At 57.0% G+C, this 136,111-nt stretch overlaps 6 protein-coding genes and 1 long non-coding RNA gene across 7 annotated transcripts in view; 5 read left to right on the top strand and 2 right to left on the bottom strand.

The window, feature by feature from the left end:
- The window catches only part of LOC134412724 (uncharacterized), a 17,340-nt gene extending 17,276 nt beyond the window's left edge, over window positions 1-64 (top strand). The window contains exon 3 of the long non-coding RNA XR_010026432.1: window positions 1-64. This exon is cut by the window's left edge and continues 1,434 nt beyond it. This is a non-coding gene — a long non-coding RNA (uncharacterized LOC134412724).
- An 8,290-nt stretch (window positions 65-8,354) lies between these two features.
- On the top strand, window positions 8,355-16,860 carry VTN (vitronectin). Its single transcript, XM_063146730.1, has 8 exons — window positions 8,355-8,476; window positions 9,268-9,387; window positions 11,454-11,756; window positions 13,526-13,665; window positions 14,084-14,240; window positions 15,070-15,222; window positions 15,813-16,106; window positions 16,515-16,860. The coding sequence occupies exons 1-8, from the start codon at window positions 8,416-8,418 to the stop codon at window positions 16,628-16,630; spliced, it is 1,344 nt and encodes a 447-aa protein (XP_063002800.1). The 5' UTR covers window positions 8,355-8,415; the 3' UTR covers window positions 16,631-16,860.
- Window positions 16,861-24,739: 7,879 nt separating this feature from the next.
- On the top strand, window positions 24,740-25,562 carry SEBOX (SEBOX homeobox). The gene is made up of 3 exons (XM_063146774.1): window positions 24,740-24,830; window positions 24,937-25,124; window positions 25,224-25,562. Exons 1-3 carry the CDS (start codon window positions 24,740-24,742, stop codon window positions 25,560-25,562), a joined length of 618 nt encoding a protein of 205 aa, XP_063002844.1.
- A 1,519-nt stretch (window positions 25,563-27,081) lies between these two features.
- On the bottom strand, window positions 27,082-31,894 carry TMEM199 (transmembrane protein 199). The gene is made up of 7 exons (XM_063146773.1): window positions 31,753-31,894; window positions 31,315-31,575; window positions 30,744-30,817; window positions 30,354-30,443; window positions 29,736-29,778; window positions 28,102-28,214; window positions 27,082-27,833 (listed from the first exon to the last, which is right to left on the bottom strand). Exons 1-7 carry the CDS (start codon window positions 31,892-31,894, stop codon window positions 27,738-27,740), a joined length of 819 nt encoding a protein of 272 aa, XP_063002843.1. The 3' UTR covers window positions 27,082-27,737.
- A 57-nt stretch (window positions 31,895-31,951) lies between these two features.
- On the top strand, window positions 31,952-40,690 carry POLDIP2 (DNA polymerase delta interacting protein 2). Its single transcript, XM_063146771.1, has 11 exons — window positions 31,952-32,136; window positions 32,909-32,990; window positions 33,748-33,845; window positions 34,067-34,163; window positions 34,984-35,059; window positions 35,184-35,291; window positions 35,778-35,914; window positions 36,957-36,983; window positions 37,164-37,289; window positions 37,870-37,949; window positions 38,676-40,690. The coding sequence occupies exons 1-11, from the start codon at window positions 31,952-31,954 to the stop codon at window positions 38,788-38,790; spliced, it is 1,131 nt and encodes a 376-aa protein (XP_063002841.1). The 3' UTR covers window positions 38,791-40,690.
- A 2,984-nt stretch (window positions 40,691-43,674) lies between these two features.
- SMG6 (SMG6 nonsense mediated mRNA decay factor) lies at window positions 43,675-112,234 on the top strand. Its single transcript, XM_063146631.1, has 19 exons — window positions 43,675-43,772; window positions 46,885-48,541; window positions 48,920-49,112; window positions 50,332-50,442; window positions 52,099-52,205; window positions 53,270-53,348; window positions 53,849-53,959; window positions 54,052-54,237; window positions 61,055-61,116; window positions 63,071-63,216; window positions 81,270-81,386; window positions 82,121-82,313; window positions 89,494-89,695; window positions 101,141-101,317; window positions 102,836-102,982; window positions 106,541-106,694; window positions 108,791-109,002; window positions 109,534-109,615; window positions 110,726-112,234. The coding sequence occupies exons 1-19, from the start codon at window positions 43,679-43,681 to the stop codon at window positions 110,854-110,856; spliced, it is 4,161 nt and encodes a 1,386-aa protein (XP_063002701.1). The 5' UTR covers window positions 43,675-43,678; the 3' UTR covers window positions 110,857-112,234.
- Window positions 112,235-119,794: 7,560 nt separating this feature from the next.
- Window positions 119,795-121,929, bottom strand: HIC1 (HIC ZBTB transcriptional repressor 1). Its single transcript, XM_063146770.1, has one exon. The coding sequence runs from the start codon at window positions 121,919-121,921 to the stop codon at window positions 119,795-119,797; it is 2,127 nt and encodes a 708-aa protein (XP_063002840.1). The 5' UTR covers window positions 121,922-121,929.
- Window positions 121,930-136,111: the final 14,182 nt, after the last annotated feature.

Below are 136,111 nucleotides of genomic sequence, written 5' to 3'. Positions count from 1 at the left end.
GTCAGCCCAAGATACTTTGCATCGCAACAGGGGCAGCTGGCAGCGACATATCATTGCTGGGAAAATCCACCCGCCCACCCGCCCACACTTCCCGTGAGGATTGCAGCTCAACTCAGAGGGAACAGGGATGTCAGAAAGGGACTGTCCCTGCCACCAAAACAGTGCCGGGACTACGTCCTCATGAGCAATAGCTCCGCTACACCCCTGTTCACAGGCTCTAAGAGACTTATTTTGCACCTGCAGGGCTTTCTGCCCAGGAGCGCGGCCGTTCAGCCCGTGGGGTCATGTCCGATTCCACGTGGCTTTCGATGTCAGCCGATGTTTGGGGGCCATGACGGAGAGCTGGACACTAATCCTCTTGCCGTCTGCGGAGAAAGGGAGCCAAGCGGCAGCAGCGAGGACGGTGGCAGTGGGACACCAGTCGGCGTGACACCAGAGACCGTGGGAGCTGTGGAGGGGGTACGTTTGGCAACCGGTCGCGTTGGCATGGCCTGCAAGCTGGCTGGGAGCTCTGCAGAGAGGCACCTGGGGACAGCCACCCTAGACTCCTGAGGCGAAAGGGGCACCGCCCAGGGATGCCCAGCTCTCCAGGCAGGGCAGCCCCTGCCTCTCCTCCGGAGGGGAGCTTCTCCCCCACTCTGGCTCAGAGCAGTGGTTCTGCGGTCCCCCTCATCAGCGGCCTCCCTCTGGCTCCAGAGCAGCAGGTGGGAGAAGGAAGGACAAGGGCGGGGGAGCGGGCTAGCAAGAACAGGGGATGAGGGTCACGAGAGGGGATTTGGAGGCAGAGCCGTTAAGTAGATTCCTCTTCTGGGGCCGGCTGGAGGGAGGGAGGGAGGGAGGGAAGGAAGAAGGCGCCGGCTCGGCTCAGCCCAGCTGATGCCCCCGGCAATCTCAACGGTCCCCTGGATGTGGGCACCGTGTGTGTGTGTGTGTGTGTGTGTGTGTGTGTGTGTGTGTGTGTGCGTGTGCGTGCATGCCATAAATGATTACAAGCAAAGTTGGAGGAGCAGAGACTCCTTGAAAGGATGGTTATGGCAGGATTTTGTTTATCAGTGGTTGTCGTTACGTGTGCACACCTTGTACTATGGGTTGTTCATTCGCTCTTGTTCCCGGGCAGCTGAACGCCTTTGGCGTAAGACCAGGGACTGGGCGGACTTTGTCCATTACAAATTTGTTCTCTCCTCTTTCTCTGCTGCCATTTCACTGGCCAAACAGCAGTACTACTCAACGTTGATCCAGTCAAATGCTATGCATCCTCAGCGGCTCTTTGCGTCCTTCAATTCTCTTCTGAAGCCTAATCCACCATCTCTCCCCGCCTCTCTGTCTGCTAATAACTTTGCCTCTTTTTTCAATGCTAAAATCCAAACTATTCGCTCTGATCTGGCCAGCTCTGCTCCTCTTCCAGTTCCTGTTCCTCATCTGTCAGTTCCTCCTGCAAATTTCTCCGCGTTTCCTTCGGTCTCAGCGGATGAACTGTCTACAATACTGTGGTCTTCGAAGCCTTCCACTTGTTCCCGTGATCCGATTCCCTCTCGCGTCTTTATTAATCTTATTCCTGCTATCCTCCCTTCCTTGCTTCATATTATTAATCTTTCTCTGTCCTCTGGTTCATTTCCTTCTGCTTTTAAACATGCTACAGTCTCTCCCATTCTCAAGAAACCTACTCTTGATAGGCTATCTCTGTCTAACTGCCGACCTGTCTCTTTGTTGCCGTTTGTTTCAAAGATCCTGGAGCGTGTGGTCTACTCTCGTTGTCTTGACTTTCTTTCTAGTAACTCTGCTTTGGATCCATTTCAATCTGAATTCCGTCTTTTGCATTCCACTGAAACAGCCCTTACTAAGATCACCAATGATCTCCTTACTGCCAAGTCTAAAGGCCTTTATTCTGTTCTTATTCTCCTGGATCTTACTGCAGCCTTTGACACGGTTGATCATGATCTTCTCTTAGATTCCCTTCATGACCTCGGATTTTGTGGCTCTGTCTATAACTGGTTTGCCTCCTATCTAGCGGGTCGCTCTTTCAGCGTGTTGGCTAATGGCAGCTCGTCCTCCTCTTTTCCCCTTTCAGTAGGGGTTCCGCAAGGCTCAGTGCTTGGCCCGTTGTTGTTTTCCTTATACATGTTGCCCTTGGGCAAGCTTATTCAATCTCATGGCCTCCAATATCATCTGTACGCCGATGATACACAACTATATCTGTCATCTCCGGAACTTTCTCCTGATGTTCACGATCGTATCTCGGCATGTCTCTCAGATATCTCAGCTTGGCTGCTTCATCGTCGTTTGAAACTTAATATGGCAAAGACTGAACTGCTTGTTTTTCCTCCTAAACCTTCTCCTGATCTCTCTTTCTCTCTTACTGTCAACGATATTACGCTTACTCTGGTCAAGGAAGCTCGTAGTCTTGGCTTTATATTTGATTCCTCGCTCTCCTTTATTCCTCATATTGAGGCAGTAGCTAAATCCTGTCGTTTTTTCCTGTATAATATTGCCAGGATTCGATCATTTTTGTCTGTCTTCTGCCAAAATGCTTGTTCATGCACTGGTTATTTCTCGGTTGGACTACTGCAACCTTCTTCTCTCTGGCCTTCCTTCTTCTCACATCAGTCCGTTGGTTTCTGTCCACCACTCTGCCGCTAAGATCATCTTCTTGGCTCGCCGCTCTGACCATGTTACTCCACTGCTGAAATCTCTTCATTGGCTTCCAATTCACTTCAGAATCCAATATAAACTTCTCCTGTTGACCTTCAAAGCTTTTCACGGTCTAGCTCCTTCCTATCTCTCCTCTCTCATCTCACACTATTGCCCCGCTCGTGCTCTTCGCTCCTCTGATGCCATGCTTCTCGCCTGCCCAAGGGTCTCTACTTCCCTTGCTCGGCTTCGCCCATTTTCTTCTGCTGCCCCTTACGCCTGGAACGCTCTTCCAGAACATCTGAGATCCACAAGTTCAATCGCAGCTTTTAAAGCTCAGCTAAAAACTTTTCTTTTTCCTAAAGCTTTTACAGCTTGATGCTGTTTGGACTTTATATTGTTATAATGTTAGTTTTACCCTACCCTGCGCCTGTTTACCCTACCCAGTGCCTGTTTGCATTCTCTTCCCCTCCTTATCGCTCTACTATGATTTTAATAGAATGTAAGCCTATGCGGCAGGGTCTTGCTATTTACTGTTTTATGCTGTACAGCACCATGTACATAGATGGTGCTATATAAATAAATAATAATAATAATAATAATAATAATAATAATAATAATAATAGTTGTTAACCATGAACAGAGAGAACCCATGGCTGTTCGTGGTTAATGAACCATGTTTTGTTAGTGCGGCAGAGTTCATAAAACAAAACAACTCATGTTGCAGCAACAACCCATACTCAACTCGAACTCTGGCTCGTTGTGTTGAATGAACCCAGCCGTACTCTGGGCTGTAGTTAGGTGTGAACCAGGTTTATAATCTCTCAAGTCAGTGGCGGATGCTGTTAGACAAGAAATGGCTGGCTTACCTCCACCAAAGGAGAGCTGTGTTCAATCTGGGGCAAGTAGAGCATACCATTCAAGGAGGGGACTTGTAGCCCAAAGGTCGAGGCTGAGGGTTAGGGAGCTCTGAGCTACTCTGAATGAGTTCAAGTGGGAAGGACCGGAGGAAGCCCATCTCTCCCAGGACTTAGAATGGAATCATAGAATAGCAGAGTTAGAAGGGGTCTACAAGGCCATCGAGTCCAACCCCCTGCTCAATGCAGGAATCCACCCTAAAGCATCCCTGACAGCTCTTGTCCAGCTGCATCTTGAAGGCCTCTAGTGTGGGAGAGCCCACAACCTCCCTAGGTTACTGGTTCTACTGCTGTACTGCTCTAACAGTCAGGACGTTTTTCCTGATGTCCAGCTGGAATCTGGCTTCCTTTAACTTGAGCCCGTTCTTCTGTGTCCTGCACTCTGGGAGGATCGAGAAGAGATCCTGGCCCTCCTCTGTGCGACACCCTTTCAAGTATTTGAAGAGTGCTCTCATGTCTCCCCTCCATCTTCTCTTCTCCAGGCTCAACATGCCCAGTTCTTTCAGTCTCTCTTCATAGGGCTTTGTTTCCAGACCCCTGATCATCCTGGTTGTCCTCCTCTGGACACGCTCCAGCTTGTCTGCGTCCTTCTTGAATTGTGGAGCCCAGAACTGGATGCAATACTCTAGATGAGGCCTAACAAGGGCCGAATAGAGAGGAACCAGTACCTCACGTGATTTGGAAGCTATACTTCTATTAATGCAGCCCAAAATAGCATTTGCCTTTCTTGCAGCCCTATCGCACTGTTGGCTCATATTCAGCTTGAAATCTACAACAATTCCAAGATCCTTCTCGTTTGTAGTATTGCTGAGCCAAGTATCCCCCATCTTGTAACTGTGCCTTTAGTTTCTATTTCCTAAATGTAGAACTTGGCATTTATCCCTATTAAATTCCATTCTGTTGTTTTCAGCCCAGCACTCCAGCCTATCAAGATCACTTTGAAGTTTGTTTCTGTCTTCCAGGGTATTAGCTATCCCACCCAATTTTGTGTCATCTGCAAATTTGATAAGACTTAAGGATGCGGTTGCGCCAGAGCTGCTGTGTTTAATCTTTGAGCATTCCTGGAAAAGATGGGGGTGGGGGGTTGCAGAGAGGCTGAAGAGGGGCAAATTTGGGCCCCATCCTCCAACAGAGACAAAGGCAGGCCCGGGAAAGTGCAGATTGGTCAACTTGACGTCAACGCCAGGCAAAACTCAAGAGCAGATGATGAAACGGTTGCTTTGATTTCGAGGAGCTGGTGTGGTTTTTTATCAAGAACAAGCCAGGCAAGACCAATCTTATCTTCTTGCCACACTGCCACATGCACCCCGGCACGGAGCTTCTAGTTTGGCGGATTATGGAATGCTGCGGACGTAGCATATCTTGATTTCAGCATTTGGTAAAAGTGCTCCATGGTTGACAAGATGGGAAAATGTGAGCTGGGACAATGCTACAATGAGGTGGATCCACAGCTGGTTGAGCAACCAGGCTCCGCGAGGGCTCATCAGTGACTCACTCGGCAGCGTCCCAGAGGAAAGTCTCCAACGGAGCGTCGCCGGGCTCCATGCTAGACCCCGTGCTGTTCAACGTTCGTACGCACGGCTTGGATGAGGTTGTAGAGAGGTTGCAGGCCGAATCTAAAGATGGCACAAAGCTAGGAGACGTAGCCAAAACACCACAGAAGACAGGGTCAAAACTCAAAAGTATTTAGATGGGTTGGAAAACTGAGCAGAAACTTAGAAGAAGAAATTCAACTGAAATAAATGTAAAGTTTTGGATTTAGGTCCAAAATGAAAATAAACATCAGGACAAAAGTACAGGAAGGGAGAGATCTAGCTTGGCAGCAATGCCTAGGAAGTGTCTTACAGCATTATCGTATGCATGTCTAGACAGAAAAGAGTCCTACAACATGCTGGGAGTTGTAGGACTGTTTTCTGCCTAACATGCATAGTATTGCACCCTTAGAAGATCACAGGGCAAATATGAGCCAGCAGTTGCAATGCAGCTGCGAAAAAAGTGAATGCAATTTTAGGTTGTATTAACTGAAGCAGACTATTCTGTTTATGGGAAGCAATAGTTCCACTCTGTTCTGCATTAGTCAAGCCACATTTGGGGTACGTTGTCCAGTTCTGGGTGCCCTGTTTTAGGAAGGACATTAGCAAGTTGGGGCCAGAGAAGAGTGACCAGAATGGTGTGTGTGTGTGTGTGTGTGTGTGTGTGTGTGTGTGTGTGTGTGTGTGTCTGGAAACCAAGTCCTATGAGGAATGACTGAAAGAATTGAGTATGTTTGGCCTAGAGAAGAGAAGGTTAATTATTTTATTTTATTTATTACATTGTTATACTGCCCAGTAGCCACGGCTCTCTGGGCGGTTTACAATTAAGAAGGGACGTGGTATCTGAAAGGCTGTCATTCAGAAGGTGGAGCAGATCTGTTGCTAGAAATAATGGGGGGAAATTGCAGGGGAGCAGATTTCAGCTAAACGTTAGGATAAACCTCCCAACCACAAGAGCTGTATAGCAGTGGAACAGCCTGCCTCAGGAAACGACGGGCTCTCTAAGCAGAGGTATTTAAGCAGTCTAGATAGCCATCTGTCCAGTATTCTGTCATTGCAGGATGAGAAGGCCATTGACTGACCTCCAGTCCTGAAACAACCGCAATTTCTCCACCCTCTGCTTAAAATTAGCCACTATCAATTAACGAACAAAAGCCTGAACCAGTCAACCTGTCCGTTAAACCAATTAAAAATTGCAGCCCTAAACCAATTAAAAATTGCAGCCCTAATTGTTTGACACTTATCTCTAGAATGCTAATGACTAGAAGCTTACTTCTACTTTTTTTTTTAAAAAAAAAAACTTTTCTCAGGAGTTGTGAGTTACTTGTGTCTGTTTCGGAAGAGGAAGAGGAGCCGTTTGGATGGAGGCAGCTTTGGCCCCTTTTAGAAATGGACTATGAGGGAGGTGATCCCAGCAGGACTTCAGCTCCTGGATGTTTTTGCTCTTTGCCCCCTAGCTGAGTAAGAGACAGAGGGAGGGGGAGGGGATCCCAGGGCAGGAGCTGGAAGAGACCTGCAGAGTTATTAATTAGTAACAGGTCAGAATTAAGGCAAGATTCAGGGAGCAAATTCCACCAAACTTTTGTTTGCAGAGCTTGCTGGTGTATCTGTGTGTGTGTGTTTGGTTTGCATGGAAAGTGAATCCAGTTCTACTTTCTTCCACTGTGAAGTTTTGGGACCACGGAGCGCCCTGGGCTGTGGGGCTCCCCACAGAGAAAATGCTGCCTTCTCTCTCACACACACACACACCAACTTTAGGCCTCCCCACTTCTCTTTGTCTTGGTGACGTGCTACTCCTAACTCCAGTCTTAACTTGAATCCCGGCTGTTATAAGCAGGTAATAGTTTAGGGGCCTGCCTCTGAGGATGTGCAGAGTGTTTTGACCATGAGTCTAGCTGCAGACATCCCACACACCAACGTGAAGGTGGTTGGCAAGGAAGAGGAAAGACAAGTTTCAGCTTGTGTGAATTGGCTTCAAATCAGTGGTAGTGATCTGATTGCGACCTGCACAGGCCTCTGCCCCAAAGTGCCTGCTTTTGGCATGTGGTTCCTGGTGGCCTATTGAGCACAGTGCAGCCACTTCTGAAACTCAAAAAGCCAATTTTGGCTCCAGCCTCTGGTATGGGCGGCTGAGGTGATACATCCGCATCCGAGCAGAATTGTTCCGTTAAACAGAATATCTAAGCTCCTTGCTCTGTCTTTCTCCAAGGGTAAAAGAACATTCTTGTGGCACATTAAAATCTAACACATTTATTCTGGCAGTCTAGTCTTTGAAAGCTTGTGCCAGAATAAACGTGTCAGTCTTTCGGATGCCACAAGGCTCTTTGTTGCTTTTGCTGCAAGAGACTAACACGTCTTCTCTGCGGGAAATTGTTACAAGGCCAGGCTAAAAGATGTTACAACCCTTTTCTTTTCTCTCAGCTTGGGTTTGTCAATCCCAACAAGTTTTCAGCAGAGCTTTTGCCGTGTTCCCCAATCCACAGAAACAAAAGGCAGCCTCACGGCCTTCCCTGGCAAAGTGCCAGCCTGAGCCTGACCCCAGTTGCTGCTTTGGAAGAAAACATCCGGGGGGTGGGGGGTGGCGGTTGTACGTTGCTTGCAGCAGAACTAAAAAGTATTATTCCTGGGCCATCTTTAAAGCATCCTTGCCCAAACTCCAAATGTTTTGGACTACAATTCCCAGCATCTGTGACCACTAGCAGGGACTGATGGGACATGAAGTCCACCGCAACTGGAGGGCAGCCACTTGGGGAAAGCACACAGAAAGCGTAAATGCTCCCACTCTTCTCTTTTATAAGTTTTAGCATCGCCCTCCTTGCAGAGGTCACGTTTGCCTTCCGCGGAACTTGGATCCCACTGTTCACACACTTTCCCCGCAACGGATTAGATTATGGCAGCAGAAGCTTTAGCTACACACAGGTATAAAGCGTCTGCCCTAACCTAATGCGGCAGCCTTCAAGATGCCACAGGGCTCTTCTGCTGTGCTTCCTTGAAGGACTCTGCTCCAGGAAGAAATCTACATCAAGAGGGCCAAATTAGAAGTGGCCATAAGTGTTGTTGTTGTTGTTGCTGTTGTTGTTTTAAAAAACCAACAAAGTAGGTAGCGTGGGGTGGGAGAGAGAGGTGGGGGGAGTGGAGAAGCCCGGGGGGCCCTTTGCCAGCCACGGAGGGAGGAGGAGGAGGAGGAGCCGTCCGTGGCGACCCTGAGGCGGCCACCCCACTGACCTTGCTTGTTTCCTTTGAAACTCAGCAAACAATCCCTTTGTGTCCGGGGAAAGCTGCGGCCGCCCCGCTGGGGCCAGTCAGAGGAGGGCGGTCGCCGGACATAGTCGCTCGCCATGCAGCTCCTGAGCTTAGCGTTGCTGCTGGGCGGACTGTGTGGGGCCTTCGCAGCCGAGGGTGAGTACAATGGCCCCCAACCCCTGCCCCCCAGCTCACCCCATGTGGGGCTCTTGACTGTAGAACCTTTTTTTGAAATTATTATTATTATTATTATTATTATTATTATTATTATTAATTACATTTATTTCCCACCATTTTTTTTCTCTTGCAAGGGACCCCAAGCACCTTATAGGGTCCTTTTCCTTTCCTTTTTAGCCTCACGACAACTCTGTGAGGTAGGACAGGCTGAGAATAAAGGACTGGCCCACAGTTCTCCATGAGCTTCACAGCCCAAGCAGGGTCTCGAACCTGGGTTTCTGGAGTCCCAATCAGACACTCTAACCACTATGCCACACAATCTTCAGAGGACTGGGAACCCACCAGGTCTCCAGAGGGGGCAGCTGGGTGGAGGGAAGAATCATCCCATCTGTTACAATGTAACAGACACGACACAAAAGGAAAGAGGGTTGGGAGGGAGGAGGGGGGAAAGGCACGTTGAGGCATGACTAGAGTCTTCGCTGCCGCAAAGTTCTGCAAGTCGTGAAGTTGGATCTAAACGCAGCGGAAGGGCTGCTGTGCTTCCTTCCCTCTGATGGCCTTGGCGGTCCATGTTCTTGGGGGGCCTCCCAGCAACGCCCCCCCCCTAAATACGCCACTGCATGAAGAGCGGCCTCTGGGGTGAAGGGCTCCCCTGCTGCCTGACACGTAGTAGCCCTGTCCACTGAGACAAAAAGGATGGGCGTCGGAAGTGTCCTCCCTCCCTTGTTACCACTTTTTTGGGTGTGAGTGGGTGTTCTTCTCTTTCCCAGAGTCCTGCGAGGGACGCTGTGACTTGGGCTTTGACGCCCAGAAGAAATGCCAATGTGATGATCTTTGCTCCTACTACCAGAGCTGCTGCGGTGATTATTCCACCACTTGCAAATCCAAAGGTATCTCAGCAACCCACTGACCCACTCACCCCTCTCCCCTCCTCCCCTCTCCACTCCTGGATGGGTGGTGGTGGTCCTAAGCGGTGCCTCCACAGGCCGGGGAGTGGGTGGCGGCCAGGGTTTACCATGTGCTGAACGTCCCCGATGCAAAGAGATGTTTATCATCTTGGTCATTTAGCCTTGCTTTTTTTAAAAAAAACCTGTATTTTAAATCTCTGCACTGCTGCTCGGTTTAATTCTGGCTGTGCTTTTATATCATGCTTTTATAACGCGTGTTTTATACTTTGAATCGGATTCAAAGTATAAAACACGCGGTATACTTTTATACTTTGGTCTCCGCCCTTATCTGGACGGAGATAGTCTAGCTACAGTTATCCATGCTCTGATAACCTCTTGTTTGGATTACTGCAATGCGTTATACGTGGGGCTGCCTTTGAAAATGGTCCGGAAACTTCAACTGGTACAAAACAGGGCAGCCCGTTTACTAACAGGGACTGGCCGCCAAGAGGGATGTACTAAAACAAAGGACAGTACTTGCCCATTGAGAAACCATACCTGCCCATAGGGATCCAATGCAAACCGCTTGCCCATAGAAAACAATGGGCAAGTATGGTTTCTCTATGGAGAATTCTGTCCCATTGTTTTCTATTGTCAAACGGTTTGCATTGGATCCCTATGGGCAAGTATGGTTTCTCTATGGAGAATTCTGTTTCGCTATGGGCAAGTATGGTTTCCCTATGGGCAAATACTGTCCTTTGTTTTAGTACGTCCCCCAACGAGACCACATCACACCAGTCCTTTTCCAGCTTCATTGGCTGCCAGTCCAGGTCCCGGCCAGATTCAAAGTGCTGGTATTGACATTTAAAGCCCTAAACGGCTTGGGGCCAGGCTATCTGAAGGAACGCCTCCTCCCATATGTACCCTAAGGTCATCCTCAGGGGTCCTTCTCCGTGAGCCCCTGCCAAAGGAAGTGAGGCAGGTGGCTACCAGGAGGAGCAGGGCCTTCTCCACTTTGGCACCCCGGCTGTGGAAGGAGCTCCCTAAGGAGGTTCGCTTGGTACCTACACTGTATTCTTTTAGACGCATATAATGCGTCTTTTTATTTTCCCAGCATTTTAACAGTGTATAAATTAATTTTAACTTTGCTGTTTTAAATTTGTATTTCTGCATTGCTGCTGATTTCATCCTGCTTGTGCTTTTATATTGTATTTTATATTATGGTTTTATACTGTTGTTTTATACTTTGAATGGTTTTAATTTTTGTGAACCGCCCAGAGAGCTCTGGCTATTGGGCGGTATAGAAATGTAATAAATAAATAATAATAATAAATTTGACGATTTTAACTTTTGGGAACTGGCCAGCCAGCTTTGGCTATTGGACAGGATAGGGATGTGATAGATAAATAAATTAATAAAGATGCCATTGCAGAGGGATCCATAGACAAGGAGATGGATGTGAGCCCCAATGGGGTCTTCGGGGCGAGTCTTTTTACCTCCAAGATGAGTTTTTACGGGGTGGGAGGAGGCGGTTCAGGCAACGCCGTCTTCCATTCATAACCCTTTCTGTGTTTTCCTACCATCGTTTTTTTCTTAACCAGGAAAACAAAACAAGCATTAAGGAGGAAATGAGGGAACGGCTGCGCAAAATCAGTTTTTGATTTGAGGAGCTTGGAGGAGCCAGCCCCCCCCCCCGCACTCAGGCCTGGGAACCCCACCCCCCCACCCCCAGAGTTGCCTTCTCCCTTTGTAGGGAGCACTGGGGTCTGCAGACAGGATTTGCCCCCCTAAAGCAGGAGAAAAACACCACCTTCCTGTTCATTGCCCCAATTGCAGGGAGGGGCACTGGGGTGATTCCTCAAGCGGCTCCTAGGGAAAGAACTGCCACAGGCATCGTGAGGGTTGGCTGTCCTTTGCCTTCTTCTTTTCCTTCTGCATTTTGGTACCGCTGCCCGGTCCGCTTAGGGGAACAGGTTTGGTGGGACTCTGACCCAAACTGGGAGACGGTTTTTGTGGGCGGGGGCCTGCCGCGTTGCTGACCTTGCAGTGCCTGTTTCCCCCCATGACAGTGACCCGCGGAGATGCGTTCCTCCTGCCGGACGATGCGTATCTGGATTACTATGACTTCCCTGGTACCATGGCCAGTGTTCCCACATCCGGCGAGCCCACGGCTCCTGAGCCCATCGCCACCGTCCCAGCGACATTTGCAACCTATGAACATGAGTGGACAGAAGAAAGTCATCTCATGGTCCCCTCTGGGCCCACTGCGGCAGACATTCCAACCCATAGGCCGGAAGAGGAGTCCTTGTGCAGCGGGAAACCTTTCGACGCTTTCACAAGCGTGAAGAACGGCTCCATCTATGCTTTCCGCGGTACGGCCCAGAGGGGCGAGTCCCCCGTTCGTAGAGATGCTGTCACCGACAGTGGCCCTCGAGCAAGAGTGCAGAACCCCCGGGGCGGGCACCAAATCTGGCCTCCTTGTACCCGCTGTCTGGCTTGCTGGGTTTCCCCAAATGGCCACGCCCCTTTCTCCTCACCACCAGTCCTTGGGTGCTTCCTCATCTTCGCAGGATTTCCCTCCCACTCAGAAAGGTTGGAGCCCCTCTCCTAAGCCTGAATTACCAGCAGGGCCAGTGCCAGACTATTTTGCACCCTAGGCAGGTGAGCTGCTTTCACCCACACCCACCCCAGCGTACCTGGGCACAGGGCGCCATCTCGCCCACCCAGCCGAAGTGAAGCCAGGACGCTGGGGTGTGGGGGCAGCTTCGGAATGGTGCGCCCAGCCAGAAGGCACTCTGGGAGAGCGACTTCCGGGCGCACCGTTCTGAAGCCGCCCGCCCCCCCACCCCAGCGTTCTGGCTTCGCTTTGGCTGGGCACCCACCCAGCCGAAGCGAAACCAGGACGCTGGGGGTGGGCGTGGCTTCACTTCAGCTGGGTGGGCACCCAGCCGAAGCGAAGCCAGGACGCTGGGGTGGGGGGGCCGGCGGGGGGGCGGCTTTGGAATGGCATGCCCAGCCAGAAGCTGCTCTGGGAGAGCGACTTCCGGGCACGCCGTTCCGAAGCCTCCCACCCACCCCAGCATCCTGGCTTCGCTTCGGCTGGGTGGGCAGCCAGCCGCAACGAAGTCAGGATGCTGGGGCGTGCATGCGGCTTCGGAACAGCGCACCCAGAATCAGAGCTGCTGTGGGAGAGCGGCTTCCAGGTGCGGCGTTTGGTGCCCCCTCCTTACCTTGACACTCTAGGCGGCCGCCTGAGTGGCCTCTATGGTAGCACCGGCCCTGGTTACCAGCAGGAAGAGCTTTCAGCTAATTTATGCTGGTATTTTTGCTCCTCCCCTTAATTTGGCCCAACCCTCTTTGCCTTTGCCACGTCCCTTTCCCCTTTGGCTCCACCCACCCCTGGAATGCTGCATCTCCACAATTTCTCAGGAGGATCTAGAATGCCCCATGGGCTGTGTGCACCTAAAAGCACAGCACCTGGCACCTCACACGGCCAACTCTATGGTGCGTCAAAGAGCAACGCTTTTTAGAGGGGCGGTTACAGCAAATAGGTTTTTAAAGGCAACCGAAGCTGGCGTCCTGTTGGGGCACAAGTAACAAATTCTGCAGGTACAACGGCAGAATAATGCAGCGCCAGCCTAGATGGGATGGCCTCCCTCAGCCCAGAACTCTTGCTTGCATTCAGATTAAAGAGGAAACAGCCTCTCTTGCACAGCCCCCCCCCCCCCCCATATTTTGAGATGCTGTTTGAAGTGATGGGTGGGAGGCCTCTCAGCAAGGATTAAAGGCCTTGTTTCTTAATTTGGGCAATTTAATTTAGTTGTCTAATTGGGCCCTGACGTTTTATTGTTAGCTGTTTTTTAATCTTTGTTGTAAGATGCCTTGAACCTTGTTTTATTTTGATGATGATGATGATGGTTGCCTGTGCCTATCTGCATTCCAGATAACGTTGTTCTAAAAGCCCTGCTTCCTAGGCATGGGTTGTTTGTCTTTAATTTCCTGCAAAATAACCACGTGTCGTCTGAAAGACAGGCAGGGCGATGGACAACGCCCCGCCGTCGCCCCAATGGCTCTGTGCCCACAACTGAAGGGACCTGGGAGCAAAGGCGGCCTTATTTACGTTCCTCCCTTCTTGATCCAGGGAAGTATTTCTATGAACTCGATGAGAAGAGTGTGAAGCCTGGATACCCCAGACTCATCCAGGAAGTGTGGGGCATTGATGGACCCATTGACGCCGCCTTCACCCGCATCAACTGTGAGGGAAAGATGTACATCTTCCAGGTGAGGAAGCAGGTGCAGTGTGGCTCTAGTGAGGGGGAGCCCTGAGGGCCTGTGGAGGGGGCAGGTAGGACCCCTCTGCAGCTGAGGTTCTACAGCCCTAGGCTTAAAGTGAGGCCTACACTTTCTTTGCCAATAAGACAAGGCTGTGGAATTGCCCTATGGAAAGGTTCCTCTGGGCATGCCCAGAGCACCTTTCCTTCATCGGGACAACTCCCCAGGTAGCCCTCGCACCTCTGAGCACGGAGATGAAGGGATGCCAGGTCAGGGGGCACGAAGCTGGCAGGCAGGGTCGAGCCCTGGGCGGCGCCTCCTGTTTTGGGGGGAAATGAACTGTGGGTCAGGCTGCTCCCCTTGGCCCCGACGCACACACACCTCCCTCACCCACGCACCCCCCACACGGCGCGTCTCTCTTCCCCAGGGGAGCCGGTACTGGCGCTTTGACGACGGGGTCCTGGAACAAGGCTTCCCCCACAACATCTCGGATGGCTTCACGGGGATCCCCGACGACCTCGACGCCGCCTTTGCCCTCCCAGCCCAGAACTACATGTCCAGCGAGCGCGTCTACTTCTTCAAAGGTGATTGGCTCCTGTCCCTTGGGCTGGATGAGTGAGTCTCCATTCACCAGCTCTGCCAGGTTCAGTCCTGGGGGGTGCTGTTCTTTTCACCGTCGCCCAGGGCTGGTTCACACATGCAGCGTTTACGACTGTGGCACTGAGGTCATGACCTGCCTGTGGGTCCCCTCCGATACTGCGCTTTTCACATGACAGCAGAATCGGATCCCAGACCCTTATTCCTAGTTCCCAGTTGCGTGTCATGGATTTGTGCCGCATACTTTAAACACGACTGTAATTAACTGATTGATTAATTAATGGTAAACGTTTCTAAGCTGCCGTTCAAGGCAGGAGCACTCCCAAGGTTTGGGCCACTGCAAATGGTGCTCCCAACTCTCCAGGAGCGTTTGCCCTATGAAATGCCCTAGCACGGATCTTGCCCTGATTGTGATGGGTCTCCAAAGGGGTGCATCACTCGGTCTTCGATAGGTACGATATAGGGTAGCTCAGATCTCATTTTGGGGGTGCGGCTGGGGCCGGTAAACCCCAGTGCCTGGGAAGGTTTGACACGGGCTCCAGGTTTCCCAGCCTCTCTCTGCCATTACAGCCACAGTCGCCACCTCTCAGCCCATCCTGCCCTGCATGGCTGTTGTGAACAGAAAGTGGGACCATCTCCACGGATGCTGCCTTTAGCTCCAGGGGCATGTGGGTAGTTTAGGAGTTGCCCTTGACTCAGTGTTGCTTCTGGACTGGAAAGAGAAGCAGAAGAAAATGCTGCTGTTGATGCTTTAAAACTAGAGGCCGGTGAATCAGTTGTTGTTGTTGTTGTTGTTGTTGTTGTTCTGACTTCCAGAGAAGAGATACTGGTCCTACGACTTTGCAAACCAGCCAAGCCGTGAGGACTGCGAGCAAACCTCCCCGTCAGCGGTCTTTGACCACTTTGTGCTGCTGCAGGATGACGAGTGGGACCAGTTCTTCCAGATGCTTTTCGGGGGCTCACGGCGGAGTGAGTCATCCAGCTGGGGCAGGGAGGGGGGAGGCAGACTGTCAAGCGTCCAGCTGGGCCTGCCAGGCAATGGCCAGATCCAGAGTACCCCCAATGGAAAAGGATGGGGGCTGTGTTTTACTCCCACAGTACCAGAACCCAGTTGGATCATTCCCTGAAACTGAATGGTGAGAGATTCAGGGCAAATGAAACAAAGGGCTTCTTCACACAACGCAGAGTTAAGCTGTGGAACTCACTGCCCCAGGATGGCACGATAGCCACCCATTTGGATGGCTTTAAAGGGGGATTGGACAAATTCATGGAGAAGGAGAAGCCTCTCAGTGGCTACTAGTCCTCATGGCTCTAGATATTACCCTCAGGATCAGAGGCAGTATGGCTATGTACCCCAGTTGCTGGGGAACATGGGTGGGAGGGTGCCGTTGTGCAACCACATCCTGCTTTGTGGGTCCCTGGCCAGCCGCTGGCCGGCTGCTGTGTGAACAGAGTGCTGGACGAGATGGACCCTCACTCGGATCCCGCCTCAGGGCTCTTCTGATGTCCTGACGTTCTCTGGGCAGGCCCCTCAAATGCTGCCTCTCTCCTGTCGCCAGGTGGGGCCAGCCGGCCACGCTACATCAGCCGAGACTGGCACGGTGTGCCGACCCACTTGGACGCGGTCATGCTTGGCAGGATGTATGTGGGGCAGAGGCAGCCCAAGCAACAGGCCAGGAGGAAGCCCTCCCGCCGCCACCGCAGGAAGTACCGCCACCACCAGCGCTGGGGCAGCAGGAAGTCGCGCTGGGAGTGGCCCATCAAGGACAGCTCCGAGTCCTCGGACCTGGACTGGCTCCTGGGCGGAATCACCACTTGCCAGCCCTTCCAGACCGTCTACTTCTTTGCACAAGGTGGGCACGGTCGTCGCAGGGTGTGTGTGCGCATGTGTATTTGTAGCCCTGAAACCTCCCTTCCCCAGCACAGCAGAATTTGGCATTTCCCTGATGATCTTTGGGACAGACGACAGGGGAAGCCTCAGCTCCGCCGTTAACTTGCGGAACTCACTGCCACAAGAAGTGGCGATGTAGATGGGTGGAAAGGGCCATGGAGGAGAGCCATGGAGGAGAGGACTTACCCCCAAGTGCTTAGAGGTGGCGTACCTCCGCCTACCAGTTCCTGGGGAGGAAATGGGGGCTATTTCCCCCCTCCACTACCTGCTGAGGGCTTCCTCGGCAAATCTTGCCAGCTGCTAGGCTCTGGGTCTGATCCAGCAAGGGGACTTTCCTCCCCACTAACCCCTTTTTGTGTCTCTTCCCCAGACAAGTATTATCGGCTCAACCTGCAAACACGGCGGGTGGATTTGGTGTACCCCCGGTACCCCCGCCCCATCGCCAAGTACTGGCTGGGCTGCCCCTCTGACGAGGATCTCGCCTGAGCTCAGCTGCAGACATGTCCGCACCAGCGGCCAAATAGAAGCCTTGCATTCCCAAAGCCGCGTCCAACGGTGTCCTTGTTTGATTTGATTTGATTTCTAAAATGTGTATTGCTCCTTTCTGCCACAATGGGCCCTCATCGAGGCAACGAATGGTACTAAAGATGCAGGGTAAAATGCAAAGTTCACAATTAAAAACTTAAAAGTGAATAAAGGAAAAATGCACAACCAGCGCTCACCGGTTAAGGCTTTTTGTGTATGATTTTGTGTTCTAAGTTTTAAAAGCCAAACACCTGCCTGAAGGAAAATGCCTTTGCCTCCCTGCATAAGGACAACAGAAACAGAAGAAGCCTTTGCCTCCAGAGTTCCAAAGACCGGGTGCCACTACCGTGCAGGCTCCGTCTTGTGCACCTGCCAAATGTAGCTTTGATAGAGGCAGAGCAGAGAAAGGGGATCCTTCTCTCAGGGATCCTAAAACTGGGGCTCCCTTTCCTCTGCTGCCACTTGCTTCCCTGACTGGCCGAGAGCCAGTGGGCAAGGCGGTGGCGGCATCTGCTAGTGCTCCTCTTGCATACCGCTGTCGCGTGAGAGGCGGGTGAACAAGCGGGTTGCTGTTCATTGCAACAGGGGTCGTTCTTAACAATATTGTTGCTGGGAGAATCCATTCCTCCTGCAGCTACTGCGAGGATTGCAGCTAAGCTGGGAGGGCACAGGGGAAGGTGAGGGGGGTGGCAAATAACGTCAGCATCCCTGCTGATAAAAATACCTTGGTGCTGTGTCTCTGTGAGCTCTGGACAGGAGGCAGAGCAGGGCTGGTGAGAGGGAGTCCTTGGCTGGCCAAAGGCCAACACCATCCACCTGCAGCTTCAAGTCCCCTTTCATTCTCCTTCCAGATGTACCTTGAGCAGGGATTTGGGAAGAGGGGGCATTGTTCCACAGCATCCCAAGTAGCAGCTGGCAAAGGTGGAGAAAGAGGTGTTTCTTCTCAGCAGCATCCCTGACAGATGGTTGTCTAGCTGCCTCTTGAATGCCTCTAGTGTGGGAGAGCCCACCACCTCCCTAGGTAACTGGTTCCATTGTCGTACCACTCTAACTGTCAGGAAGGTTTTCCTGATGTCCAGCCGGAATCTGGCTTCCTGTCACTTGAGCCCGTTATTCCATGTTCTGCACTCTGGGAGGATGGAGAAGAGATCCTGGCCCTCCTCTGTGTGACAACCTGTGTGGCTCATATTCAGCTTGTGATCTACAACAATTCCAAGATCCTTCTCATTTGTAGTATTGCTGAGCCAAGTATCCCCCATCTTGTAACTGTGCATTTGGTTTCTATTTCCTAAATGTAGAACTTGGCATTGATCCCTATTAAATTCCATTGTGTTGTTTTCAGCTCAGCGCTCCAGCCTATCAAGATCACTTTGAAGTTTGTTTCTATCTTCCATGGTATTCGCTATCCCACCCAGTTTTGTGTCATCTGCAAATTTGATAAGCGTTCCCTGCACCTCCTCGTCCAAATCATTAATAAAAATGTTGAAGAGCACTGGGCCCAGGACTGAGCCCTGCGGCACCCCACTCGTTGCCTCTCCCCAGTTTGAGAAGATTCCATTGATAAGTACTCTTTGAGTCCGATTCTGTAGCCAAATGTGGATCCACCTAATAGTTGTTCCATTTAGCCCACTTTTAGCTAGTTTGTTAATCAGAATACCATGGGGCACTTTGTCAAAAGCTTTGCTGAAGTCAAGATATATTTCATTCACAGCATTCCCACAGTCCACAAGGGAGGTTACCCTATCAAAAAATGAGATCACATTAGTCTGACAGGATTTGTTCCTGACAAATCCATGTTGGCTTCTAATAATCACTGCATTGTTTTCAAGGTACTTACAGACTGACTTCTTTATAGTTCAGAGGAGGGCAACCAGGATGATCAGAGGTCTGGAAACAAAGCCCTATGAAGAGAGACTGAAAGAACTGGGCATGTTTAGCTTGGAGAAGAGATTGAGGGGAGACATGATAGCACTCTTCAAATACTTAAAAGGTTGTCACACAGAGGAGGGCCAGGGTCTCTTCTCAATCCTCCCAGAGTGCAGGACACAGAATAACGGATTCAAGTTAAAGGAAGCCAGATTCCAGCTGGACATCAGGAAAAACTTCCTGACTGTTAGAGCAGTGCGACAATGGAATCAGTTACCTAGGGAGGTGGTGGGCTCTCCCACACTAGAGGCCTTCAAGAGGCAGCTGGACAAGCATCTGTCAGGGATGCTTTAGGGTGGATTCCTGCATTGAGCAGGGGGTTGGACTCGATGGCCTTGTAGGCCCCTTTCAAATCTGCTATTCTATGATTCTATGATAACCTGCTCCAGAATTTTCCCAGGGATGGATGTCAGACTGACTGGTCTGTAGTTCCCAGGTTCCTCCTTTTTGCCCTTTTTGAAGTTTGGGACAACGTTAGCCCTCCTCCAGTCGTCCGGCACCTCACCCGTCTTCCGTGATTTTGCAAAGTTAATCGGCAGTTGTTCTGAGAGTTCTTCCACTAGCTCCTTCATTACTCTAGGATGCAGTTCATCGGGCCCTGGAGATTTGAGCTCATTCAAAAAAATTAGGTGTTCCTTGACCATTTGTTTATCAATCTCAAATTGCAATCCTGCCCCCTCAACTTCTGCTTCACTTTTTCCATGGGAGTCATAGAGCCGCTTTTGGGAGAAGACCGAGTCAAAGTAGGAATTGAGCACGTCAGCCTTTTCTTTGTCGTCTGTTATCAATTTGCCATCCTCATTAAGCAGTTGAACCACCATTTATTTCCTCTGTCTTTTACTACTCACGTATCTGAAGAAAGCCTTTTTATTGCTTTTAGCATCCCTCACTAATCTCAGCTCATTCACAGCTTTAGCCATTTCGGCACTTCTGTGCCACCTGTCTGTACTCTTCTTTTGTAGCCTGGCCTTCCTTCCACTTCCTATATGTATCCTTTTTTGTTTTCAGGTCATCTTTAAGCTTTTTGTGGAGCCACATTGGTTTCTTCTGTTGTCTTCTATCTTTTTTCCTTGTTGGAATTGTTTGTAATTGTGCCTTTAAAATTTCCTTTTTTAAATACTCCCACCCATCTTGCACTCCTTTTCCCATTAGGCTCACTTGCCATGGGACCTTACTTACCATGGTTCTGAGTTTATTAAAATCAGCTTTCCTAAAATCCAGAGTACGTGTATGGCTACACTCAGCTTTTGCCTCCTTTATAATCAAGAATTCAAGTATGACGTGGTCACTTTACCCCAGAGTTCCCGTAACTGCCACTTTATCCACTAAGTCATCCCTATTGGTCAACATCAAATCAAAGATTGCTGATTCTCTAGTTCCTTCCTCCACTTTCTGTAGGAGAAAATTATACCCAGACATGTCAGGAATTTCTTGGAAGGGCCGCTTTTGGCAGTATTTGTCTCCCAGCAGATATCAGGGTAATTGAAGTCCCCCATCAGTAGTACATCACACTTCCTTGAAACACTGGCAATTTGTTTCTCAAAAGTTTCATCCTCGTCTTCTCCTTGATTGGGTGGTTGGTAGTAGACTCCGATTATTATGTTCTTTTTATTCCTTGCCCCATTTATTTTAATCCAGATGCTCTCGATGGGGCTCCCAGTCTCATCCGACTGTATGCTGGGATAGGTATTTTTAACAAATAGTGCAACTCCACCTCCCTTTCTAGTTCTTCTGTTCTTTTTGAACAAGTTATATCCTTCAATTGCTATATTCCAGTCATGGGAGTCATCCCACCAAGTTTCAGTTATACCTATCAAGTCGTATTTGCCTTCATGTAATAAGAGTTCAAGTTCGTTCTGTTTGTTTCCCATATTCTGGGCATTAGTATATAGACATCGAAGACCATGTGTTTTATAATATAATAATAATAATAATAATAATAATAATAATAATAATAATAATAATTTTATTTATTTATTACCTGCCTCTCCCTTTGGATCGATTACAGTCTTTGTTCCTACATCGTTGTGGACGCTATTTTGGGGCGCTGTTGGAGCTGTTCTCTGTACTGTGGTGCATTGGCCTTCATCCATTGTTGCCTCAGTTTATGTCTCCCACCCCCGTAAGATTCAGTTTAAAGCCCTCCTGATCCTTCATGCTGCAGCCAAACACATTCTTTCCAGCCCTTGTGAGGTGCAATCCATCCCTTGTCAGCAGTCCATGTTCCAAGTAGCGTAGCCTGTGATCCCAAAATCCAAAACTCTCACGTCAGCACCACCTTCGTAGCCAGTCATTCACCTGGAGTATTTTTCTTTCTCTTTCTAATCCTCTTCCAAGAACAGGGATGGATGGATGAGAAAACTACTTGGGCCCCAAAGTTCTTCAGTTTCCTTTGCAGAGCTTCAAAGTCTGACACGATTTCTTCATAGCTCCGCTTGGCGACATCATTTGTTCCCACATGGATGAGAAGAAAGGGGTATGTGTCCGTGGGCTTTATGAGCTTCGGTAACCCTTCAGTCATATCTCTAATCTGTGCTCCAGGGAGACAGCACACCTGGCGAGTCCATGGGTCTTCACAACATACTTGGGTTTCAATCCCATGCAGCAGGGAGTCTCCCACAACGACTACTTTTCTCTTCTTCTTGGTCAACCAACCTTCTGCCTCTTGTTCACTGTTGCATGGTGTCTCCTGTAATTCTTCCTCTGCAAAATGTCCTCCAGTCTCATCCTCCAGTAGCTGAAAGCACAGGGCTCCACAGAAATGATCCCAGCACATTTCTCTCAAGGGAGTCAAGGGATCTGTCCCCACAAGAGACACAGGCAGACACTCACCTGCGTGATCTGGACTCCGCAGTAGCCACGCTCAGCTCCACCTGCTGCGGAAGAATTTGCCCCACACCTCTCAGGCACTAAGTGGCCCCGTGGAGATCCTGTTTTGGACTCAGTCTGCCCCCTGCTGGGCTCAAAGGGAAAATGGACCTGTTGCACAGTTGTATATATCTATCTTTATATCTATATCTAGCTCAACGGGGTCTTCTAGCTTAACGCTTTCCTAGATGGCCACCAATCTGGATGGCTTTAAAAGGGGGTTGGATAAGTTCCTGGAGGCAAAGGCTATCCATGGCTACTAGGCCTGATGGTTGTGTGCTATCTCCAGTATTCGAGGCAATAAGCCTATTTTATTTATTTATTTGTTTATTTATTTATTAATTACATTTCTATACCGCCCAATAGCCGGAGCTCTCTGGGCGGTTCACAAAAATTAAAACCATTCAAAGTATAAAACAACAGTATAAAACCATAATATAAAATACAATATAAAAGCTCAACCAGATAAAAACAGCAGCAATGCAAAATTACAAATTTAAAACACCATGTTAAAATGTATTTATAGATTGTTAAAATGTTGGGAGAATAAAAAGGTCTATGTGCCCCAGTTGCTGGGGAACATGGGTGGGAGGGTGCTGTTGCACCATGTCCTGCTTGTTCATCCCTGGCCGATGGCTGGTTGGCCACTGTGCAAACAGAGTGCTGGACTAGATGGACCCTTGGTCCGATCCAGCATCAGGGCTCTTCTTGTGTTCTTATGATATAAAGCATGGGTGGGCAACTTGAATGCCTCCAGATGTCCTGGCCTGCAACTCCCATCACCCCCCACCACTGGCAATGCTGCATAGCACAGGTTCCACCCCCTGATATAAAAGCAGCATAGCTCACAAAGGGCACGTGCGTGCGCCGGATGGAGGCTCTCGGTAGGCAGATGCTGTGAAAGCATCCTTGGCTTTGGCTCTGCCTCAGACCCTGAGAAATTCCTCATCAGAGGAAGAGCTTGATCTGTTGGAGCCAGATGTTCAGGAAACAGGCTGCTTCAGAGCACCTCAGAGCTGCCCAAGAGGGTCCAGACCTCTCAGGGGTGGTGCCATCAGACCTGTCTCATGCAGAGGCAGAGAGCTCAACTCCTGAGCTAGAGGGGGTGCTGAGCCAGCACTTAGTCCTCGAAAAGACCACGCCTCAAGATTAAGACCAGGTGAAGGAGGGCCTGCTTGCTGGAGAGGACTCCTCAAGCGCAAAGGCCTCCTCGTGAGTAACTTCTGACAAAGTGCCTGTCATGACCTGCAGCTGAGCCTTTGGAGCCTCATTGGACTGCAGAGCGAACCTGGGTCTTGGGGTAGGGGCCGAAACCCACCCCGTCTCCCAAGCATGGAGGCTCACGCCTCACCACTGAGTAATAATCACTTCCCCCCTCCCACTGCCACCATTGAGCTACACCCCTTTTATTTCACATGCACCCTTTCTCTTAAAATAACTGCCTATTAGGCATGAGACAGAAAAGATCAGAGATGCCCAAAAACTGAAGAAATATAAATTAAGGACAGTTACTACTTCTAAAACAGGGTTTTTACAGTTTGTATTACCAATCAGGTGCTAGGCGCCATAGCTCCTAACCTCAACCAGCCTTGAGCCAGGGCCCCTATCAAGCTCCACCCACTGAACTCTGAGGCCCAACTTGAGGGCTTGAAAGGCAGTCTTCTTTCTGGTTGGGTTTCACTTCCATCAGTGCTGTCACTCAAGCTTCCCTTGCCTTGACATCTTCGGTCAGGTCCAATATGCAGGTGCAGCTCCGCCTTCAGTGCTGTGCCCCAGATTTTGCTTGATTTTGTGAACCGCCCAGAGAGCTTCGGCTATTGGGCGGTATAGAAAAGTAATCAATCAATCAATCAATAAATAAGCCTTCAGCCTGGTCCAGCAGCAGCTCAACCTCCATGCCATCACGCCTTGGGTCTTCCTTCCAAAGGCTGCTGCAGGCGTCTTCCTCTCCTGCCTTGCCATCCTCCTTCAGCTTCCACCTCCTGTGTTCCCAGCTCAGCCTGTGGTTCTTGTAGCTCTTCTTCCTTCCAGCTGATGTTTTCTCCTGGCTTCCCAGTCTCTTGTGAAGACCCTCCTCCTCCTCCTCCTCCTCCAGCATCTTTAGAATGTTCAGCTATTCCCCAGTCAGGTGGTCCCAATTTCAATCCCCCTTCCCCTATAAATAGAGAGAACCTGGCTGGCTTCCTTTCCAGTAAGGGCCCATTTGCCATAGCTACTGTGCCATCAGGAAAGACCACCAGGTATTTTTCTGTCGCTGTTAGTCTCTTTGGTCCCCCAGGGGCTAAAATAAAACACAACTTTTACCTCAGTTTCTTCACAGGCTGTATTTTTTTCACTCCAAAACTTACATTTCCCCCTGAAGATTCCCCCCCCCCATATTTTTGCTAACACTGGGGCCTGTCCCATGAAAAAAATTACTGATCCTCTTGTGTGTGGAGGAAGGTATCATTTTGACAACATAACCATCAACAGCAGAGGAGATGAATTTACAACATATCCATCAGCCTTCTGCAACCAGGCTCCCTCCAGAGGTGTTGGACTACAGTTCCCAGCATCCACCAGCTGGCTGGAAGATGCTGTGAACTGTAGTCCAACACCTCTGGAGGGATGATTCTAGAAGGTGACTCTCACTACTGCAGGTATCTAACTCAGTCCCTGTGTGTTTCTGCTTGGGCATGGTCTAAAAGGCAGCCCTGTGAGTTTTCCCTCAGTGGTGACCTCTCCCCACACATCTAGGCCTGTGTTTGGGTGAGAGGCCTTCTCCAGTAGAGGCTGGTGGCTCCTATTTCAGCAGGGCAGTGAACCCACTCTGTAAAGGAGCCAGAGTGCAGGACATGGAATAATGGGCTGAAGTGACAGGAAGCCAGATTCTGGCTGGACATCAGGAAAAGCCTCCTGACTGTTAGAGGAGTATGACAATGGAACCAGTGACCTAAGGAGGTGGTGTTCTCTCCCACCGTAGAGGCCTTCAAGAGGCAGCTGGATGGACATCTGTCAGGGATGCTTTAGGGTGGATTCCTGCATTGAGCAGGGGGTTGGACTTGATGGCCTTATAGGCCCCTTCCAACTCCACTATTCTATGATTCTATCCAAAGTGTGGAACCCGAAACTGTGTTCAGCACCTTGGATAGCGCCTTTGGTTCTGGCTTACTATCGAAGTGGGGGGGGGGGGCTTCCAGATGGGAGCCATCCCGAGCTGGAGGGGGTGGAATAAGCGGGGCGGTCCCTGCTGGGAATGGATAAAAAGCCGGCGCGCCAAGCGCAGCCAGCGTGACCATGGAGAGGGCTCGCTTCTTACGGGCGGCGCCCCCGTTCCTCTTCCCCGACGGGGCGGCGGGCGAGCGAACGGAGGAGGAGGCCGACCGAGGTGAGTTGAGGGGCCCGCGGCGCGGGAGTGGGGGCAAAGGGGGCGCCCGCCGGTCGGCCTGCCTGGCCCTGTGCGCTGCCCGTCCGTCCCGTCTGTCCTCCCGCAGGGGCGCGCACGGAGCGCGGCGGCGGCGGCGGCTGCCCTGCCGCGGGGCCCAGGAAGCGGAAGCGGACCACCTTCACCCGGGGCCAGCTGAGCGAGCTGGAGCGCGTCTTCGCTGCCTTGCCCTACCCGGACATCGGCACCCGGGAGCTCCTGGCCGAGCGCACGCAGCTGCCTGAAGCCAAGATCCAGGTGAGCGGGGCAGGGCGGGGCGGGGGAAGAAGGGGCGCCCGTCGGGGCCCCCGCAGACCCCCCCGTTCCTCCCTCTCACCGCCCGCTTCTCCGCCCCAGGTCTGGTTCCAGAACCGGCGCGCGCGCAGGATCAAGAGCAGCCCCGCGCTCCGTCGGGCCTCAGCCGTCAGCAAGCCGCCCCGCCCGGGCGCCGCCGGCGGTGGCGGGCAAGCGCCTGTGGCTGCTGCGCCTTCGCCGTCCGTCTTCCTCTGCCGCGGGGAGGAGGCGGCTGGCCCGCCCCCGCCGCCGCCTCGGTGGCCGGGGAGCGCCGGGCAGGAGGTGGGCGACGAGGGGCCGGCGGCGGCGGCGGCGTGGGCTGCTCTTTCGCGCACCTCGCTGGGCTCCATCTCGGACCTCATCTACAGCGCCGCGCTGGTGGCCAACTTTGGCGAGTTCTAGAGCTTCTGCGCGCCCCGTCGTCGCGCAAGCGGGAGTCCCCGCTGCGCTTGCGGTAGAGGGACGAGGCCGGGCTGGCTGGCGAGGGAAGAGCAGGTTCTCCCCGTCTCTCCACCCCCACCCACCCCTACACAACCCCTGGATGGATCAGGCTCCTGTAAGAGGGGGAGGGGCTGGGGGCCAGGGATTATATGACGCCCCCACTCCCAACACGCACCTTGCCGAATTAATCTGTGGGGCCTCCCCTGCCCCCTCCCTCTCAAGCTCTCTCGTAACTTCAATAAAAGTGATGCTTTTGTGATGCCCTCAGGGCTTAGCCGGATCACTTTCATTTCTGATTTGGGGGGCGGGGGCGGGGGGAGATGCACTGCCCAAGCCCATCCAATATCCCTAAATGCAGGAGAGGAAAGGGGAGGGCTTGGAGCCCACAGTCGCTGGTAATGCCACCTAATCTGCGGTGAGGGAAAATACCTTAATCTCTGGGTTGGATCCGCAGATGATTGTTCTACATCACCTAATCCCGGTGACGGGGCAGCCGAAGGGCCCAGCTCCCCCCTGGAATTGCACGTAGCGACACTATTAATATTGCAGTGTGTGTTTCCAGCAGGGGCTTAGCGGGCATCAGAACATTAATCAACGCTTCCCAAGAAGGCTCTGGAACGGTGCCCACCGCTTAACCCCTCTGGAAGGATGGCCGTTGGATCAATCCCTAGAGCAGCATTCCCCAACCTGGTGCCCTCCAGATGTGTTGGGCTGCAACCTCATCAATGCCCGGCCAGCATGCTCCAGTACACCCAGAGAGCACCAGGCTTACGCCCAGTTAGTAGATCGCCAAGGGTTTCTTTCTGGCTCATCTGTAAAACTGGAGTGCTAATTGGCTGTCCTGTGTTTCTCATCTGTTAAATAGGAGCACTAACCAGCTGGCCTCAGTGTACTTCATCTATAAAACAGGAGCACGAATTGGTTAATTTGGGCCCAGTTTTTGCTCAGCTCCACAGGCCAGTTTTAGAGTGTTGGGCTAGAAGACTCCCAGCTCACTCACATGTAGATGTGTGAATTTCCCTGTGCATGGTTAATGGGGTGCAGTAGATAATGGACTCATTTTGTGTCCAATTCTAGTAAAAGCAAGGCCTAGTTTGGGGGGAACCTCCAACAGAAGAGAGGCAGGTGGAACTGCTCCTGTCTGCTAGGACATGGCTGCGTACATGGGAATGGACCCATAGAGATCAACTGAAAGGGTCCATAGAGGCCATCCAGCCCCCACACTCCTTGCAAGAATTGTACAATTGATGGCCACCTAGGTTCTATCTCCGGGGAAGGAAACCCCATCGCCTCCTGAAGCAGCCTGCTCCACTGCCCAACACTATTAGGAAACTTCTCTTAATGTTTAGCCGAGACCTGCTTCCCTGGTGTCACCACTGTACAGCAGAGAGAAGACTAAGCTGGGGTGGGGGCACCCCAAGTTCCCTTACTTAGGTGGCAGAACAACCTTCCCGCAGGGGCTGTTATGCGGCTTGCAAAGTTCTTTTGGTCAGATAGTTTATTGCACACAGTAGTAGAAGCACACTTTTCTACACGAGACAGAAGGGGCTTGGGGAAGTAGCTGGTTGCCAGGTTCACTGTCATAACTGAAGGACGAGTCCCAGGCCAGGTTGAGAGAGAGTGTCAAAGGAGAGCGGGAACAGCCCTGGAGCCTTTGCGGGTGCCTGGGGGGGCCAGGTCTTTGAGCAGAACGATGTCCTTCGGTGACTAGGAGTGACGAGGACATAAAGCAGGATTGTCCATCCCTGGCGAGAAGCCGCTTTCCCACTTATGCCCCCTTGCAGCTTCGATTGCTGTAGGGAAGCCCTGGGCAGCTGTGACCAACAACCTAGGCTACACGTGCGAGAGGAAGGAGAGGGGCCTGCATGCCAATGTCTGGGGCCCTTGCCTTACACAGGACCAAGGGAGTGATCGTGTGATAGCAAAAGGTTTTGTCTGTAGTGAACAGCTGGCTGGAGGACAAGATGCAAGGAGCTGGTCCCCTCCTCCTTCTGCGGTTCTTCCCGGGAGTTATGGAGGATCTCTGGCCGCCGCTGACCCCGCCTCTTCAGATCCAAGACTAGCAGCAAGGTGGGAGAGCCGCAGAAGTGAGCCAGGAAGGGGTTTCTGGGCACCCAGACAAGGAAAGCCATTGGCCTACAGCTCCCCAAGCTCCCCTTCCATTGTCCGCACCATCACGTACAGCTCTGCCAAACCCACCACGGAGGCCACGATCACAGCCGACAAGACACGCTGGAAGGAAGGAAGAAACAAAGGGGGGGGAAGCAGGTCAGTTCTTCTGCCCATTTGTAGTCCCATTCCTGTATCTGGCAGGAGGACGCAGGAGGTGCGTCCTCAGCTTTTTGTATCTAAATCTTTGGCTCTCTTTCATGCATCGCAAACATGAACTAGTGGGCAAATCACAGACACTTCCACAGTGGCCTTAAAATAAAGTGTATGTGAGGGGGTGGACAGTTGCCTGTAGGTCTTTCTGCACCCCCCCTCCCAATCTGCCACTTACCGGTGCCATATCCGTGAAGACGTACTGGCTACCCAGAAAAGTGCAGGCGAATGCAGCTCCCACGGTGACAATGAAGTTGAATATGGTGACATACAGGGCTTTGGTGGACCTGACTGGGTAAGGAAGAGAGACAGGACAGGTGACGTGGGAGTCAGGGGGCGGGGGCTGGCCATTGGAACTTTACTGTAAACCTGTTTGGGAATTCTGGATTACTCCTATATATATATTATTTATTTATTTATTTATTTATTACATTTCTATACCGCCCAATAGCCGGAGCTCTCTGGGCGGTTCACAAAAATTAAAACCATTCAAAGTATAAAACAACAGTATAAAACAGCAGCAATGCAAAATTACAAATTTAAAACCATGTTATTTAAAATTTATAGATTGTTAAAATGTTGTGAGAATAAAAAAGTCTTCACCTGGCGTCTAAAAGCATATAATGCAGGTGCCAAGCGAACCTCCTTAGGGAGCTCATTCCACAGCCGGGGTGCCACAGCAGAGAAGGCCCTCCTCCTGGTAGCCACCTGCCTCACTTCCTTTGGCAGGGGCTCATGGAGAAGGGCCCCTGAGGATGACCTTAGGGTCCGGGCAGGTACATACAGGAGGAGGCGTCCCTTCAGATAACCTGGCCCCAAGCCGTTTAGGGCTTTAAATGTTAATACCAGCACTTTGAATCGGGCCCGGACCTGGACTGGCAGCCAATGAAGCTGGAAAAGGACTGGCGTAATGTGGTCTCGTCGGCCAGTCCCTGTTAGTAAACGTGCTGCCCTGTTTTGCACCAGTTGAAGTTTCCGGACCGTTTTCAAAGGCAGCCCCACGTATAACGCATTGCAGTAATCCAAACGAGAGGTTATCAGAGCATGGATAACTGTAGCTAGGCTATCTCTGTCCAGATAAGGGAGCAGTTGGTATATCAGCCTAAGCTGGTAAAAGGTGCTCTTTGCCACTGAGTTCACCTGTGCCTCAAGTGACAGTTCTGGATCCAAGAGCACCCCCAAACTATGGACCCGATCCTTTAGGGGGAGTGCAACCCCGTCCAGAACAGGGCAAACATCACCTCGCCGGACAGAAGAACCACCCGCTAACAGTACCTCCGTCTTGTCTGGATTGAGTTTCAGTTTGTTAGCCCTCATCCAGTCCATTACCTTGCCCAGGCACATATATATAAAAAGCAGCCCCTTTACCTCTCTCAAAAGAGCTCTGTCCATCTACATTGCACCAATCCATCTTAACCTTGCATACTTTCTGCCAAACATGCAACTGAACTGGAAAACAAAACCGCCTCATCCCGTTTCACTGGCCAGGCAGCAGACCCTCCGCTCTCTACAGTCCTTTTCCTGCTTTTCTTCTCCCAAGCTGGTGCCCTCTATAGATGTGCCAGACTACAACTCCCAGCATCCCCCAGGTTCAGGAAGGCTGCACTAATACTTTAAACCTGCTTTAGTCCAAACCTAAACCTACTTATGGGTGACCTATCTGTGCTGAAGTTTTAATTCACCAAATGGTGCCCTTTGAATCGGGGAGAGGGAGAAGAGAAATTCCACCTCTGAGAAAAGCCAGAAGCCAGACTTTCTTTCCTGGCTGCACCAAGGCTACCTGACTGTCCAGTTCTCGCAACAGAAACGCACCTTGCCTTCCAAGATCAGCCAGAGTGCCATAGCGGTTCAGTTCCTAGAAGGAGAGAGAAGGAGAATGTGGCAGCTTGTTCAAATGCACCAGGCTGTGCATGTTGGGCAGCTTCAGGCCCAAAGCAAACAGATCCCCATCCCATTTTACCAATCACAAACCCTTGCTCCATCTAGCCCAGCACTGACCAGCAGCAAACGCTCTCTAGAGATTCGGGCAGGATTCTCACCCAACTCTACCTGAAGATGATAGAGAATGAACCTGGGACCTCTTACAAGCAAATCAGGGCCTCCATTCCTGAGCTACAGCCCCTCCCCAAAGGAAGCAGCCTTGGCTCTTTTATTTATTTATTTATTTAAAACATTTGTATCCCTCCCTATATCATTAAGATCTCAGGGCAGCATACAGATAAAAGCATAACGTATAAAACACATCTCTCTCCCAAATATAAACATCCAATAGGTTAACCTGCAATCCTAACATATTGATTTTAGGTCCTTGCTGTTGCTCTACTGTTCCATCCTGACTCAAGATCATATCACTTGATATCTGCAGATAAGTTAGCAAGGTACAACTGATCTTAACAACAGGGACATCTCAGTCCTGCATCTTCCCCTCACCTGGCAATTGATGTTCCTTGTTATCTTCTTGTACTCCTCGTTGGCTAGCTTTGCCTTGATCTTCTCCAGCCGGGCCTCTAATTCTGGATTCTGGAACAGAAGCACAGTTACAAATCGGCAATCCTTGTTTTTCCTTTAATGCCACTCCATTATTTTATGCTTTTTTTCCTGGGCCAGTCTGGCCTGGGCTTTCAAACGATATGTTTACAGCTGTGTATTCAGAGATGCGAACAACTCCCTTTGTAACTATATTCTGTTGATTCGATTTGTCCCACAACTTTCTACCTGGAAAATGGCACTCAAGGTGGCTTTCATGAGGGCCTTTTATGCCTCAGAAACCACTGAGCTTCCTGCTCTTTTTAAAATGCAAAAACAGAGCCTGATACAAACCCTGGGAGGCTTTTTCACTTCAGGAAGGAAGATCTCACTGCCCTCCAGCAGTTCATGAAGATATACTTGAGAACCTGGGAGCCAAATACAAAACAAACCCATCTTCAACACGAATTCCGGTTCGAAGGAGCTGGAGGTAGGCTGGGAAAGGATTTACTCCAGAGTAGATGTACAGGGGGAGAATTTACGGGAAAAGGTTAGGGGTCACTGGCGCATGGTGTCATGGTGCAGCCGTGGAGATCAAGGAGTCAGACCAGGGTGGGCCGAGCCATGCTAGCTAGGATGATGGGAGCTGTAGTTGAATACACCAGGAGGGGAAGCAGAATGGGGCTGATAGGAAATGTAGTCTACCGCATCTGGAAGACACGGGGTTGGGAATGGCCATCCAAAATGGACCTGATGGGAGTTGTAGTCCAAGGCATCAGGAGGGGCCCAGGCTGGGGAAGGATTTACTCCAGGGTAGGCGTACAAGGGATTTGGGGGGGGAAGGTCAGAGGTCACGGTATCCTGGAGCAGCCCTGGAAGTCAAAAGGTCGTGACCCGGGGTGGGAGGGTCAAAGCTCGGGCTCACCCGCCTCCCGCAGGGCCAGGTGGAGATTCCGGGCGAGCGCGAAGGGCAGGCGGGGGTCGCCCTCGGCCAGCGCCGCCCCCAGCTCGGCGCGCAGCTCCTCCGACAGCCCCCTCAGCCCGGAGCCCGACACGGCCCGGCGCAGCGGCTCTCCAGCTCGCAGGGAGGCCGCCATCTTGAGGGGCGGGGTCACGTGACGTCCGGCGACGGGTTGGAGGGCGGGGCCATAGAGCAGAGAAAGGGGAAGAGAGGGCGCCTCGTTCCCTGGGGAGGCGGATTCCGGGGTCGCGCCCACCTTCCCGCCCCCACCCTGGAGATCGTGCCAGAGCTGCCTCTTGCTCGCGTCCCCCCCATTATTCTCGTTTTAAAGAGACCGCTTTCATTTATTCCTTTGTCAGCCGTTTCAACGTCGGGTGTGCCGGAAGCTCTCTGCCCACCCACGTAGCCGGCGGGGCCACTCTACCATTTTCTTAACTCTGTGGGGGTGAAGGAAGAAACCGGAAGTGCGCTCTCTGCGGCGGGCGTCGCCTAGAGCGGCCCCCGCGCAAAGGATGCCGGTCGAGGGGGGCAGCGCGCGGGGCATTGTGGGGGCCGCGGCGGTGGCTGCTGAGGGCTGGGCAGAATCGCTCTCTCCGGCGCGATGGCGGCGGCGGCGGCGCGGAGCCGGTGCTTGGTGGCGGCGGCGGCGCTGGGCCGGGCCAGGGCCGCCTCGGCCTCCTCCCGTTGCTGCTGCCTGCCGTGGAGCGGGCGGGGGCTCCGTGGGGCGGCCTGGGCAGGGGGGTGGGCGTGGCCCGGGCTGCCCCCCAGGCGCCTCCTCTCCTCGCGGTGAGTGACCAGCCCGCCCCTCCCCCGCACACGCCGCGAGGGGAGGGGCTAGTGGGAGGAGCTGTGAGGAGGGGAGAGGCTTATAGGCGAAGGGGGGGCTTGCAGGAGGGGCTGGACCCCCTTTCTGAATCAAGGTCTCCTGATGGGCCTCTGCTCCACAGGTGTCCCAGAGAGACAGGTGGCCGCTGGGCTCCGGGGGCCTCCCGGGTGGGGGTGGGGAGAAGAAGAAGAGGGGCTCCGAGCAGGTGCTGCCCCTGTGCTGTGGCATAAAGACAGCGCCCCTGCCCAGGGCCACGTTCCTTGTCCGTCTGCTGGGCAGAGGGGAAGGGGGTCCATGAGGCAACACGGCCCCTCGACAGCTTCCCCTGTGCTCCTTGCTGGTCTCGCGCCTAGTATCCCAAGGCAGACGTCTCCTGGCTAGGAAGGATCCATTTGGGTCTTATGGTGCATTCTGTGAATTTTAGCCAACCGTTGCAGCCGGTGAACGTTGTGGCCACAGTTAGCTTTGTGGTTAAACTTTAGCAAGGAGCTTTGCTTCAGAGTGACCTCTTGGCATTACTTGTGGAGGGGAGGGAGGGAGTCCAGCTGCAGGACTCTCAGTCTTGAAAGACTCTGACTCTGTCGCTCATCCTTCCACAATCTGATGCCCTTTGGGTGGACTACAACCCCCATAAACCATGGGAGTTGTCGTCCAACTGATCTGGAGGGTTGACCGTGCTGGCAAGTACATTGGGTGAGTCTAACACGTCTCTTCTCTGTATCTCCACCCCAGGAATCGTCCTGAGGGCAAAGTGTTGGAGACGGTCGGTGTATTTGAAGTGCCAAAACAGCAGGGCAAATATGAGACGGGGCAGGTAAATGATTTTGTGGGGGGACAGGGAGTTGTTGGATGTCGCAAAGCCAAGCGATTGGTGGCGGTGCGACCGGCGGTGTCTTGGGAATCACTGCAGTCTCTGGCTTTGCCTGAAGGTGCTCCTCTTTTATGGCCACTGGACTCCAATGGTAAGTCCAGACCCCAGATGTAGCCCCTTGCCTGGTTGCCTGTGATGAATAGAAATTGTCCCCAGGCAACCAAGACGGAGACATATTTTCCACACACACAAAAATAACCGTTAGTTCTTTAAGCCCCCAGTGCACCGCAAGTGATTGAACGTGGATATGTGAGGACTGTCCAGCAAGTTAAAATGTTCGAGAGCTAGTAACTTTTGTGGGCTTGTTGCTAGGCTGCCCTGAATTCTGTGCCCTGCCCAAAGCTGAAGTTCTGGCTTTTGGCACCATCACTTTGCGTGACCTGTTGCTGGGGCCCTTGTTCTTTTTGGCCTTCCTAGTCTGTGGTTTAGGTCAGGCGTGGGCAGAAAGTAGATCTCCTGGTGTTCTGGACTTCAGCTCCCAGCATTCCTGAGCATTGGGCCATGCTGGCAGGGTCTTCTGTTTAGGTAGCATCTGAAGACTTACCACGAAGGAAGGTAGCAGTATAGTTACCTTACTGGTTTAGCTAGCAGCAAGCTGCAGTTAAAAGCTACTTGCTTGTCTAGAAATGATGCGTTTGAAGCTTGTTCCTCTTTGCCTTTTGGGGTGTGTTACCAGCTCCTTCACCCCTTTCTCTTTCAGTTATTTCTCCACAGTGTATTTGGATACCGGGGGATAGTCCTGTTTCCTTGGCAAGCCAGGCTGTACGACCGAGACGTTGCTTCCCCCGTGCCCGATAAGTAAGAATTTGCAATTGTTCAGGATCCCCCGAAAGTTGCAGGAGGCGGGGCGGGGGCTTCTAAAGTCGAGCTGTGCTGTTCCATGCCGGAGGCGGTTCAACCCCATGTGAAGCAGAACAGGCTTTGCTGCAAAGGGGAAATGGAGCTGGTGCTGCTTGTACGTTTGGCCAAAGAGCTCCTGAAAGAAAGGTGTGTGTGCGTGTGTGTGTGTCTCGTTGCAGGGGCGAGAACGCGGCGGGGCATGGATCCAAAGAAGTCAAAGGCAAGACACACACTTACTACCAGGTGTTGATAGATGCTCGCGACTGCCCTCACATAGTGAGTGTTTCCACCTTCTTTTCCCTCTAGATTGAAGAAGGGGATAGTAGGACGTCTGTAGTCCACCCTTCCCCAACCTGGCTGCCCTGGGGATACTGGGAGTTGAAGTCAAACACATCTGGACAGCTACATGTTGGGGAAGGCTGCTGTAGGTAGACTAAATGTGCAGAGGCCTCTTTCTCTCTCTCTCTCTTCCTCCTACCCTCATATTCCTCCTCCTGTGAGTCTTTTCTTGCTCATGTCGGTAGGATTGCTTTGTGGCTCTGTTTTCAAAGTCCAGACCGATCAAGGAATGGTCATTTTCTTGCTTAATTATTCCCTTTATGTCCCCCACTTCCTTGGTTAGCCTCCCGGGCAGCTAAAACTGACATGTCGGCAAAATAATGTCACACCCGGCAGCAAGTAGAATGTAACCGGTCAATAGATATCAGACAACAGATAAGTTTTCAAAAATACCTTTAAAGCGGCTGCAAAGATGTAAAAAGTTCTTCATTCTCCCAGGCTTTTAAGAAGTCTCTGCTTGGTGTTTAAAAAAGATAGCTCAGGTGCTGGGGGAGAATTCCACAGGTAAAGCGCCACCGCCATCCCTCTCTTCTCACCGTCCACTTTACCTGTAGTAGTAGAGTGCAAAGAGATGGAAGCGGGGGCTGGCATGGTTATAGAAGAAACAATAGGGATTGCCCGTGAGACCAAAATAACAACCAGACCTTATAGCACATGCTGACTTGGAAGTAAATCCCACATGGTGTTCAATGGGGTTTGCTCCCAGCGTCGGTAGGATTGTGGCCTTAAGTGCTGCCATCCCTGTGTCCTTTCTCAGTCTCAGAGGTCACAGACAGAAGCGGTGACGTTTTTAGCAAACCATGACGACAGCCGAGCCCTCTACGCGATCCCAGGTGAGCGGGGGGGGGGGGGCGGTCGGCTGGGGAGGGCCCAAAAACTTTCCACCACGGCTGGGCGGAAGTTGTCCAGAGGGCTGCTCTTGAGGTGTGCACATTTCTCTCGGGGGTCCTTTTCTAGGCCTTGACTACGTTAGTCACGAAGACATCCTCCCATACACGTCCACCGACCAGGTGCCCATCCAGCACGAGCTGTTTGAACGGTTCCTCCTGTACGATCAGGCGAAAGGTAATTCCTTCCCCGGGAAGAAAGGCTGCCAGGGCCCACGAAGGCCCCACGTCCCCAACAATGGGGCTGAACCGCGTCACGGATGACACGCTGGGTTTGCTGGGAGCGCTGCTCCTCTTCAGGAAGAAAGAAGGCGGCGCAGAGAAAGACCCCGTTGCCCCTGGGAGCTCCGGAGGGAGGGCTGACTAAGCAGACGTCAAGTTCCCTTTGCTGGGGCCTTTGGGACATGTAGTAGCTTCAGGATCTCTAGGGGGCAAAAGTCCAAATAGCTCAGTTTGAGTGTTCAAACAAACTGCTCTGCAGATTTGGGGGCCCATGGGCAGGATGTCCCGTCCCCCTGGTGTCTTCCTTTGTTTTATGCAAGATGAGTGGTTTATTTTTAAAACCACTGTTTCCCAAAAGCCTTCTCCCACGTCTGTTCCATGCAGGCGAATTGCCTTTCCTACTGACGCTGTTTCCCTCAGAAATCCTTTTGTTTTGTTTTAGTTCCTCCCTTCGTGGCGAGGGATACGTTGTGCGCATGGCAGGAGAAGAACCATCCGTGGCTGGAGCTCTCCGACGTGCACCGGGAGACCACAGAGAACATCCGGGTCACGGTGATCCCCTTCTACATGGGCATGCGGGTAAGGGCTTAGGCTGTGCGCCCACTGGGAGCTCAGGGAAGCCTCGTTGCAGCCGGCGGTGGGATTCTGAGGCGCCAGGGGGAAAGGGGCCCGGTTAGGAATAGATAGCCACCAAGAAAGATGGAAGAGAAGACTGAGAAGGGATACGAAGGCACTTTTCAAGTACCCAAAGGGGTGCTGCACAGAAGAGGGCCGCAACCTGTTCACCATCATCCAAATCTGTAGGACACCTTCGGTGACAGGAGGGCCGATTTCGGTTGAACACCAGGAAAAACGTCAGAGCAGTCAGACGATGGCACCAATTGTCTAGGGACGAGGTGGGTGCTCCATCCCTGGAAGTCTTCAAGCGGAGACTGGGAAGCCATCTGCCAGGGATGCTTAAAACTGGATCCCTGCACCGAGCAGGGGGTTGGACCCAAGAGCCTAAACCCTCAGATTTTGCAACCCGAATTCAGTTAGGGTCCCCACATGGTGCGTAGCTGGTTCTCTCCTGAACTGTCCTAGGATCCCAAGGCTATAAGAGCTGTCATGCTGGGTCGGGCCAGAGATCCACGGGTCCAGGTGGATCTCTCTGGCAGCACCGCCCGAGCAGGGTTTGTTTGGGGCAGCTGGACGCCCTCTTCCAGCCAGGGTGGGGAGGTTTCTTCAGCTGGAGGATCACACCCTCTTTTGTTCACAGGCACGCAGACCTGCATGAGCGTTCTCACGCGTAATACGCAGCAGGCGTCCGTTCTCACGCAGACACCCATTTTCACATTCCTCATATTCGGAGCAGGAGGGAGGCTGGGGCTCAGAGGCTCCATGCCCCCCCTATAAGCATCGCCCCTCCTGAATAAAACCGACCTGCCTGCTTGTGTAAATGCCATTGTAATATTGGACGATCCTGGCCCGCCCTTCTTTGCCTCGCATTGGTCCCTTTCCCACCGTGTTCACTGGGCTGGGGCACTCCGTGGGGGGCAGCTCTGCCAGCTGCTGACGTCGTGGTGCTGTGAGACGAGCTCAGAGTCGTGACAACTCCCCCCTTCTCTTTTTCCCTTGACAGGAAGCCCAGAACTCCCACGTCTACTGGGTGAGTGCATCTCCTGTGGGCTTCTTTGCTCAGTGGTGGCCTGAAGGGGGCCTGAGTCTTGGAAGGGCCCCTACCCCTCGGCTGGCAAGACCTGGGCACCATGTCAACAAGAAGCCTTGGCTGCTGTTTGCCATGAGCACTTGTCCTGATGGCATCTCTGTTTCTCCCTCTGCTCTCCAGTGGCGCTATTGTATCCGCCTGGAGAACCTGAACAACGAAGTCGTGCAGCTCCGGGAACGGCACTGGCGGATCTTCAGCCTGTCCGGCACCCTGGAGACTGTCCGTGGCCGGGGGGTCGTGGGACGCGTAAGTGTCACCTGAGGCGGTTGCTGCTGGCTGCAGCGGCGCTCTGTCATCCGTGCTGCTGCAGGTGTAGCACATCGGGAGGGCACCGGATCGGGAAAGATGGCTTTTGTTCTTCCAGGTGTTGGAGAGGAAGGCTGGGCAAGCCAGGAGGCTCCAGGGCAACTGTTACAGCGTTTGGGAGCATGGGCGGGGGGTGGGGGAGTCGAGGCAGCAGCAGGGTAGTTTTCCGGGGGTCCCCCTTCCATGCGGCCTTCCGCTCCTCCCGTTGTCACCTGCATGGGATGTGACTGACTTTGATTTATTATTTCCTTCCTGCTTCTCCACCCATAGACACACAAACACACAGAGAGTGGCTTTTAGGGTTAGAAACCATAAGACAGCAGGATAGAAATACCAAGCACTCCTCATTAAAGCAAACGATTTTCAGATAAGAACCAATTGAAAATGTCCAATATAAAAAAAAGCCAGGCACAGCAAAAGATAAAAACACTCCAAAACATTGTAACGGCATTGCTTTTGGCTGGCTCCTCAGTGCTCAAAGAGAGAAGGCCTGACGGATCGTTGCCTTCTGTCTCCTCAGGAGCCCGTCTTATCCAAAGAACAGCCCGCCTTCCAGTACAGCAGCCACGTCTCCTTGCAGGCATCCAGTGGTCACATGTGGTAAGGAACCAGGAGGCTTGCTGTGGAACCAGGAGGCTTGTGAGGAGCAAGAACAGTTTTTCCCCCTGCCTGGGCCTCAGAGGTGTGGTGGAGACGGAGGCCTCCGGTCACTTCTGTGCTAGGGGTAGAGAAAGTGGACCATACTAGGGCCCAACGGAGTCACCCCGTGAAGCTGAATGGTGGGAGATTCAGGACAGATAGAAGGCAGGACAGCTTCACTCAGCGCAGAGTGAAGCTCTGGAATTGCCCCTCCCCTTCGGATAGCTTTAAAAGGAGTGGGGGATAAATTCCTGGAGGAGGAGGAGGAGGAAGAGGAGGAGGCCGTCCGTGGCTACTGGTAGTCCCGATGGCTGCGTGCTGCTTGTAGTGTCAGAGGCGGTCTTCTGGGGGACACGAGGGAGGGTGCTGTTGCGCTCATGGGAGGCTTTTGGGCCTCCCTCCGGGGCATCTGGTTGGCCTTTTTGAGAAACGGCGCTGGACGGGATGGGGCCCCCTTTGCTCCGATCCAGCTTCAGGCCTCTCACACAGTGGCCGTTCCTTCCTTCCCTCCTTCCCCATTTGTTTTGCCTGACAGCAGACCTGTTTTCAAAACCAGCAGCGGTTCATAACTCTGCCTCCCCTCTCTCTCGTATGGGCCAGGGGACGATGGGCATTCCATTCCAACACATCTGGGGGCAGGCTGCTGTTGGCCAGCCCCTCACGCCCGGTCTCTGCTTGGCTTCACAGGGGCACTTTCCGCTTCGAGCGGCCCGACGGATCCCACTTCGACGTCCGGATCCCGCCCTTCTCTCTGGAAAGCAATAAGGATGAGAAGACGCCCCCTTCTGGCCTCCACTGGTAGAGAAGCCCTCAGGAAACCAGCCCCCCAACACCCCACCCCTTCCAGGACAACTCAACACCCTCTTCTTCTGTCTTCAAGGGCTGAAGCTAGTTCTGGTTTTTTAAAACATCCTGGGCCGCCCTCCTCCTCCTCCTCCTCCTCCTCCTCTTCCTCTTCTCCTCCTACCCCTTCACAGTTGCTGAGAGGTAGGGATGTGCTCTGAACTTTTAATTCTGTGGTTGCCGAGCCCTGTGAATCTTTCCTCTACAACATGCTCAGGTGCCTAGAGAATGTTCTAGCTGGGCTGCCTAGAACAAAATTACTGCTGCTGGAGCTGTGAGGGCTCCCTGCCCTGTGCAGACCCTGTTTTGAATTGTGAAGGCCGGGGTGTGTGTGTGTGTGTGTGTGTGAATGAATGAATAAACCGCCCCTGGCCCTGTGCCCAGTTTCAGCCCGGTTTTCCTTCTGCAACCCGAAGGCCTCACCCATCCTCCTGGTGGTGTCATGAGTCCCAAGGCAGGCGAGAGTGGATGTGCCTCAGCCTTCCCCCAACCTGCCGCCTTCCAGGTGCGTTGGGACTACAGCAACTATCCTCCCCGGCCACGGGTCAGTTTGAGTTGTCGTCCAGCACATCCAGAGGGCGCCCGGTTGGGGAAGGATGTTGTGCCTTCTCTTTAAGGTAGGGGGTGCCTCTAGCTCTGCCCCACCCATCCTCTGGGACCCCAAAGCAGCAGCATTTGCCTACCACAAGTTGACTGCTCTCTCCCCACCTTGATGTCTTCTTCCAAATCCCTCTTCTCTAGAGATGCTTGAAAGGCCTTGGCTGGGTTGTCCCTGCTGCAGTGAAGAATTGGGAAGACGGCTCCTGTTCCCCAGCTGCTTTTTTGCCGCTCTGGGACAGCTGCTCCATAGGCAGCATCTCTGGCCTCAGCGGTGTTGTTGTGCTCCCAGCTGCTCTTGTCTTCTTGGGGAGGGGGGGGGAGGTGAATCTTAAGAGCTCTGTTCCCAAACAAAACGTCAGAGAGGAGTGCAAGGCCCGTGTGAACTATGGCGATTCTGGGACCAGGGCGGCCGCTGCATGTTGCTTCCTGCTCGAAGTGACAAGTGCCATCTCCAGGTTGGGAGGTGCGACGGCCTCTCCTGGGCTTCGTATCGAATCTCAATAGCTTCCCCCTTTGGGTATCACTCCAGTTGCCAGGGAAGTGATACCTATCGAAGATTGGTTGTCTTGAAGCCACACAGGCAGCTTAAAATTGGTTCACGTCGGCCAAGGGAGCCATGGTGTGTGCATTGGTCAGCCTTGGGCATGGGGGATGCGCTCCTCCGCCTGCTTCTCCCTTGCCGTAACTGGTTTCGCCTGTTTTTGCAGGCAGTGAAATTGTAAGTGTTGCCATGAATGGTGGCTGAGTCTCCCGCGAGGCGCCGAACGGGCTGCACGGGGGACGGCTGTTGGCCGAAAGGGAGCTCGCCAGAGCCACGTGGACGCCACCCCCCCCCCCCCCCCCGCTTGGCTTCTGCTCTTCGCCCTTGTGCCTGCCAGAGGCTTTTGGTTGAAGGCGCACCCCCCCACCCCATTGAGGCTCAAGATCGGGGCAGAAGGCAGTGTCTCCTGGAAAGCGCCTCCCTTCAGCCCTGCTCTTGGCTGGTGGTCAGTGATGAAGGCCGGCAGCGCTAAGTGGTGGAGGGATAGGAAGCCCCCTGCCAACCGGGGCCCATTTTCACATGGAGGGCTTCTTGACATGGGCAGGGGTTGTGTTGTTCCCTTGATTGCTTCTTCCCTCAGGCTGTTGTTCTCCCACCCCACCTGGGAGGGACAATGCCCCCTCCCCACGCCACCTTTAGTGCTTCCAGACTGTCAGAGGCTGTTGTGTAAATAACTGTAAAGAAACAAATCTCTATCCAATAAAAGTGTTAAAGTAAACCCTGCGCCACAGCGTCATGGATTCCCCTGCGTGGGCCAGACGGCCGGCCTTCCCCCATGCTGTCCGCCACGCACACAAGCTCAACGCCAGGAGAGGCTCGGCCCTCCTAAATCTACAGGAGCGTCCTCAGCCTGGCACCCTCCTGGCATGTTGGTGCTGCAACTTCCATCACCCCCAAGAACCACATGGGAGGGGGGGCATGCAGGTGGTTGTGGACTATGGGAGTTGTAGTTCAATACATCAAATTAGGGGAGGCTGCAGTATTGGAACCACAGGGCTTTTTCCAGTGCTCCCTAAGGACTACAATTGTTGCCACCATCACCATGTTGAGTTATGGCTTTAGAAGCTTTTTAGTTATTGCACAGACTGGGTTTCTGGCACATAACCTTTTGTGTTAAGTCTCTGGGCCCTACATAGACTAGCAGAGATTACAGCAGTTCTCAGCCAAGTCAGCAAAGACATGAATTAAGACAGAGATTTATGTAGGTGAAAATAAACCTTTTTACTGGCAAATATATAATTTAGTTATGGCAGTACAGATACAAATACTTACAAACGGTCAGTCAATACAGCTCACATGAGGGACACGGAAGTTATACAGGAAGTTAAAAATACATTGACTTTTATAGACAACCTGTACAATGATGCAACTCCTTGCAACTCTTAATTGAAGACAATCAGACAATTATTCAATTATGACACTCAATGTCCAGGTGTAGAGTTGACCTTTAAGTTTTTGCTGAGTCTTCTGTTCCTCCAGATCCTCAGCAATTAACAAATCAATGGAAAACATAACCAGGATCCATTCCAGGATCCAACACACCACTGCTTGAAAGAGCTTCAAGATGCACCTTTCAAGTCAGCCTTTTAAAATGTGTTGTTTTTAAAGTTCTTGTTTTTATTGTTGCAAGGTTCTGTTGCTTTTAATTGTTGTACACTGATGGGGTTTTAGCAGATAAGCAGAATCATAAGAATGGGGCACCAGCATGTATCTTCCTCCCCTGCAAAACATAGGAACAAAGCTGGACCTGTAAAGGTTTCTGGCACCAAGGGCATTAAAGTCAGGCTTTTCTTTTTTTATTTCCTACCTTACGCGGCTGAAACCAAGGGCAGGAATGGATTTGTGCATGAAAGAAGTGGGAGTTGTGTTCTGGTACTGCAAGCAAAGGCTGCTGTCTCTGATCTGTAGTAGCTCAAAAGATTTGTCTTTCTGTGGCAGTTACTGCAGCCGAAACTCTCCCCACCGCCTGAGTTCGATTCCAGCGGAAGCTGGTTTTAGGTCGATTCAGCCTTCCATCCTTCCAAGGGCGGTAAAACGAGTACCCAGCTAGCTGGGGGAAAGGTAACCGTTACTTGGGAGGGCAATGGCAAACCACCCCACTACAAAGTCTGCCAAGAAAACGTCAGCGAAAGCAGGCGTCCCTCTAGGAGTCAGCAATGACTTTCCTTTCCTTTCCTACACAGGTCATCCCAGTAAGTGTTGGTGCCCTGGAGCTGCCTTTCTGCACCTGGCTCTGCCTCCACCTTGAGCCACCTCTGGTGGACCTTGGGGTTCTGGTTAAACACACACAAGCAGGTCCCTCCAGCCAACATCACCCTGTGCTGGAGCGTGGCTGACAAGTGCCCTCTAATAGAGGCTGTGAAGGGCTTCTGCAGCCACAACTCCTCCCACAATACGGAGAAAATAGGCTGTGTCCGCATGGAAGTTTTCAAACTTTTCAGAGCTGAAAGGCAACGTAGGCTTTGCATGGAATAAGAGCAGAGGGGGATTAAGCGGAGCCTCATCTGTCGCTTTCTGCTGCTACCCGGCCGCAGTAGCTCTGGAAGTCCCTTGATTCTTCCAGGATTTGGGTTCTGTGGGCAGAAAAACCCTGTGTCCAATGCAGGAGCCAGGCAGTTCTTTCTCTGGAGAAGTGAAGCAGCGCTCTTGCCTGGCAAAGCATGTGGCCCTTCCAGATGTTGTTATTATTTATTTATTTATTTATTTATTTATATAGCACCATCAATGTACATGGTGCTATACAGAGTAAAACAGTAAAACAGTAAATAGCAAGACCCTGCCGCTTAGGCTTACATTCTAATTAAATCATGGTTGTTGCACTTGCAACTTCCCATCAGCTATAGCCAATGGAGGGGATGGTGGGAGTTGCAGCCCAGCCTCTGGAGAGCCATGCTGTCTGGGCGTGGTATTTTTTAAAAAAAATAAATGTATAAATACATTTGTATAATAGATCCACCCCACCCCCACCCCCCAGAGGAAGGCGTAGGCAAGCGCCTTCAGTGCGACCCGAAAGCGCGTGTGTAGATCCTGCTGGAAGAGGCGGAGGAGGCGGCGGCGGCGGCGGCTGGGGAATCCGGCCGCGTCCTTGCCGCCGCCGCCACCCACCTCCCCGCCGGCCTCGTCCCAGCCACGGGGGTGGGGGGCGAGACCCCCTCCCGCCGCGGACCAGGCTCCTCCTTCCCTGCCCAAGCCAGCGCCAGCGCCAGCACGTCCTCCGGGCTGATCAGGAGGCCGGCGGCGAGGTGGGCGGCGGCGCCGGCGGCAAGGACGCCTCTCCTCCGCCTCTTCCAGGGCAGGATCTACACTCGCGCTTTCGGGTCGCACTGAAGGCGCTTGCGTGCGCCTTCAGTACGCTGTGTAGATCCCAAGGTGTGTTGGACTACAACTTAAATCAACCTCCACTGTTGGCTACAACCGCTGGCGGGTGGCCACAACTGACCCACTCGCGGGGATAGAAGGGCCGCTCTACATCTTTCCGTATCTCTACGGCCCAACCTCGTAGGTCACGTGGCCCAGAGGGGCGGGGCAACGGCCAAGGCGCCTCCCCAGCAGCCAGAAATAGAGAGAGGCGCTTGTTGTCGCTCGCTCCCACTTCGCGCGCGAGGACCTGGTGCGCCTGCGCGGCGCTCCTGCGCGCCCGGATTGGCCCCTCTCGGCCGCCGGCCGCCCGCCCGCCCGCCTGTTTCCCTGGCTCCAGGGAGCCAAAATGGCGGCGGCGGAGCTGGAGCGGGTTCGCGTCTCGGCCGCCGAGCTGAGGCGGGGCGTCGCCGAGGCGGCGGCGCTGGGCCGGGCCGGGCCGGGTGAGGCGAAGCGCGGCTGGCGGGCGGGCGGAGCGGCGCCCCGGGTGTCCGCCGGAGCGGCGCCGGCGCCGTGTGTGGACGCGGGAGGGGGCGTGGTGAAGCGAGGCGGGCCCAGCGGTGGCCCCCGCCTCGTGGGAGCGCGCCCGCACGGGCACGGGTAACACGCGTCCTCCTGTCTCCACGGGCATGGGCGACGCGCGTGTTCCTTGGGCCCGGGAACGCGTGGGAGCGGTACCCCTTGAGCCACGGACTGCTGCCGCCTCGCTCTGAGGGGATCTTGCCGTCGCTCAGCCCCGGACCTCCCAAGCTGGATCCCCGGAGAGCCCTGGCTGCTGCCAGCCAGTGTGGGCGACCCTGGGCTGGAGGGTCTGACCCCTTGGAAGGCGGCTTCCTCTGCCCGCATTCAAGCCTTGAGGACTGGGGCCTTGGTTGTATTTTAAAAGGGGGGGAGGACCGCAGGAGAGCGCTTGCACTCCCCTCTTCCCTGCCCGCTCCTCTTTCCTTGCGTGCTGCTGTGTCTTTTCCGACTGCAAGCAGGAGCTGCCTTGTTCAAGTACTTATTTGCCTGTCGTTCTGGTGAACCGCAGAAAGAGAAGGGGGAAAAAACTCATGAATAAATAAAGAAAAGCCCCCCCCTTCAATCCCTGGCGTCTGTAAGGCCTCTCTGCCTGAAACCCTGGGGAGCCACAGCTGCTGGTCAGCGTAGAGACGGATGTAGGGTCTGAACTCCGTATAAGGCAACTTATTGCCAGATTCTGTCTGGACATCAGGAAAAACTTCCTGTTAGAGCAGTACGACAATGGAACCAGTTACCTAGGGAAGTGGTGGGCGCTCCCACATTAGGCAGCTGGACAGCCACCTGTCAGGGATGCTTTAGAGTGGATTCCTGCATTGAGCAGGGGGATGGACTCGATGGCCTTATAGGCCCCTTCCAACTCTATTCTGTTTACACCAGACTTTCCTTAAAGGATTTCTGCCATATGTGTGGTGGGCCGCAGCTCCGTGGCAGAGCACCTGCATTTCATGTAGGTCCAGGACCGTCCAGATTTTCACACAAATGTGTTTAGGTCCAGGTACAAGGCAGAACTTGACTCCCGACACATGGAGGGAGTAACTTCATTGAAGAGGTAGAACTTGAACCCAGCACCCAAGCCTTAGGACTATACTGCCTCTCACAGTACAGACTCACTCACAGACAGCCTGGGCTGATGCCTTGGGATTGGGAACACTGGGCAGGGGAGGGGAACCTTCATTTTTGTTTATTATTCATATCCCTTTTTGCTTATTAAAATGATGACCGCCCCAAAGCAGCAAACAATAAAAGAAATAGAAACCAAACAACAAAATGCAGCGTCTGTTGGACCGGTAAAACTTAACACACTGTTTACCTGTGAAGATGTAATGGACTTGAGATTAGTTGTGCTCACGGGTGTGGGGTGGGATGTAAAGGCACTCTTTGCATGCTCAAAAGCACTTGGTTTTTTTTAATGATTACTTCCCTTGTTTTAGTATTAAGGCCCAATGAGAGCTATTGTGGCCACGGTAATCCCACAGGACTCCCAAGGCCTACAGGTAGCCTGCTTCTTAATACCACTAGGCTAGCCTTCCCCAACCTGGTGTTCTCCCAATTTGTTGGACTGTTGGATATGGCCAGGCTGGCTGGCTGGGAATGGTGGGAGTTGCAGTCCAACACATCTAGAGGGCTGAACGAGGCTGTTCCCCCGTGGCTTGCTCGTCAGCTTTCTGGACTGACCTGGGAAGCAGGCGACTGGGTTGGATCAGACCCCTGGTTCTGATCCAGCAGGGCTTTGCTTCTCTCCATTGGGAACGGGTTCTGGGACCGAGGCTTGCCTTGCCTTGCCCATCAGACCGGGTGGCAGGGGGTGCCCCCTTCCAGAACCCTGCTGAGGCTCCGTTGTCGTGGGCACAGCTTCCCCCCCCCCCAGTGTTCTGTCGCCTGCCCGCTCGGAACCCCCTCTGAGGCCGGGCGTTCCTTATTGCAGCCCAGGAGCTGGCGATGGCACATGGAGCTGGCCAGTGGGAGCCCTCACCTGCTGCCGTTGGGATGTTCTTCCCCGGGGGAGGTCTGTTCCGGCTCCCTGGAGAGATTTGGGGCAGGGGGAGGCAGGGGTCTTCTTTGGGCTGGGTTTGGGGAGAGAGCAATGGGCCTTAAAGAGGAGGTCGTGGCAGGGGCCCTCTGATGCCCCAGAGCCTCACTGGTCTTGAGAGTTCATTCAAGCTGGAGGAACCTAGGCAGCTGCCCTACATGGAGGCAAACCCTGGGTTCATCCAGCCCAGCATCATCGACACGGACTGGCAGCGGCTCTCCGGGGTTAGGCGGTTTTTTCCCCAGCCCTACCTGGAGAGGCTGCCCGGGGGTTGAACCAGGGACCTCCTAGGTGCAAAGCAGGGGCCCTTCTGCCACTGAGCCACCCTGTCGATGACAGTTTTCCAACCGCTTTGCACAAATAGGTCGGAATGGAGGTGGGCTGAGAAGGAAGCTTCATAGTTTCTGCCACCTGGCTGCCCTGCCTGGGGACATGTAAAAACCACCCCTGCTCTCCATGGCTTCCAGCCTCCATTTTTTTAAGGAGTCCCAGCAGTAAAGAGGCCTCAGATTTCCCCAGCAACAGTGGCTTCTCTGTCGGAAACCGCATCCCCCAACCTGGTGCCCTCCGGATGTGTTGGGCTGCAACTCTCAGCAGCTGGCTGGAGGATGCTGGGAATGGTAATTGAACACATCTGGAGGGTGCCAGGTTGCACAGGCAGATCTGAAAATAGGGCGATGCGCAGCATGTCACCACGCAGAGCCTGATCACTGGGGGGGGGGGGCGGGGGGGAATAAAATGCCAGCTCTGCAAGTTTTAAGTTAAACCACGAAAGAGGCCCTTTCCTTGGGCGGCATCTCCTGTTTCTTGGCATCCGTTAAGCAACCCCATTCCCTGCATGTTCAATGTAACCGGGTTCAAGGGCCTCTCTCGGCCTGTTTCCTGCCTGTTCAGCTCTTGTTTGCCCCCTTTCCCGTTGCAAGATGGCCGCCCTCCCACCCACTTTTTCCCCCTGCGCTTTTCCTTCCAACGCTGAACACCTCCTTGTGCTTCCTCCTTCGCAGAGACCATGAAGGAGCCGCGGCACCGTAAGGACAACCGGCGTCCGGACCTTGAAATCTACAAGCCCGGCCTGTCCCGGCTGCGGAACAAACAGGCCTCAGCCAAGCTGGAGGCCAACTCCTGGCCAGAGGAAGCCAAGGCGGGGATGGCTGGGGACAGGGACCCCTCTGCGGCTTCCAGCAAGAAGGATCCCCCCGGAGGAAGCGCCCAGCGCCTAAACGGGGTCTCAGAAGGGAGCTCCGAGCCGGGGGCTCCCCAGGCCGGCACACCTGATGACTGGTGCCCTCGGCTCGTCAGGCGAGCCAAGAAGCCGGACCAGCAGATCTATCAGCCGGGGAAGCGCCTGCAGGTCCCCTCCAAGGAGCCAGCAGCTGAGGAGCCCCCTGGGAAGGGGGAGAAAGGCAAAGAGCCTGAAGGGGAGGCTGGGAAGGGGAGCGAGGGCCCCCGGAAGTCGGGCACTCAAGAGCAGAGGGAAGGGAGCCAGAGCAAAGACAGGGCCAAGCCCCTCCGGGGCGCTGAGAAGGGCAGGCGGGCCGAGAGGCCGGACTGGGCCAAGAAGGGCGGCGAGGAGGTGTCAGCCTGCGGCAAGGCCAGCACTCCCAAGCGCTACTCACGCTCCGACAAGCGCCGGAATCGGTATCGCACCTGCAGCACCAGCTCGGCCGGGAGCAACAACAGTGCGGACGGGTCCCGTGGGGAGGCAGAGGCGGGGAAGCGGCGCCCGGAGCTGGCCAAGGAGCAGCCTCGGCCCCGGAAGCAGCTTTCCGCCTCCTCCACAGACTCCCTTGACGACGACCGGGATGAGGAGGCCAGCCGGGACCTAGAGATGAAGCGGCAGCTGGAGCACAGCTGGCTTTCCAAGACCACTGATGGGAGGGAAGGCAAAGGGGGGCAGCCGGCTGGCCATGCAATGCAGAGGAGGGCCGCCGAGGCTGGCTGGCGGAAGCGCAAGCCCTCCGGGGCCAGCCTGAGTGACTCTACGGAGGCCCAAGGAGAGGGCAAGCCCCAAGGGAGGGGCCGCGGGATCCTGGTCCTCCCGGCCAACACGGACCTGAATGCCAGTGCCACCGGATCTCCGGAGGCCCTCCACTCAGGGGGGCCCAGGCTCCTCTTCGGCGGGGGCAGCAAAGGGGGCAGGGGCAGGGGCAGGGGGGGCACCGCCCGCCGGCTCTGGGACCCCAACAACCCTGAGCAAAAGCCAGCGCTGAAGAGCGCGGCCGCCCAACTGCACTTCCTGGACACGGACGACGAGGTGCCCCCAGCCCCTCGGGGCGATGCCCGCCAGGCCTCGGCCCCCTACTACCGCTTCCAGAACTCGGACAACCCCTATTACTATGGCAGGCCGGTGGGCCAGGCCCCGGCCCCGGCTCCGTACTCCTACACCGGGTATTCCCTGCCGTATCAGGTGGGCGCCAACAACGGGGTTTACCCGGGGCCGTATTACCCTGCTGGCTTCCCAGGCCAGCCGGAGCCCTACCTCTGCAGCCCGCTCCTAGCCAGCCCCCTCAGCCCTGAGATGGAGCAGCAGGTGCGCGGCCTGCAGCAGCAAGAGCTCAGCAAGGTCCTCCGCGAAGCCAGCAACCTGGAGCAGCAGCTTAGCAACCTCCTGTCCAGGGACCGGCTCCGTCCCGAGGGCCTGGAGAAGATGGGGCAGCTCAGGTGGGAGGCTCGTTTTCGAGGGCTGGGGGGAGGGTGCGGAAGGAGTGGGAGTGCCTGCCGGCAGGGAGGGTCTGGGCCACCTTTCAAAGAGGACCAAATGGGCCCTCTCCCGTGAACTTGCCTGGGTAAGCGGAAGCTCCCGATTCCGAGCCCTCCAGCTCCTTCTGAGCAGTGACGGGAAAGGGCTGGCTCGTGCCATCCTGCCCTGTCCCGTCGGTGGGAATGGGAGTGCCGGAGGAGCCGTGACTCCTGAGGGAGCAGAGCGGGGGAGGGCGCTCGCCTCCAGCGGTGCGTGTTTTGGCCCTGCCTCGCCCAGTTTTGGGTGTTGCTTGGCAGCAGCCCCTGCTCAGCGGCGGTGGTGATCGTGTGCCGTTCCAGGGCCGAGATGCTCCAGCTGTACGAGCGCTGCCTCCTGAGCGACATTGAGTTCGCTGACGCCCAGAACGTGGACCAGCTGCTCTGGAAGAACGCCTTCTACCAGGTGATCGAGAAGTTCCGGCAGCTGCTCAAGGGCCCCCTGGGGGAGGGCGGCCAGGAGATCCGTGGCAAGCTCCTCCAGCTCCTGGACGAGGTAAGGGTTGAGGCCCAGGGGCCTGGCGAGGGGATTCCTCCTGGCCCCACGGACGGAGATCAGTCGCATCTCTCGCCCCAAGGGAGCCCAGCGGGGACTCCACGGCTCGCCTTCCCACCTGGCCGGGAGGGTGGCCGGGAGGCTCCTGGCCCAAAGAAGCGTTCAGGGGTTTCCTTTGGCTTGAATCGGCATCCAGGAAGGGGCCCGATAGAGCTCCCAGCTTGGGGCAGTCTGGGCCCCTCCCGGGTGTGGAAGCCTCCTCAGCGCCCCCCCCCCACGGCTTGCCCCCGCAGCAAGGAAACAGGGCAAGAAAGATAGCTAGATGGACAGCGAGCGAGTTCAGTAGCCATAACAGCCTCTCAGGCCTCTGCGATCTGAGCAGGAGAAGCCCGGTGGTGCCATGGAGAGGGGTCTTCTCTGCAACGGCCCCTTCCCTGTGGAATGATCTCCTCAACACAGGCGCCTTCTAGGCTTTGACTGGAAATGTATTATCTGTTTGCTTTGGCTCCTCCCACCCCTGCACTGTGAGCAACCTTTGGACCTTTGGTCTTCGTTTTGTTTGCTGTTACTCTTTTGTAAGCTGCTTTGGGGTTTATTTCAAATGAGAAGCACTATTTGAATATTGTTAAAAAATAAGTAGACCGTCATCTACACGGATGGATAGATGAAGCTTGCATCACTACAGGTCGCAACGAAATACAGTACCTGAAAAAGAAATTCCTACGCTATGATTACAGCTCCCTTCCCTAAGCAATGAAAAGGCCATATCCCACAACCAATTGCCAGTGAAGCCAGAAACGTTTCCCAGGTTTTAGCAGCCACCCGAGCCAAAACCTCCACCCTCTGTCTCGCATGGACTGCTGTCCTTTCCCAGGCCCACCGATGGGTGTGAAATGTAAATGTGCAGAGACCAGCACGCCTGTTTCCGAGGCTGAGCCTGCACACTACCTTGCGGGCCCAAGAGGTGCCTCGCTGGATCAGGCTAAGGCCAAGCATGCTTTGCAAGACTCCCAGGAGCTGCTGGTCTATTCTGTACCCAACCTAGCTCTAACGAAAGCAAGGATGAAATTGACAGGGGGAGGTGTCAGGGTCCATCTCCCATTGCCCCCAAGCTGGAGGTGCTGCAGGCTGCACTGTGACGCCCTCTCTGGACCCCACCTCAGGGCTGCCTGTTTCTCCCCACCTTTCACCTCCTGCCGTTTCTCCTCCCCCCTGGCAGGGCACCGTCTTCTTCGACAGTTTGCTGCAGAAGCTGCAAGCAACATACCAGTTCAAGCTGGAAGACTACATGGACGGCATGGCCGTCCGCAGCAAGCCCCTGCGGAAGATGGTGAGATGGAGCCCTTTGTGCACCTCTGGCAGTGTGGTGGTGGTGTGTGTGTGTGTGTGTGGCGGGCTCTTCATTTATCCATCTGGAAGTGGGATGGTAAAGGAGGTGGAGCTGAGCTGTGTACATTTTTAGTCAATTCCCCTTTCCCCATCGAAAGAGAATTCAGACACTTGAGCTGAGGCAAGGCTGCGTTCCTGGTGGCTCTTTCTGCAGCCATCAGCTTGCAGGTGACAGTGCTGCCCTGTCCAGTAACTTCGTCAGGGGCCGACACATCCGCTCAGCCACTAGCCTTTGAGGGGGGCAAAGTAGCTGCTGCCGCCACCATCAATAATAATAATAATAATAATAATAATAATAATAATAATAATTTATTTCTTACCCGCCTCTCCACTTGGATCGAGGCAGGGAACAACAGTAAATATAAAACATATTAAAAACTGATTAAAAACATAGCATACATGACTAAAACATCCTTAAAACATACTAAAAACATTCTAAAATTTCACTGGATAGATCTGCTGGAATAGATCAGTCTCTATTGCTTTTTTAAATTCTAAAAGACTGTCAAGTTGACGAATCTCCTCCGGCAGGCCATTCCACAGTCTGGGAGCAGCAAAAGAAAAGGTCCTCTGGGTAATACCTATCAGCCTAATTTTGGCTGACTGAAGTAGATTTTTCCCAGAGGACCTGAGTGTGTGGGGCGGACTGTATGGGAGAAGGCAATCCTGCAGGTAGTCTGGACCCAACCCATGTAGGGCTTTAAAGGTGATAACCAACACTTTGTACTTCGCCTGGAAACTAATTGGCAGCCAGTGAAGAGATTTTAAAACTGGTGTAATGTGGTCACCCCTAGGTGTACCAGTGACCAGCCTGGCTGCCATATTTTGCACCAGTTGAAGTTTCCGGACAAGGCACAAAGGTAGCCCCATGCATTGCAGAAGTCAAGCCTTGAAGTTACCAGCGCATGCATGACCGCCTTTAGGTCCTCCGACTCTAGGAAGGGGCGCAGCTGGCGTATCAGCCGAAGCTGATAGTAGGCACTCCTGGCCGTCGCATCTATCTGGGCTGTCATTTGGAGCGACGGACCCAGAAGCACCCCCAAGCTGCGAACACAGTCTTTCAGGGGGAGCGTAACCCCATCCAGAACCGGTTGACCCACCTCCAAACCCAGGTTGTGGCCTTTGACAGCTAGCACCTCCGTCTTGTCTGGATTCAGCTTCCGTTTTTACCTCATCCAGCCCCTTACCACCTCCAAGCATTCATTCAGAGGAGACACACCATCCTTAGCTGACGCTGTTGTCGAAGGCATAGAGAAATATATCTGGGTGTCATCAGCATACTGATAGCATCCCGCCCCATGCCTCCAGATGATCTTTCCCAGCGGTTTCATGTAAATATTAAATAGCATTGTTGAAAGGATGGTACCTTGTGGTACCCCACACAGCGTTCAAGATGAACGAACAGGTGTAAAGTGCAGATAGCCCCCCCCTTTCGAAATAAATGTGGTTTTCTGCGAATGCCCCTTTGAACTGTTCCTTTGCCCCATGCGTCCTCTGTCCTTCTGCCTCTCCCCATGCTGCCTGGGGGCTAACGGGCCGCCGGTGCCATGGGTGTCTCCGTGACGGGGATCTTGTTGTCGTCTCCCCCTTTTACCAGGTGAAATATGCCCTCATCAGTGCCCAGAGGAGTCTGATTTGCCAGGGAGACATCTGCAGGTACAGGGAACAAGGCAGCGACACGGCAAACTACGGGAAAGCCCGCAGGTAGGATGGACGGCTGGGCGGGCAGGGTGACTCCTCTGCCTGAGGCCCTGGCAGGGCAGCTGACGCTCTGCACGGTCCACCTTGCTGTGGCCACAAGGCCGGTCCCCTTGAAAAGACTCCTTTTCAGCAAAGAGCAGAAACTGGAGCCAGGGGGTGAGGTGGGGGTCGTTCTGAATCAGCTTTGGGGCGCTCTGCTTCGTCAGCTGTGAGGCATCTGGCAGCCGTAGAATTCATGGGTGCCTGAAGCGCCCCTCTCCGGAGCAGGGCTTCCCCAGCTCGGTGGCAGAGTCCCCGCTTGGTGTGTGGGAGGCCCCAAGCTTAGGATCAGGGAGCAGAAGGCGGGGAAGACTGTTCCCCACCAGAGTCCCCTGGAGTGCTGCTGCTGGATGACAGTACTTGGCTGGAGGGAGAGAGGGGAGCCTGATGAGCTGCAAGGCCGTGTTTGGTGCATTGAAGTTTAAGGGGGATCATCCCTGCACTGCGCAGGGGGTTGGACTCGATGGCCTTAGAGGCCCCTTCCAGCACTCCGATTCTAGGGTGCTGGAAGAAGGGGATTTTTTTAAAAAAAAGCCCCAGGTCCTTGCTCTCTCTCTGCTCTACCCAAACCTACAAGCTCAATTTTGGCAGTGGGATGGACAGCCGGAGACGGGAAGCAGAAGAGGGTTCACTTGAGCAAATGCAACAACCAGTTCTTCGCAGTTTTATTCCCGGGGTGGGGAAAGGGTTCGATCAATCTTCTTCCCAACCCAGCACCCTCCAGATGTATTGTCCCCACCCAACCAAACTCTCGGCAGGGTGCCAGGTTGGGAAGAAGGCTCAGTTCGGCTAAAGGCCAGAATTGGGAGTGGGGGGTGGGGAGAGGGAGCATCAGCAGCTGGTGGGCCTTCCCGGTGGCCTTTCCAGGCCTCGGGTGTTGCACGGCCTCCTTCCGCCACCAGCAGGGCGTAGGGGAGCCAGGCAGTGCCGGCTGGCGCGTTCCAGCCCGTGTGCCCCTGGAGTTCCCTGCCCCTGGAGTGGATGGAACCCAGACCCTCCCTCACAGGGGTCTCTTCTCCCTCCCCCAGCTGGTACCTGAAGGCCCAGCACATTGCCCCGAAGAACGGCCGCCCATATAACCAGCTGGCCCTCCTGGCTGTCTACACGGTAAGAGGGGGGGGGGCTCTGTCGGCCCAAGCCAAGCGCCCGGCTGCAGGGGCACCACTCCTTGTCCAGGTGTCTGCGGGCAGTGAGCAGATGGGGCAGTGTGGTTGTGGTTGGGGCCGGACTTTCCGGTGCTGTGGGCCTGGCTTTGGAGGCCAGCTTTCCCCTGTGCATTCTCCGAGCACCAAGGGGTCGCTTTGCCTCCAAGCCCTTGGGAGAGAACCGCCTCGCTGTCTTCTGGTGCCCCCCGAGGCAGATCTCAGTCGAAACCTCTGGGGCCTGACAAACGCCCCATCCGCTGCGCCCTAGAAGTTCCTTTTGCCTCCCCTCCATTCCTCCTCGGCAAAAGGGGCGTGCCCCATGGATTCCTCCCTCCCCCCACCCCAAATTGATCTCAGCATTCCCCCCCAGCCCCAGTCCTCAGGGCACCTCTGCCGCGGGGCAAGGGGCAAGTCCCAGCTCTGTCCCGTAACGCCTCCCTGGCTGTGTGTTGTCACCCACAGAGGAGGAAGCTGGACGCTGTCTACTACTACATGCGCAGCTTGGCTGCCAGCAACCCCATCCTGACCGCCAAGGAGAGCCTGATGAGTCTCTTTGAGGAGACCAAGCGCAAGGTACGAGGGAGGGCAGAGCCGGGCCTTTCGGGACGGCCAACACCCCCCCCCCCCAAGCATCCGCCCTGACGGCCCCTCTCCTCTCCGCCCAGGCGGAGCAGAGGAAGAGCCCCAGCCGACGCACCAACGGCAAGAAGTCGGCCTTCCGGCCTTCCGGGGATGACAACACCCGCCTGGAGCGCTGGATCCACCCCTCCCACCCGCGCTCCGGCCAGGGCCAGGAGTCCGGCCGGGACTCGGAGCAGGACAACGGGCTTATGAGTCTCAGCCCCAGCGATGTGAGTCCCATGGGACCCGGGGTGGGTGGGGTGCTCAGCCTTGCCAGGGCGTGGCTTCCTCTACAAAAGGGCCCCCTTCACAGGCCGAGAAGCCGGGGGCGCTGATGGGATCAGGGTCGGACGCCCCAGCGCCTTCGGGAAGGGCTGGCGCAGTCTCCTTTCTTGCCACTGTGTGGCGCTGCTGCTCTTACTTGGACCAGACGGGTGGCCGCAGGGCTCGGGCAGCCCCCTCCGGCTGAGACGCGCCTGGGAAGGCAGCCAGGGCCCAGGGGGCTGCTGTGGAGTCTGAGGGTGGCCCAGTGGGTGAAACAGGGGCCCGGGGCTGGGGCCAACCTCCCAGTAGCTTGTCTGTGTGCAGCCGTGCTGCTCCTAGGTTGGGAGAGGGAGGGAGGAGGCCGAATTCCCAGCGACGTCAGCGCGAAGCGCTCTGGCCATGGCTGGTGGGTTCCTGTCTCCTAGAGGGAGGAGCCCAGGCCATTGGATTGGTTTGCAGAGAGAAAGGGCTTCTCTCCTGCCTTGCCAGCCCAGGAAACACTTAAAATACAATCTCTTGGTGGGGGGGTGTCGGGATGCCGCCGGCCCCTGGACGTTGGCACAGCGACAAGTACCCGAGGGCCCACGCTGACGTGCCACTCTAGGTGTCCATAGACATCTGTCACCCTGCCTGGAGCAGCTGAAGCTGCTGTGCCAATGGGCCACATCCCCAGGAAGTGGGGCGGCCAGGCACTGCTGGCTGAGGAAGGGGGCAGGCCCAGCAGGCAGGATGCCCAGCAGGGGCGGAGAAACAGCTGGGCAACCTGCATTCCTCCAGGCCACTGGGCTCGCTGGCTGGGGGGAGTTTGCAGCCCAGAACACCTGGAGGGTCACGCGGGGCCCATCCCTGGAGGAGCGGCATAAGGTGACCACCAAGGCAGGGGCCGGTCTCGGGAGAGGGTTTGCCGGCCGCCCACGGCAGATCCCCTCCCCACCCACCCCGTGCGCAGCTGGCCTCGTTGCTGTGCGGAGGCCCAGAACGTTTTCTTCTGGCCCTGACGTTCGGCAGGGCAGCCTCCCCAACCTCTCGCCCTCCCGGCGTGGCAGCGTGCCATCGGAAGGGCCCCAGGTTGAGGGGGACGGAGGTTGCCTCCGGGAGCGGCCACCTCCTCCTCTCCCAGTCCCAGTGAGGCTTCTGGGGTGGGGAGGAAGGAGAGTTCAGACGACGCGAAGCCTGGCTGTTCAGAGGTCAAGGGTCTTCTCAAGAGTCGTGGGGGTGGCGGGGCTTAGTCGGAGCCCAGCCTCCCCGGCAGCTGCGTGCTTGCAAATCCCAGGGCTCCTGGGTCCACCCCCCCTGCCCCCGCGCACCCTTTGGGTCAGCCCCAGATCCGGCGACATGTCCTTTGCCTGCTGCGCCAGGCTCGGCGGGCCATGCGAAGAGCGTCGCTTGGTTCGGGGACTGCTGGCAGGGTGGTTTCCTGCTTTCACCTTTCTGTTTCGGAATCCGTTCCCCAGCCAGGCGTCAGGCGCCCCCGCGTGACGGGCACCCTCGGTTCCCATGCGTGCCGTCGTCGCTCTGCTGCTCCCCCCCCCCCCCCGGAGGCGCTTTGACCTCGGTCACCAAAACCACCTGCGAGCTTTTTTTTTTTACTTGAGCCGTTTCATTCCGAGCCGCGTGAGGTTTGCTGTCTTTCCTCTCATGGAGAGAGAAGTTCTCTGGGGAGGAAGCCGCGGGTGCCAGGCTGCAGTCGGGCTGGTTAGACACGGAAACCACATGCCCGGCCCCGCTGGCTTGGGACGTGACACTCGGCACGCAGCCGCTTCTGATGGAGGGTTGGGGGGAAGAGAGGGAGCCCCTCCTCCTGCGCCAAGCCACCGCCCTCCCCCTGCACCCCGGTTCTCAATGGCAGGGAAGGGGCTCCCCTTCCCCCCGTTGGGGCTGGAGCCCCTTCCCTTGTCTTTCGTGCTGAGCCCCCTACGGCGCTCTGGGCCTTCTCAGGAAACGCTCCGGCAGCCTTTCCCCCCTTCCCTTCCGGCCCCACTTGACCTTTCGCTGCCACCCACAAGGCCGGGGTGAAGCGAACACCGAGAGTTTCCAGGCACGCAAAGGCAAGACTTCTCATCATTTGAGAGGGGGGAGAGAGAGAGAGAGACTGCTCTGTTGCCGGGGTGGCTGTGGGAACGGAGCCCTTTCCAAGGCTGGGGAGGGTAACTTTGTCCCGTGCCCCGTCTCCTTGGTGTCTCCTTGCAGAGGCCCAAACCAAGAGCGTTGCAAATAGCGCAGTTGGCTCGGGGTTCTTTCGTTGTGCATTTTAAAAGGGTCCCATTCCTGCGTCCTCACTGTTTGCTCATGGTTGCTTGTTCTCCTCATTTCATTTGTTTAGCTCAGGTGGTTCTGCATCATCTTGCTTGTTTTTTGTGCGGGGGGCGCGGGACACTGGAGTGCTGTGCAAATTCCCCACCCCCAGCCACTCCGGATCTTTCCTCGTCCCTTCTCTTGCTTCTGAGCATTTTCATCACGTGCCCAAGCCATGAGGACTAGAAGCCTCTTCTTTACTTTAAAAAAGCAGGTCAGAATAATGAAGGCTGTGACCTGATGAGGAAAGGACATCTTGCCCACCTGCTGTTTTTAGAACTGCGAATATTATACATCTGTTGCCTGATAAATTGGAGGCACCTTCCTAGCCAATTCTAAAAGTGGTTAAACATTGCAGATCTTGTTTGAAAACTTAAAATACGTCCGTGGCCCCGGTTGGGCCCCTCATGGCCTGGCCTGGCTGCTGGGGAGACTCCCTCAAACGGTTTTGCAAAACGATGCTGCCGCTTGGCAACGTGTTTCTAAGGATCATCGCTGCCTTCCTTCGCCACCTGGTGCCTTCCAGTGGGGCGGGGGGGGGGGTGGCCCACGTTGCAAGCGTTCCCTCCCACCTCCCCAAATTCAGCTTTCTCCCTGCAACAGGAAGGGGCAACAAGTCAGCCAGCCATGACAGGCGCTCCCTCCTCCTCCTTCCGTTGGGGTTCTTCCCTGGGTGCCTCTGCCCCCTTGCGCCTCCCTCCACATCCTGCGCATAGCTTTTGTTTGGAAAGCGGGGATGTGGCTCAGCTGCCCACCCCTGTCCCGTCCTGTCCCGTCCGGTGACATCACCGGCCCCTTCCTCCCGCCTCTGGTCAGACGGACAAAGCGCTGGTCTCCCCGCGGCCCCTTTCGGGTTCCGTTGGCGCTTTCTGCTCTGCAGATGCATTGCGGCTGCCGAGGGGGAAAGTTTGCCTCACTTGATAAAGAGCAGAGACCGAGATTTGCTTCCAAGCCTGAAGTAACCGTTTTTAACGTGAAACAGCCTCCTCTCTCTCTCTCTCTCTCTCTTCCTCTCTTCCTCCTCTCCCCCTCCATCCCATCCTCTGGAGCTGCTGCCTTGGAATTCTGCCCTTATTTGGTGCCGTGTTTCCACCTGGGGTGCTGGGGCTCAGGGGCTGAGCACGGGGCGCGGAGGGGCCCCAGGGCCGGCTGCTCTGGCTGCTTTGCGTCCCTGGGCTCGGAGGCGCTGGCCCGCCAGCCGTTGGCCTAGCCCGGCGGGGGTGGGGCGCCACACCTCTTTCAGCTGGAGGGAGGGAGGGACTCATCCCAGGGGTGGGGGCCAAATCGCCGAAAGCTCTTCCCCAGGGGAAGGTGTTTCAACACCTTAGAATGGGGTGGGGGGAGCGTAAAAGCCATGGGGATCGGGGCCTCAGACAGGCTGTATTTGAGCTCCCTCAGCCTGAGGTCCTAGTGAGAACAGAGGCAGGCTGAGGGGTTGACTCACAGCCTCCCAAGGGCCCGTCTCTCTCTCCTCCTGCAGGCCTGACGGGGGAGAAGGAAGGAAGGTGGCCCTGCCCTGCCCTGCCCTGCCCCAGGTGAGGCCAGCCAGCCCCCAGTGGGACGCTCTGGGCAGCCCTACCTCCTCCCCCTGCCCCGTTGGCGCCAGCGCCCAGCCCAGCAGACGGGCGTCATCCATTCTCCTGAATTTCAGAGCCTGTTTTTAAGGGCAGCTTGTGACTGTTTTCTCTGAGTGTTGTTGGGTGTTGTTTGTTTGAAAATTATCTGTATTGATTTTTCTCTCTGTCGCTTTAATGACTCTGTTGCGAGCCCTCCTGGGTGTTTTCCTGAGGGGAGGCACGGCACGCAATTGAGGTCGTAAAGGAAAGAACCTGGGGTAGGGGAGAGGGGTGCTCTCCCCCTGCCACCACCGCCACTGTCTCGTAGCCTCGGGCATTCCCCATCTGTCGATCGGGTGCTGCAGCGCCCTTCCTCGCAAGGTCGTGGTGAGGGCAAATGTTTCTGGGTGGAGGGAGGGGAGCGAGAGGTGGGAAAAGCCCCCGTGCAAATGGGCCCGTGGAGGCAGTGGGAAAGGGTGGAAGGGCGGGTGGCTCTGTGCTCTCGTGGCTCGCGGGAGGGAGGGCCGTTGGCTTTGGGGAAGTGCCAGTAGGTGATGCTGCTTCCTCCCCTGGTCTCCGTTTCCCTCTGGCTGTGAGAAGCCGGAGGTTCCCAGGGGCCCGACTGGCAGGTGACGCATGCGAGGGGGGGGGCAGGCTCATTTGGAGAGCAGCCGCTGGCCCCGCTTTGAACCTGGCGGCAGCTCCCCCCCCGCCCACGTGGTGCTGTTGCTGTTGAGCTCATCAGGGTTATGCTGGTATCAACGTGAGGCGCTTCACAGCCACTGGCTGCTGAGGGGGGCAGGGGGATTCCTCCCTCTTCACAGCCCCCTGGCATTCCCAGGGTCCCTCCTTTCACCACCCCCTCCTCACGTCATCCTTCTAGGAATCTTTCAAGGCATGTTAGGCAGAGAGAGAGAGTGACTGGATGACCCATGGTTACCCAAGGGGCCTTCCTGGTGGAGTGAGGATTTGAACCCAGGTCCCTGTGCTGTGCAGGGAGCTCCAGAGCCTGGCAAGCAGATGAGAGGTGTCCTGCCCAGTGGGGCAGGGCTTGCAGTCCCGGAGCGTCTCGGTTCCTGTGCCAGGAACAGTCCCATTCCATGCCCAGAATTGCCGTTGGCTTTGGTCTTCTGCCTGCCTGATGGTTCAGGAAGCAGGGAGAGGGCAGGATTTGGGGTCCCTTGGCTGGTCGCTGGAATGGGACATGGGGCGGAGCACGTTGAAAAGAGGACTCCGCTCCCCCATTTCTGGGCCTGGTCCCTCTTCCTCCGGCGTCATTCCTGCCTCATGTCGAGGTCCTTTCCACGGAGTGGGAGAACACGCGTCGTCTTTTGTTGCTGTTTTCGTATAATAATCAATCTTCCTCTGGATCGAGGTGGGGAACAACATTGAATGCAAAAATACTATAAAATACACAAAACTGCTTTCCCCCGGTCAGGTGTGTTGGACTGCAACTCCCGTCTCCCACAGCGGCAGCCCAGCACATCCGGAGGGCTGTTCTCAGGGGGGGGTCTGTTTCTCGGGAACCTTTTTCTACGCTGCCCTTCCTCAGCAGTGCCTGAAGCAAGGGGCGCTGAGCCTCTCCCAGCCCGAGGGCCGGATCCAGTTTTGGGGGCCGCAGTCCAGGTGGGGGCTTCCCACCTGGGCAGCTGCTCCCCCCCCCATTCTAAAAGGCTGAAGCTCCAGTAGGTCTAGGTTGTCTTTTGGGGTCCAAGCGCCTCTCCGGAAAGGCGTTCGGCTCGTGGGAAACCCTAGTCCCCTCCCTTGCCTCAGAGACCCTGGGCCAGGTCTGCTCCGAAGGCGTGCCGGTTGCCTTTGGCCTCCCCCCCTCCCCCGAGCCTGTTGGTGCTTGGGCCGGGCTTGGATCCAAGCGACAGCCGTGCTCTGGGTTTCGGCACGATCTGGCTTGGGTGGCTTTATTGCCACCGTCTGCCGATTTTTACCCTCTTTCTTTCTTTTCCTGTTGTCGTTTTTTATTTTATTTTACGTGAGCCGCCTTGAATGCAGCATAGAAACATTTAAATTAAATGGAGGGGGAGGCTTTAATAAACAGCATCCTTTTTTGACACGGGGGGGGGCGTTCTGTGGCATCCGAGGTGCCTCCCTTTGCTGTAGGGCTGCCCTTGGCAGTGGGGCGTGGGTGGAGGTCACCATCCCAGGGCTTTGGTGGGGCTGGACACGTGGGCGTCGGGAGGGAGGGAGGGAGGGACGCGCGCGCTCCGTGCCATCATCCACCCCGCTCTCCAGATCCGGGTTGGGAAGAGCCCCCCCGTGCCCCAGGCACGTCGGAAGCTGCCTTGTAGCCCAGTATTGTCAACACAGGCTGGCAGCAGCTGTAGCTCTCCAGGGCTTCAGGCAGGATTCTTCCCAGCCCTACCTAGGGATCCAACCGAGGCCCTTCCGCATGCGGAGCAGGGGCCGTACCCCGGAGCTGCGCCCCCTCCTGAGTTGCCTCTCTCCCGCCCAAGACGAGGCGTTCTGCTGCCGGTTGAGCCACATCTGCATTGTGCTTGGACATCTCCGGAGCAGCAGCTGCTGTCCTGCTTTGGGTTGGCGTCGATGCTTGGGATTTCTCGCCCCGCGCCGCGCCGCGCCACGGTGTGGGCCTGTGTCCGTTGCAGAGGGCCCTGGCCGCCAGCAGAGGGTGCCGTGGGCTTGGCATGGGTCTCCCCTTACACAGCTGTCCGGCACTCGCCCCCTCTCTCAGTGTTGGGGGGGGGGAGAGAGAGCGAGGAGGCCGGGGCACCGCCATTTGGTTCCCATCTGCCGTACCCACCCCCACATCCCTGGCCAGGTTATCCTGTCACTCGGGACTCTGAGCTCGTTCACAGGAAAAGGGAGAGAGAGAGGGGGTTTGGATTGTTTTCTCATCTTCTTCATCATCTTTTTTTTAAAAAATCCTTTTTCTTTTCTTTTTTTGTTTCCCATGCAGCTGAACAAAAGGCTCGTCCTGAGTTTTCTCCATGCCCATGGGAAGCTGTTTACCAGGATTGGGTAAGCCGGCAGGATGTTTGTTTTATTTTTCCTACATTACGAGGCCTTTTGGAATTCAATATTGTTAGCAACTGGGCTTGTGTTTGGAATGGAGGGCACCGGGTGCGAAGCCGGCGGGGCCGGGGTGGGTCTGGCCACTTCCCAGGCGGGGGTGGGCGGGCGGGGGCAGCCACGACGGAGCGGGCCCCGCTGGGCCAGAACAAAGGTCCCGTCTCGGCCAGCCTCGTGTTCCCAGGCAGGTGCCTTGGTCGGACGCCCACGAGCACAGGGCACAGCAAAGGTGGTGGCCAGCCTCGTTCACTGTCTCCGTCGCCTGGGAGCTCAGCGGCCGACTGTCCCAGCACACATGAATGACCCTGCCTGCCCCCCGAGGACTCAGACCATGCTTTTCCCTGCGCACGGGGCTCCCTGAGCCAGAGGGACGTTGGAAGCTGCTTGGTGCTCCACCTGGTCCGTCTGGTACAGGGCTCCCTTCTCCAACTGGGAGCGGTTCTCCCGGGGTCTCAGGTGAAGGAAGGTCTCTCTCTACCCTCCCCACCTGCTCCCTGGTTGTTTTAAACCAGGGGTGCTGAGCCTGGGACCAGCTGCCCGCCAAGCAGGGGCTGAGCCGGCCTTTGCTCTGAAAATGCTGGGCAAAATCTAGCCCTCTGGGATCCCCACGCCTCCCCCCCCCAAATATGCTAGTGTCTTTGCCACACCTGTTTCTGGGCTCACCCACCCATTTCCCTTTGGCCCCGCCCACCCTTGGGATGCTGCCCTCTTGACTGGCAGAGGTTCCCTGGCCGAGCTCTGAAAGCAACGCTCCAGTCCTCATGGTTTGGAATAAAGGACTGATTTGAAAAGGAAGGAAGGGTGGCAGCTGCTGTGTCTTGGGGGAGGCCCTTGGGCCACCCGGACTCACCAGCACCCACTCTCCTGGGTCTTGGGAAGAACATGGGTGTAAACACACACCTCCCCCCCCCCCCCATGACCACCTGGACTTTTTTGGACTGGCGTTCCCAAGGGCTTGAACCCAGGGCCTTTTTGTGTGCGTGGCGAGGGCTGCCCTGCTGAGCTGTGGCCACCGGGGGCACTGTGGCCTGCTGGTTTCCACCCACCCACCCACAGGCTCTCGCTGCCTGGAACTTCAGCATCGTTGGCCTGGCTGCCCTCGGAGCGGGGTGTCCCTGTCCCCCCAGGGTGGGGCGGCAGGAAAAGTCCGGGAACGCCCACCAGCATGCTGGAAGAAACAGGCCTCTGCCAAGGAGAAGCTACCCTACGGCTCAGCTCCAGGTTAAGCTGCTCTTCAGCTCCGTCCGCGTTCTGGGCAAGAGCTGAGGCAGTTTAATACCTGTGCAGGGTCCTCCCGAGAAGCCTGTGCTGATGCCCATCTCCCCCACCCACCGGCCGTAACAACGTGGGCGCTTCAGTTGTTCCCAGTGCTTCTCAGACTCCGGGGGCTGGAGCTGGCGGAGGGTGGGTGTGGGGCTGTCTCCAGAACCCCCCCCCCCCCACAGGCCAGATTTGGGGCCAGCTGGCCCGAGGCTACCAAGTCCTGCCACAGACTGGAAGGTTTCATCTCCTTGGGGCGGGGGCGGGGGCGGCAGGGCTTCCAGGTGCAGCAGGTGCAGGGAAGGGGCCGTCACTCTCAGGCTGAGCCTCCCACCTTCCCTGCAGAAGGTCCCGGGTTCAGTTTCATTATGCATTTATGTATCGCGTTTCCAGACTGCCCAAGAGCTGAAGCACTCCACCCCCACCGCATCCTCTTGGAAGGAGCAGGCGAGGGGCAAGATCCTGCATCCGTAGGGGTGCAGTAGGCCCTACGGGGTGCCAGCCAGGCCAAGGGGCTGAGCCGGTGCATGCCCACAGTGGCAGCTCCTGCTTGCGGCCCCTGGCTGGCCCCTGGAACTGCCCGCCGGCTGGGCATGTGGCTCCGGGATCGGCATCTCTCGCTTCTCTGCCCCCCCCTGCCCAGGATGGAGACGTTCCCTGCTGTGGCTGCCGAGGTCCTGAGCGAGTTCCAGGCGCTGCTGGCCCACAGCCCCCTGCCCATCGGGAGCACCCGCACGCTGCAGTTTGTGGCCATCAACATGTTCGCCATCTACAACTCCCAGCCCAAAGGTACTGGGATTAGGGGCAAGGACCCAAGGGGCAAGCTCACATGCACATGCGCGGGGTGGGGAGGCGTTGGTCCATCCCCCGCCTGGCTTTTCCTGGGGTGCGGAGGAGACGCAGGTCCTGCTGTGACACCCTCCCAGAGACGCACCCCAGGAATCAGGGTGGGCTGCGGAAGCGACAGGCTGGGCGGAAGGGACAAAAACACACCCACCCAAAGCTCTGCGGGGGTTTGGGGGCTCTCCCAGCACCGCCTTCACACACCCCCAGTCTCCCACGCCACATGGGCGGCTCTTGCAGGGCCGGTCCAAGGCACAGGTCTTCCTTCACCTGGCACCCCCGGGGGCTGTTGGACTGCAATTCCCAGCTCAGCTGGCTGGGGCATGCCGAGTGTTTCAGTCCCACAGCTCTAAGGGGGGGGGCAAGTTGGAGAAGACTGACCCAAAGGGTGCCCCCCCTGCCCTAAATTCCTAAGCCAGCGTGGAGCACGGCTCGCCAGGACATTCAAGATCCTCCCAGGGAGGCGAGTCAGACTGGTGGTCCAGCCAGTTCAGCAGCATCTCTTCAGGTGTCTCTCCCGGCGCGACCGGGAGATGCCGGGGGTTGCACGTGAGCCCCCCTGCATGCAGAGGAGGGTCTACAGCTGAGAGGTGGCCCCCTGCTCTCTCCCCGCGACCCTCCTCCTGGTGAGCGCAGGTTGTCCTGGAAGCTCCTGCCGAGCAGGTCAGGTGGTGCCCCTCACCCTTCTGCGGCCCCTTTTGGGCTCTGCTCATCCCCCAGCCCCACGGTACATGTTGGTGCCCATTAGTTCGTCCTCCTCCCCCTCAGCCTGGCCCTCCCGAGAGGCTGCAGCCAGAGGCCTTCGCACATCCTGCCTGCCTGCCTGCCTGCCGCCCCTTCAACCAGGCTCCCCAGCCGGAGCAGCCTCCCTGGGCTCCTTGCCATCTCTCTCCGGAAGGAGTCGTTGGCGGGCCCTTGTCAGTGTGTCTCCGTGTCCCACCCCCCGTCACGCCCCCACAGGAGGCTGCGAGCGTGGAACTGCCCAGGTGGCCGCGTCAGGCTCTTTGCTAGCCATCTGCACATCCGCCTGGCAGAAGAGCAGTGGGTCCCTTTATCCCGACCACAGACACGCTGAGAATGCTACTTTCTTATTGTTAATTCTGTAATTTTGGGGAAGTGGGAGGGGGGGATGCGATCCCCAGTATGCAAGCGAGCTAATTGAACCCGTGCCTTTGTGGCAGGGCATCTCGGCGGGGGGAGGGAAGGCCCCCCTCCCCCGCCCATCTGTGCCCAATTTATTCAAATCTGGACCCTCTGGGGCTCTGCCTCTTTCTCTCTTTAATAATTTGTTTTATAATTCCTGGAATCAAACCCATCTCAGACACACTGTTCTATTTTACTATATTATTGGATTATAGTTCCTATAAATCACTGGAGGATGTTCATAGGGCACCGCTAGGATCGGTTCTCCTCTTCCTCTTCCCCGGATGCACGCAGGACTTTCCCCACCCATGCGTATGCAGACTCAGGGTGGGGGGGAGGGGGTGCGTGTGCGTGTCTCCGTTCTGGTCTTTGGGGGCTTTCCAGCGGGGCGGAAGTCAGGGACTACGGAGGGGAGTTGCCCCATCTGGCTCTTCTCGGGCAATTCTGTGTCTGTGTGTGTAGAAGGAGAATTTGGTTGTCACCCTTGTGTGCGCCGTGTGGCGTAACCTTTAGGTTCCGTGTTATTTATTTATATATTTATTTTTGGAACATATCCCCTGCCCTCTCCCAAACAAACAAAAAGCAAAATACAAACCAGCTTACAAAAATAGAAGCCCATAGAAACCACGAGGCAGTGGCACCCCTCGGCTGAAGTGTTGTGCTCTGCAGTGTGAGGACCAAGCCTGCTCCTGGCCTCGGTGGCATTTTCTTTTCTAAAAGGAGGGGTCCTGTCCAGCAGCCCTTCCACCTAAGCCGGCCTGGACAGGGGATCAGGCACAGTGGCGGAGGGAAGGCGCTTTGCGTGTGCTCAGGGGCATCCTCGTCTCCCTGGCTTCCAGACACAGGTGGCAAGGAGGACCCATAGCCTCTCCGCTTAAAAGATCTTCAGTAGCTGTGTTGGAGGGACCCCCCCCCACACACACACACCACACTTTGCTTGAGAGCTTGCCGCGTCAGAGAAGGGCTTAATGCTGGCCGGAGCATCCGCCTCCCCAGCTTTTGGTGAGCAAGACTGGTACAAGGAGAAACCAGGACGCAGCCCGGCAGCCTATTGCTGGGAGGGATCGTGAGAGCCCCCCTTCCATGGGCTGGGGAAGTGTGTGCCTGGGCACAGCCCGGCAGCCGCCCCTGCATGCCCTCGAGTTGCTTGCCGCCTTTCCCTGTAGCATCGAAACCCTGCCACACTGGGCCCGGCTCCGAGCCCTTTGCACAACAGCCCGCGCAGGGAGGATGGCAGCTGCAACACCTTTTTGCTGGTGCATGGATGTGCTAAACCGCACGGCACATATCCGAGAGCCGGAAAGCCATTGGGGGAGTCCAGTTCTTTCAGCTGCTGGTAAAAATAACACCAGAGCTCTTCTGCCGGCTCGGTTTAGCAGCATTTTAAAATTAGTCCCTCCTGAGGGTTACCTTAACCTCAGGCTGCTAGGAGCAGAGGCACAGCCCCAGAAGGAAGTGGCCTCCAGCCCCACGGGTGGGGCCGGGCCCCCTTAGGGGAGTCCGAGAGTGGGCCGCCTCCAGGGGCTGGCTGGCTGGCTGGCTGGCTGGGGTGGATCAGGGGCTCCGGGTGAGGAGCTGCCTTCTGCCCGTTGGTCCGTCCAGTGGTGGGGAGGGGCAGAGGCCTGCCTGGCGTCCAGAAGGCCCCCGGCTCGATCCCTGGGCTCCCCAGGAAGGGCCTGCCTGAAACACCTGCTGGCTGGTTTTCGTTTTTTGAACTGGAGGCGCCGTGGGTCAAGCCTGGGTCCTTCCATCCCCAAAACCGGTGCTCTTCTGCCGCTCCGTGGTCCCTCCTTGCTTAAGCCAGGTTTGGGAAAGGTTCTTAGGGTGCGATCTGCGCTGCGTGTTTAGATGGAGAAACCTCCCGCCGTGCCCCAACCAGCCCACACATGTGGAGGGTTGAGCCCTCACGGACGTCACGATGTGTCCATTAACTGATTTGTTGCTTGATCCATTGACTCAGTGGAAGTCCCTCTGCACGTGGCCCAAACCTCCAGGAGGAAAACGTGGCAGAGACCTGTTGCCTTCGTGGCTGGCTTGCGGCCTTCCCGGTGGCATCTGGGCCCGTCGCTTGTGCCTCACAGAGGTCTGGCCCAGTGGAGCTGCTTTGGATGGGGCAGCTCCGTCGTTGCCTGCTGTGCAGGGATGCCATAACTCGGAGGGGGGAACCTAAAACGACGGTTGCGGGTGACCCGTTCAGTTGCAGGCCAAATGGGAAGGGATGGTGTCGAGCACGGAAGGCCTCAGTCCAGGATGCCTGACAGGGCTCCGCTCCACCGCCCCCCATGGGGGACGCTCCATCCCCCCTATAGTCTGAAATGAGGCCGCCAGGCTTTCCATGGAGTGCCGTGTCCCTCTGAAGCAGTGCACTGGGCACTGGGCATGGGCATTTTGCGTGGTGGAATCCCCATCCAAAGGAGCTCTGCCACAGCTGTCCTGCCTGCCCTCTCCAGTCAAGGTTTTGCACCAGGCCATCGTGTGGCCCTTCCGCCAGAGACACCTTTTTAATGCATTTTGTGGTTCGGGTCGTGTTAATGTTTCCCTCCTTCTTACCCCCGCCCCCACCCCCATACATACACGCCCAGCCAACCTGTCTATTCATGCTAGGAGCCATCTTGAAACCCTCTGTGTGGAAAGCCAGTGTGCACCATTTAAGGACACACAGAGGTCTGTTTCCTCACTCACGGGCCCTCGGGATGCATGTGTGAACATTTGGCCTGATCATGAAAGCTGCCTCTCTGCATTAGAGGAAGGAAAGGCCGGCACTGCCATGTCCCCTCCTCCCCTCCCCTGGCCTGTGAGCACGGGGCCTCTGGTCTTTGGAAGCTGCCGGAATAAGGGCCCGACAGAAAAATGCCTTACAGCTCCCAGCATGCCCCAGCCAGCCATGGCGTTGCATGGCAGGCTGGGGCAGGCTGGGAGCTGTAGTCTGACACAGCTGGGAGGCACCAGGTGGGCCCCTTTCCCTGGCTCTATACAAGGCAGGCTCCAGGGGCAAGCACGTGGCCCCTTCAGGGCTGGTGCTTTTGACTGGGCTGCTCTTTGCTGAGCTCTGGTGCTTCCCGCCAGGGCCAGGTTCGCCGTGGACAAAGCACCTCCTCCTCTCCCCCCCACCCCCGGTCTCTGGAGTGAGCAAGGGAGGACTTGGGCTGTGCATGTGCGTGCGTCTGCCTCTCATTGCGACCACAGCTTCAGGCTCTGAAGTGGAGTTCTGCTTTTCTTTCTAAGACCGTGGGATGTGGCGGGGGGGAGGGGGGGAGCCGACGCAGCCGTTGACATGGGGTGGGGGCATAGCCCGGGAGGCGCCCAGGGCTCAACCTGTGAGCAACGCCAGAGGCCCTTCCCCAAGCTGCCGCCCTTCAGTTGGTTGGACATCCACCCCCATCAGCCCCAGCTAGCACGAACAGTGCTCAGGAATCCTGGGAGTTGTAGTCTTGCTGAAGTCTGCACTTCCTTGGCCTGAGCTCCCCTGTTCACCCCGGACGTCGTTGTCATCAGGTTTATTTTCATTTCTGTACCGCTCAACAGCCGAAGCTCTCTGGGCGGTTCACAACATTTCATTGGACAATAAAATGCAGCATTAAGAATTTAAATATCCAGAATGTAAAACCATTTAGACACCTAAAAACGTGCCCATCGTGTGCCATGGAATGCTTGGGAGGAGAGGGCAGCTTTAACCCGGCGCCGAAAAGAGGACAGTGTTGGTGCCAGGCAGGCCTCAGTGGGGGGAACTCATGTGTTAGTTTTATATGTTTTTAATCAGTTTTATGTGTGTTATAGTATTTTTGTATTTGATGTTGTTCCCTGCCTCATTCCAGAGGGAGAGGCAGGTAAGAAAACACACACACACACATAAACACATATTATTCCATAGCCAGAGGGGCCACCACTGAGAAGGCCCTCGGTCTTGTCTCCACCCTCCGAGTCTCCCTTGGAGGAGGCACAGGGAGGGCCCCCAAAGGTTGATTGCAATGTCCGGGTGTGATCAGGGAAGGTTATGTAGAGAGGGTGTGCAAGCTTAGGCTTCTAAAAATAATCAGCAGAACCAAGTCAAACCTCATCTGTAATCTGCCCGATTGCTAAAACAGTCTTCAGATGCTCTAATCAGGGTGCCGCCTCACACATTGGTGACTTCCCAGGGAAAGAGCCTTTCCTGTGGTGGCCCCTGCTACGGCATGCCCTTCCCAGGGAGGTCCGCTGGGCCTCTTCCCTGTGTGCCTTGAAACGCCAGGTTACAGTCAGGCCTCTTCCAGCAGGCTCGTCTTGTCTTTCATTTCCAGGTCTGATTATTAATTTTCCATCTGGCTCCTTAATATTTTTGTTACAGTATTCTCATATTTTATTGTTTTGGTTGTTATTTTGTTGGTCTTTTGAGGAGGAGTTTGTTGTAAACCACCCCTGCCGTTGGGCAGGATGCAAATTTAACAAGTAAATGACTAAATAACAATAAATCTTAATAATACCCGAATGTCCCTTGCCCTGATTGCTCCATGGAGTCAACCGTGAGCGGCGCACTAAGGCACACCTCACTGCTCCCCCCCCCCGCCATGTAGAAGCAGGCCCCCTTCAGCTGAGCCAGGCCTTTGGGGCTCCCTGCCCCAGTATTGTTGATTCTGAGCGGCAGCAACATCTCTCCAGGGTTTGGGTGGAGAGGAGTTTTCCCAGCCCTGCTTGCAGATGCCGGGGATTGAACCAGGGATGCCCTGCATGCAGCGCACGAGCGCTCCGCCACTGAGCCATGGGCCACAGACTGCTGGACAAGAGGGTCCTTGGGCCTTCCTCAGTTCTTAAGGGTTACGTGGCATTTGTGCTGCCTTAGGCAGGTCATCTGGAGCCGTGGAGCGAGGTGGCCCGTCTCCTCACGGATGACGGCACCTGGACAGGCTCCCCCTTTCTCCTCCCTGCCTGATTCACGAGCGCTTCCAAGGCCACCGTCTCCCGCGTGCGCCCGCCTGGGCATGTGCCCCAGAGGACCTCGCCGGGCCCCCCTGCCACTTCAAGGCATCTGATCTCTTCCGGCAGGCCTACCCAGTGGAATTTTAAGATGCCTTTTGATAACATGCTGCTTTTAATAATGTATTCGTTTTAAATGTTTTAATCAATTATATGTATTTTATGGCGTTTGCATTTGTGTTGTATCCCGCCTTGATCCGGAGGGAGAGGTGGGATACAAATAAATTATTATTATTATTATTATTATTATTATTATTATATTGGGTGGCAAATGGTGGGAAGACCCTTCCTGCCAGAGACCCTGGAGAGATGCTGCCAGTCAGGCGAGTCCCAGCCAAGCTCTGAGGGAGGGGCCGTCCTCACCCGCCGTCTCCCAGTGCCCCCTGGCATGGGAGCAAGTGAGGGAGCCTCCTGTGCCTGGAGCTGAGAGGGGACCGCTCCAGTGAGGAGCTGGGCTGGCAGCTCAGGCTGTGCGGAGCAGGAGGGAAGAAGGCACACAGGCGGCCAGGGCCGGAGCAGGGCCATGCCTGCCTGCCTGCCTGCCTCCGGAAAGCCTGCAGAGCGGAAGCAGCGCGCTCAGGCCCATCTGCCTTTGCGGAGCGAGACGCGCTGCAGCTGCCGTTGCTGCGAGGGCCGCTGGCAGCGCGAGGAGGCTGCTGTCTGTTGGGGTTTACTGCTGTCTACATTGAAACATGGCTGGGGGTGCCGGGGGGGGGGGAAGAGTTAGTGGCACTGTGCCAGCCCCAGTTAGCCTGGCCTCCCCCCAACCTTCCCCAGCCCCCTCTCCCCCCACCCACCCACCCCCAACGCTTTAAAGTCACATTTCCAGGCCAGACATAGAATTAATCTCTGGGCACTTCAGATTGCTGGCAGCCCAAAGCAGGATGTGGGCTTTTTTTTCTCTCCCTCTCTCTGTGTCTTGGCTGACTTTTTTACCTCTCGAAGAATTTGGAAGGGCCGTGAGATTCCCCCCCTCCCCTTTCGCCTTGGTGCCGTGCAGCTTTCCTGCACACTGATCGCCCTGCTGTGGCTTCGCCCCTAATAGATTTCATATGTTGATGCCGTTGACATCAGAATCAAACTATTCTGCATGTGATCTGGTGTATTTCCTGCAGGAAATCTGCAAGATATTTATTAAGAACTAATAAAATAAACCTCTCTCGAGCTTTTAGGTAGTTTTCAATTGTTCGCGTCTCCCTCGTTTCCTTTTATCAGCCAGGGGTTTGGTTTTGTTTTGTTTTTTGACCATCACACACATGCAGGCCCCCCCTCCTCGTTATAAATGCTCTTAAAAAGCCAGAATATTGGCGGGGGGGGGGGGAAGAAGAGATGTGTCTGCAAACCTGTGTCTTCGGGGCCTGAATCAGAATGGCGCTGTGTTCTTTTTATAGCGCCGCTGCTGTGTGTCTGTGTGGCCACAGCCTTCACGCCAGTACTTAAGGGCTGCCTTTGTACTACTGTGAATTTTCCTTCGTGTCGCAGCTGGAGCCGGTTAGCTTGCAAATTGAAGTAATCCTGGTCAAGAACCAGGCTGTGTTCCGGAAGCGCAGCCCGTGGGATCCGTGCGGCGTTTGGGTGCTGTAGACCAGGGGCTGCTCTGTGTGTGTGTGTGTGTGTGTGAGAGAGAGAGAGAGAGAGAGAGAGAGAGAGAGCGCCTTTCTGTCGAGAAAGGGGGTGTCCCTGCCCTACAGACAGACAGCTTTTCTTGGGCAGCAGCCTCCAACCAGGGTGGTCTTATTCTGCTGGGGTCCCCCCCCCCCTTCAGTGGAGAGCCATCCGGGGATGGAGGCCCGGGATGTGTAGGGCACACACTTTCCTTGCTGCACAAAGCCCGGGGCCGCCCAGGGCAGGTTGCTCTAGCGCTACGGCTGAGCCCCGGGAGCCAGCTTCCATCTGGGCCGTAGGTGCAGGGCTGGGGTTGTGTGCCAGAGGTCAGACGGAGCCTCCAAAGCTGCGCTGTTCTGAGTTGGGGCCTTGTCGACTGGCAGCAACGGCTCTCTGGATTTGAGGGCTCTCTGGATTTGAGGCCGGAATTTTTCCAGACCTACCTGGAGATGCCGCCGAGGATGGAACCCTGGACCTTCTGCCTGCGGAGCATTTCCTCTCCGTCTGGGCTGCACCCCTTCCCTTGTTGGGGAGGTCAAACCCTGCTCACACACAAACACAAGAGGCGGTCACAGCGCCAGGCCGGCTTTCTCTGGAAACCCACCCAGCAGCTTGCCTCTTGCAATCGCTGGCCCACAGCTGTGGTCTGGGTGCCCAGGGAGGCTGTCTGGTACGGAGCAGGGCTGATGCAGGAGCCATAAACGGGGCTTGTAAAAATGTAAGGGGTTTTTGGGGTGGTTGTTTTTCTGAAAGCACTCTTTTATTAGAACAAAGTGTTGGTGGCTAATTTGGCCCTCCGGCAGCAGCCAGATCCGACACGAACAACCATAAAATCTCGCTGCGATGCTGCGTTTCTCTCTCCCCCCCCCCCCCCCCCGGGTGCGTTTCCCCCCTCTTTCCACCAGCCGCCGTCGAGGGCTTGTTTGCCGAGCTGGATGGGGCGGGGCGGGCGGCCTGCCGCTGTGCCTGGCCTGTACCCGTCCTTGAGGGTGTTTGACGCTGGCACGGGAAGAAAGGAAGCGCCGTTTTCCAAGAACTCTGCTCTTTCTCAGCTTGATAAGCGCTGAGACGCAACGCTGCTCGATTGGAGTTGGCAGGGCGGCCTCATTCTTTTGTCTGCCTGTTTATTTTTCCCCTCATCCCTCCACATGTGCGCTGCAGCCCACGGTTGAGGCGCCCCCAAGAACCGGAGGGCGGGAAGCGCTGCAAGCCCCACACTGGGCCCTGGCCCGGCCTGGAGGAGGTGGCGGTGGATTCGCAGGGCCGACCAGGAGGGCCAGTTCTCTGATGAGGTGTCGCCTGTGGCGAGAAAGAAAGAACCGGGGCAGGGGGCTGCCATCCCGCCCCACTTCAGCTCCTTCTCGCCGTCCAGGAGGACCAGAAACGTGGCTTTGGGGGTTGAGTGCTGCGCTGCACAGGATGCCGCATCCTCTGCCAGCCAAAAAGGGGGTGCAGTCTTGGGGCGACCACGGGTAGGAATTGGGGGAGGCAAATCCTCCCTCCTCGGTGTTGCTCGGTTCTGGTCGCTTTCCTGCCAGGATGGAAGGAAGAAAGGGAACCAAAGAGCTCTGGCGAATGTGACACGTGCTGGGGAAAAAAGCTGCCCCAGGGCTTGTTCAGCTCGGGGAAAGGGAAGCCAAGCTGCTGGCATCTGTGTGCTGCAGAGCAGTCCATGCCCCAGAGCTCGGCTTCCATGGTTGAAAACCAAATCCGAGTGCTTCTTGTCTTCCTGACTGCCAGGGCGCAGGGGCTGGGCTTGGAAGCTGGTGTGCAGCGACCTTTAGTGGTCTTGGAAGCCAGGTAGCCATGTGCGCACGCAGCAGGGTTGGACTCCTAGCGTCTGGGGTGGGCTGGCTGTGAGGCTGCAGAGCCCCAGACCGCTCAGAAGGCCACAAAGCAAACGCTTCCCAGGCAGCAAAACGCGGGACTTTGGCTCCGCTGTTGCCCCCAAGCAACGTCGTCTGCTGCCCTGGTGATGGTGGGGGTTGCTCCCACTGTGGACCTCTTTGGAGCATCCCCCTAAGAAGACGGAGGGGCTGCTGGCGGTGGTGGAGAGGGGGGCGGGCGGAGAGCTGTGCCTTGCTCAGCTGAGCGGTGCTTCCAGGGATTGCCTGGCTCAGGGCCGCCACCCTCCACGCCTTGGCAAAGCCGGCTGCAACCTGGGCAAGCGTTTCACTCCTGCAGAAATACTTCCAGTTGGAAAGCGGAGGGTCAGCAGTCCATGTGCGGCGCCCTCCGAATGCCACTCGCCAGGCCCTCTGGCCGGCCCCGCCCGCCGGCCGGTGGGAATGAGCACCACCTCGCGTCACGCACCTCCTCTCCCCTCCCCCCGGCTCCCTCTCTGCCGGTGGCATGACCCCTCCGTTGCACCCCCACCCCCATCTCTGAACTGAAGTTCCACACTGGGCTTTTTTGCCGCCTTCTTTTTTGGGATCTATCTTTTTCCATCTCTCTGTCTGTCTTCGTAACAGTTTTTAATAATGTTTTAGTTAGTTCCAGCCTTTTCCCTCAATGGATCCCACTGGAAAAAGCATTTTGAAAGGAAACAGTTATACACTTCCCTTCCTTTGAAACTCTGCTGGCACCTTTTCCAGCACAGTAAACCATACAGCATGGGTTTTTCAGAGTTTCCAAACACAGACATGCTGGCGTTAAATTTATGAAAAAATGTTTTATTCGTCCGTGTGCTCCAGTGCGAGTCTCGGAGCTGCTGGTCAAAGTTGAAACCGAAGCCCGGCTCGGAATTGCCGCCCTGAACTTGCCAGGAAGCCCGGCTGCCCAAGCCTGTCCCAGCTGCGCTCCGTCCTGCTTTCTCCCAGGAGGGGATGCTGGGGGTGCGGGTGAGTCCCTCCTGCTCCTGGCCCACAGCCTTGCTCCTGCAGCGCTGGGGACTGGCCTACTCTCAGGAAACGGCCTGCGCTCCGCAGTGTAAGAAATAAAATTATGCAACCATGAAGTCCAGAAGAGGCGGATTCTGCTAGGCAGAGTCAGTCAGTGCACACCGGGCCTTCTTCTGCAGAGCCCTGTGTTATTTTTACGAGGGTTGTTGCTGTTATTTTTATTCACCTTTTACAGAATTTTGATTTCTGCTAGCCATGGGGGTGGTGGTGGTGGGGGGGGTGTTATTCCAGAAACTGGTAAAATGGAAAGAAGCCGGACCATGGAAGCCGCCTTGCGTTCCTTGCAAGAGGCAAAAAGGCCAGATAAAAATGCAATAAGCAAACGAATAAGCCGGGCATTGCGATCCCGCCATCCCTCAACTTCTGAACATAAGGACATATAAGAAGAGCCCTGAGGCTGGGTCAGACCGAGGGTCCATCCAGCCCAGCACTCTGTTTCCGCAGGGGCCAACCAGCTGCCAGCCAGGGACCCACAAAGCAGGACAACAGCACCCTCCTGCCCCTGTTCCCCAGCAACTTCCCCAGAGCTTCGGCTATTGGGCGGTATGAAAAACGTAATAAATAAACTGATGCACACAGGCTTACTGCCTCGGAGACTGGAGGTAGCACGTAATCATCAGGGCTAGTAGCCACGGATCGCCTGCTCCTCCTCTAGGAATTTGTCCAGCCCCCTTTGAGGGCCAAGTGGGTGGCCGTCACCGCATCTTGTGGTAGTGATTCCATAGTTTAACTCTGCGCCATGTGAAGACAGACTTCCTGTTATTTGCCCTGAATCTCCCACCACCTATCAGCTTCATGGGATGTGACCCCCATTGGGTTCTAGTGTTCTGGGAGAACATTTGTCTCCCTCTCCTCATTCTCCTCTGAAAACTTTCTTCGGTGTTCCTTCTGACTTTGTGATTCCCATAAACGTTGCTCGCCTGCTTTCTAGCCATGAGGGCCAGAAACTTGCATTTTGTAAAAAACAAAACAAAAATCAAGTATAGCAGAAGCTGAATTTTGTACCCATTTATTTAAATGCCTCATAAAATAAATTTCTTTTTCAATAACAGAAGTACAAGTAAAAACAAGATAAAACCGATAAATATGCCTTGCATTGTGCTCCTGTCGAATCACAGCAGAGAACCCTGCGATCCTCTTTACCGGACCTGTCTTGTTTTCCGCAGCGGGCCATCCGTTGCCTCCCCACCCCTACCCCTGTAAGTCCTGGAGCCAGACGGGCAATTGCTGCTCCCCCCAGGGTCCGGTTTTCAGTGCTAGACTCATCCAAATGTGGAGGTTCTACATAGGCAGCATGAGTTCACAGAAGCCACCCAAGCTGGCAGCATAGCGGAGACCAGCGAATCCCATCAAGTGGCGCTGTCCCTGCACTACAGTGCCCATCATCCCCAGCCAGCATGGTTCAACGGCTGGGTTGAGGATGGCGGCCATCAACGAGCAGGAGAAGTTGCATCCTTCGCAGCGGTAGCGACGTTTCCCCGCTGGGGCCTTGCCCGATTGATCCCAACATACATGCCTCCCTCCTTGCCATCCCCCCTGAATAACCTTTGGGGGGAACTCCGTGCCTGTCATCGTCCTCCCCGCCCCCCGAGAACGCCGTCACTGCTGCGCTCAAAATAATCGTTGGCACCAAACTGGGGAAGCCATATGCGGGCCCTGCTGAACTGTGGAGGCTGAGCCTCCCAAGAGCTCAGGCCTTCCCTACTGGCTGTCCCCCGGCGGTGACAGAGCAGCGGGCAGAGTCCCAGGACCCCACCCCACCCCACCCCGGCTATGTTTCTGCAGCTGTTTAATGGCGGCTGCTCTCAGCTCAAGTAGGCAAGCAGTGTACGTACGCTTCTGAGCCAGGGGATGGGGCAGGCGGAGCGCTGGAGGGGGCTGCATGGCACCTCCTGGATAAGGCAGCTGTGCATGAGCGATGCTGAACACGCACGCTGCCACATTTGCAACACCCACCCCACCCCAGGGAACCTAGATTTTGCAGCCTGGGTACATTCTGCCTCCCGTGTTATTGATTCTGCGCTCTTGCGTCTTTGCAGGATTCATCCTGTTCCTGCTTGTTGCAGGGAGGGAGACGTTGTGGGGCAGGACCTTGCCCTGGGACCTCTGGCGACCCCGTGCGCCCCTTCCATTCCCCAGATTTCACAACGTCATAATGGTGGACGAGAGCTCCGAGGCTGTGCCATCCTCCTTTTGAACATCTCTTCATGGCACCTTAGCTTGCAGTGAGGGGCAACGTTCTCAGGGTGCCAGTGCCCACGCTTCAAACTCGGAGTCCCCCCGTGCTTTCCCCACCTGCTTGTGGCATCTGCCCAGCCTCGCTCTTGGCTCACAGGGCTGGGAAAGCTGCCTGGAGCGGCGCTTCCTGTCATGGCAGACCGTCCTGTCCGCACGCGCCAGAGGCACTCTGGGCAGCCCATTGGGGTGCCAGAGGCGCCCGCTTTCACCTCCGCTCTAGGACCCAGAATCCCCAGCCGCTGCTGGCCGCCTTTTGAAATGGCCGGGCAGCCCTTGCACTGCCTTCCACCGCCCTAGGAGGTGCAGGGGGTGGCTGCACAAGACGGGGCCTCCTCAGCTGTGGCACCCAGGGGTCGGAATTCCCTGCCCCTGGAGCCCCCTTTTCCCTGCCTCATCCCTTTCGCTGTCTTTTCCCAGACGTCCACAAAGTCCTCGTTATTTGAGCCGGGCCTTGCATTTTGGAAAGACCGGTAACCTCCAAACCGGCAAAAGCATTTCTATATTTATTTTCCTGCTCCAGATGTCCGTATGGTCTGCGGCTCCGCTCTGAATGTTGGTGTGTGTGTTTCTTGTATTCTCTTTATTCTGTTGCACGGCGCTTTGAAGGAATCCGCCAAAAAAGTGGCCCCGAAAACGGTTTAAAATGGCGCAAATAAATAAAACAAAACCAGAGCAGCCCCAACGTGAGGCCGGCCCCCTGCCTTGTGAGGGCTGGTCCTGCCGCGGGACCAACGAGGCCTCTGCCACGGCCTCCGCACCACCCCTCTGCCCACCGGTGTGTGGAAATGGCTTCCCGGCCTGCTTGGGCTTCAGGGGCCTTTTCAGGAAATTTCTGAGAATAACATGTTCTAAAAATGGGAGCCTTCTTTCCACAGATACTTCCGGGAAAAGGCCTGAGTTAATTTTAGCAGTGGCGCCCTTTTCCGTTTCCGGGGGAAAGCATTTGCAGCTCGCCCTCTGGACCACTGGCGGCCCTAGCGTGTACGTGTGCGCGTGGAGGAGGCTTGGCTGCCTGCCAGAGCCAGCAGCCTTGCGGAGGGGAAGTGCGCCTTGCGCGGATTGAGCCCCTGAGGCCATCCTCGGAGGCACCTAGCCAGGGCCCTCTTTTATTTGCTCCCCAGGCCGAAGGGAGCGAGTGCTGGGAGTGAGGGAAGGAAAGAGATGGATGTGGGTCTCGGGACCCCGGCCGGGGCAACCGAGCAAGGAAGCCGGCCTTTCGCAGCTTCCTGCACAGCCCTTCACGCAGGGCCCGGGGCATCGGCTGGGAATATGTCATTAATTTTTATACTTTCCCCTGTAAACCGTCGACTCTTTTTATGATGTCAGGAGGGATTCCTTAATTTTGCAGCTGCTTCCTGGTTACGTCAGAGGAGAGCCTCCTGTCCTGGAGACGCCAGTTGCGCTCCCCTGGTGGTGGTGGGGGGGGGCGACGGGTGGAAGAAGCAAATGAAGTGCTGGATGTCCAATGGCTTCCATGGGGAGTGCCGCTCGCCTCTTGCACCCCTCCTGGTGTCCAGCTCACCGCCTCTTGTCCTCCTCCTCCCCCCCCCCCCCCCGTGCACAAGAGAGCAGGGAGGGGTCTCCACGCCCCCCGTGCTGTTGTCAAGGCGTCCGCCTTGGGGCAGCAGGGAACGGAGACACAATCCCAATTGCACCGGATAGGGTGGCGAGGGCGTGTCCGTTTGGGAGGCGCCTCTGCTGTCTTCCCCCACCTTGCCTCATGGCCCTTCGGCTACAAAGGCTGATCGCTCATGGCATGGCTAGGGGGCTGTGCGGCCTGGTTGCCAGAGAAGCCCCTTTGAGATCTCACCTAGGGTTAAGCAGCTTGAATGTGCAGGTTGCCAGACACCAACGAAGTATATGTACCTGCACCTGTACTTCAGGTACATATATATTGCGCAGACAAGCAGCCCACAGGATATGCAGCCCAGCAGAATGCCACCTTTTGAAGTTCAGTCCCTCCTTAAAAGTCTCCCAGCGGGGCCGGGGACACCACCAGAAAGGTCCCGCCACAGCTCATCTCGCTGATCACCAGGCGGAGGGACTTTGGGGAGGCACTTTTTGGTCTTGAATAATTTGGCGGGAGGTCAGTTTGGGAAGGCGCCAGCTGCCGGTTTGGGCCGCCAACACTTGTATGGGCTACTTCTGTGGAAGTCCACTGCCTTGTTCTTTATTGCCCTAGAGGGGGCAGCTTTTCAGAAGGCCCTGCCCCCTGCCTGCCTGTGTGGGTGGTTTGGGGGCAGGGTCTTCACCCTACCTTTCCCCACCAGTCCCTGACTCTGCCCCCCCATTTCTCCTCCCCTGCCCTGTTGTGTTTCTCCGTCCATCAAGCGATTGACTTCAGTGGGACGTGTGAACACAGGCGTGTCCTGTCGTTTTGGAGGCAGAGGGGCAGCATGTAGGGCAGACGCCGTGTTCTTCCCTCAGTGCTGGGGCCACTGCGGAGGAGGAGGAGGAGGAATGCCCCCAGCTGGGTCTCTTCTGCCTTCCCACCTCACCCCAGGGCCTTGCATTCATGTCTAGTTGACATACCTGACTCTCCTCGTTCGGGGGGGCGGGGGTGTTTAGCAGACTCAGGATCCCCCTCTCCTCCTCTGATGCTCTCCTCCTCTCTTGCCCACTTCCTGCAGAAAAAGCCGGCCATGGGCTTGCCTGGGGGGCGGTGAGGCCATGGGCTTGCCTGGGGGCGGTGAGGCCATGGGCTTGCCAGCACTGGCTGGCTGGGAGTGACTCACCAGGCAAGCGCTTGAGCATCTGGGCAGCAATAAGGGAAGCAGCGGCGGTGGCAGACCGCCTCCAGGTGGCGGCCGCTTGGGAGGGAGGCAGATGTGGTCGCTGTCCTCCTTGCCAGCTGGCTGCTGGAGAGGGGGGTGGGGGTGGGGGTCTCGTGGCCACCCCTTCTCAGTTGCTGCGCAGGCAGGCAGGCGATGATGCATCGTGAGGCTGCCTGGCCTTGGCTGGACCACAACCTCGCCTGTCTGGACAGACCTCAACCACCCCAAGAACCCATGCCCACCCTTCTGCTGTCGGTTTCCCTCTCCTCTCCAAGGGCCTCTTTTCTGAAGGTGTCCATCTGTAGGCTTACGGTTCACTCTCCCCAACCTGGCACACACACACACACAGAGGTGCCAGACACCAATGCACAGCAGCTCCCAGCCAGATTGGGGAAGGCGGGCTGAGACTGTACAAGCCTCTGAGCAGATGAAGAGTTCTGCGAGATGCGGAACGTGGCGTGGCCCTATGCGCCCACCACGCTTGGTCTGGCCCAGAGGCAGCCCTGGACACCTATGTCACGGTTGGCCCCTTTGGTCTTTCTGGAAGCTGTGATGACACCAGCAGTGGTAACCCACGATGCCCCACCCACCCCATTCATTGAAAGGTGACTCTAAACTGCGTGGGCAGGCCTGCGCTCCAGCCTTTTTGCCTGAGGTGGGCCTTGCGGCTCTCACCCAGGCCAGCTGGACTCCGCAGCGGAGCACCTCTTCTTCGGCCGGCCTCCGCCTTGGCACCCCCTCCCGCGTCCCAGGTCTGCCTCCCCAGGCAGGCAGGCTGGGCACCCCTCCACAGCCGCCTCTTCCCGCTAGCTTCCGTCGGCCAGCCCGGCCCCGCTGCCCTCCAGGAGGGCCTGGCGATGGTGTCCAGCACACCCTGCCGGGGTAGGCTGTGTTCATCACTTTTCCTGGAGATGATCTGTTTTAAGCACTCCTTGACAGTTACAATAACAAGGGCCGCGCTCTCCGCTTCCCAACCGAAGGACACTCGCTGCCGGTGAAAGATGTATAGCGCTAATTAGAAATACATAACATCCGGCCACATGGCAACCTTCTCCTGGCCGCGCTGTTTCCTGAGACCCGACAACTTTGACGACAGTTGGTTTATGTTTTCCATGAATATTATGTTCTCTGGGAAACCAAAAAGCCTCCCGGCGATGTGAGGCGGCCCAGGTAGATTGATGCAAGCCGGAATATCGCCTGGGTTCTGGACAGCGGGCAGCTCCAGGCGAAGGGAGAGCGGGAGGGAGGGAAGGGGGGACCTCCAGCACCCTGTGCCGGGCCTGGTGGGCGTTCTTCAGTCCTCCCGTCGCAGCTCACAGAGCTCAGCTGTTGGTGCTGGAGCAAAACCGCCCAGGCGTGGTGCGAATGGTGCGCTGCTTTTGGGCCCTCTGCCCAATAGGAGGGGCTGTAGGGTGCCACACCCGGGGGGGGGGGCGTCACAAGCCACGCAAAAGAAACTGGCTGGGTGCTTTCCCTCCATTGGCATGAGAAATTCAGGCACCAGGTTTAGATCCACTTAGCAAAAGGAGCCGGGCTTTGGGTTCTGAGAGAGAGCAGCAAAAGGGGCCGCGCCTCTGTCCCCTTGCAAGGCTCCGAGCGTGTTCTGCAATGCCCCGGCAAAGGCACAAAACAGCCGGGTTTGGTAGAATTGGCGCTCAAAAGCTCAGCTCCCTAAATGAGTGAGTGAGTGAGTGGGAGAAGGCGGGACATTCGTAGTCGTGAGTTTTTAGCCCATATGGCTGCAAATTCAGCTGGGAAGTGAGGAGCTCAGCCTCCCGTCAACCTGATGCTTGGGGGACAAATGTAAGCCTAACATTTAAAAGCTATGCAGATCTCAAAAAACAAATGGCTAGAATGCCTGGGAGAAAAGGAAGGGGGCGCCCACCTGGTCTTGGCCCGGCATAAACTGATCACACTGCCAGTGCCAGGCCTGTCTCCTTGGGGAGGGCAGAAATGGGGCGCTGCCACCACCATGAAGGCCCTGCCTCTCCTGTAGCCACCCGCCTAGCTTCCTTTGGTAAGGCGCTGCTGAAAGGAAGTCAGTCTGCCGTGGTGTATTTTGGGCCCGATCCCTCCGCAATTAAAGGCTTCGCCAGCCTGTGTGAGGAGGTCTTGTCGCATCCCCTCGCTTGAGAGCTCCACGGGACGCAGGGGTCAGGCCAAGGTCCACCCAGAGCAGAATTGATGGCCAAATCCCAGCAAGCAGAAGGGGCTGGGCAGAAATGGCTGCCCAGTGGGTGCTGGGCAGGGGTGCCCTGGTAGAGCCCACAGCCCCTTCCACCTCCCAGGAGAGAGAGAGAGAAGGGCCCTTTTGGAGGGGAGGGGCCCATCCCGCTCTGCGTGTCCCAGGGAGGGGGGCCTCACCGCTGCCTTGCTTGTACCCACACAGAGTGCCTCTCGGAGGACTGCCGCTCGGTGATCCAGGAGCAGGCCACGGCCCTGGGGCTCGCCATGTTCGCCACGCTGGTCAAGCGCTGCGCCGCTCTGCTGCAGGAAGTCTCTCTGGGTAAGTCCGGAGGGGGGCGCTGCTGCCGCTGTGGGATTCCGGGGAGGCTGGGGGCCTCAGACTGCGAAAGGGCTAGCCCAGCTGTGCCCAAGGGGTTGCCCTTCAAATGAGTTGGGCTACAGCTCCCCGCAGGGCCAGCAAACATTCTCCTGTGAGCCTTCCCGCCCCGCCCCCTCCATCAGAGGGGCAGAGACTGTGGCCTGGTTGGCATGTAACAATAACCCAGAGTATGGTTTGTCATTGAATCGTGGGGTTGTCATTACATACGAACCCTGCACTATGGTTTAATTACTGGTTGTTAATCACAAACCACCCAGGAAGAGAAACCAGGGGGGTGGGTTGTTGGGTTGTGAGCCCTGGACCGTTCTTGGTTAACAAACCATAGTCAAACCCATAGTGGAGGGTCCTCACGTAACAACCCCATGATCTAACAACAACCCACGATTCAATGATGACCCATATCAAGCCGTACTCTACGTTGTTGTCGGCACACGAAGCAGGTCCATGCCCCCAGCCAGGGGGTGGGCGGTTAAGTCCCCAGGGCGCATTCCCAACCCCCTCACAGCACACGGTTTGGGAATTGCTGCTCTCGCTCCCGCCCAAATGGTTTCCCCTCTGCACTTGAGGGCCCAAGCAGAGATGCATCAGGGAGCCACGGGGGAGCGAGGGAGGGGCAGCGCAGGGAAGGCCTCTCTTGCTCCAACCTTCTCCCTCTCCGTTCTCTTTCTTGGCAGCCGCTCAGGCCCAGGAGGGCTCCGGGGTGAAGGAGGAGGAGGAGGAAGAGGGGGAGGAAGAAGGCATCAAGGTCTCCTCCTTGCCGCAGGACCTGAAGGAGCTGCTTCCCAGCATCAAGGTTTGGTCGGACTGGATGCTCGGCCACGCAGACACCTGGAACCCCCCGCCCAGCGCCCTGGAGCTGCCCCGATCGTACGTCGCCCCTCTGGGTGGGGGGCCTTTTCCTCCTCCTCTCTTTTTCCTTCCTTCCTTCACCCAGTCCTTTCCAGAAGAGCAGAAGGCACCTCTCTCTCTCTCTCTCTCTCTCTCTCTCTCTCTTTCTCTCCGTGAATGCGAAGCACTTGCCCCACTCTGTCCACCCGTCTGTGCCCCCCAGCCACCATTCCCAGCATCCCCCATGACTGCCAGGGGATGCTGGGAGTTGTGGTCGAATGCATCTGGAAAGTTTGCGGAAGGTTGATCCGTCTCCCCTGCCGTCCCTGCAAAGGAACCCAGGGATGACTTAAGGCTCCCTCCCTGTGAGGTGCAGTGAGCGCTGGCTGATGGACCGGCTGCCCAGAGGACTCCAGGGCAGGACTGGGATGAGGCCCATTCTTGGAGGAAGAGGAGGAGGAGGCAACGTCTCTCGGTGGCTGCCAGCCCTGCTGGCCATGTGCCGCATGCAGTTGCTGGGGAGCAGGGCGTGAGGGTGCTGCCATGGTGCTCCCCAGTGGGACATCCGTGTGCACAGCATGCTGGAGGAGATCCGTCCTCGGGGCTCTTCTGATGGGCTTAGGAGCCCAGGTCCCCTCCATCCACGTCTCACGCCGCCGCACCCCACCGTTGCCCTCTGATCCCCTGGCTTTTGGCTCCGGCATCTAAGGACTCCAGGGGTGCTCCCAGCAAGGGACCGGCTGGATTCCCCTCTTCCCACCACCTGACTCCTGTTCCTATGACTGGGACTCCCAGCACCACCAGCACCGCTGGCCTGGGACTCCTGGAAGGGTTAACAGCCCTGGCTGGGTCCTGTTTACATCTGCATTGGCCGCCTTTGCATCTTCTTGGAACGACCTCTTCTCTCTTCTCCCCCCATGCCCCCCCCAAGAGGCCTCGTTCCATCGGGCCCCATCCTCCACTCCCTCCCCACTTCCCTGCAGGTCATCCCATTATCTCCCCAGCCCCCACTTCTATTAATCCAGTGGAGGCAGGTCCCTGGGTGTTGCTGAGGAAGGCACTTCGGGAACCTGGCAAAGGAGATCTGGACGGAACCTGGTGTGTCCCGTGTCGCCCCCCCCCCCCCCCGCGTGCAGCAGGCAGGGCTCCCTCCGCCCACCCCCAGCTTCTTCCCCCCTTTGATTGCTGCCACTTTTGGCTGCTGCTGCTTCTTTTTTCATTTTGGCTGAGGAAATGGAAATCTCACACAGGAAGTGCCGGGCCCCATTTTGGGGAGAAGGGCCGGGTCTGTTTTCTGTTTGCCGGCTGCACAGGGTTGGCGGGCGGGCCGGGACCACGGCCTGCTCATGTGAACCGTTGCCCATCTTTGGGCAAGCGCTCAGCCCCAGAGAGCGCTCACGGGAGCCCCGCCGCCTTCCTGCACATCCTGGCCGCGTTTGCACAGCAGCTGCTCCAGGGAGGAGGAGGAGGAAGAGGAGGAACCAGCTCCTTCCTCCTCCTCCTCCTCCTCCTCCTCCTCCTCCTCCTCCCACATACTCCCGCTGCTTCACTGCCCAGGCCCCGCTGGCAGCGGGGGCATTTCCTCCTTCTCTTTAACGCCCCCCAACGCCTGCAGCCAGTGTCGCCTGCGGCAGGATTCGGGGGAGGAGCTGAGCCCGCCCTACGTGGGGTGAGCTGTGTTCCCATGAATTGGGTTCCATTCAGCTGGCGGGGTTCTGAGGGGAAGCGACAGTCACGTTCCCAAGCCCTGATGGTGTGTCTGTGGCAGAGGCAGAGCTCGGAGGTGGAGTTCCCCACCCCCACCCCGGTCGGCCCACCTGTTTGTTCTACTCGGGGGGGGGGCAGGAAGGGGCCCCAGGCTCCCTGCGCTCTCCAGCACAGGTGGGGCGAGCTCTGGCCAAGCGGGGACACCGGGAGCCCCCTGGACAGATCGGCAGGACGCATCACATATAGGCCCTGCAGGGATATGGGTCCCGAGCCCCAGGATTAGTTTCCGGAGCCCGGGCTCCACCAGGCGGTTGGGCGGTAACAGCCTTGACGATGGGCAGAGGCGGTGCACTTTCCCCTTCCTGTGCCTGGCGGTCAGAGTCGGGGCGTGACCCCCGCGCCCTCCCCCAGGCCACTGAGAGGCAGGGGCGTTCCCTTTGCCGCCTTCCACTGAACAGTTGTGGAATCAGAAGAGGGGCAGACGACACCCCGGGCAATAGGCTGCCTCGAGAGTGGGGTTCTGGAGTGGCGCTCCAAGTGCCAGGTCTCTCTCTCTCTCTCTTCCCCCCCCTCCCCACCGGCGCCCCTCCAGGCCCAGCTTGGCACTGGCCGCTCCCCCCCCCCAGCCCGCCGGTTCCCAGGCAGCCCGCGCAAGCGCCAACGCCGAGGCCCGGCTAAACTCAGCCCAGCTGTGGCAGCGGGCTTATTGCTTTCAGCTGGTACTTGAACCCGGGTCTCTGGCTTTGGAGCGCTTCCCAGGTTTAATCCCCGGAGCTTTCTCCGCAGCTGTATGACACTCCGCTGACCCTGGATGAGGATAGGAAAATAGAGCGGGTGCCAAGCCAGCGTCTCTTTTTCATTTGGAGCCTGGCGGCCTGCCCATGACCAGGGTTACATAATGGGAAACATCGCCGGAGCTCCAGAGAGCCCTCCGCGCCGCTTCGCCAGGCTGCCGGGGCCCTGCGCGCTCCGAGGCCGTATATCTTCCTAATTGGTGCTCGGATGCATTTATCACCCGCCTGGATTTCAGAGCCCTCCCCTCCTCCCCCTGGAAAGGGGGCTGCATTCCGCTCCTCTCGCAGCTCTCCTGTTTGACGCGGGGGGGGGGGAGGAAGGATGTGGCATTGCTTGCACACCAGGCAGAGGGGGGGAGCAGGCCTTTCCTAGGGCCGAGGGCAGGAGCCTGATTTTGGGGGCACAGAGGCTAGCCGAGTGTGAGGTGCTGTTCCCCCCCAGAAAAGCACCCCTTTTGGCACAGAACAGGCAGGGGGGGACGTAATTCTCTCCCCTTCCCCCAGGGTAGAGGGAGGTCAGGACTGTGCATGGCCCCAACATGGCCCCGAAATTGTCTGCCTCTCAGATAGGTAGGGTGAGAATCTCTTGTGGGATTCCACTTCCCGATCAAGGGTTCTAGCTCTTCCTTCACTGGGCATGCTTCAGATGTGTTGGACTACAGTGCCCAGCATCCCCTAGCCAGCTCGGTGTACGTTCTAAAGAGATGTTCTAGAGTCATCTAAGGAGGAGGGCACTTGCTGGCAGAGCGGAGCCTCAGGATCCGCCCCCTCCCAGGCGAGACTCTCACTGTCCGTCTCACCCAGCCGTGTCCACTTGGACGGGCAGCGTGTCTCCCTGCGATCCTTTTGAACGGGGCTGCTGAGGGCTGAGCGTGGACCCAAGTCTGTGCGGTGGGAATAGGCTCTCCCAAGATGTTCCCTGTCACAGAGTTGGGAGGGTTCTTGGAGGTCATCAAGTCCAACCCCTTGCTCAAGGCAAGGATCCACCTCAAAGCATCCCTGACAGAGGGTCGTCCAGCCGCCTCTTGAAGGCCCCTAAGGTGGGAGAGCCCACCTCCTCCCTAGGTCATGGGTCCAATTGTCGTACTGCTCTAACCGTCAGGGCATTTTTCCTGCTGTCCAGCCGGAATCTGGCTTCCTGTCACTTGAGCCTGTTATTCCACATCCTGCACTCTGGGAGGATTGAGAAGAGATCCTGGCCCTTCTCTGTGCGACAACCTTTTGAGTATTTGAAGAGTGCTATCCTGCCTCCCCTCAGCCTTCTCTTTTCTCAAGACTGAACAGGCTCAGTCCCTTCCCCCTTTCTTCGTTGGACCAAGTTTCTAGTCCCTGGTCATCTTTGCGGCCCTCCTCTGAACTCATTCCCATTGACCTGAATCCTTCCAGGGGCTGCGTTCACGGTGAGGCCCGACCGGGGCAGAGTAGGAAGGAACTGTCACTTCCCGGGATTCAGCCGCTGCTGCATTGGCTCTGTGGAAGCTCCCGAGAGCAGGCCAGGCAGGGGGCACTTTGGGCACGGGGCATCCTGCCAGGAGGGGCAGTGGGTCAAGAGGTTGTTGGAGGGGGAGGGAGGGAGGGAGATTGAAGGAAGGAGGGGAGGCTGAGCTGCCTGCCTGCCTGGCTGCCTCTCCCTCCCTCCTTCCCAGCGAGAAAAAGGCCCGAGCGGTTTGCCATCTGGAACGCAGCGCTGGGCTGCTTCCACCACACGCTTTCCGGGTTTGTTCTGCAGCTGTGGGCCTGGTGTGTGAGTGTTTAAACAGGCTGGTATTACACAGGAAACGGCCACCTCCATGGGGCCCCTGCAGGCCTGAAACATGGGGTCATTGTCTTCGGCGTTCAGCACCGCATGTGTGTGTGTGTGTGTGTTTGGGGGCTGTCCTACGAGCCTTTCAGCTCCGTTCCTCCCCCCCCCCCCCGCCAACCCCAGGCCTGGCATGCCCCTGCCCGCTTCTCCGGGGGTCCCTCCCCTGCTCCCTTTCTCTGTAGGCTGTGCCCACCTCCCCCTTCACCCTGGCCGAGCGGCCACCCCACCTGTGAAGCCCCAGTATTCAGGGCGAGGATAGGGGGGCTGCTGGGTGTGTGTGTGGAGGGGGGCACAGCCCAGATTTTGAGGAGAGTCACGCCACCCCTCCACTCCCTTGCTGCTTGTGCCCTTATTCCAGCGGCCACGTGGGCAGGTCCTGCTAGGGGGCCGGGGGGGGGCTCTGCCCTTTGGGGGGGGCAGGGGGGCACTTTGAGGAGGAGGCCTCAAGGCAGTTCTCCCCCCCCCCAGGGAGCCTGAGGCGGCCCAGAGCAAAGCCAGACCCGTCGCCTGCAGGGCTGCACCTGCCCCCCCACGCCTGCCGCCCAGAGTGGGGGCTGTGCCCCCACTTCCCTGAGGGTGGCGGCAAGCCCCTTTGTCCGAAGGGGCAATGCTGCTCAGCACTGCCCGCGTTGCCTCCCTCCTTCCTGGAGCGCGACTTGATGAGACTCGGGCCAGCCTCCTGCGAGGGACGGCTGCCCCAGCCCACGGCGGGTACCCCACCCCCAGGCGGCCTGCCTGTTGGAAGTGGCCTGTAGCCATCCTATCGCGGCGCTTGTCTCTGCTCAGGGCCGCAGGACGGCTGGATCGGGCCTCTTCTTATTTTCCTCCAGTGCAGATTGGGGCAGGGGGCAGTTCGTGAAAAGTTCAGTCTCTTTTAACCCTTACAGCTCTGTTTATTTTCAAGCTGGTAGCCCAGGCCAAACGTTTCCTGTTACCTCACAGGGGGACCCTTGGAGATCGGCTCCCCCCTTCCTCCTCCCCCCAAACACATTTTGGGGCTGTTTGTGTGTGTTTTTTCCACCTTTAAATGTTTCTGACAGCCAGGCCTGGCTTGGGCACGGGGTGGGGGTGGGGGTGAGCAACCAGCCCTGACGCGCTGGGGGCAAGCTGGCCAAGGCCTCCCCCAGGGGGGAGACCTCCCCTCCCTCAGCCCTGGGGGTGCGGGCGTGCTGACGGTGTGCTGGGATGTGATTAATGGCAGCTCATTCCGCCGGGTTCCCAGGACACTCTTGAAAACAAGATGTTTCGTTTCAGTGCAAGACCTTCCCTCCTCCCCCCACCCCACCAAATCCCATACGTCGATTTCAGCAAATAAATGCAGGCTGATTGTCCACCTGGAGCAGCTTGCTTGGTTTAGGTGTGTGTGTGGGGGGGTGGAGGCGGAGGGAGAGAAGGGGTCTTGGAGAGGCCTTGCTGGGAACGCCTCCTCCCTGCCCTCAGACCCTGGTCCCAAGGAAGGTTGGCATGGGAGAAACCACTCCGTTTTTCCTCTTTCCAAAGGAGGCTTGTGAGCAATCCTGAGATGCGCCGGCTGGCCAGTGCTGCTGGGCCCCTCTCTCTGCCCTCCACCCCGCCTCCAGTCGTGCCCCCTCCCTGAGAGCGGTCAGCACACCGGGCAGGGGCCCTTTGCTGCTTCAGGCTTCCCCACGTCAATTCCCTCCTGGGCTGTGCCCCAACGGCACGTACGCTGAGGAGGCGGGTGGGATCCACTTGCCTTGCCAATCCACGGAACAAAGTGGGCAGCTCCATGATTTCTCTTTCTTTCGCATGTTTTGCATGATTTACTCTGTGTGTGTGTGTGTGTGTTTTGCAAGGGTGCTGAAGCTGCACCTTCACCCCGAACTCTGGCTTCTGAGGTTTCCTGGCCCACAGCCCTCTCTTTGCAACTCTGCTGGACTAGAAAAGTGGCACTCTCTGTTCACACTCTTAGCTCTGCGGGCCCAGAAGGTGACACGTAGCCACCCACGTAGGCCTCACCCCTCTGCTGGGGGCTGAGAGTGTGAGGCTGCGGCCAGAAATGAAACTGGTCGGGGTGCCAGCAACAAGACCTTGCTTGCGTTTGGGGTACGGCGGGCGATGGGTCTCCCACGCGGTCGACCTGGGGGCGGAGCTGTGCTTCTCCAGGGGGGACGCTGACGAAGCCGCCCAGCCCAGCTCCGACTGGTTCTCCATTTAGAGGAGGGTCTACTCATCAGTGGCCCCCTTGTCCCTTTTACTGGGCTTGGTGGACCTGTGCCCGTCCCCACCCTGCTCCCTCCCTCACGGTCCAAATTGAGTTAACCAGCACCTTGAGGTGCTGCAGCACAGGGCTGGACCATGGGCTGCCTTCCAGATGTTTTGGCCCACTACTCCCCATTGGCTATGCTGGCTGGGGCTGATGGGAGTTGTAGTCCAAAACATCCAGAGAGCCAGAAGTTCTCCCCCACCCCAGCATGAACGGACATTGCTTCCGCTCAGCGCTGCGGGCGTCGGCGGCCGCCTGCGCTTAATCACGCTACTGCATTAGCACATTCCGGAGATGCATAATTAGAAAGATGCTTCAGAGTGTTTTGCTCTTCTTGAGCGACAAAGAAGGCGAAGAGCGCAGAAGGAGTTTCTGTCATTTTTCCCATGGCAATGGGGGCAAGAAACTTGGTTTTGGGATTTGGTTAGGGTTGAGTCCGCAGGTGGACACGTGGGGTGCGTGGAGGGGTAGGGTGCTGAGGGGGTCGTAAGTGCTTGCAAACCACGCTCCCTTTCTGGGCCTCCCTTTCAGGCTGTGAATACTGAGGACTAGGATCCTGCAAGGGCGGCCAGTTTCCTGTCGAAATACCGAAATGCCCGGGGGGGGCATTTGGGAGAGAGGCAGAGAGGGGCCTTGCTCTGTGAGGGGGATCCAGGGTGTGCTCAGCAGTCCCCTTCTTCCCCTGTGCAGGGTCTCCGTGGACGTGTGGGCCACGCTGGCCGACTTCTGCAACATCCTGACAGCTGTGAACCAGTCGGAGGTGCCCCTCTACAAGGACCCGGACGAGGACCTGGCCCTGCTCAGCCTGGAGGAAGACCGGCTGCTCTCGGGCTTCGTCCCGCTGCTGGTTGCCCCTCAGGAGCCCTGCTACGTGGAGAAATCCTCGGACAAGGTCAGGGCCGGGCCACGGCTCTCCCCCCACCCCCTGTCCTCCTCGTCTCTCCCCCCCCACCCCGCCCTCTGGGCTTTTCTTCTTGGGAAGCATTTTTGTCCAAACGGAACATGATTAAGTCATTGAGAAAGGGTGTTAAGGGAAAATATCGACCTTTTAGCCGCTGACATCCAGCTCTGTGTCATGAAACCTCCTCTTGACTTCCTTTTGCTCTGTGTGTGTGTGTGAGAGAGAGGGAGAGAGAGAGGGAGAGAGAGAGAGCTTGCTGGCACGCTGCGTTGCTGGTCATTTCCTCCCTTGTTTAAAGAGTGCAGCCTGCATTGGCAGCGCTTCTCCGCTTCTCCAAATGGCTTGCATCACGCTCGGAGAGGCCTCCTGCCCCTCTCCCGCCCCTCCCTCCCTGGCTGGCTGGCTGGCTGCAGGGCCCTGCGTGAGGAGGAAGCCGGCCACAGCTCCCTTTCTTCCCCTAAAGAGTGGACAAGGGCCCGTGTGCCGGAGGGCGGGAGGCTGCCGGATAGGCAAAGCCCCCCCTCTGCCCCCCCCGCCCTGACCCCCACCTCCCCCACTGCAGGAGGGTGATGCTGGAGCTGGGCTGGCGGCTCTCTGCTGCCCCAGCCCCTGGAGAGCCCTTGCCAGGCAGAGGGATCGCAGGGCCAGCGTGAGGCCCCAGCTTACACGGGCGGGGCACGCTCGCGTCTACAACAGACTCAGCGTCACCTTTCAGACTGGGGGGATTCCCCCCTCCCTCATCGCAAGGTTAAAATGAGGAGCTGAAGTTTGAGTGGAATGGGGGCAGGGCTTCTCCAGCAGAATGCAGTTTGGCTCACTTGCACGAGCCATATCTTGGAGCAGCTTGCTCAGGGAGGCCATCTCCGCAGGGGGCGAGGGGCCTGGGGTGGGTGGGCCACATGCGTCCTGACCGGCTGACGGGCCTCTCCGAAGAGGAAGCGCTTCAGGCTGCGCTGGGCTGGGGTTTTGGCTCCGCCTCCTTCGCCTTCAGCCCCGCCCACCACTGGACTGTGGGCCCCCAGGAGCCTTTTCCAGAATGGAACCTGGCCCTTGGACTGACAGTGGCCTGGCTCCCCTCCTCCTTCTCCCCCTCGTCATCACTACATAGATTTCTCGGGTTGTGGGAGAACTGCAAAACAAAAGCCTAACAAATTCAGTGCAGCGGAACATGATGCTCTGGTCCTCGGGCCTCTTCCCTCCACCTTGCCCAGAATCCCCCCTCCTCTGATTGGCGGCAGTGGCTTCCCAGGGTCTCTGGCAGAAAAGGTCCCCCCTCCCCTCCTGACCTGTGCTGGGGATCTACCCGGGGAACTTCTGCCTGCCAAGAGGGGCTCCGCTGCCACGCCATGGCCGGCCCTTGGTTCCGTGTTCTCAAAGCGGGGCTGGGGGACGGCTGCCCGTTTTGCACTGGGGCCCCTCCCCTCTGCGTCTTCCTGTGCCTCCACAGAGGCCAGTTCCAGATCAGGGGTTGTCGTGGTTCCCTCCCCCCCCCCGACCGCAGACAGGCCTAGTAGGCACAGCTGGAGCTCCACAGGGGAGACCCTGCTGCCTCTTAGCACCTGCCGTGGCCCAGCTAGCAAGGTACAGGCGAGAAAGGGTTAATAGAGTCCGGTGTGTCCTGAAACCTGAGCCTTCACCTAAGCTGACACATGGTGGTGTTGGTGTTTTTTTAAAGGACTTCAAATGCCTATTTAAAAAGCCAAGAGGGCCTCCTTCTCACAAAAGCACCACGAGGTCCGAGCAAGACGTGCGTTTCTCTCATCTGTGGGGCATTCGGGCCAAAGGGGTCGGGGGCCCAAATGCCCCCCCCCCCCAGTGTGTGCCTGTTGTAGCCCCAAGCTCTTCCTGCCCGGAACGGCACCCGAGGAGAGGCGGGTCAACCTGTTACCATGGCTAGTGGTCAGGGGAAAAGGAATCTCAGGGACCAGATTGCAACCCCAGGCAGGCAGGATTTGGGCCCAAGCCGGGATCCAGTTTCCCACCTGGGATCCAGCCACAGCCAGATGCAGAAGAAGAGACTCAGAACTGCGCCAGGCAGAGAATCATAGAATCATAGAATAGCAGAGTTGGAAGGGGCCTACAAGGCCATCGAGTCCAACCCCCTGCTCAATGCAGGAATCCACCCTAAAGCATGCCCGACAGATGCTTGTCCAGCTGCCTCTTGAAGGCCTCTAGGGTGGGAGAGGCCACAACCTCGCCAGGCAACTGATTCTATTGTCGTACTGCTCTAACAGTCAGGAAGTTTTTCCTGATGTCCAGCTGGAATCTGGCTTCCTTTAACTTGAGCCCGTTATTCCGTGTCCTGCACTCTGGGAGGATCGAGAAGAGATCCTGGCCCTCCTCTGTGTGACAACCTTTTAAGCATTTGAAGAGGCCACGCTCCGTCCAGGAATGGGCCATCAGTACTAGGTCCAAGCCGAAGTGCCCTTTCCATGCGCCCCTCCAGCAGCCCCTGCTTTCCCCAAATGCCCATTTCCCGCAGCTGACTTCCCCGTGGTTGCAGTGGTTCAGTCGTTGGGAGTCAGAAGTGCCTGACAGCAACTCATCCCAGAGGTCGTCCCAGGCTGCCTTCTGCCTGCCCCTGTTCTAGGCCAACCTGCTCTGTGCCCAGTCTTTCCCCTGACTTGCTCCCGGTCCCCCCACCCCTGGGCACTGCAGAGAGCCTAGGGTCCCGGTGCTGCGGCCAGGCTGAGGCCGCGTGTCGCCTGCCCGTCGTTGTCGGAGGGGCCAAGGTGGCAACCACACCCCTGTCCCCTTCTGCGCCTGAAGGGATCTGAGCCACTGGCCTGGTTAGCCCAGGGGGACGCATCGATGAGGCGTCCCTCACGGACTGCCAGGGAGCAGCGTAGCCTCTGAGCATGGCCTGAGGGCAAGGGTGAAAAGCCTGCCCACCCAAGCCCATGACTTCCTAGCTGAGCCCAGTGTGACCTGGGCAAACAAGCCCAGTGCTGCCTTGAAGCAAAGGAGAGGAGCCTTGGAGGAAACTTCAGCAAGTGCGTCTCCGAGGGGGATGGCAGTGGGGAGGCTGAATGAGCCGTCTGTCCGTCCGGGGCAGGGACTCAGGGGGGAAACAGCTCCCACCTGGCAGCCTCCGGTGCCTGCCGACGGTTTCGGGGCGGGGGGGGGGCACCGCCACTTGCAGAAAGTCGGAGCGGCTGTGGGGCCGCGTCATGGATGTCCGCCGGAGCTGGGGCGCTGCCAGCTTGCGTTGGCCGGGCTCCAGCGTGCTGTAATTTCAGAGCCAGGTGTGAAGAGCGATGTCTGTTCCGTCTTGTTCCCAAGCACCTACAGAAGCCTGCTGAGTCCCACTGGGGGCCGCAGCCTCCAGGAAGGAAGCAGCTGCGCAGGTAGACGGGGAGAGGAAACGGCCCTGCAGGGCAGGAGCAGCGCCGCTTCTCGCCAGGGGGCAGCGGGGCCGCCCCGCGCCCAGGTGCGATGACGCATGGGGGACCGTGTGCCGGGGGGGGCGCCTGGGCCGAGTGCCTCTGCGCACTCGGGGGTCGCAGCGCCTGTGAGAGGAGGAGGAGGAGGAGGGCTGGGCCTGGTCCCCCTCTCAGGAATGCAGAAGCCCACCGTTCCCCAGGTGGAAAGATTCCTCTCCCCGGCTGGGCCTGGCAGGGAGGGGCTCCAAGAAGAGTCTGCCACCCCACCCTGTCCGCTTCCTGTCCGCTTCGACATTCATAGCAAAACAGCCGGATGAGAGGAGGGGGCGGAGTGTGGAGCGTGGTCAGAAGACTCCGTGGCCCCTGCCCCTCCTCCCCATATTCCTTGGCCATGGAGTATGCTCTGTTCCCATTGGTCTGCTTTGGGGGCCACCCTCCCACACTCATTTATATTAATAGGGTGGATTCCTGCCTTGGGCAGGGGGTTGGACTTGATGGCCTCTTAGACCCCTTCCAATGCTACCATTCTAGGATTTCTACTTTGAATTTCTGCAAATCCCTGAGCCTGCCAGTGCCTCCTGTTATGGGGTGGGGTGGGGGTGGGGATGCATTTCTGGCTATGTAAGCATCAGCACGGGCAGCCCAGACATTGCAATTAGCAGAAAAGGCTGTGGAGCGGGCTGCCGTTGGTTTCTGGCTTGTCTGCTCAAGCCGGCCACAGGAAGGACTTTTTGGGGGCTGAAGTGGGCCCCCTGTCTTTTTCATGATGGCAGGCGCCATCTTAGGAGAGGTCTCTCTTGCCCACCCACCTTTCTGTTGCCGTGCACGCTTGCGTTGCCTCTAGAGATTTTGACTCTTTCCTTCCAAAGTATGGTGTCATTCATGAGCAAACAAATAAATACACTTAGCAGATATATTGGACTACAACCCCCATCATTCCCCAAAATGGGGCAGGGAGGGGCTGCAGCTCCTGCCGAGGCAGCCTGTGAGCTGGCCAGGCCCCTCATCGCTCGTGACACACACACACACACATGCAGGCTCCCTGCCCAACAGGCCGGCGCAGGTGTCTCCCTTGGGGCATTTCCTGGCGGCCTGGAAAGTCCATTAGGGAATTCCCGTGTGCTGATGAGGTGGCGAAGGGGGCATTCGAGGCAGGAAAGGGGCCCGTTGAGCAGGAGCAGGATTAGTGGCTGGGAGCAAATCTCAGGGGCTGGCCGGCCACTCACCTTCCCTCCAGGCCTCTCTGTGGCTGGGCACGGGACGGTCGAGGGCTCAGCCTGCCTTCCTTCCCAAAGGGAGCAGTGTCTTCTCGCCTGCCACCCCTTTTCCCCAGGGTGGCATCCCTCGAGCCCCCTTCCTGCCCTGGCCGCAGGTGAGGCGGAGGGGCCAGTGGGCGGGGAAGGTGGCAAACAGGGTGCAGAGCGTAGTGCAGAGCAAACCCCAGGACGTGGGCTGCTGCTCTTCAAGCCCCTGATGCTGCCGTGAAGGGAACAGAGGAGAAAGTGCCCGGCGTGTCCCGGCCCTTCTGCAGGACATTCCTTCCCCACACTCGAGGCCTTCAAGAGGCAGCTGGACAAGCATCTGTCAGGGCTGCTTTAGGGTGGATTCCTGCATTGAGTGGGGGGTTGGACTCGATGGCCTTGTAGGCCCCTTCCAACTCTGCTATTCTATGATTCTATGATTCCCAGAAGGCTCAGGATTGTGGGGCCTAATGAAGCCTCAGTTTGCCAGTTAGTCCCCCATCCCCAGGGTCAGAAAGAAGGGGGCAGTGGCTTGGCGTTTTCCTTTGCAATGTGGAGAGCTCAGGAAGCACACATGCCCACGCACTCGTGTTTCCCTCTCCGGCGAGCCGCCTCTGGTGGGCTTTGCCACAGCGCCCCTCAGAAGCAGCGGGGCCTTCTCTGGAGGCACCTTCATTGTGAAATGCAGTGGAAAGTCTGGAAAACTTGCTTTAAGTGGTGGAGTTGGGAGAGCCCCTCACAGCAGACATGAGACCCCATAGTGACGGGTGCTCTCGGACATCACCCTGGGGGATGCTGGGAGTTGCAGTCCAACCCCTCTGGAGGACACCAGGGAATGGGAGGCTGTTCTATCAACATCCTGGTCCAACCTTTTTTACCGTCCGCTTCTCGCAGCAGTGAGTTCTGCAGGTTAATTGCATGTGCCGCCCCCGTGGGGAACGGTGCCGTGGACCAGTTGCTCAGGGGCCAGAGCCCCTGCTTCGCACACAGATGGTCCCAGGTTCAATTTCCGGTTGGCAAAGGCTCAGGTCGCAGCTGAAGGGGAAGACGGCCCTGGACAGCCGGTCAAAGTCGGAGTGTCTGCTTTTGAGCATCCTCTTTGCTGCTGCTTGGAGGACTCCCGGCTTTTCTCTCCTCCTCCAGCAGCTGTTTGCAGGATGGACACCAGCTAGGGAGGGCGAGGGACTGCTGCTGTGCAGCACCCCAGGACCTAGAATGCCCCTCTCCCCACGGCCATGGGAGCACGCCATTCCCCCTCCCGGCGCTTCTTCCCTGATGTGGATCGGGGCACCCAGCAGCCTCTTTCGGCACTCCGTCTGGGGAAGCCCTGGCGGCCAGCCAAGTGTCCTCTCTCGCGGCGATGCCCCTGCCGTTGGAAGGCGGAGAGGGAGTGGGGAGATCAGATCGGCCGCTGGAGGCGATGGCACTGGTTCAAATAAACCAGGCATGACCTAGAGCTCCCCACTTCAAATGGGGGAAGGAGATTGCTTCATCCGTTTGACAGCTTGCTCCATGAAACGAAATTTATCTCCCCTTAATTGCCTCGGATCCCGCGAGGCTGCGTATGGCAATTCCGAGGGGATAATTACATCAAATTAAAGGAATGCGTGGCTCGGTGTGCTGAGGAGAGGGAGAAGCGTGGCCAGCGGTAGCCCCTGGAGAAACCCAGCTGGGCGGGTGGGTAGCCGCCCTTGGCCAGAGCCTGTGAGCCTTGGGGCGTAGCTGCGCACCGGGCAGTCAGCACCCCCTCTGCCTCTTGGGGTCTGTCCTGGGTGGCACAAACGCTTCTCTTCCCCCTCTAAGGCCCCCGGGACACACCATCGGCCGGGGTGGGTGGGTTCTTCAGTGGCCACGAGGCGGGCTGTGGCCCCCGTGGCCCGGATCACACCGAGGAGAGGCCAAGTGACGAACGAGCCTTCCCGAGCGCTCGCGATGCCTGTCTGTGTGTCTGCAAGGTGCCTCCGGGCCACCCTCCCCTCCCCTTCCACACCAGCCGTACCAGTGATGTGTGTTTTTAATATATAGATGCTCACCCTGAAACCCTGAGCGAATTTGCATTTGAAAGCCCGAGTCCCCGCGTGTTCCTGGAGGGAGGGGCCCCTGAGCCGCTGCAGCCGCCAGGGCTTTGATGTCCCTGCCCTGCTTGGATTCACTTCAAGGAGCCTCCTGAGGAGAAAGGGGTGCCTCTGGCTGGGGCGGGGGGGGGGGGCGAGGGGGGATCTTGCACCTGGAGACCAGGGTCACTAGGAGGGAACGATGTGAAAGAGAGCCTGCTGTCTCCGGCTGGGCTTCCTTGGAGTAGAGCGAGAGCTCATCCCCACCCTCATGAGGACTGGCTTCTTGCTAGGGCAAGCCATTTTCATTTTGCCTGGGCAGGTGGGGGTGGGGGTGACCCAAGCAAGCCAGAGGGGCGAAGGCGGATTGAGACGGACTCAGGTCTCTTTGGTTTCTCTCTGCGCTGTCGTGTCATTCTCCCTCCCCCCCCCTCCCCGGACCCGGTGGGAATGTTGACGTGAACGCCTCCTAGGCTCTGACGTGCCTCTCAACGAATGTGAAATTGTTCTCAGCTTACAGGAGCCTTTCCCGGCCCTAATCCGGTGGTGCCAGGGAGCGGCACCAGGACCAAGCATGGCTGCGTTCCCCGGAGCCTCAGCCCCTTCGGGAGGAAGGGTTGCTGTTGCTGTTCAGTGCCTGGGGTGGCCCTAGTTGGCTTTTCAATGTTTCCAGCGAATAAAGAAGAAGAAAAATGGGGGCGGGGGGCTGGTTTTAGCACCCCTCCCCCTCGGGGCAGGGACCTCCGGTAGACGCGGAGCTTGGCCGTTTCTGGCTCTGCCGTTTCGACACCCACCCACCCAGCCAGTGGAGTTTGACGCTGACGCGCTGGCCACTTCTGGGCCCCGCTGTCTCTCCGTTGGGCCCGTGACCTGATGGTTGTTGATGAAAAGAGAGAGGTGTATTATGGGATAAAGCTGGGGGAGGGGGGAGGATTGTGGCAGGTATCGTGCATTTCTGCCTGGCCGTGCAGGGGGAGGAACGCAGCTGGCAGAAAACGGTGTGTGTGTGTGTGTGTGTGTGTGTGTGTGTGTGTGTGTGTGTGTGTTTGCATCCAAAGCAGGAAGACCATGCTTGGAAAACCACGTCTCTGTGCTGGCCCCCGCCCCGCGTGGAGAGGCAGGAGGCTCATCTGGAGCAATCCCGCCTGGCCACGGGCAGCGGAATAAAATACACCCAAGCTGCAGCTGGCCGGCTGTGGGCCCCTCCCTGCTTCCCCCCCCCCTCCATTGGACGGCTTGGAAATGCTGAGCTAACTGATCGAGATCTTAGATTTGAGGGGGGGGGCAGGGGACACACACACACAGGCAGCTGCGTTCTCCACAGATTTCGGAGGCCTGTTGAGTGTGGCGTTGCAGCTCCTTGAAATGTGGGATGGCCCGTTTGAGCCAGAGGGAGCCCATCAACCCGTCCGTGAACTCCCTGAGCTCAGCCGCTCCCCATTTCTTTCTCGCCTCGCCTCAACACACACACACCGGTGCCGCCTCTCCGGGTCTCCTTGGAACCGGCCTGCTCCAATTCCACCAGCGCTGGTCATGTCTGGCCCACAGTTTCGCCAAGACCGAGCTCATGCTGAAGCGTGTAACCGCGTGTGTGTGTGTGTGTGTGTGTGTGTGAGCAGCCCAGCTGGAGTGCAAGAGAGGACGGATCTGTGCCTCCTTCCCCGCCACACCTTGACTGTTCTTCTTCTGCACTGAGTGTTTGGCCTTTCCGGCGTGCCCCTGGTGCCCCTGTGAAATGCCCAGATTAGGAAATGCCACCAGGCCAGGCTGGGGCAGCCCTGGGGAGCCGCTCGGCACCCTGGCTAGAAGTGAAAGCACCCTCCCTCCCCTTGCTCTTGCGAAGTCCCCGGGCTGCCTGCCTGCCGCCGGCTCTTCCTGTTGCACTGAGGTTGCCTTTGGCTGACCCCATTCCCTGTCGCTGCAGAATCCTGGCTTTTGTTTTAAAAAGAAGAAGCATGTTTCTAGCCCTTAAGGCAGCAGAGAGAGAGGTTTGAATGTGTGCCGTCTGCAATGGCAGGTGTGGAGCTTTGGTTGCCTGCAGTGGCAGGATGAGCAGGACAGGTATCACCCCTCTCATCAGGAGTGTAACTGGGGGAGATTGGGCAGGACTTGGACTTGGGGCAGTGCAGGATTTGGACAATTCTTTGCACCACAGCCTGCAAGTGTCGCCCCCAGATGTCTTTTGCAGGGGCTGCAAGTTCTCCTCCCTGCCGTAGAGGCTGTCATAGAACATGCCATGCCACAGAGCGAGCCCCAAGGAGGCTCCACGCTTTATTCTTTATGTATTGCATTTATATCCCGCCTTTTTTCCTCCAAGGAACCCAAGGCAGCATACGTAATCCTCCTCCTCTCCACTTCATCCTCACAACAGCAACCCTGTGAGGTGGGTTGGGCTGAGAGTCTGTGCCTGGCCCAAAGTCACCCAGTGGGTTTCCATGGCTGAGTGGAGACTAGAACCCGGATCTCCCGACTCCCAGCCCAACACCTTAGCCACTACACCACACTGGCTTTATCCCCAGAGTCTCGTCACGGCCTCCGGGGGTGCCCTGAGCTGCCCCCCAAGTGGGCCTGAGCGCAGCAGCCGAGGGGTTTTACACCAGCAGGGGAGGGGCCAGCCCACGGCAGAAGTGTCCACACTGAAAGCGCCACTGCCCCAGGCCTGGGGATGCTCCGGCACGGCAGAGGCTGCATGTAGCTGCTGCTCAACCAGCCCGGCACAAAGAGGGGCTTTTGATGGCATGGTCCGAGACCGTGGCACCCCCCTCGGCAGCACGGCGGAGTCTTTCCTAAAGGAAGGCCCATCCCTCAACAATGGTCCCCCCCTCCTCCTGCCTTGGAAATTCCCATCCCTTCTCCAGTGCTCCGCGGGGCCTGTGCCAGCAAAGGAGTTGCGAGAGCCCTTTCCCGGCCGGTGTTGTCAGGAGTGCCTTCAGCCATGTTCGACGCCCCCCCCCCCCCGCTCTCCCTCTTCCCCTCCCCCACACACCACCCTGGGGTGCCAGTAGCTGCTCCGCTTCACTGCCCTGGCCAGGGACACCATACGGGGTGAGCGCCTTTTCCCCGGCCAGGGCCCACATGCCAAAAGGCAGCATAAAAACATGACAGAGTGCCTGATCGGGAATGTGGTGTGTCGGGAAACAACCGCGATGCTCCTGGAGGACAGCCTCAGAGTTACAGCTGGGGTGGGGTTAGGCTGGTGCCAGCAGATTGGGGCGCGACTGAGCACCCTTCCTCCCCCTCCCCACACCCACCTTTGATGCCTGGCGATGCTGAGATGCATCCTGTGGTACGTGACCCCCGGATCCCTCCAGCCTGTCTCTGCCTGCACACCCATGTGCCCACACTTGCTATGGGGCAACCAGATCCAGCCCCTCTCCTCCTCCTCCTCCTCCTCCTCCTCCTCCTCTTACGGAGCATCCCCTGCTTCCGGCAGTAGCTGGGGAAGGGGCACGGGGCCAGGGCGGTCACTGCGGGGTCAGGCAGCTGATGGTGCTGCACGCCACACAGCTCCAATTAACCCGCAGAGAGGAAGCTGGCAGTGGGCGTCGGGGAGGGGAGTGTAGCTGCTTCCTCTGCTGGGCACCACAGAGCTGCCTCGCCTGACAGCAATGACTCACTGGGCACACGAGGCCTCCTGCTCCGGCTGCTGCCTTCCCTGGGCTTAGGAGGGGACGGGCCGTGCGCCCACCGGTCGGCCGCGTTAGCAAGCATAGGCCTGCGTCCGGGGGGGGGGGGGGCTCAGTTCTCCAAGGGGTTCCTCCTGGCTGATCTGCCTCCGGGGAGAGGCGGGGGAGCCCCCTGCGACACCTGCCCTTTGCAACGGAGCGGGCGGAGCGTGGCAGGCAGAGGCCTTGGCTTGTTTCTCCCCCTGCATTCCCGGTTCTCACTTCTCCCTGGTCACACCACCCCCATTCAGGAAGAGGGAGGCAATGGGAAGGAGGGCACCCAACAGGCTGTGCACTCACTCTCTTGCCTGCCTGAAGAAGAGCTCTGTGCAGTCTGGGGGCTTGCCTGCTGCTCCCTCGCTCAGAGCCAGGTTCGCTCCCTCTGGCTGGCAAAAGAGCCAGGACAGAACCGCGGGCTGGATTTCTGTCAAGTGTGGGCCAAACCCCAGGTGGCAAGGAGGCTGCCGGATTGCAAGCCCAGGGTGCTCTTTGGCCACTCGCTTGCGCCACGGGCCTCGTCCTTGTATTTTGCAGCGTTTTCCCCTTACGAGCTGCTCTGAGCGGCAGAGGTGGAACAGACGTACCTGACGAAAGGGTTTTGAAAAAGACGTGGAAAGAGCAGAGGGTGCTGGGAGCCAAGTCTGTTTGGAGGCTCAGGCGCACCTTGGTCCTCTCATGCTGGGGGGGGGGGGAGGGAAGCGCGCTCTCATCTCTCCTCACCCTTCTTACCTTCCAGTCAGGTGCCAGGCTGGGAATTGGGCTGCAAAGAACCCGGGGCTTTGGGAGCACCACTTTTCAAACAGCCCAGCTCTTGCCTTTTGCCCTGGGGGGGAGCGGCCACCCTATCCCAGCCTCCCCCAACCCGGGGGGCCCTTCATACAGGTTAGACTCCTGAGCTGGCTGTGGGAGGTTGGGATTTTGAGTCTGACCCATCAGGAGGGCCCCCTGGGTTGGGGGAGGCTGCCGCCTTCCTGCCCCATGGCGCCCTGTGCTCTGCAGCGAAGGTGGCAAGACTCGAACCCAGCTCTGCGCTCCCCTATGAGGCCTTCCAACCTCACCCATCCCTCCTCTCTCCCCCACCCTGGCTTTGCAGGCGATCGCCGCCGACTGCAAGAGGGTGACAGTGCTGAAGTATTTCCTGGAAGCCCTTTGCGGCCAAGAAGAGCCATTGCTGGCATTCAAGGGTGGAAAGTATGTCTCAGTGGCCGCCGTCCCAGACACCATGGGAAAGGAAACGGCAGGCCAAGAGGGAAAACAACTGGAAGATCAGGTACCGGGCGGGAAGGGGGGGCGGGGGTGAGGGCAATTGCCCCAGCGGGGCCTGGGCCGGCCTGCACTCCCCCACTATTCATAGCCGGTGAGGGGGGGGCACGAGGCAGAGCCTCTGGAGTGAGCTGTGCCCTTTCCTGCCAGCCCTGCCTGAAAGCTTTGCTCTCTCGCTTTGGCGATGAGTTCCAGATGCGCCTTGCAAAGATGGGGCGGGCGGGGAGGGGGCACCGCTTTAATAACGTGCTGCTCAGGCCCAGCAGGAAAGGGGTGGGTTGCAGGGGGGGAGGAGCAGGGTACGGAGGGGGGGTGGAGAAGGGTGAGGGTTCAGGCTCAGGATCGAGTTCATAGCGGGGGGGGGCGGGGGGAGCAACGCCAAACAGCAGCCTCCAACACACGTACAGGAAGAGGGGCTGTGGCTGCTGGCTCTTCTCTCTCACCCCCCCTGCCCTCCCCTCCCCTGCCCTCCCTTTGCTTCTCTCACATCCTGATGTGATTAAGGAATTTCTCCGCTTGTTTTTCTGCCCCTGCTTGTTCCTGTAGCCCGGGGTTCTCTGCAGGCCGTGTGTGTGTGTGTGTGTGTGTGTGTGTGTGTGTGGTGTGTGTGTGCGCGTGTGCGCGGAGTGTCCCTGCCAGGCTCTGCAAGGCCGCGCTTGTCTTATGGAGCACCTCGCAGGAGGTCAGGCTGAGGCGGGGGAGGCGGCATCCCCCCCCCCCAGCAGTAGTTGGTGATTTGGGCCTCCAATTAGACTCTTCTTTGCAGGGGGGGAGCAGAACAGCTCAGCCATCCCTCACTTGGTGGCCTCCAGGTGTCTCGGACTGCAACTGCCATCATCCCCAGCCAGGACATCTGAAGGACGTGGGTTGGGGAAGGTTGAGCCGTTTCTTGCGAGGAGGGAGGGAGGGAAGGAGGGAGGGAGTGGCAGACAAACCTCCTCCCGAGGAACCCTGGGGACTGTAGTTCCGTGAGGGAACGCAGGATTCATTCATTCATTTATTCCATTCCAAAGCTCTCTGGGCAGTTTACAGAGATTAAACCCCTGAAAACACAACACGGAAACACAATATAAAACCCACCGCCGTGCCTTGGTATAGAACAATTCTGCACGATCAACCATTGAAACCATTCCAGGACCCATTAAAAAGCTCCCAAGACCTGCTGGTCAAGCGCCTGGGAGGGGAGGAAAAGCAGGACGTGCCACCAGGCAGGCCTCGGTGGGGAGAGCGTTCCACTGTTCTGGGCCACCCGGGAGAAGGCCCTCTCCCTTGTCACCATCCTGCGAGACTGCCTCTCAGGAGGCACGTGCAGGATCCGTTGTGACAAGGCAGTGCGACATGGGGGGAGGTTGCGTTTACTCCACGGTCAGTTTCTTCATATCGCGCATTTTCCAAAGCCGCCTGCCAACAGATGCTGTCGGCGTAACAAAAAGTGCAGCAGAGATTTGGCAGTGCAGAGCAGGGCCTCCTTCCGAGCTGCTCCTTGCCCCAACGGTTCTTCTCCTTTCCCTTCTCCGGCGAGCAGGAGGATGACATCCAGATCGAGGCCTTCGAGGACGACTCCGAGGCTGAAGGGAGCGGCGGAGAATTTGACATCAGGGAGCTGCGGGCCAAGAAGCAGGCGCTGACCAGGAAGGTGGCCGAGCAGCAACGCCGCCAGGACAAGATCCAGGTGGGATCGGGGTGGGGGTGGGGGGGCACTCCAACCATGGGTGCGGCGTGAAACACCAGCTCAGAGCTCTGTGTGCCCAGCAATTAGTGGGCAGCAAGGAGGCCCATGTTGCCCCTTCAGGGAGCCGGAAGGTTTGCTCTCCTAGGGTGGGGGGCCAGAGTTCCACCACCCAGCAGCTTCCAGAGTCGGCAGTGTCGAGCGCCCAGGTCCCTGCCCCTGCCACGCCCTGGGAGGCCAGCCTCCCCCCCCCCCCCCCCCAGCACCATTGCTCTGCCCACGGACGTCACCCCTGGACCCCACAAGGGCCAGGCAGCCGAAGCAGGGCGTCTCTCGTGGGGGGCCAGCAGCCTCCGGGGCCTAAGCCCCAGACCATCCAGCCCCACCTTCCTTTTCACCTCCCTCCCTTTCCAAAATAGTTCCATTGAAAGCCCCTCCAGGCACCAGTGGAGCCAAACAGGACGCCAGTGGAGAAGCCAAGCCCAGGTCCTCCGCTCAGCTGCCAGGATCCCCACCTTTCTTGCAAGGCAACTGCACCAGTCGAGTCCTGTTCCTTCTCTAGCCCCCCCCATCACCCCCCCCCCCCAAATAAGGCATGTGTCCCACGCGGCTGCTATGGCCAGACCCTTCAGCGCAAGTGGTGGGTGCGGGCAGCCTGGCGCTGCTCTTGACCCCGCGGCCTGGCTGGCTCCTTGCAGCTGAGGGAAATTCCCCCTCCCTCTTTTCTCCCTCCACCCCGCCCCATAACTTCCCTGCAATGCCCAGGGCCCTCTTTGCTTCCATAACTCTTCGTTCCCCAGCCTTGAACGCCAGCCAAACACATCTGTCTAGCCATATGCGTGAACTCTGCAGTCTGAGCCGAGGTGGTTGTAAAACAGGGCCGCTGAAGGCCCTACTGGGAGAGCTGTGCACATGTGTACCCGCCGGCACTTGGCTGCAGGCCCAGAACCACCGCTCGCTCCTCGCTCGCTCGCTCGCTCTGCCGCTGCTGCGCTCCCGGCCCACCGTCGCCTGCCTGCCTGCCTGCCTGCCTGCCTGCCTGCCTGCCTGCTGCAGCAACAGCAGCCACAGCAGCGCGCCCCTGTGCCTGCCAGGAGGAACAGGCTGGGTCGCTGGCACGCTGCGGGGATCGGGCGTGGGGGTGAACAGGCATGGGATGCATTTGTCTGGGGCCAGGCGGCAAGAAGGATCGTGGGATGGCAGGGTCTCCCCACCCCCTCTCAGAGCTTAGCGGGGCAGCAGAATTCCGCCCCAGCTCTTGGGAGATCGCAGGCCAAACCAGGGACTGGCACCGGGAGGGGGTCACCCTGAACGGCAGCGGAGGCCCCAATCCCCAGGGTCTCTCTGTAGGAAGAGAAGGGCAGCCCAGAGGGGGACATCTTGGAGGCGCTTGCCCTCGCCCTCGCCTCCCACCAAGAGCCGCCTGAGAGAGATTTGGGGATCTGGGTCCCGGGGGGGGGGGGACAGCACCCAGACCCCAATCCTCTCTCTGCACTTTTCTTATGCCTTGAAAGCTTGCAGCTTGGCTCACTGACTCGAGCCCTCTGCTGAGTGTCTTCCTGGGGATGTGGAGGGAAGGAAAGGTGACCTCTGCAGATGGGTCAGAGGCTGCTGAGATCAATGCTGCCCCTTTCTGCAGGGTTTGGGGCAAAGGTTTGTCTGAACCTTTGTCAGAGGCACTGCTTGTTCCTTGTGTCCTGGAGCAGAATCCCTGGCGATGCAGACCTAAGGCCAGGAGGGGGATGTGGGGGTGGGGGTGTCTCCTCCCGTTTCCCTCCTCCAGCCAGAAGGAGGGTCACGCTGCCCTCCAGCTGCTGCTCCGGCTGCCCAGTCCTTTGTGCCGGCCCCGTCAGCATTTCCTGCGCGGCTGAAAACATCCCCACCTGAGCCATGACACGTTCTTCCTCTGCACAGGCGGCCCCCATTCTTTTTCTGGGCATGGCCACAGGGGCAGCTGCTCCCCAGGGATGCCAGCAGGGGGGGGCAGGCGGCCCATTCTGACCGGCCTGCCCAGAATAGTTCAGCTACTGTCCTCTGCAGCCAGGGGAGAAAGCTGCCGACTAAATTTAGCCCCCCATCCCTCTCACCCTTCGCGCTGGGGAACAATGGCCCAACATGTGCGGCCGGTCGGCCACCTGCCAGCCGCGGAAGGGCAACCCCCGCCCAAGCGGCTCCAGCACGGCGGCAGGCGAGCGCCCTGGCGGGCCGCGGACACTTCGGCACCTGCCGCTTGCCAGCCCTGTCACGTCCCCCCCGTCTGTTCTCCCCCACCCTGCTGCCCCTTCCTGGGAAGCCTCTCCCATCCCGTCCAGCGGGCACCACAGTGGCGTCTCCCTCTTTCCCCTGGAGAGGCCCGTGATGCCGCCCTGCGCGTGCTCAGAGGCCTCCTTCTTTGGGGTCCTTTTCCCCAGACTGGTTGTCCCATTTGGAAAGGAGGCAGCCTGCTCCTGAGTGCCCTCCGCAGCAGCGACCTGCCCGCTTTCCCAAGGCCCGTTTCCTCCTCGCCCCTCCCGCGCTCCCCCTCCCTCCCTCCCTCCCTCATGCCTGGCCGGATGTCGGCGCTCCCCTCGTACCCTCTTGGCCAGCAGCTGCCAAACACAAACAAACTCGCCCGCCCCCCCGCCGGCCTCTGAACCCTGCTGAGGCGAGTTCCCCTGCAGCTCCTTGAACAGGCTGCAGCGGCTGGGGAGGGGGACTTGGCACACTCCCACAGCCCCGCGCATCCTGTCCTCCTCTCCCCGGCCAGCCCAGGGGGGCAGGATGGGACGTGACGGCCGGCACAGGCCTTGCTCACCGCTGCCAGGAGCCCGGGCCAAGAGGCTGCGCAGGCACCGCCCGGGCATCGGCCAGCCCTGTCGCGGGCGCGCGAGGAGGAGGAGGAGGGCTCCCCACGGGAACGCACCGTGACGTCCAGCCCCCAACCCACCCACCCCGGGTGGCCACCCTCTTCCCGTCAAGCCTTGCTGAAGGCAGGCGGCCCCCGGGTCAGTGCAAAACGCAGGGCGCCTCGGATCTCTTTACCCGGGGCGGGGGGAGACTGATGGGTCTCTGGGGAAGCAAATTGAGAACGCTGCCCAGGGGCCAAGTCCCATTTCGGAGAGCTCTCAGGGGCTGCATCCCAGGGTGGGCGTGGCCCAGATGCCCCCCCCCATCCCACCTTGTCCAGCTCCTGCGTTTCAACCTCTTGGAATGGGGTGGGGGGGCACACAAAGGCCAGGAGACCCCCAGAGATGTGGAGGTTAGGTGGAAGGGGGCGTGCCCACCTGGGAAAGGGGGCTGGACTTGCTCCCCCCCCCCATTCCTAAGATTGCACGGACACCCCGCCTTTTAAGACTAATGCGTTGATTCTGGCCAAGGCTTTCTCGGACCATGGTCTCCTCCATCAAGACACGCGTGTCCGGAAACTCTGCTGCCATCTTAGCCTTCTTTGAAAGGACGCGCAGGCAAACCCAGCTCCTAGGGAGCATCTGGGAAGCGGGTGGGAGGCGGGCAGGGCGCATGAAGCCGGCTGATCAGCCACGCGGCTCAGGGGCTTGACGGTTCCCTGCCGCCCTTCCACAGGCGGTGCTGAAGGACCAGGCGCAAGTGAGGCAGATGGAGCTGGAGATCCGCCCCGTCTTCCTGGTCCCGGACACCAACGGGTTCATCGACCACCTGGGCAGCCTGGTCAAGCTGCTGGACTGCCGGCAGTTCATCCTCGTGGTGCCCCTGATTGGTGAGTGGGGTGTTTTGGGGGCACCCGGGTCTGGCCGGGGCTCTGTCTCCGAGCAGAGGACAGCCACATGCCTCCGGCAGTTCTCTCTGCCTTGCGAACAAAGTCATCAATGTTACTGGCCCTACAGAACACTCGCCTAGCTGGACTGCCTGTTGTTGTTGTTGTTGTTGTTGTTGTTGTTGTTGTTGTTGTTATCGTTATCCCCCCCCCCCCAGTAGCCAAATCTCTCTGGGTGGCTTACAAAAGATTTAAACCTTAAAAATACAATATTAAGCATAATTCAGAAACTGTTTACATAAAGAAACAGTTTCAAAATATGCCGTTCTTTATTAACGTTTATGTCCCACCCTTCCTCCAAAGGAGCATCTGTGGTTTACATACACACACCCCTTTCCATTTTCTATTCCCAAGAACGCTGGCTGAGGGGCCCAGGGCCACCCGGAGAACCTCATGGTTGAGTGACCACTATCAGAGACAGGGCGCTGGACTACAGAGGCCTTTGGGGTTTTTTAATGCTCAGGGCTTTTTTTAATGCTCTGAGAGTGGAAGACGTGAATGGATCCTCCATGTTCTAAGGCAGTCTAGCTCTAGACAAGGCACGGGGAGGGGGGGTCTCCTTCACACGTTTCCCCTCCACTGCCTTGCACACTCCCCCTTGGGGCCTCTGGCTGACCTCTGCTGGGGACTGGGGACTGGGGACTGGGGTGGAGGGGCCTGCTTGGACGCAGGCCGCTGGGGCTTCTGTTTCCCCGCCACAGAGCCTGACCAGCGTGCAGCTCTCGAGGCGGGCCGCTCATCCCGGCCCCGTGTCCTGGGGCCCACTTGGCTCTCCCTTTTCTCCTTATAAAGCTGCAGTCCGGCGACTCAGCAAAGCTGGTTCCTGTTATTGGTAAACACTCGGCCCTGGCAGATAACAGGCCGCAGCGGCGGCGGCTGCTCCTGCTGGGTGGTCGGGGGGGGGGGGTGATGCTGGGCACACTCCCGTCCTGCTCCCTCACCCTCGCAGGGAAGGCCGCAGGATGTCTGGGCCCGGCCTCCCCCTCAGGACCTGAAGCAGCCTGGACCTTCCTGGGCTTGTGGGAGCGGGGGCTGCTGGAGCCCCTGGGAGAGCAGATGCCCCCAGGCCCGCCCCGAGGCTCAGCAGCCTCCCCCTCTTCCGTCCCTCCGCTTCTCTTCACACACACCCAGAGCCCACCTGCCCCTGCCGCTCCTTTGCACCCCCTCACAGGCCCACGTTGTGCTGGAGGGGTTCTAAAGACACAGACCCCAGCCCTGGGGCCTGAAGTCAAAGGCAAGTGGGTTGATGAGGAGAGGTCTGCAGGTGGCTCGAGCAAGTGAGCCAAGCTCCAACAGCAGTTCTCCTCCTGGGGCCGGTTCCTCCTCCAGCTCTTCCCCCGCTGCTCTGTGCTCCCTGATCTGGACCCTGCCGCAACGGAGAAGCCAGGCTGGGCAGGAGCACAAACACGCTTTCCCCCTTTGAAGGCTGTTTGACTTGGCCGCGGCTGCGGGATGGCTTTCAGGATGGAGTACTAGCCTCTCTCCCTGGTTTGATGTTTGGCGCACTCTCCCCCCCCCCCCCCTTCGTCCTACTCTGGTCGCCCCCTGCACTGCCCAGCCAGGGTGGCGGCTGCCCAGGGACCGAATGGCGATCAGCAAGCACTACCAGACCCCGAGGAAGATGGCGGGGGGGGGGGGTTTCTCAGCATTGGGAGAGGCTCTCGCCTTGCACTCCCTCACCTCCCCCCCTCCAAGGAATGCATATTTCCCACTTGATCTCAGCGCTTGGCGAGGAAGCTGCAGAGTGCAGCCGGATTAACTGTCTCAGGGAGAGGATGCTGGGTGTGCTGGGGGGGGGGGGGCGGCAGGGAGGTGCTAGGAAGCATGTGGGCCTCCGCCGCCCTCTTTCTCACGGACCCCCAGACATGTAAACATACATGACTTAGGTCCCCCCAAAACACGCTCCCAGCAGCTCACCCGGCGGCCTCTTTAGAGCTCCCCAGGAGAGGCCGGATAGCAGAGAGCTACTGCCACCCCTGCAGCCACAAATGCCAACCGGTCTCTCTCTCTCTCTCTCTCTCTCCCCCCCCCCCCACTAGTCATAAATGAGTTGGACGGGCTGGCCAAGGGCCCTGAGTCAGAGCACCGCGTGGGGGGCTATGCCCGCCTGCTGCAAGAGCGCGCCCGCAAGGCCGTGGAGTTCCTGGAGACGCGCTTCGAGGGGCGTGACAGCTACATGCGAGCCCTGACCAGCCGGGGCAACGAGCTGGAATCCATCTCCTTCCGCAGCGAGGACATCTCCAGGCAGCAGGTGGGGGAGCCCCGCTGGGGGGCAGGGGAATGGCGGAGCCCCTGAGGGCAGAGGGAGCCAGCCTGTGGGCCCCAGTTGCTGGGAGACGCGGGCGGGAGGGTGCTGTTGCCCTCGTGTCCTGCTTTGTGGGTCCCTGGTGGGCCGCCGTGTGAACAGAGGGCTGGACTGGAGGGACCCTCGGCCTGATCCAGCCTCAGGGCAGCGCTTCTGGTGTTCTTAAGCGGTGCTGTGCCACAAAGGGGAAACCGGACTCTTGCACGGCAAGTCTCGGGCTCGGTGCTCAGCATCTCTGGTTAAGAACCTGAGACGAGCCCTGAGGCTGGATCAGACCCAGGGCCCATCTGCTCCAGCACTCTGATCCCACCAGGGCCCACCAGCTGCCCACAGGAAGATGCTGGTCCCTTTTGAGTTATTCATTGATTTATTAAAACGTTTGTATCCTGCCCAATATCACTAGGAATCTCAGGGTGGCGTGGCGTTGTTTAATATATATTTTAAAAGCTTTCTTTCGCCTGTTTCTCTTCTGCTCAGGGAAATAATGATGATTTGATCTTGTCGTGTTGCCTCCACTACTGCAACGACAAAGCAAAGGACTTCATGCCAGCCAAGAAAGGTGTGTGATGGCGTGGGGGTGGGAGCAACAGCACCCCTCCCAGGCGGGTCAGTGTCAAGAGACACTGAGATCCAGCGCTGCTGTGCCCTCTTACACTGGCAGGGGCTTCCTGGCCACATTCACTCCGAGGCCGGGCTGGCTGCCACCCGCCTCACATCCTGGGGCCCTCCTGATGGCGACACCCAATATTCCCAGCCAGGGGTTCTGGGAGTCGTAGTCCGAAGGGCCAGGTGGCCGGGGGGCCTCTGATGTGCTGTGTTCCACAAGGGTTTCTCCTGGACAGGGCTCTTTAGAGTGGCTGCTGCTACCTAGGAAGGGTTTTGTGCCTGGTCCGACCAGGAAGTGGAAGCGGAAGATGGTGCGCAGCCCCACCCCCTTCAGCGCAACTCAGAGCATGAGACTAATTTGGGGGTCAGGTGGAACAGAAGTGGTTTCTCTGTGGGGTGGGGGAGGCAGAAACTACCTCTAGATGTGGGGGGACAGCCCTTGCAGCCCAGCATATCCAGAGGGCATCAGGTTGGCAGAGGCAGGGGATGGGGTGGCAGGGGTCTTCTGCCGCCCTCCCGAAACACCGCTGCCCACTTGGCCCTTGTGTTGGGATGCAGAGGCACCGTGCCCCAACCTCTCCGGCCTGCTGGGAGGTGGCAGGGCGGCGTTCCCAGGGCGGCGTGGGCCCGGCCAGGGATGAGCTGCCCCCCCCTCCTTCCTTTCCGCCCTCCTGGCCGCACCGGAGCCCCGTGGCCAAGGCGGGCAGGAGGACTCGCAGGCGTGAGGGCAGTTGGGAGCCCAGGGTCCCGCCCAGCGGGCCAAATTCCCCACGGCTTAACTTGTCAGCTTGACGGAGGAGGCGTTTCTGAGTGTTTACGCCTCGCTGGGGCGGAATCGGATGGTCAGGGGATTATGCCGGATGGGGGCTGACAAACTGACAGCCTCTGGTTTGTAACACTCCGCCTCGTCGCCTGGCCGGAGCAGTGGATGCTTATTGTTAAGCCTTCAAGGAAGGAGGGATCCGGGCAGGGCGGATTCCGAGACGCCGGCCGCGCAGGCTCCCTGGGGCCCGGCGGGTGGGCCGCTCTGACCGCCTCCCCCCCCGCCCCTGTGTTCTTCCAGATGACCCGATCCGGCTGCTGCGGGAGGTGGTGCTGCTGACAGACGACCGCAACCTGCGTGTGAAGGCGCTGACCCGCAATGTGCCCGTGAGGGACATCCCCACCTTCCTGAGGTGGGCACAGGAGGGCTGAGAGAAGCGGGGGCCGCCTGCCAGGAGCTGTGCAGCCGTTGCCTCCAGCAGGGGGCAGCCTCGGGGTGGAGGGACGGGCATCCCGCTGCCATCCCAGGACCCCCCTCTGAACAATAAACGCAGCGTCTCCAACCCCACCCGGAATGGCCGTGCTGTGGGTGCAAGTGAGGGGCGCACGTCCCCACGGGGAAGTTGTGCCACGGAGGATCGGACGTGTAGGGGTCCCTGGGTCTTTGGACGGGGAGGAAACCCAGAAGGGGGTATCCCAGGCACACCCACCCACTTCCTCCTGCCAAGGTGGAGCCCTGGGGAAGGACCTTAGTTTGGATGTGGCACTCCGCTTTCATGATTCCCCACCCCCAGAACATCACCTGGGCAGCCTCCTGCCCATCTCACTGTCTCGGGTGGGGAAGCTCCCGGCTCGCTTGGCCCAGGCCTGTCATCTTTGCTTCTCTGCTCTCATCCTGAGACATTGGGCGGCTGTTTCCTCCCCCCACCAGCCCAGAGCCCGAGGTTTTTGCCCCAGCCCTCCTCCGCCCTCTGCCCACCCCTGCCACTCGCTGGTCCTCCTTTCCCTGACTCCCGCACGCTCCTTCTCTAGTGCCCTCGCTGGTTTGACTAGGAGAGACAGAGTGCCACGCCGTGGGCTTTGGAGGGTCATAGCTCCCTTCTGGCTGTAGGCCTTTCATGGGGCAGGCAAGCAGATGCCCTCATGGAAGAGATTGCAGGCTGAGCGGGCGGAGCTGGGAGGTTCCCTTGAGTTCACCAGGGGACGGCTTGGGTAAAGAGCCATGGACATCTGGCTCCTGTGGGGGGCGGGGGTCCACTGCTCCAGGGCTTCTGTTTCTGCCGCAAAGCATACGGGGTGGGAGAAGAGGCCAGCCAGCATTTCCACCCCACTCCACCCCACCCCACCCACCCACAGAGCCCTCCACTTGCCTTCTGGGGAGTGCCCAGGGAACGGACCGAGGCAGCAGCATCCCCAGGGCTTTTGGGCTTTGAGTCAGCAACCCAGGACCACCCTCTTCTTCCTCCACCCCCGGAAAGTCCGTGTGCCTCGAAGAGGCCTCTGTTGATCAGCAGGCACACCTCTGCTTCTGGTGGAAGTCGCATCCAGGGCTCTGGGCACTGGACAGGAGCCCACGGCCAGCAGCTCCGGAGACGGGGGAAGACCTCTCCCACCTTGGCAGGTCAACCCAGCATGGAGGCCCTCGCTGGCAGCACACGTGCAGCAGGAGAGGGATCCGTCCCCGGGGGGGGGAGGGGGAAGCTGGCCGGCAGCCCCTCCTCCTGCTTCCACCTGCCAGGATTTGATGGGGGGCATGCTTGGGCCCATTTTTTTTGTCCTGTTGTTTTCTTAATAAATTTTTAGTAGGGAACGCTGCTTTGTGCTGATTCATTTTGGAAGGTGGAGGAAGGGAGCTGCCCCATTGACCTTGGAGGAGGAGGAGGAGGAGGAGTCAGGGCCCCCCTGTGAGAACACTTTTGAGGGGGCGTGTCTTCAGAGCCAGGTTATGGCCAGCAAACAAACGCACCTTCGTGGGGCTGCCTTTTGGTCCGTATAAAACATAAATGTCCAGTCTATTTCAGGCACTGAGCTGTAGAAACAAGGCCTGCGCCTTGTTTGCTGGCCTTGCAGAGGATGTGAGCAGAGCAGGGCCAGGCCGCTGCCCGGGTGGCGCTGGCTCCCACGGGGCCCTTGGCTGGCCTTGACCCCGTGGGCATTGCTCAGAGCCGGCTGCTTCTCACGGCCGTGTCCTTCCTCACCATCCCGGTAGGTGAGAAAGAGTGTCTCTGACATCAGAGGCCTCAGGCGGGCCACTCCAGAAGCCCCCTGCCGCTATTGCCGGCTGCGTGTCTCGATCATTTCAGACTTTGAAGTTCTGGGAAGGAAACTGAAGAACTTTGGGGCCCAGGTAGTTTTCTCATCCATCCTCCCGGTTCTTGGAAGAGGCTTAGAAAGGGGGGGGGAATACTCCGGATGAACGACTGGCTTCGAAAGTGGTGCCGTCGTGAGAGTTTTGGATTCTGGGACCACGGGCTACGCTACTTGGAACATGGACCGCTGGCAAGGGATGGGTTGCACCTCACAAGGGCTGGAAAGAATGAGTTCGGCCACAGCATGAAGAACTTAATCAGGAGGGCTTTAAACTGAATCTTACGGGGGTGGGAGACGTAAATTTTGAGGCAACAATGGATGAAGGCCCATGCACCACAGTACAGAGAACAGCTCCAACAGTGTCCCAAAATAGTGTCTGCAACAAGGTAGGAACAAAGCCAGACTATAAAACACATGGTCTTCGATGTCTATATGCTAATGCCCAGAGCATGGGAAACAAACAGAACGAACTTGAACTCTTATTACATGAAGGCAAATACGACTTGATAGGTATAACTGAAACTTGGTGGGATGACTCCCATGACTGGAATATAGCAATTGAAGGATATAACTTGTTCAAAAAGAACAGAAGAAATAGAAAGGGAGGTGGAGTTGCACTATGTGTTAAAAATACCTATCCCTGCACGGAAATACAGGCGGATCAGACTGGGAGCCCCGTCGAGAGCATCTGGATTAAAATAAATGGGGCTAGGAATAAAAAGAATATGATAATCGGAGTCTACTACCGACCACCCAATCAAGGAGAAGACGAGGACGAAACTTTTGAGAAACAAATTGCCAGTGTTTCAAGGAAGTGTGATGTAGTAGTGATGGGGGACTTCAATTACCCTGATATCTGTTGGGAGACCATTACTGCCAAAAGCGGCCCTTCCAAGAAATTCCTGACATGTACGGGTGATAACTTTCTCCTACAGAAAGTGGTGGAAGGAACTAGAAGGTCGGCAATCCTTGACTTGTTATTGACCAATAGGGATGACTTAGTGGATAAAGTGGCAGTCACGGGAACTCTGGGGGAAAGTGACCACGTCATACTTGAATTCTTGATTATGAAGGAGACAAAAGTCGAGCAGAGCCATACACGTACTCTGGATTTTAGGAAAGCTGATTTTAATAAACTCTGAACTATAATAATTAAGGTCCCGTGGCACGGGAGCCTAATGAGAAAAGGAGTGCAGGATGGGTGGGAGTATTTAAAAAAGGAAATTTTAAAGGCACAGTTACAAACAATTCCAACAAGGAGAAAAGATAGAAGACAACAGAGAAAACCAATGTGGCTCCACAAAAAGCTTAGAGATGACCTGAAAACAAAAAGGGATACATATAGGAAGTGGAAGGAAGGCCAGGCTACAAAAGAAGAGTACAGACAAGTGGCGCAGAAGTGCCGAAATGGCGTCAGGAAGGCTAAAGCTGTGAATGAGCTGAGATTAGCGAGGGATGCTAAAAGCAATAAAAAGGCTTTCTTCAGATACGTGAGTAGTAAAAGAGGAAAGAAATGGTGGTTCAACTGCTTAATGAGGACGGCAAATTGATAACAGACGACAAAGAAAAGGCTGAAATGCTCAATTCCTACTTTGCCTCGGTCTATGACCCCCCTGGAAAAAGTGAAGCAGAAGTTGAGGGGGCAGGATTGCAGTTTGAGATTGATAAACAAATGGTCAAAGAACACCTAATTTCCTTGAATGAGTTTAAATCTCCAGGGCCCGATGAACTGCATCCGAGAGTAATGAAAGAGCTAGCAGAAGAACTCTCAGAACCTTTGTCTATTATCTTTGCAAAATCATGGAAGACTGGTGAGGTGCCGGACGACTGGAGGAGGGCTAACGTCCCTATCTTCAAAAAGGGCAAAAAGAAGGAACCTGGGAACTACAGACCAGTCAGTCTGACATCCATCCCTGGGAAAATTCTGGAGCAGATTATAAAGAAGTCAATCTGTAAACACCTTGGTACCAAATGCACAGTTACAAGATGGGGGACACTTGGCTCAGCAATACTACAAACGAGAATGATCTTGGAATTGTTGTAGATCGCAAGCTGAATATGAGCCAACAGTGCGATATGGCTGCAAGAAAGGCAAATGCTATTTTGGGCTGCATTAATAGAAGTATAGCTTCCAAATCACGTGAGGTACTGGTTCCTCTCTATTTGGCCCTGGTTAGGCCTCATCTAGAGTATTGCGTCCAGTTCTGGGCTCCACAATTCAAGAAGGACGCAGACAAGCTGGAGCGTGTTCAGAAGAGGGCGACCAGGATGATCAGAGGTCTAGAAACAAAGCCCTATGAAGAGAGACTGAAAGAACTGGGCATGTTTAGCCTGGAGATTGAGGGGAGACATGATAGCACTCTTCAAATACTTAAAAGGTGGTCACACAGAGGAGGGCCAGGATCTCTTCTCGATCCTCCCAGAGTGCAGGACACGGAATAACGGGCTCAAGTTAAAGGAAGCCAGATTCCGGCTGGACATTAGGAAAAAACTTCCTAACTGTTAGAGCAGTGCGACGGTGGAATCAGTTACTTAGGGAGGTTGTGGGTGCTCCCACACTAGAGGCATTCAAGAGGCAGCTGGACAGCCATCTGTCAGGGATGCTTTAGGGTGGATTCCTGCTTTGAGCAAGGGGTTGGACTCGATGGCCTTGTAGGCCCCTTCCAACTCTGCTATTCTATGATTCTATGATCAGAAGCCCTTCTCCCGGGGTGTGCAGCCTGGGGTCTGCAATCCCACCGTTTCGGGGGATTTGGAGCCAGCAATCAACACTGAGGCCTGTTTCCTGCATGTGCCGTGCAAACGGGAATGTGGGGCAGGGTGGGGGCAGCAGCCGATTATGTCGGGGTAGAAATGCCCAGGCCCTTGCTTGCATGGCCACCCACCCTGACAACCCCCGACTTCGTAGCCTACTTCTCACACACACAAAATACTCAGTCATTTACCTGAGTCTCCTCCTGGTTCATCCACTCCACTACCCTGTGAGGTGGGTTTGGTTGACTTCTCTGAGGCCACATTTGAATCCTGGCATCTCTAAAATCCGCCCCCACCCACCAGCTTGCCTTTGCCTACTCCAGGGACAGCAAACATGCAGCCCTCCATAGACATTGGACTGCAACTCCCAGCAGCCTGGCCAGGGGGAATTGTAGTCCCAACGACTGGAAGGCCGCATGTTCATCATAGTTATCCCTCTTCACCTGTGCAACAGCAGCCCTACTCCCCCGACCCCCAGCCCTCTCAAGGAAACTTGAGGCCTTGTGGTGTTCAAGAAAAAAAACCTTTATTGCTGTTTTTCTTTTCTTTTGGGTTTTTTTGCTTCTGGTATAAAACGAAGGGGGAAGACATCCCATGTACAAAATGCTACGACGCACAGCAGCCCCCCCCTTCTGAGTGCTTCAGTTTTGGGGGGAGGGGAGGGAGCCCCTGCTGTAACCTCACAGGGGCAGCTGGCTCAGATGAAGGCACGGTGCTGGGCGAGGGCAGGGAGGCTGTGTGCAAAGAGAAGCTTCACATCTTAACCTGTTTTTTGGTTAAAAAGGGAGGGGTAGAGGGGGCAGCTGCTGCCTGGACACAAGTGGGGTGGGGCGGGGGTCGTTCAGTTCACTGTGTCCTTTTTCACCCCCTCCCTGTAAGTGCAGCGGGAGGCAGGCTGAGATGGCCAGTGCATGGCGCCTTTTGGCTGGCTAGTGCCAAAGAAAGGCAAACCAGATACGCGCTAGCCAGCCCCAGAAATGGGGCAAAGAGGCACGTGGGGGCTCTCTCCTCCCCCAGCCCCCATCACTAGTGCCTTCGTTAAAGCTTGGGTTGGCCTCCTGCCCCCCAAGGTGACGCAGGCTGGCCTCTCCCGCCACCGGTTCAGCGGACAACTTTTGTCTTTGTCGAACTGTCTTACAGGAGCAGGCAGCAAGCGCAACATGTGCGTGCACACCCTTTTTAAGAAAAGCGGGGGAGGGTCTTTGGCTTCAAGAGCAGTCGGGAACAGTGGAAGACAGTGCTTGAGTTCATAACCTGGAAGAGAAAGTGCCGGCGCTGTCCGGGAAGGGGGGGCTCCGCTGTCCACGGGCCCCCTTGGTCACAGATCTGTGAATCCTTTGGCTGAGTGAGGAATGGGTCGTGTACCCTCACCTCTTCACATTGCAAGACTGGCATGGGGGGGGGTGGAGGGGGCTAAAGGTTTGCTCAGATGAAGGCCTGGCTGACTTCTGACAGCCCCTGCCAGTGAGCCAAGCTGCACTTTTCCTGGGACCTCGTCAGGAGCTGCTGTTGTGAAAGCAAAGTGTGCTCAGGAGAGCATTGGGCACTTTCGATCTTGAATGCAAGGGCAGCCCTGCCGGATCAGGGCCACGGCTACTGGTCCATCTTGTTACTACAGTGGCCAACCACAGGCCCCAGTGCGGAGCCCACAAGCAAGAGACGTGCAACATCACCCTCCAGCACACTGCCTCCGAGGGGGGAGCATACAACCATCACAACTGGTAGCCACCACTAAACTTCTCCTCCCTGGAAGTGACCTGTGGGTATTCCTTTACAGGACTTTCTGAAGGCATTGAGATTTAAGGCTGCCATGTTTTTTGTTTTCCTTGGCAGGGCTCTTGCCATTTATCAGCCATTTAACAGGCAGAAAGTCAACAGGTGCAGCTGTTTAAAGGTGCAGGAGTGCCCTCCCCCAACAAAGTTGGAATGACCAGGGAAATGAGCAACATTTCTTGTGTCACCTTAAGCAGCAGCAGACAATTTGTGGCCCTCCTGACTGGCCTACTTCTCCCTGATCCATCACCATTATGCTGAGTAGGGTGGATGATAGTTAAAGGCCAAAACATCTGGCAAGCCACAGCTGGCTCACCCCTGCTTGGAAGGCTAACACTCTTGGGCAGGCAACGGGATAGACCGTGGGCAGAGAGAAACCCTGAAAGTGGTGGAACAGAACGGCCCTGGGAGGCATAAAGGCTGCCCCTGAGCATACTATGGGAAGCTGACAGGTACCCAAGATCAATTCAAGGACATGTGCACTGCACATAGAAGAGTCACCAGCTGCTGTCGCCCTTTGTCAGCTTTGGTGTGCTAAGGATGCCTTGGACTGCTGTTCCCAGAACCTCCCATGCAGGAGCTCGGCTCCCATTGCAATCAATCTGCAATCTAGCAGAGCCTTTTGATAGGAGAGAAGTTGTACTTTCTGCTTTTGGCCCTTATGTGCTCAAGTAGTAAGTGGCACACAGCTATTGCTTTTCCCCTTTAAACAGGCCCAACAGAAAATGTTTATACCAAGATTGCAAATAAAGATCTGCCAATATATATCTATAGATATATAGAGAGATTAGAAAATTAATTTGCAGTCTCCCAGTCTTGGCCTCTCTCTCTCTCTCTCTCTCTCTCTCTCTCTCTCTCTCTCTCTCTCTCTCTCTTTCCCCCTGGGGGAAAATCCCCCCTCCCCCTGCAGTTCAGTCTAAAAGAACAGCTCCCGTTGACACCCACGTAGACCAGGAGCTCTGGGAAACACACCGGGGACCCAGGGGAATGGATCCGGAGCCATGGCTTCACTGGGCCTAGCAACCGCCCCTGTCCACAGGGAAGGCGGGCAAAAGCTGCCCTCCCCCTAAACACATTTGGAGCGAACGCTGCCCTCCCCAAACGCGTCTGGAGGGCAACTCCCGCCCCTCCCAGCCATTCGCCCCTGGCTGTCTCCAGCTCTCTATGGCCGCCGCCTCTCCCGATGGCTGCTTCCCCTCCTGCCACCACGCTTATGTGGATCTTTTAAAGTGCTACAAGTCTTTGGGCCGGTTTTTCTGCAGCCACAGACCCCCTCCGCTCAGTTGAGCTGAAACCTTGCCAGGAGATGCCTCACCCCCGCCGCCCGCCGCCACAGGAGGCAGAGGGAGAGCAGGAGCAAATGACCCCAGGACCTTCCTTCAGGGTGGCCAGCCTGCCTCTGCCTAGAGAGCGACACAGACACAGGTGTGACAGGGGGCCCTTTTCCTCCAATTTCCAATCTTGAGGATTCACGCGGGGGGCGGGAATAAGGTGAGTACGAAATTGATGCAGATGGGGAGGGAAAGATAACTTCCCCCGCCCCCTTGTTTGTAAACAAACTCTCAAGGGGGGGAGCGTTACTAGGGTCTTCTACACCTTCTGGCAACACTATTCCACACTTGGCACCGAGGCTGAGACCCCATAGCACAACTCCTTTGCAATGGAGGGTGGGGAGAGAGGGAGAGAGAGAGAGAGAAGGAAGAAGTTCAACATGCCACGTGGATAGATTTGAGAGAGAAAGAGAGATTCCTCCCTCCTTGAGGAGTGGGACCCCCTCCTTGGGGTGGGGAGGGGGCTTCAAATTTGCTCAGTGGCTGGAGGCATTTATATGCTCTTCTCTTCCCCCCACCCGCAAAATTATCAGTCTCTCCCAACTGCCTGCCTTCCACGCGGGTTGGACTACCACTTCCATCATGCTGGCTGGGGAATGCTAGGAGTTGTAGTCCAAGCCCTCCGCAGGGCCTCCGGGTGAAAGGGAGGCTGAGCCAAGCCCATCTCCCCGCGTGTAAGTAGCCAAGGGCCCGGAGGGGGGCGTCTCCAGGGGCCCTTTCCCTGTGGCGCTCGCTTTCTTATGCGCAGGGAGCTGCCTTCCTGTCACGGGAAGCGCACTCGGCCGGCGATGGCCCCGTGCCCCAGCAGCCGCGCGCGGCTTTCGTTCTGCGTAATGGGAACTCAGATCTCCGCTGACGCAGCCTTCGCGCCGCAGGGAGATTGGGAGCGGATGGGGGGTCCCCCCCTCTCTCTCTGTCCCCCTCCCCCCGCCGCCTTGCCGGTCATGAGGTCCTACAGATGGAGGAGGAGGGGAGGAGGGCTCCTGTGGGGCGGGCTGCCTCTGAGGTAGGGAGGGACAAATTCACGATTCCCTGTGTCGGGGGCGCGGGGGGGGGCAGCAGCTCCAAAGCCAGGCCGAGGACCAGGGCGGCCCCCTCCGTCCGCGCGCCCCCTCCAGCGGTCCGTCCCGAGGGTGGGGGGCGGAGGGGGGCCCTCCTTGGCAGCGCCCCTGGCCCCCCTGCGACCAGCCCCCAAGCGCGGGTCAGGGCGGCGAGAAGCGCTCTATGGTCCGGGCGTGGTGGTCGTTGTGCAGGTGGGCGGCGGCGGCGGCGGCGGCGGCGGCGCCCTGGGCCAGCACCTCGGCCGCCTTGTCGGCGCTGAGGCCCAGGTAGAGGCTCTCCATGGCGGCCTTGGGGTCGGCCAGGAAGTGGGGCCCGTGCGCCAGCAGCCCCTTGGCGTCGTGCTGCCCCTGCTGCTGCTGCTGCTGCTGCTGCTGCGCCAGGCGCGCCATGGCCAGCACGCCCTCGGGGAAGTCCAGCTTGAGCTTGCCGTCGGGGCCGGCGGCGGCGGCGGCAGCGGCGGCGGCGGCGGCGTGCATCTTCATGTGGCTGAGCAGGTTGCGCTGCTGGGCGAACTTGCCGCCGCACACCTGGCACTCGTAGGGCTTCTCGCCCGAGTGGATGCGCATGTGCTCGGTGAGGCGGTACTGGCGCGTGAAGCGCATCCCGCACGCGTCGCAGGCGAAGGGCTTGAGGCCCAGGTGGCTGCGCATGTGGCGCGTCATGGTGCCGCGCTGCGTGAACTTCTTGCCGCAGATGGAGCAGGGGTAGGGCCGCGTCAGCCAGTGCGTCTTCTCGTGCTGCCGCAGCGTGGCCGGGTCCTTGTAGGCCTTGTCGCACGACGAGCAGCGGTAGGGGCGCAGCAGGTCGCAGCCCGGCGGCGGCGGCGGCGGCAGCGGCAGCGGCGGCGGCGGCGGCTTGTCCAGGAAGGGCGCGCCCTGCCCGGCCTCGGCGGCGGCCTCCTTGCGGTACAGCTCGTCCTCCTCGTTGTGCGCCTCGACGTGCGCGTTCAGCTGCTCCGACGACGGGAAGCCCTTGCCACACGGGATGCACACGTACAGGTTGTCGCCGCCGAAGCCGTCCGGCTCGTAGCCCAGGTAGCGCTCCAGGCTGCCGGCCGCCGGCGAGGGCCTGCCGCTGCTGCAGCACCCCGTCTCGTCGCTCGTGCTCTTGTCGTTCTCCAGGTCCTCAGCGTCGCCGCCGCCGCCGCCGCCGCCCGGCTCGCCACTCTCCAAGCTGCCGTAGCGCCGCGGGTGCGGCGGCGGCGGCGGCGAGGGCGACTCGCCCTCCTTGCGCTCCAGCTCGCCCCCGGCGCCCAGCCCGCCCTTGCGGCGGCGCCCGCCGGCGCGGCCCTCATCCTCCCCGTCGTCCTCGTCGTCCTCGTCCTCGACGTAGCCCCCGCCCAGCGGCTCGGGCTTCATCCAGTGGTACAGGAACCCAGGCCCCACCTCGGCGCGGCCGGGCTCGGGGCTGCCGCCTCCGCGGGACTGCTGGTACGAGGCGGCGGCCTCAACGAAGGCCGCGTGGTTGGATAGCAGCGCCGGGCTCTCCGGCCGGGCAGGCAGCTGCGGCAGCAGCAAGTTCTCGCGGCCCTCGACCACGGCGCGCAGGCGGCTCTCGGCGCTGGGCAGCGGCGGCAGCGGGTGGTGCCCGGGCGAGGGCCCGTTGGGGCTCTTCTTGGACAGGTCGAGGCCGCAGAGCGGCGAGCAGAGGCGCTCTGGCGGGCACAGCCCGTGCGGGTGCAGACCGGCCGCGGCAGCCGCGGCGGCGTACAGCTCCCCGCAGTGGGTGCTGAGCGGGTTGCCCGGCTCGACGGCCCGCGGCGGCGGCGCCCCGTAGCAGCTCTGGATGACGGGCGTGGCGGTGCGGAGGCCGCGCGCCAGCTTGCCGAAGGGCGAGTAGCCGCCGCGCAGCTGGCAGTACTTGCCCGAGCGCTTCAGCTTCCTCTTGCACAGGGCCACCAAGTCCGGGATCTGCAGGTAGCTGGCGGCGGCCAGGACGGCGCCCAGGCTGGGCTCGCCAGCCTCCCCGCCTCCGACGCCCGGGCCCGCCTCGGCCTCGGCAGGGCCCAGGCGGCCGGTGTAGATGAAGTCGAGGACGGCGCGGAAGACGGCCGGGCTGACCATCTCCTGGTCCAGGTTGATGAGGTTGTCGTGGACCACCAGGGCCTTGAGGTAGGCGCTGCTGGCCGCCAGCACGTTCTTGTGGGCCCGGAAGAGCGCGTTCTGCACCACCACGATCACGTCGCACAGGAAGCCCTTGGTGCGCTGCGCATTCAGCTGGAGCAGCAGCTGCCGGGAGTGGCCCGTCGGCTCCGAGGCGTCCAACATCGCGGCGCCTGCAGGGGGGAGGGGAGCGGCACACGGGAGAGGGGACACAGAGAGAGACAGAGCGCCCGGCGTCGCCGTCAGTGCAGGCCCGCACCGCGGCCGCCCTCGCCCCTGGCCCGGCTGCTCTCTGCGCCTTGGTGCCCGCGCGCAGGGCGAGGGGGAGTTGGCGTGTCGGGGGGGGGCTGTTCCCCGGGCCGGGGCGCCTCGCCTTGCGCTCTGGCCGCCTTCCCCCACCGGCCTCCCCTTATAGAGGGGCTTCCCCTCGCAGGCGGGCGAAGAAAGGAGGAGGAGAGGGGGGTCCAGCCCTCGGTATCTCCGCCGATCGCATCACACGCCCCCCTCCGGGCAGGGGGGCAGGGCTACGCGTTCACACCTGGAGAGGGCAGCGCCGCCACAGCCTTCACACATCTTGTTGGCTTTCTCCCCCCCACCCCCCACCCCCTCAGCCAGCTCCCCTCACGGGACGAGTCAGCCGAACAGTACAGCTGCCGCCTGCTCCGGAGCCACGTCGGGGGCGCAAGGAAGGCCGAGCAGAAGCCGGGCTCTTTGCTGGACGCCTGCGGAGGCCCAAGGAGAGACCCCCGCGAGGAGTCTTTCCGGGGGTGCGGAAGGCCAGCAGAAAAGCGCAAAGACTTCCCGGCAAAGCCACTTTCTCGCTCGCGTTTTGATGATGATAATGATGATTATTGTTGTTATTGTTATAGTTTTTATTATCCCTTGCTTTTAAGGCTGCTGCGAGGCTGACCCCACGTCCCTACTCGGGAGTAAGCCTCGTCGGACATAGCGGGGCTTTCTCCGGAGTAAACGCACCGGACCATGCGGAGCAGTTTGAAAAGTGGGGCATTTTTCCAAGCGGTCTCTCGAGCGCGCCTTGCCCTGTCCCGCGGCGGCGCTTCAGGGCGCAGCGGAGGGGTTTGGGGGGGCTCCTTGGGGGCCCTCCCCTCGACACCCAGGCCTGCCTCTCCCTTCCCCCCAGGCTCCGAGGCCGTCTCCGGAGTTCCCAGCCCTAAGCGAAAGCCGGCGTGCTCAGCTCCCTTCTGGCTGCATGGAACCAGGGGCGACGCCTGCCCGGGCCGTCTTGTCCCCCACCAGACCTGGAGGGTCGGCCCACGGGGAGGGATTGCGTGGGGTGGAGGGAGCGCTGATCGACTCCCTCTCCAAATATCGATCCCTAATCCGGAAACGCTAGGCGGGGAGAACTTCGCAGGGGAAAAGCGCGGCGCGCCAGGCCGCACAACGTCAAGAAAAAATAAAATTTTAAAATGCGAAAAATGGGGCGGGGGCGGGGGTGGGGGAGAGAATGCCCTTCAAAACCCAGAAGCTGCTTGGAAAAGGAAAGGTGGTTTCTTGCAGGGAGAAGGAGATCCAAAGATCCTTGGGCGGTGGGAAGAGGAGGGGCGGCCCTGGCCGGAGGGTGTAGCCCGGAGGAACTCGGACAGCAGCCGAGCAGCGCGGCGCGGAGCCGGAGAAGCAGCGACCCGAGGCCTCTCGGCCCCCGAGCAAGTCAGCGAGCGAGCGAGGTGAGCGCCTGGAGGGGGGTGAGCTGGGAGTCCGCGGCAGGGCGGGCGCCCCCTCCCCAGCCATCCCGGAGCCGCGTCGCCACTTTCTCCCCCGAAGGGCCGCTTTCCGTCTCGCTTCGCTTTGACATTTCGGGGCTGGGGCAGGCGGCGGAGCCAGGATTGGGGCCGGGCTTGAATGGATTGGGGCCGCGCGGGGGGGGGGGCTTTGCAGCTCGGACGGAGTTTGGGGTCCAGCGCGCCTGCTGGCCGCCCCTTCCCTTCCCGAGCGGGGGGAGCGGGGAGGGGGAGAACTCCTTTGGTCCCGTACGAAGGCATCGCAGTCCGGAGGCTCACTGCCCGCCCCTGCCCCGGCGCCCGCGCTTACCTGGGAGCCGCGTCGAGTCGGCCAGGCAGGCGAGGTCGGTGTGGACGCGCATGGCTCCCCCGGGCGGCTCGCTGCGCCCCTCGCCAGCGCCTCAGGCCGCTTGGTGGTAGTGGCGGCGGCTGGCCTCCATGTGCCGAGAGCGCGGCGGCGGCGGAAAAGGTAAAGGCCCGGCCGCGAACTCCGCCTGACCCCGGGCTGAACTCGGGCGTGCTAAAGGAGCCGCCGCGGCATCCCTCCGCCTCCGAGGCAGCCAAGCGGGCGGTGGGACTGCGGGGAGTGGGGGGAGGAGGAGGGGGAGGGGGAGGAGGAGCCGGCCCGACGGGGCTCCCAGAGGAGCAGCCCCAGGTAGGAGGGGAAAAAGGCCCACCCAGCCCCCGGGGGGAGTGAGGAGGGAGAGGGCCGGCCCCTGAAGCCGGGGGCGGGCCAGGCCCGTCTGGGAAAGGCGAGGCGCGCACTTGGGGTCCCCAGACCACCCCGTCAGGTCCGGCCGAACTCCGGGGGGCAGGAGCCCCGTGCTCTGGGCCGGGGGAGTCCGGACTCCGGGCCTGTAGGGGGTCCAGCCCCGTGCTCCTGGCTGGGGGGGGGCAGGGGGCGGCGACACCCCCACCCAACTAAACTCTGGCAGAGCGAGCGATTCTCAAAAGGTGAGTGACTGGCGCGGATTAGTAGGGGGTGGGGGACGGACGGACAGCGACCGCGGATTCCTCCTTCCCTCCCTCGCACCTTCTTCGCCGGGTCCCACAGCTCCTTCTTTCTCCGCCCGCCCCTATTGTCTCTGCCGTGTTTGGGGAGATGGTGTCCTCTTGGGTAGGGCCTTATCGCTTGGCCTTATCCCCCCAGTCTCTCCCCTATCGCTCCCGTCTCTGGCCAAAGCCCCCACCCTGCTCTTCCAGGATTCCCGCCTCAGCGCTCCCCCCACCGCCCCAGCCAAGCCCAATTCCTTGGCTGCCTTAAGAGAGCCTTGCTGGACTGCTGCCCCCTGGCGGCCGCTGCTAGGCTCCGCAGGAGAGGAGTTCTCGGGCGCTCGGTTCGGGGGCTTCGTCTAGGATCTGGTGTCTGGGGGGGGCGCTTTTGGGAATCCCCTCCATTCCTCCCGTGTGAGAAACGGGATCCCTTTTGACGTGAGAGGGGCGAAATCAGGGTGAGATGGACCCAACTTTGAAAAAAAGAAAAGAAATAAAATACCCATCTTAGATTTAGTGGCCTTTTCGGAGTGGCTCCGGAGACGCTTCGGAAGGGCGCTTGCAGGGAGGTGGACCAGGCCCCCAGACCCCGCCCGAAGCAACCAGGGCTTCTGGGGCCATCCAAAAGAAACCATTTCCAGAGAGGGCGTGGTGGTCCTGTCCATCTGTTGCAACCCAAAGAGAAGAAGACCGCGTTTACGTTTATTCTGAGGACTTCCGTTTGTTAAAGGCGCCCCGGACTCTTTGCTGGGTTTGCCTTGTTTCGACGAAAGCTTCTGCTAGAATAAAAGCGACATCCTATACACGTGTAGACAGAAAAAAAGTCCTAGGAGTTGTAGGACTTTCCCCCCTGTCTACACGTGCATAGGATGGCACCCTAATTGTGAGTCTTCAAGGTGCCACAGGACTCTTCGTATAGCCTCGTTGTTTCTCCTGGCATCCGCCCTTTGCATGAACCGTTTGTGCCGGTTTTTTTGTTTTAAGTTTTTCATATTTCGGATTTGGGGATTGGGGGGGGGGGTGGAAGAGAGACAGGAGAGATGAGGAAGAGAAACTCGTTGAGCAAGAAGTGCAGCTTTGCCCGAGCGAGCCAGGCCTGAAATGCGAACGAATCCCATGTGCGCCCCTTCCAGCCCCCTGACAGTTGAAAAGGAACCGTAAAAGTTTCCAGGCAGCAGGGACCCCCATCTCCGCAATCCCACCTCACTCAAGCGAACAATTCCTCCTTCGCCCAGCCTCCCCACCCCCGCGCTCTCTCCTGCGGCCCCCGAGGTCGTGGCTTCTATAACTCGGTAGCCACTTCTCTTCCCGCGTGTCTGCCGCGTTCGCGCGCGCATCTTTTCCTCCTTCCTCTGCCCGCTCCTGGCCCAAGCGGATCCGCCGCATCTTCCGCGCGCCACCAGCTGTGTTCCGCTTGCAGGGAGGATCAATTGGGTGGGTGGGCGTGCTCATTCCCAGGAGAGGGTAACTCTGCAGCCAAACCCACATGCAGAGCGCACCGTCCCAAAGCGCGGGATCCTGGGAACACGGATCGGGGCCTGTCCTGGATCCGGGGAGGGGCAGGGAGAGCCCCGAATTAGGAATTCGGTCCAGCTTTTATCATGCTTCGAGTATACCCATTGAAACCAACGAGACTTCAGTAAGTCAAGGCGAAACCTAGATCCATTTATTTTTGGGGTGTCTGCTCTACACAGGGCTACATCTGGATCCAGCCCAGCGAGCCGCCGCTCGGTGTAGGGACCCAAATTAAACAACCGCCACCTCCTCATTTCTCCACCCCCATCCCCGGGTCGAATTAAATTGGTTAATTTAATTTCTTTCTGAGCCTCGAGCGATTTGCATAACCACCACCACCAACCCTGGAAATGTCCCCTCTTACTTTAACTCCGACACCCCCACCCCTAAATTTAAAAAAAATCCCTTAAAAGAGGAGAGGGGAGGTGAATCCTCATGACTGAAACAGCATTTCTTTGCATTTTCAGAGTATTTAAAAATAGGCACCCAAGCCCCTGAAATGAATAATACGAATTTATATTGCTCACATCAGAAGTTTCACAGAAATCGAACTTACAACCCAACGTTCTGGAAAAGATTTTCGGGCGTAGGGCGGGAAAGGGTGTGTGTTTTGGTGTGTGTGTGTGTTGGGGGGGGGGGTCCGCTGAAAGGCCTCCAAGCAGGAGCCACTTTGGCGGGGAGAGAGCAGGCCCCTCTCCGGAGTTACTGAGGGGAAGGAGGAGAAGGCCCGCGGCCCGCGGATGAGCGCCGAAGGTCGCTTTCTCTTTCTCTTCGGGCTCCCCTTTCTCACAAGACAAAGTGCCGGGGGGGGGGTTCCTCCTACCTTTAGAAGAAAGACTCCCCCCTGGAGCTCTTGTCAGCATGCCCCCCCACCCCACCCCACCCCACCCGCATCTGTCTTGGGATCCTCCTGATTTTAAACATTTGTGCGCCTGTCGCTAAAATCCAGAAATGGCGCTGCGGGGGTGGCGGGGCGGCGGAAGGGTCTCCCGAATTTTGATAGAGCCCCAGAATGCTAATTAGACTGGGGGGGAATTCCCGAATTTGGGGGCGCCAATTTCCTCCTCATTATTATTCCAATAATAATAATAATAATAATAATAATAATAATAATAAGAAGAAGAAGAAGAAGAAGAAGAAGAAGAAGAAGAAGAAGAAGAAGTTATTATTGAAGGTAACAACAACAACATCATTATATGTTGTAAATGGCGCGAACTTGGGGGAAGCGAGATCAAAATATTTTCAATAAATAAAAATAATTCACGAGTTTACTGTATCAACTGTCCCTTTTTATTATATTTTATACAAACTTCCCTTCCTTTGCCAAAGGCTCCTCGATAGCTGCAGCCCCGTTTGAAGAGCCCCCACGCCGGCCTCGACCGAAAACGGGGGACGCGACGGGACGAAAGCGGAGTTCCTCTTCTCGTCTAAACGCTCACCTGGGCCCAGGCTGCCCCGCCCAATAACGAAGGGAAAAGACACGCTGGGATTTCTCGGCGTGACTTCGCTTTCCGTTCCCAGCTGATTTCGCTTTGCCTTTCACCTCCCCCCCCCGCCCCCCAGACTTCAGGAGAGAAATGACTTTAATTTTTTAAAAAAGCTGTAATCCCCCCCCAAAGAACGACAGTTTCGGGGTGCGCTTGCCTGCTCCCATTGGGGTCCCGCACATTTTTAGACGGTTTAGAAGGCGACTCTCCTGGCCACGTCGGAAATAAACTCAAGTAAGGCTGCCCGCCTCCTCGCACTTCCCTGGGAGTAAGCCCCATTGCACTCAGCGGGGTTTACTTTGGAGTAGACAGGCCTAGGATTGTGCTGTCCATTAAGATCCAGTCGGGGAGCAGAGAGTGAAAATACCAAAACCCAAGAGAAGCAGAAGAGAACCAAACAATAAACATTTAAAAATGAAAACATTGATCTGCTCTCTTCACTCGTAAAACAGGCTTCAGATTTAGGCTGCTAAAATCACTAATACCTCCCCGACCCCCAGCCCCCCCTTCCCCATTTTTAGGAGGCAGGACCTTGTGCAATGCTTTAACAAATGCATTTCTCCGAGGGATCAAGTTGGGAGTGACTGTGTAAACACAGACTGGACTAAATTCTGCACCGGCTTTACACACCTGCCTCCCAGTTTGCTCCATCCATTCCTCACCAGGTCCCGATCCAGGGCAGGAGGGCACATGGTCCTACTCTCTGTTCTGGGTCTTTTGCAGAGACGTTAAAATTCATGTGTCCCCCTCCCCCAACCACCTTTGAAAGCAAGCTTTTAATGTCCTGCAGGAGCTGAACTGTGATTCCTCCTTGGCTTGTTAAATTGTAGTGTTTATGTGTCTTTTTTTAATGCTGAGACTGCTCAGCTACAATTCATCAACTGGTTTAATTTCATCGCTGGAGGCTTGAATTGGGATAAGGGATTTTTACCTAGTGCCAGGGCGCATTTCTGTTATCAGCAACAATTTCCCTGTGTAGACCTACTCTTAATGTGATGGCCATGTATTTTCTGCATTGCCTTATTCTGACTTCGCTGTTTACAATCCCACCACCCCACTATATACTCTATACAAACCTGAAAATCCTCATCTACTCCATGCATCGGATGAAGTGGGCAAAATGAGCCCATGAAAGCTTATGCCAGAATAAATGTGATAGTCTTTAAAGTGCCACAGGATACTTTGCTGTTATTTTGCTGCAAGAAACACAACAGAAGGGCTGCCCTCTGGAATTTTAAAATGTGTATTTATTACAATCACTGGGAGTTCCACTGGTTTAAAAAAGAAGATAGGAGAGAGAGAGGTTTAAAATAAAACCAAAAAGAGATTTTGTTTCCTCACTGCCCAGCTTCTTTTGCTTCATCCAGCAGACAAAAATGACCCTGGGGCAGTATCTAAAATTGCAGCATGCAAGCTTTGGAGACACGCAGGGCTACAGTCCAGGCTGAGTCTTTAAAAGAGACTACTAAAGAGTTGTGTGTGATTCCAAGGCTTGCATCCTGCCATTTTAAAGATAAGATGGTCCAACCTTGATCTGTCTGCTTCTGGTTCCTGGGCATTTGGGGCTTGTGCTCTTAGATGCAAATTCAAGAGGACAGCCCACAGCTGTGAGCCATGATAGCTAATGGGACCTCCATGCATTGAGACAGAATGTTGGACTAGAGCGAATTTTGTGCGGGATACATCAACGTTGTCCTTCAGGTGGCCAGAAAGCTGTGGGGACAGTGTGTGTGTCCTTTCCCCCCCACTCTCTTTTATTATTTACATCTATCATCTGTCTGTCTGTCTGTCTGTCTGTCTGTCTGTCTATCTATCTATCTATCTATCATCTATCTATATCTGCAAATATTTCTACAATGTCGTTAAAGGGGGAACTTTTTCAAGGTGGCATACAAGGTGAAAACCACTCAAAGTGGATACAGTAGAAATCCAAAAAAACATATTCAATAAAATCCATAAAAAATGAGATCTCCAATTAGAATAATTAAAAAAACAAACTTATCAATAAAAACCCACAGCCCGGTCACACAGAAAGGCCACCAAAAATAGGGTTTTTTTCCCCAGGGCTTTCCTAAAGACCTGCAAAGAAGACGGCTGACAAAGCCCTAATGGAAGTTGATTCCAAAGGTGCAGGGCCACCCCTGGGCAGGCCCCATCCCTTGTACTCACCAGGCTAATTGCCTTTGGTGGCGGCCAAGTGAGATGGGCTGTGGTGGGCTTCTCTGGGGTTTAGGGCAGGTTCTCGCACGCACACACCAGGTAATGCCGTAAAAATACATGGCCAGCTTCTTGCTTCCCAAGTTCCCACCAGGGCTAACCAGATGCCTTTGAAGACAGGGGGACCCCTCTGCTGTGGCTCCAGAGAGAGGCTCCTAAGAGTGGCCTCCGCTGTGGGCTTGTCTCGCCTCCTTTTAAAGGCTTCTCAACCAGTGTCCGTCGCAGGGAATTCCGCCAATTGGGACTCGGCCTGCCCTTCACCCCCTGTCAGTTTCATGACGCCTCAATACTCAATATAATATTGCTGGGGAGGAAAACTCTTTCTACTGTATCATTTGCTAAACCTCAATTGCTGCCTGATCACTTGGGTCCCCTTTTCCCCAAACCAAACACAATGTTTCTGTGCTCCAAAGAAGACGCTCGATAAAGCTATTTTGCACGGCCGGTCCAAACGGTGGACCCGTCCGTGTGTGTGTGTGTGTGTGTGTGGCAGGGGAGAGGGGAGGAGGTCACAGGGTGGCGATTTGCTTGACCTTCTGGCTGCCCCTATCCTGTTTCGGAAATGGCTGCTGGGGGGGGGGGATTAGGGAGAAGGAAGCCATCCCTCCATGCTCTCCGTCCAGGGGTGTCTCGCTGGCTGCCAAATTGCTTTCATTTCCCTTCTCCCACCAAGTCTTGTACAACCGCAGCCCTCTGCAAGCCAGTTGGCAGGGTGCCCGTGCCAGTGTCACCACCACCTGTCCACCTGTGGAGGGGCCACTAGTCAGCCTCCCTCCCCATGTTACGATGGGCACCGGTTATGATGCAAATGTCCCCTGGCAGCCTGACCACTCTGCTGTGTCTATTACTCAGGAGGAGAAGCCCTGACTTGCAAAGGATTTAATTTAAGTGTCCCTATACCTGCACAGCTCAAAAGCTGATTTTATTTTATTTTATTTTATTTACAGCACTCCACATCTCAACAGATTCTGGAGCAGTGAACAATAAAAGCTAAAATGATACAAAGATAAAAGAAATAAAATACTACTAGCTGTACCGGGCATAACATACACCATTGTAGCATATCTTAAAGTTTATTAATTAAATATCATCGCGGGGGCGGGGGCTGCTTGGAGGCCGCTGATACAGCGCCATCTGGCAGACCTGGGGGACAGGGTGGTGGGGGAAAGGGGAGCAGGTGTCCCCCTCTCCCCGGGGTTCCTGTCAGCCTTGGGCCGCGTGAGATTAGGCCGGGGCCTGGGCCCGCAGTAGGCGAGCGGCCTCCCACCTGGCCACCAAGGGCCCTGGCCGTGCCTCGCTCATGCTCCGGACCATGGCACTGCCCCCTTTGTGGGGGGGGGGGAGCGAAGAGGCAGAAAGGGGGTAGGATTACCTTGGAAAGCCCAGAAGAGTTGAGCCTCCGGGCTTAGCTACCTGTATCAGCTGACGTTACATGTTGTTACTGTTGCTTAGCCACCTTATCAGCTGAAGCCTTTACAGAAACATACCTAAGCATTTTAGATAGATGAGATAGATAGATAGATAGATAGATAGATAGATAGATAGATAGATAGATGATAGATAGATATTAATATTTGTTATTTTTTAAAAACAAAACAAAAACAAAATAAAATAAAAACCCTGGATGGTCAGTCAGGGAAGGCTTCCTGAAATAAATAAGTTTTCGGGAGGGGTCACTAACAATACAATGTTGGCGCCTGCCTGACCTCCAGAGGCAGGGAATTCCATAGGAAGGGGGCCACCACACTAAAGGCTCTTCTCCTAGTGGACTCCAATTGGGACATAGGTCCATGTGGAACCCATGCCCTCTAATAACCTCAGTGACCAGGCAGGTTGGAGCTCTCTCAGGTATCCTTGTCCCAAGTTGTTTAGAGCTTTGTGCATTAGTACAAGAACCTTCAACCTGGCCCGGTAGCGAATAGGCAGCCAGTGCAGTTCCCTCAGCAGAGAAGTTGCATGCTAGAAAGGAGCAGCTCCTGACAACAGCCGAGCTGCTGCGTTCTGTATTAGCAACAGCTTCCAAAGTGCATCCTGTTTTCACACTGGGAGGGAGAGAGCACCTTTGTGCGTGAGAGGGCCTGCAAAAGGGAATCGAGTGTGACATCCATGTAGCAGGAAGGCAGATTGGAGCCACACCGCTGCCTCAGTTTACCCACTGAAAACATAACCCATGAGTGTCTACGGCCGGATGTTGTGCTTCACATTTTGGGATGTGAACATATGAGGAAGCTCTGGATCCTTGTCAGTTAGCCAGTTTAGGGCTTCATTGAAACAAGTGGCTCTGGAGCACGGGGGGTGGGTGGGGTGGGTGGACGTTTTTATGATCATCAGTTTTGTCCCCCTGAAAGTGACCGTGTTTCTCCCAGCTGGGCAGAAGAAAGATCATCTTATGCAAATGGGCAAAATGAACTAGAAATGTCACCAGTTTTACTGGGTTGACCGTACAATATTACCAAAGCAGCAACGTGAATTAAAATCCCAAACTGAGATCAATATTTCTTCGGACCAGAGTTCACCCTCTCCCCTGTTCATACCCCCCCACCCTCCAGCTGGGTTGGATTTCAAGTCCCATCATGCCCAGCTAGCCTGCTGACTGGGGATGATGGGAGTTGGAGTCCAGCACAGCTGAAAGCCATCAGGGATAAGAAGTCTGGTTTGGGCTGTAGTTCTGAAAAAGCATAACTTAAGGGTTGCTCTTGGTTCCTGCTGAACTCAATGGGTCTTCAGTCATGGCTGCTCATTTTCCACATTTATTTCTGCGGAGTCCAAGTGAAACTCACCCATAAGATGTGCTGTGTTTGGCCCGATGCAAAGCATAGGCTGCTGTCTGAGATTTTGGATTGATGGCAGATGTCAAAGCTCAGTGGGAGGAGCCCTGCTTGGCAAGCCCAAGGGGCCCAGGTTTGGTTCATGAAGGGAAAAGGATCTGCCTGAAACCCTGGAGAGCCACGGCTGCTGCCAGTCAGTGTCAACAATACTGGGCTAGATGGACCAAGGCTCTGACAAGGCAGCTTCCGTTCCACTCTTTATTTGGAGCCAATGAGGACTAGACTCTTGTTTAATTTTGAAGGGGGTGGTGGTTAACTCAGTGGTAGAGCCCCTGCTTTGCACGCAGAACCTGGCATTTCTAGGGAGGGCTAGGAAATCCAACTCAAACCCTGGAGAGCCACGGCTGCTGCCAGTCAGTGTCAACAATACTGGTGGACCCAGAGTCTGGCTCTGTATCCAGGGCTTCTGATGTTCCTAGATTCAGTGACTTGGTGGCTAGTGGAGGCTGGGTCAGTGTTTGAATTCCCTTCCTTCCCTGCCCAGAGAACTTCAACTTTTGGATGGTATAGAAATTTAATCAATAAAAGTATTCCAGAAAAGTTATTTATTTATACTTATTTATTTATTACATTTATATCCCGCCCTTTTCCCTCCAAGGAATTCAAGGCATCATACATAATCTTCCTCCGCTCCATTTTATCCTCACAACAACAGCCTTCTGAGGTAGGTCATGCTGAGAGTCTGTGACCAGGCCAAAGTCATCCAGTGAGCTTCATGGCCATGTGGGGACTAGAACCCGGCTCTCCCGACTTCCAGCCCGACACTTGAGCCACTACACTGGCTCTCAAAATATCACTCTAAGGTAACTTCTGATCATTCGTTTATCTGCCTGTTTGTCCAGGGCCTGGTTATGTCAAGCTGGTCCCCTTCCCAGGATGCCAACCTTGGGTTTGGACTGGAGGATTCCCTCTAGGATTGCTTCCTGTCAGAAACACATCTCAAAGCCATCCCAGAGCTCCCTGGCTAAGGGACAGCAACGTTGTCAGCCCAGGGTAAAAGGGAGTACAATGATGCAAGGAAAGAACATGGCCTGTATTGCAACATCCTGGCAGACCAGCTGGAGGGGAGCAAAATGCGTCATTCCTCTCCTAAAGGGCACAGCCCCATCCGTGGCAGAGCGCTCCTTGGATCAGTGCCTCTCCTGCTTCCTCATGGGCCCGTCTGCTAAGATGGCAAGCCTGCAGGCAGCCTCTGTGCACAACTGTGCTTTGTCACAATTCTGCAGAAGCACAGAAAGCTCAAAAGAACATGGCATCAGATGCTGAGAGTCTCAGCTTCCACATTTATTTATTCACATCGTTTCCACAACTGTCACCAATGTGCTGTAAAACAATTCAGATATACACAATAAGGGTGCAATCCTTTGCATGTTTAGACGGTGTGTGTGTAATGCCTTGTGACTGCCATGCTGAGAGTTGTAGGACCTTTTTTCTGTCTAAATATGCACAGGATTGCACCTTAATACATATAAACAGAAAAGCAATAAAACCATATTAAAACATTAAAACTGTTGTTGTCATTATTAAAATGGAAAAAGCAAGTTCCTAACCCTTATGGGTTGTGAAAGTGGGCTTGAAAACCCGCGGACAATGCCTGGTGAATCGGTTTCATAATGCCATCTGGATGCTCCTTCCCTTGGGAGGCTGATGTGAGAAGTGACATTTTAGCATAGGAGCCAGGGACCACAGAGCAGGGAGAGCAGCTCACTTAGTCTGCCGATGTCACAATGACCTAACGGGGGGGGGGGGAGTGATGGGCCGTGGAGCGGACGGTGAGAACGGGGGTCCCGCTCTTGCTCCAAGTTAGGGAGCCCTGAGGGAGCCGGCAGGAGCCGGGTGTCTCCTCCTCAGTGCCCCACTAAACAGCCTTTGGATGAGAGCGCACGGGAGGCCTACTAGGCCTTTTCAAGAGTTGCTTTATTGACAAAGAGCCAAGTGGAATCAAATAGGCCATCTGGCTACTGCAGGGACAGCAGCTGCTCTTGCATCCAGGCCCAAGGAGACCCAGAGTCCCTTTGGCCCACGCACCGCTCTCTCTGGGCCTCTCTTACACATCAAAACTGCTCCTCTGCCCTCCTTCCCTTAGCTGGGCTGAGGTGCTGCCTTCTCCAAGTCCTGAAAGGTCTCGCATCCCAGGCCAAGAAACCCCCAGCCATGCGGGCATCATCTCTCGTCATTGTCCCACATGGGTGAACCGTTCGCTGATCATCCTGGCCAAAGAGCAATCTATCTGCCTCTCCAAGCATGCTCAAACAGCATCCGCAACACTGCTTGCATGAAGCCTCCCTCTTCAGGAGTTGTCTATCTTTGAATGGGGCAGCTACAGCAGGGCTTTTCTTAGGTTCCCTTCTCCCCTTCCTCTCAGGGTTGTCCAAAGATTATTATTTTGTTTCTTTTGTGTGTGTGTGGGGGGGGAGTAATTTAAAAATTAACCAGAAATAAATATTAGAAGCGTTCAGAGCCTGCTCAGCTTTGGGGTGTGTTCCAGGGTCACTACTAGAGATTGTTGCACAACTGTATGCAAGGCAGCTGCTCAGGCCCCAAGATATATGCCATCCCCCCCTCCCCTGGAAGCACCCCTGTCCCTGCTGCATTCACACATGGGCCCATGGTAACTTGGCGTTCAGCTACTGCTGCAGGCTTGCTGGCGTCCTGTTTGGGCACTTGAAAGAGACCATACGGTGCACAGAGGACTTCCTTCGGTTCATGTGCAAGAGCCACAGTCACAAGTGAATTGTTTTCCAAGCCAGGATGTTGTAGGATATCCACAAGGTGTGTAGAGTGGGGAAAGTTTTTCAGCAGAAGGTGAAAAGGCGCCCTAAATGCATACGACTGGGTATGTGTAGGGTCTGTATACATGCTTGGGAACACTGATACACACATGAGGGTAGAGGCATTTATTGATTTTATACCTTCCCTTTTTGCCCCAAAATGGCACTCAAGGAGGCTTACAGAAACAATTTCAACTGATTAAAAACAATAAAACAACACATTAAAATACAATCTAAACATAACAATGACAGAATAAACATAAAATGATTTAAAAGAAAAGAGAAAAAAAGAAAGCACCTAACCCAGCAGAACCACTTACAGGACAAAGGCCTACTTGAATAAAGTGGCAGAAGGACAGCCGAGAGGAAGCGAAGCCAGGAGTGAGTTCTACAGTCTGGGAGCAGCCACCAAAAAGGCCCTGTCCCAGGTCACCACCAAACACACCTCTGAAGGCCGCAGCCTCGAAAGATGGTGTTAAGGACCAGGTAGGCTCCTATAGGAGAAGGTGGTCTTTCAAGTCACCTGGTCCCAAGATGTATGGTGTTTCTTTATAGATCAGCAGCAGCTGGAAACAGCCCAGTTGAGCTGCAGTAACCAGGGAGTCCCTATTCCTGGTAAAGGAGCCGTAGCCACAGAGCACCTATTTTGCATGCAGAAGGCCCAAAATTCAATACCTGACCTTTCCGGTTTTTAAAAGGGTGTCTGAGAGGGGTCTGGGAAAGACCCTGCCTCAAGACTGGGGCCAGATCCACCAGAGGTTTGATCCTGTGTGCACTAAACCCATTATCAAAGATCCAGCGATTC

The sequence above is a fragment of the Elgaria multicarinata genome, chromosome 22 (assembly GCF_023053635.1).
Source record: "Elgaria multicarinata webbii isolate HBS135686 ecotype San Diego chromosome 22, rElgMul1.1.pri, whole genome shotgun sequence".
NCBI classification, from domain to species: domain Eukaryota; kingdom Metazoa; phylum Chordata; class Lepidosauria; order Squamata; family Anguidae; genus Elgaria; species Elgaria multicarinata.
The sequence above is the reverse complement of the archived record's forward strand: the minus strand, read 5'-3'. Positions and strand labels throughout refer to the sequence as shown.

What these genes read in the sequence shown, in the direction of transcription:
- POLDIP2 (XM_063146771.1), top strand. Translation starts at nt 31,952, where the DNA reads ATGGCGGCGGCGGCGGCGCGGAGCCGGTGCTTGGTGGCGGCGGCGGCG. An exon ending in GCAAATATGAGACGGGGCAG is followed by an intron (nt 32,991 to 33,747) that starts GTAAATGATTTT and finishes TTTCTCTTTCAG; the next exon opens with TTATTTCTCCACAGTGTATT. An exon ending in CTCGCGACTGCCCTCACATA is followed by an intron (nt 34,164 to 34,983) that starts GTGAGTGTTTCC and finishes GTCCTTTCTCAG; the next exon opens with TCTCAGAGGTCACAGACAGA.
- SEBOX (XM_063146774.1), top strand. Translation starts at nt 24,740, where the DNA reads ATGGAGAGGGCTCGCTTCTTACGGGCGGCGCCCCCGTTCCTCTTCCCC. An exon ending in GGAGGAGGAGGCCGACCGAG is followed by an intron (nt 24,831 to 24,936) that starts GTGAGTTGAGGG and finishes GTCCTCCCGCAG; the next exon opens with GGGCGCGCACGGAGCGCGGC. An exon ending in TGCCTGAAGCCAAGATCCAG is followed by an intron (nt 25,125 to 25,223) that starts GTGAGCGGGGCA and finishes TCTCCGCCCCAG; the next exon opens with GTCTGGTTCCAGAACCGGCG.
- HIC1 (XM_063146770.1), bottom strand. Translation starts at nt 121,921, where the DNA reads ATGTTGGACGCCTCGGAGCCGACGGGCCACTCCCGGCAGCTGCTGCTC.
- VTN (XM_063146730.1), top strand. Translation starts at nt 8,416, where the DNA reads ATGCAGCTCCTGAGCTTAGCGTTGCTGCTGGGCGGACTGTGTGGGGCC. An exon ending in TGGGGCCTTCGCAGCCGAGG is followed by an intron (nt 8,477 to 9,267) that starts GTGAGTACAATG and finishes TCTCTTTCCCAG; the next exon opens with AGTCCTGCGAGGGACGCTGT. An exon ending in CACCACTTGCAAATCCAAAG is followed by an intron (nt 9,388 to 11,453) that starts GTATCTCAGCAA and finishes CCCCCATGACAG; the next exon opens with TGACCCGCGGAGATGCGTTC.
- TMEM199 (XM_063146773.1), bottom strand. Translation starts at nt 31,894, where the DNA reads ATGCCCCGCGCGCTGCCCCCCTCGACCGGCATCCTTTGCGCGGGGGCC. An exon ending in AAGTGAAAAAGCCTCCCAGG is followed by an intron (nt 30,444 to 30,743) that starts GTTTGTATCAGG and finishes CTTCTGTTCCAG; the next exon opens with AATCCAGAATTAGAGGCCCG. An exon ending in TCTTCACGGATATGGCACCG is followed by an intron (nt 27,834 to 28,101) that starts GTAAGTGGCAGA and finishes CCTTCCTTCCAG; the next exon opens with CGTGTCTTGTCGGCTGTGAT.
- SMG6 (XM_063146631.1), top strand. Translation starts at nt 43,679, where the DNA reads ATGGCGGCGGCGGAGCTGGAGCGGGTTCGCGTCTCGGCCGCCGAGCTG. An exon ending in TTGAGGAGACCAAGCGCAAG is followed by an intron (nt 53,960 to 54,051) that starts GTACGAGGGAGG and finishes CTCTCCGCCCAG; the next exon opens with GCGGAGCAGAGGAAGAGCCC. An exon ending in CTTCATGCCAGCCAAGAAAG is followed by an intron (nt 109,616 to 110,725) that starts GTGTGTGATGGC and finishes GTGTTCTTCCAG; the next exon opens with ATGACCCGATCCGGCTGCTG.